The sequence below is a fragment of the Pristis pectinata genome, chromosome 6 (assembly GCF_009764475.1).
Source record: "Pristis pectinata isolate sPriPec2 chromosome 6, sPriPec2.1.pri, whole genome shotgun sequence".
Lineage (NCBI taxonomy): Eukaryota > Metazoa > Chordata > Chondrichthyes > Rhinopristiformes > Pristidae > Pristis > Pristis pectinata.
The window spans coordinates 69,182,365-69,326,543 of NC_067410.1; the positions used below are offsets into that span (position 1 = coordinate 69,182,365).

The following is a 144,179-nucleotide window of genomic DNA, read 5'->3' on the forward strand; positions in this document are numbered from 1 at the left end:
CTTTGGTGAAGGCTGTTGTATATAGAGTTCCAGACTTTAAGCTCAGCGATGGTGACGGTCTGGTGATTATATTTCCAAGTCAGGTTGGTATGTGACTTGGAGCGGAGCCTGCTGCCTTGGTCCTCTTTGGTGGCAGAGATGGTGGCTTTGGGAGGTGCTGTCAAAGTAGCCTGGACACTTGATGCACATTGCAGTCAAGGTGTGCTGGTTTTGGAAGGAATGAATGAGGTTGCCAGTAGGACTAGAGCTGAATGGCCCTACTGAGACATCAGCACTTTCAACCTTCCATGAAAAAGCATAGTTTTCTAAAGCAGCATAAATTATAAAACATACCAGTCATGAACACTTAACATTTAACTTAAATGCTGAAAGTACTTTGATCATTATTTTTCAGTTCTGACTCATAGTAGTGAATCAGCACTTGATACTCTCCACTGTCATTAACCTGTACATCATTTAACACCACCAACTCACTTTAGATTGTAGCCCCATGTTCGTATTGCTCGTGCACTATTTGCAGCTTCTCCTGATTATTGGATTTCCATGTTAAGATCTTAAAAGGCCTATGAAAATCTTAATCTAAGTATTATGAATACTAATCTTCTTTGCTAGGGTACTCCATTGGGAACATCACTGTTTGTCCTGCCATTAGTGATATTATCAGGTCTGCCATACAATGCTCTTCTACAACTACAATCAAATGGAAGACTGGAAAATAGGCACAATTCAAAGACAAGATATTGTAGATGCTGGAACTTTAGGAATGTCAATGATTGTCACTGCAAAGGATTTCCTGAATGTAAAATTGCCACTCCAGTGTGACATTGGTTTAATGGGGAAATTGGTGTCTGTAATAGACAGTGGTTTATGAGTGTGAACAGGAAGGAAATGTAACCAAGGCCAAAGGGAACTGTTTTTCTTCCAAGCAGCTTTTTGATGAAAACATTTAACTTTTTTTTTCTGAATGGCTTGAACTTAATCAACTGAAAGATGACAAAGATAATGCAGCACTTCTTCAGCAATCCATTAAAATGTTGATGTAGATTGAAGTGTTCAAACTAATCACAGTAAATAAAAACTTTGCAAGATGATAATATTATTACTGCAATAATTCTCAAGCTAGATATAATGTTTCTATTCAATGTGCATGCTGTTGTACAGTTTCATTGAAACTTCCATCTTGGCTGCTATTTTTTCTCCATTGTTCCCCACCCCCCCCCCCCCCCCACAACCCACCCCCACCCCCCACCTTTTCCTTTATTCCTTGCTAGATCTGACTATATACAGTCAATGACTGTTCTGGTTCTTTTACCAAATATCCACTCATTGTCGGTAAGCATAAGAGTGAAACTGTGTAGACTTTTGGCTGTCGTTTATATTATTTACATGGCTGCTGTTGTCAAACTGCAAACCTAATGTTATGGATTTTGTGGATGGATAGTTGGCTGATTTTCATTGAAGCTACCAATTCCCAATCCCATTTGTGTGCTTGAATGGTGAATTAAAACTCTACCCCATGCTTTTTCCAACATTACTCCAGTTGAAATAAGACTATCCGGATGTACAGTATACATGCATAGTGGTACATATTCCAATAGAGCTGGTTCTTATTCTTAATACGCAGAAAACCTAATTAGTCCTTTCTTCCAAATACATATGGACATACTTATCCCTGCTTGTAAAACAAAGCGATGCAATTGGCACCAGTATCGTTAGATTTGACAGTTTAAATCGGTTTTCCTTCATTTTTTGTATTTGGCCTTCAGTGGTATAAATTGCCAAGCTTCTCATAAATATCCAGTATGTGCCTTCTGAGAGTATGCATGTTTGGAATGCTGGGTTTGGCATTGAACTATGGTGACAGCATAAGTTCTAGTTCCATTGTATTCTCTGACAGAGTAGAATTAAACAAAGGTCCCATACAACAGGTTCTCATTCTGTAGCTGGTGAGATTTAACACTTTCTTTCTGTTGTTAATTAACTGCTCCAATAGTTTTTCCTCACATGGAGGCGAACAATGCATGTGCCATGTTTAGTATGAATCAATGGTTTATTGACCCTCTGGTATTTAACAAGTCTTCTGCATTGTGGGTTTTGTAACTTCATCACGAAGTGGAACCAATTTCTCTTCCATCCTTTGTATTGCTTTCTCTGAAAAGTACATGAGAATGATACCATTTTAATGTATTTTTTGAAAACTTGTCAAAAATGCATGATTAACCAAGCTAACAAAATGCAAGTATACAACTAATACTATCCAAAGTATCCCTCTTTTCCTTGTCATCTAGAAGAGAATTTGCAATTATTTTCTCCATTGTCTATTATCAAGTTTCCACTTAAATGCATCTGTTAATTTGTTCCAACCCTTCCACCTACTGATTCAATAAAACACCACCTCTCGTCTATAAAGTCATTCTTGCAAATTCCATACTTTAAGTACTTTACTTTCTAAGGAGGTTAAGTGGGTTTGGCTTGTCACCGAACACTCTAACGAACTTCTACAGATGTACTGTTGAAAGTACCCTGACCGGATGCATCATGATATCGCAATTGGTTGCAACTGGTATGGCAATTCGAATGCACAGGAATGCAAGAAGCTGCGGAGAGTAGTGGACTCTGCCCAATACATCACAGGCACATCCCTCCCCACCATTGATACTATCTTCAGGAGGCGCTGCCTCAAAAAGGCAACATCTATCATCAAAGATCCCCCACCATCCAGGCCATGCCATCTTTTCGCAGCTACCATTGGGCAGGAGGCACAGAAGTCTGAAGTCCCACACCACCAGGTTCAAGAACAGCTACTTCCCTTCAATCATTCGGTTCTTGAACCAACCAACGCAACCCTAATCATCACAATTTAGCAACACTATGACCACTTTGATCATGAAAATTGACTTTTTTTGTTATAATTGTGTTCTTTCTTGTAAAAATTGTGTGTAATTTTTATGTTTATGTTTTTTCTTGTGAATGCTGCTTATATGACGCTATGTGCCTGTGATGCTGCTGCAAGTAAGTTTTTCATTGCACCTGTGCATACATGTACTTATGCATATGACAATAAACTCGACTTTGACCCTCTGGTATTTAACAAATCTTCTGCATTTCCTATTGGATTTATGGAAAGTGTCAAGGTTTGTTTAGTATTGGTTTCAACCTACCAATCAGCTTTGAATTAACACTCAGAACAAGGAAGGATGCTGATCCACCTATCAGGGTATGGGACTTTCGTAGATGGGCCAGTCCGCATGTAATCTGAGCACTTAAAACATAGAGGTAACTAGTTTGCAAGACTGAAATGATTTTATCTATGGATATTAAGGGAAATGGAGCAAAATGTGTAAACAGAGGTCAGGTACTGATCTGATTAAAGGGCAGAATAGTTTTCAAGGGCTGTATGGCCAGCTAATGCTCCTGTATTCCTAGATTAAACTACTTTAAACAGAAGATGTTAAATGTGTGGAATGGACTGAAAAGGAAAGGTGTGTATGAACATTTCAGGGAGAAATACTTTGATAATTAAGAGTGTGCACAATTAAGAGGTATTACTTTTGCAGTTTTTCAATTGGTATTGGTATTGGTATTTGTTTATTGTTGTCACTTGTACCGAGGTACAGTGAAAAACTTGTCTTGCAAACCGATTGTACAGGTCAATTCATTACACAGTGCAGTTACATTGAGCTAGTACAGAGTGCATTGATGTAGTACAGGTAAAAACAATAACAGTACAGAGTAAAGTATCACAGTTACAGAGAAAGTGCAGTGCAATAAGGTGCAAGGTCACAACAAGGTAGATCGTGAGGTCATAGTCCATCTCATTGTATAAGGGAACTGTTCAATACTCTTATCACAGTGGGGTAGAAGCTGTCCTTAAATCTGGTGGTACATGCCCTCAGGATCCTGTATCTTCTACCCGATGGAAGAGGAGAGAAGACCGAATGTCCCAGGTGGGTGAGGTCTTTGATTATGATGGCTGCTTCACCAAGACAACGAAAGGTAAAGACAGAGCCCAAGGAGGGAAGGCTGGTGTCCGTGATGTACTGGGCTGTGTCCACAACTCTCTGCAGTTTCTTGCTGTCCTGGGCAGAGCAGTTGCCATACCAAGCCATGATACATCCAGATAGGATGCTTTGTATGGTGCATTGGTAAAAGTTGGTGAGAGTCAAAGGGGACAAACCAAATTTCTTTAGCCTCCTGAGGAAGTAGAGGTTCTGGTGAGCTTTCTTGGCCGTGGCATCTACGTGAGTGGACAAATCAGTCTCTTCCACTTGCATGCTTTAGGTTTATAATTTGCAGGTATAAAATGTTCATGATTACCTTGCCTAACAATTATCATTAAGAACATAAGCAAGTAATTCTGCCATTGGATTTTCTAAATATAACTTCTGTGTGGTTTAGAATGCAATTCACAGCCAGTACTTAATCCTAAATCATTTGAGTATTTGGTCAACTATGAATTTTGTGAATGTTTTCAGGAGCAAGCCTTAGAAAAATAAATTATCCTTGAATTTCTGCTGAAATTCTTTGATTTTATCTAATAAAGGTAATTATACTTACCGCTTCCTTTATCACTGACCACCATATTTTTGCAGATACATGTGATTAAAGTCAAAATTGACAAAAATGCTGTTGGAACTATGAACCACCTAAATCCGTGACCTAAAACAAATCAGAGAAAATAATATTTATTATGTATTGAAATAGAAGCACAGCAAGAAAGATGTGATAGATTTAATAGAAAGGAATTATTGGTTATATGGTCATATATGAGCTTGTGGATAGAACCACACACAGTGTATTTGCAACCTTTTGTTTTATTGTGACATGCATAATTAATTTCCCTGGTGAACATACTTAATCAGAGAGAATATTTTAAAAATCTATTTCCAAGTGTGCAAGAAATGCTCAGTGTAACTTGAAGCCTGTCTTTTTTTTTCCCAGTGATAGCTAATCTCTCAAATCTTTGTTCGTGGGTCATCTGAGATTTGGAGTAGGTTGAGGATGCTGAACTTATGAACCAGGGCAATGTACTAACCTGATCTATCTCTTTCTACGCATTCTCCTCAGGTACTTGAAATGGATGTGATGTAAGTAAGAGAATTCTTCAAATTTTCCCCAACAATTAGTTTTTGATGTTTGTAAAACTTTGACTCAAAAGGCATATAATTGACTTCAAAAATACAGGGGAAACGATTACGTTTCTTCCTTCTCAAATATGACAAAACATCCTAAATGCAAGACTTTGTAATAAGCGCAATAAAATCCTGCTTCAGTAAACTCCCTTAGTGGTGTTCTAGTGACTGCAGTGCCTGATCACAAAACTGCATAGTGATAAATTTGCTACCTTTACGACCTCTTGTAAAATGAAGTGTCTTGAACTGCAGTTTTTCTATTACTTAAAGAAGTTGAGAGGCCAGGTAAGGGTCAGTTGCCAGAGGTCATTTGTGTGGAGGGGTGGGGGACGTTATATGATTGGTGGTCAAAGGACCAGGGATCAGAGAACTAGAGGGCTATAATCACCAGTTGGCAATGGGTGTCGGTGGTTGGAGGGAGTTGCTGGAATGGGAATATAATGGTTGGTGGTTGGGGTGTACATTGGGGATTGGTAGGTATTATCAGAAGATGGATTAGTGCGACCCTCAGGATGTTAGCTCAGGGAGTCTGGTGTTTGTATTTGGTGAGAGAACAGGAAGCATGAAGGAGAGGCAGATAAGTAAATTACTTAAGGAGACTTTGATTGCTTTGGGTTCCCAGCAAACGCCTAGAACCTGATGCTAGAAGTCTCCTTTAAGTTATCCAAAAGCAGGCTTCACAGTTATTTGGAAAGAGTACTTTCACATGAAAACATGACAACTGCACCTACCTTGTCACAGAGAAATACAGCACAGATACAGGCCCTTCGGCCCAACAAGTCCATGGTGACCACCCATCTAGTCCCAATTTCCTGCATTCAGCCCATATCCCTCTGAGCCCCGCCCCTGCATGTACCTACCCAAGTGCTTCTTAAATGATACTATTGTACCTGCCTCAACCACTTCCTCTGGCAGCTCGTTCCATTTACTCACCACCTTCTGCTTGGAAAAGATTACCCTTCAGGTCCTTTTAAATCTTTCCCCTCTCACCCTGGAGTTAGTACGTTCTCCCCGTGTCTGTGTGGGTTTCCTCTGTTTCCTTTAGATATCTTTATTAGTTACATGTACAACAAAACACACAGTGAAATGCATCCTTTTGCGTAGAGTGTTCTGGGGGCAGCCCGCAAGTGTCGCCACGTTTCCGGCGCCAGCATAGCACGCCCACAACTTCCTAACCTCTACATCTTTTGGAAAGTGGGAGGAAACCAGAGCACCCGGAAGAAACCCATGCAGACATGGGGAGAATGTACAAACACCTTACAGACAGTGGCCGGAATTGAACCTGGGTCACTGGCGCTGTAAAGCATTACGCTAACCACTACACTACCGTGCTTGCCCACACACTACCGTGCCTGCCCACAATTCCAAAGACCTCCCCCATTTCTGTATTGTTATGAGTAAAATTCTAAATACTCCATCTGGGGGATTATCACCCCTGCTTTTACCAATTCAACCCATATAAGAATGTTAGATCTTTCCATGAGATCACCTCTCATTCTTCTAAACTCAAGAGAGTATAGGTCTAGTCCGCTTAATCTGTCCTTGGAACACAATTTTACCTCCCAAGAATCAAACTGGTGAACATTTGTTGCACTCCCTCTATTGCAAATTCATCCTTCCCCAGATAGGTAGAACAGACCAGTCTACAATATTCCTGGGTGGATCTTACAGAGTTTTATAAAAAAAGAGAGAAATGGGCAAGAGATTTTGGGAATGAAATTCTAGTGATTATGCACCTGAATTCACACTGCTGATGGAAGAGACATTTTACTTGGGTTTCTCAGAATGCCAGAAAAAGACTGGTGCAGACATCTTGGTGGATTGTAATGTTGGAGGATGCTGCAGAGAACTGGAGTGTTAAGGGTCAATCTGAGAAGTAGGAAGAATTTTATAAAGCTAGGGCCTTATAAGTAATGGAGCCAAATTTGGTCATCAAGTCCAAGTGTGATATGTGAACAGGACTTGGCATGAGCTTCGAATATATTCACATATCTGGAGGGAGGAGAGTTGGGAATGCAACAGAAGAATCAAATGCTGCAGTATGAATAAATTTATACTTACCTGTATGTGGAAAATTATTTCTATTGCACAGGTCTATGATAGTTTGTTCACTACTTGCATTACTGACTCTGTTCTTTGCTGTGCATCTGAATATATATTGTTCCCATTCATTCACATGGTTTATCACCAGTTCTGGCCCAGCAAAGGTCGTGATATTTCCGGACAGGGATAGAATTTCCCAGCAGAATGTGACATTTGTTGCATTGGAGACAGAGCAGCTCAGAGTAATATTTGGAGATAAACAATTCCCAGTTTTTGTTATCATGGGCTTCGGAACTGGTTCTGAAATAGAGACAGTTGTTAGAAGAAGAACGTTGCAGTTTAATGTTTTCTGAATTTCGCAATTTTATATTTAGTTGGAAATAAATTAGTTAACTTTCAGAAATATGCAGAAAACTCTGATCTAGGATTCCTGATTGTAGTAATACCAAAACTATCTGTACTCATCATTTCTCTGTAAAACTGACAGCAACCTCTGCTTCCCAAATACAGAGTTAAATATAGAAATTACAGTAAGACATGGTTCCCAGTGATATCTGCTCCAGTGATATCTGGTCCACCTCTGGGAGCAATGTTGCAGATTTTGTGGGTAGAATCAACACAGAATCTGTGATTATCTTGAACTACAAATATTTATCCAATATTCTCATTCTAAAAATCAGTGCTGATGGTAAGTCTTCTTCATTCTGGAGTAGCTGTGTGTTTATTGCTGGGCTATATGACTCCCACAGCAGAATATGAGGTGTTGTTCCCCCAGCCTGCATCTGGCCTTGACGTGGCAGTAGAGGAGGCCATGGATAGACATTTCAGTATGGGAGTGGGATGTGGAATTGAAGTGGGTGGCCACCGGGAGGTCCTTGCTGTTGCGGCAGATGAAGAAGAAGAACATCTCATATTCTGCCTTGGGAGCCTCCAACCTGATGGCCTCAACATCGATTTCTCTAACTTCTGGTAACCCCACCCCTTCTTTTTCTCCCCCCCACCCTCCCCGCCACTCCTTTGTCTTCCCTTATTCCTGTGGCTCCCTTCCCCCATCTTGATGACCTGCCCATCTCCTCTCCTCCCCTCCTCCAACCTTTATTCCATGGTCCACTGCCCTCCCCTACCAGATTCCTCCTTCTTCAGCCCTTTGCCTCTTCTATCTATCACCTCTCAGCTTATTACATCTTCCCCTGCCCCCTCCCCACCCACCTACCTTCCCTGTCTCACCTGAACTCACCTATCACTTGCCTGCGTGTACTTCTCCCCCTCCCCCCTCCCCACCTCCACATTCTTATTCTGGATTCTGCCCTCTTCCTTTCCAGTCCTGATGAAGGGTCTCGGCCCAAAACGTCGACTGTTTATTTCCCTCCATAGATGCTGCCTGACCTGCTGAGTTCCTCCAGCACTTTTTGTGTATTGCTGCAGATACCAGCATCTGCAGAATCTCTTGTGTCTCCATGACATCTAATACCTCCTCCTCCCAATACCTACTGACCTGCTCCAGATTATCCACATACCTCTTCCTGAACTCACTATCCTCCATGTCTTTCTCCTTGGTGAATACGGTCCCATACATAGATTACGCCTTTGGTCCCTAAGTGGTCCCTGCTACTCTCTTGTCCTGATATGCTCACAGAATGTCTTGGAATTCTCCTTAATTTTACCTGCCAGGAATAATTACCAATTTATTCACCAATTTATTTCATGGTCCCTTTTTGCCCTCCTAATTTCTTTCTTAAATTCTCTCTTATACACTCTATATTCCTCAAAAAAACTTCCTCCATTGCAGTTGCCTATACTTGCCACATGCTTTCTTTTCTCTCCTCCCCCTTTCACTGTGAGCCACTATTTTTCTTGTTCCTACCAGCCTAACCCAAATCCTAGCTTTCCTGCCCTTCCACCACCCAGTTCACCATCCCTACCACCCCAAATCCATGCACACCAGCCTTCCCTCTATCAAATTCCTACACTTCTCACTGCTTCAGTAAAGCAGCCAACATAATCAAAGACCTTACCCATCCTGGACAATCTCACTTCTCCCCCCTCCCATCAAGAAGAAGATGCAAAAGCCTGAAAGCACATACCACCAGGCTCAAGGGCAGCTTCTATCCTGCTGTATAAGACTATTGAATGGTTCCCTAGTACGATAAGATGGACTCTTGACCTCACAATCTACCCTGTTATGGCCTTGCACCTTATTGTCTGCCGGCACTGCACTTTCTCTGTTAATGTAACACTTTATTCTGCATTCTGTTATTGTTTTCCCTTGCATTACCTCAATGCATTGATGTGATGAAATGATCTATATGGATGGCATACAAAACAATGTTACTCACTGTACCTTGGTACATGTGACAATAATAAATCAATTTACCAATTTACACCCCGGGATGAGATTCTAAGTTGACTACCACCACCCCAATCACTCCACGATCCCTCCCCACCTCTACTTTTTTCTGAACCAACACACTCCAACCCACCCGTAGTTCCAAGCCTGGGTTTCAGCATTATCTGTCTCCACCTGCCAGCCTCAGCCCACTCAGGAGGGACCATCCTCTCCCTGGTCGCAGTAAGGAAGGATCAGAGGATGTTAATGGAGGGTTGCTTTTCAGATTGGAGGCCTGTGACCAGTTGTCTGCCACAGGGATCAGTTCGGACCTTTGTGGTTTGTCATCTATATTCATGATTTGGATAAGAATGTAATTGGCATGGTTAATAAGCTTGCAGATGACACCAAACAATGGTAGAGTGGACAGCGAAGAGAGATCGAGATTAACTGGGGAAGTGGAATAGCGGATGGAACTTAACGAGGGCCAGTGTGAAGTGTTGCACTTTGAGAAGTTAAACCAGGGCAGGACTTGCACAGTAAATGGTAGGGACTTGAGGAATGTTGTAGAACAGAGAGACCCAGGGGTACAGGCACGTAGTTCTCTGAAAGTGGGGACATAGGTAGACAGGATGGTGAAGAAGGCATTTGGCACACTTGCCTTAATCAGTCAGGGCACTGAGTGCAGGAGCCGGGACATCATGTTACAGCCGTACAAGACATTGGTGAGACGGCACTTGAAGTATCATGTACAGTCCAATTGCCCAGCTAAAAGGAAGGATATCATTAAACTGGAGAGGGTCAGAAAGAGTTCACAAGGATGTTACCAGGACTGGAGGGCTTGAGTTATAAGGAGAGACTGGATGGGCTGACGGGTGACCTTATAGAGGCTTATAAAATCAAGAGGGGTATTGATAAAGTTAGGTTTAGTCACAGTCTTTTTTCCAGGGTAGAGGAGTCTAAAACTGGAGGGCATAAGTTTAAGGTGAGTGGGGAAAAATTTAAAGGGGACCTGAAGAGAAACTTACTCACACAAAGAACGAGTTTGGTCGGTATGGACGAGTTGGGCCGAAGGGCCTGTTGCCGTGTTTTATGACTCTATTACCCGGCGGTGCCACAGCTTCGTCTCCGCGCTTCTCGGTCACCCCCTACACCCCGCACCAGGCTTCTCCCCGTCTCCCGATCCCTCCACTAGATCCCGGTTTTCCAGCAAACTTCTCAGCGGCGCCACCTCCCCCATCGGTTACTTACCAAACACACGCAAATCGAAGATTTCTTCATTTGGATCTGTTGCGTTTGGGTCGTAGCAGTCGATTTGGATGCCGTATCTTTTACTGTCAGTAACCCGCACGTTGGACAGCACCGGGGAATCAGTCGCGCTCCAATACAGTCTGTCCTCGTACACTGGGTGTCGGCGTTCAGACCCGTCCGTTCCCGGTGAGGCAAGGACAGCATCAGCCGGGGATAGTAACTGAAATGTTACTTCATATCGATCTTCACACTGATTATCCACAGGGAACTGAACCTCTTGTCCAGCGACGGCATCAATGACTGTAGCGGATGCGGCTGAGACTTCTGCGCCACAGAGTGTAAGAAAATGGAGCGCTGGAATGGAAAACAGGTGACATATTACCTGTTACATTGAGAAACGTTACATATTACATTGAGAAACATTAATTTTCTGAACAACAGTTATCTTAATACTTCCTAAGATGTATTACCTGAAAGCACTGAAAACATCTTCATATTGGAAAAGTCCAAATATTTTCATATATATCCATATATTGCAGTCTGCTCTTTTTTCGTGTTTACGGTGGCGGATCCTAAATGAAATTAATCTGGAGAACGAAATCAAATTGTTGAGCAAAAACTTCCCGTTTGGTAAGAACTTAAGTTTCTTTTTATTGGAGTATTGTATTTTAAGGCATTTCGTTTTCAAATTGGGAAGCATTGTTGAGCGGCACGATTTGCATCACCAAATAAAATTAAGATAAATAGTAATGGGAGAACAGGACTTATCACTTGAGCTATTTTTATAGCACAAGGGAATGTCACTGTCACTTTTGTCGCCTTTTTTAAAAGACTACAGCGACTTGGAGTTGTGTTCATCTCTCCTGTGTAAATACAACAACTTCACATTATTCAAAATATTTCCAGGGAGAGCCGGACACCGAGTGTGACAGTTTACAGAGGAACAGCTGTGTACAACAGCAGCAGTCGCTCACCTGAAGCCGCTTTACCTTTTCCACACATCCAATGCCGATCTGGTCCAACGCGATCATTTCAGGGACGTTTGACAGCTAATACATGTCTATTCTACTCCTGGGGAAGGAATCCGCAATAGCGAGTCTTTAAACCATAGGTGAGAATGAGACTCTTTGCACGTATCGCCCGATTAAAATCGCGCCTCCTTCTAAACCGTGGAGAGAGATTTGGTAAAGCAAGAAGCCTGTGGCTGAGACCCGAGGGAACCCGCAGCAGGGACTGCCGCGTGGAGTAAGGCCGGTGAACGCGAGCAAAGGACAAGAGTTTTCACTCTGGGCAAGTTTCCGGCATCTAACGTCCTCTGCCTTACTAATCAACACACAGACTGCATTTCAGTCAAGAAAAAGTCACCTCCAATTCTGAGGGTGACGAGCCATTTTACGATTTCTCAGCGGAACATTCCACAAAATACAAGCAGAAACATTTTCAATTTACCTTACCTAGGATATGTAACATTAAACTTCTCTGACTTCTCCACTTAATTTTGCATGTTCTCAAACAAATTTCAGGAAACTTTTTTAACATTACATCTATGCAATTCGGTCGGTGTATCTATACAATTCATTGCCCTGAATGAAAAACACGATGATGCTGGAGGAACTCAGCAGGCCAGGCAGCATCCGTGGAGAAAAGCAGGCGGTCAACGTTTCGGGTCAGGACCCTTCTTCAGGACTGAAGGTAGGAAAAGGGGAAGCCCAATATACAGGAGGGAAAAGCAGAACAGTGATAGGTGGACAAAAAAGGGGAGGTGGGGTGGGCACAGGATGGTGAGAGGTAGATGCAGGGTAAGAGATAGTGATAGGCAGGAGCGGGGCGCGGGAGAGCAGATCCACCGGGGGATGGGTAAAAGATAAGGAGAAAGAGAGGGGAAAAAGTAGAAAAAAGAGGCTAGGAAAGGGAAGAGGAGAGGAAGCATGGTCAACACATGTGAAGCTGTTGCCAGTCCTCGGCAAAAGCCCACAGTAAGGCTACTGTCACAGACATTGCGGGGGATCTTCACCTATTTAAACTACCACACCACTGAGTGGAACGTTTCAACAGAACGAGATTCAATGAAAAGATGTGCACGTATGCATGCATACGATAAGACTACTCGTTGATTTCCTCATAATGGCGGTCATCTTCAAGGCTTAATTGTCCCCATTGTCCTTATGGACAAATTGCCCTTAAGTTTTCCTTTATCAAGAGTGTAATTTACAGAGATCATGTATAGAGTTCTGGCATTTTCGTATCTAGAAATTGATTTTATTTGTTGAACGATTTCTTTAATGTTATAGATCATTTTACCAACTCACTTTCTAATATAAACCGAAATTCTCTCCAGTAGGGACCTGGATTGTTGGAAGGAGGAAAGAAGGTTCACACCTGAGCTCACTAGGTATGTATTTCATTTTAACCAGTATCAATGGCCAATCCAGGTTGCCGCTTACATTTAATAATAGCTCGCATTGATATAGCGGTTTTCACAGAGGCAACAGTCTTTGAGGAGCTTCGCCGATGATCGATTTTGGATCGATAAATGTAATAATGCTGTTTCGCCCATTGTGGTCACTATCCATGGATAAATTCAAATAATTACTGCCAGTTCCCCTCTATAAATGTGGGAAATAACCAGGAATCTTCCATCAAACTGGCAGCCGATCGGGTTCAGCGGCCACGTAACTGGTGGTCGCCCTTTATAGGGCGCGTCAACCTCTTCTCAAATTACACCGGTGCTGCCAGTAAGGACGGGGTCCGAGAGAGTGCAACAGGATTCCGTATAACTTAAGATATTATGTAGTTGGAGACTCGGTAAAGGCAGATCCCCTGCAATCTGCTCATTGACAATTAGGAACAGGTCAGTGCCTTATAATTTACCCAGATGGTTTCAATGCCGTTCTGCCGCACTCATGATCAGAACTTACCGGTTAACTGTACAATGAAAATAGTGAATAATTTTAAACGCGATGATCCACTTACCACGTTCGGGAAAGATAAATGTATTATGATAAACAATTGTTTCGGGTTAAGACAAAACCCTGAAAGAGTTTTTTAAATTCTAGTGTAAAAAATGTTCTTGGAAGACTTTCTTCTTCCACTTAATGGAGGGAATAAATACGTGACCTTTACCTGAAAAGCGACGATTGCCATTCAATGCATTCTGCAGGAGGATAGTTACCACTATATTTTTAATTATCTTCTTGCTTTTTAATTATTTCGGAATATGTTTTACGTTGTATATTCTGGGCTAAGGTATTTTCGCCTGCCTTTTTTAATAGTGCTCCAGTTTGCCAACAATCCACCTTCTGTTAGCCGAGTTTATTTCTGCACTGTATTGAGCCGGCCAATACAGTTCAGACTGGACTTGGGGTGTGACGTGTGTTGCATTCTGACTGGCCACGCTTGAGCTGTCCTGTGGTGATTCCGGGCTGCTGATACTGGAAAACAATACGTGCCACTGACCTGGAGTCAATGCAGAAACTGCTCCTTGTTAAACCCATTGAGGGGCATTTGATAATGAAATAAAGTCAGATTGGCTCAAGGTGAGGTCAGGTGTGGGGAATATATGCTCTTAATCTTTGACCTGTCCTAAGAAGTATTAATTTTATACATACAGATAAACGACACATTGTAAAGCAACAGTAGTGTAGTATTAATCTGCATTGCATAATTTTATATGCAATATAAATTATTGAGTCAGAACCTCCCCAATTCCGCACCATAGGTATCATAACAAACAATCTGCTGGAGGAACTCCATGTGTCACCATAGCCATAGCATGGCCAGGTTCATTTGGGGCTATATCCATGGAGAAATTCAGCAAATTTCTATGCATTCTCAATAAAGTGTGATTTTGATCTAATTTGGGAGAAGAAGTCCCAGGAGAGCAGATCTGCTGTTTGTAGAGTAAATCCGCCAGACAACAAATTAACCACGGCTTCAAATCCCCTGCTCCAATGATTGATTCCCTGACCCTCCCAGAAATATTGCTTCAGTTCATAACACTATCGTTTAATTAGTCATGTTTAATTATATAATAAATTTGATTAATTAACTGGGTGGTCAAAATTCAATGAGAAACATACATCAAAGAATGTTTGTGTTGTTTCTATACGGCTAGAATTTTCTTTAGTTCATATGGTTAGTGATTCACTTTTATTATTATGTGGGTTGATTTGATGTTCACAAAATAATAACACCAATCCCCTTTGCACTGGAAAATATTAAACCAAGACCACAGCGATTTTGTTAAAAGATCTCATTAAGAGACATGTGTCTATATTTTCAGCCACTTCCTGTTGAACAACCCCACTGCCCAATGTCTCAAGTAACTTTACCATCCCACACATTTTCCATTCAGCTTTTGAAAAGGCATTAAATAAAGAGGCCCCCCACCTCCTCTCTGTCTCTGGAGACTATGTGTGGGAAGCCCTTTGATTCTCTATTGTTTTAATGAAGATTTGAGATGTATTTAATTTTACATAAAACTGTAGTTTTCAGATAAAGGCCAATATATGTATCCATTTGTTCCTTGCAAACCTAGTGCTAATTAACACAATTTTAATGGAATTCATACTTTTGCTATCATGAGACTTTAGATATTTTCTGCTGACAATGGAATGCACAATCACATTGTGTTGCAAGGCCTTAGGTGAATTCTGGAGTAGGAGTGACAGGCAATTCCACTTATTATCTGATAGAGGGAATCCCTAAAATTTTCTTTGTCAGGAACTTACTAACTGAACAAATACTTCTATATATGGAGAAAATGGTCAGTTTAACTCATGACCTCATTTCCAATTACATAGACACTTTGGCACAGGTCTGGAGGCAGGCTACCTGTCCATGCTTTAGGATGAAGTGAATAAGGAGTCAATAGACAGGGATAAAAGTATCTTAAATTTCAGCTCAACAATGTAAAATAGCTGCTGCTGGGACTGTAATGTTATCGGTGACCAAAAGCTGTTGATTGTTTTTTTAATACAATCCTTACAATTAGTTGTTTGTAATGTAAAGTGTCTGAGTACCAACTAAACCACGTGAATAGTGATATTTTACCTAACATTGATTCTTAATACTTGTTAAAAATAAGAACTTGTAAATCATATTCATAGGGTGCCAAGAATAGCATGAATCAATCCAAATTCAGCTTAAACCTTGACTTGATCATAGAATTGTAGAATGGTAGAGCACAAAAGAGGCTAATGGCACCATCCCTTTGCAAAAACAGCCCTAATGGTCTGTTTTGCCTGCTCTTGACCTGCAATGCTTTTCTTTTCAAATATTTATACAATTCCCTTCTGAAAGTTGTCATTAAATCAACTTTCATCTTCCCTGGAGTCAGTGTATTTCAGGTGATAACACAAAAGAACATTAGAACATAAGGAACAGGATCAAGAGTGGAACAATCAAGCTTGCTCTACCACTCAGTAATATCATGTCTGAGCCAATCTTAACCTTAACATTACTTTCCACTCTCTCCCCATGCATCTTGAGTGGGTTGTAGTTCAGTGACTTAGATTCACCCTATTCTATATTTATCTATCCAGTTTTAACTGGAAAATCAGCAGTAATGGTTTTCCTTTCTGTGCTTGCACAATGAACTCTGGTGTTCCTGGAAGCCTAAGCCTTCACCACCTCCTATGGATCACTTTGCCCATTGGCAACATAATTTCAAAGAGGATCTTCAGTTTGCTCGCATACACAAATGACACATAGCTTTACCTCGCCATCAGTTCTGTTGACCCCTCCACTGCCTTTAACTTGTCACTTGTCAGATTAACTTGTCAAATATCCATTCTAGTTTATTTCATTTTGCTCTAGAAGAGTTGTCCAAACAATGACCCTCAAACCACTTGGGTTGCCCATCAAAGGGGCTTCTGATATTCTATTGCCCACAAGCTGGGGTGGGATTTGAAGCCAGATTGTTGACTCCAGACCACACTTCAGCCTTGATACAAAAATAAATTACAGAGGTGAGATTAGAGTGACAGCCCTTGGCCACAGGTTAGAATTTGAAGATAATGCAATACATTTCCCCAATGTTTAGTTTACTACGTTTCACATGAGCCTGGCCAGGAGTGAATTGGAATAGTCAAGTACAGAATTTATAAAGATGGGGATGAACGTTTCAAATGGAAAATCAGGTAAAACAAGGCTGGATTCTTTGGTATTGGTATTGGTTTACTATTGTCACTTGTACAGAGGTACAGCAAAAAACTTGTCTTGCATATATAATTATCTATATACCCTTAACAAGTCCAATAGCCGCCACTGTTCATGAGAGGTAACGCTCATACAACATGGCCGGGCAAAATGTTTTTCCTGTAGTGTTATTATGATGAAGTTTGAGTTTATTGCTTCATAAGTACCTCTGAGAGTTACCATGGAAGCTTGTCTATTGATATGCTAAAAACTGCAATTTCAGTAAAATATTGCTGAAAATATAATTCTCTCTAAAGAACTCTATGCATTTCCTGGACTTGTTCTCTGCCCAGGGAAGCAGTAGAGGCTACCTTGTTAAATATATTTAAGACACAGTTAGATAGATTTTTGCATAGTGGGGGAATTAAGGGTTATGGGGAAAAGGCAGGTAGGTGGATCTGAGTCCATGGCCAGATCACCCATGATCTTATTGAATGGCGGAGCAGGTTTGGTGGGCCAGCTGGCCTATTCCTGCTCTTATTTCTTATGTTGTTATGTCTAAGTATTCCCAGACATATTTCGAACATCTAGGGTTTTCGTAATATTTTTTCATTACACATTAGTGTTTGCTACTTAACTGGTACTAACCAAAAGAATTTTCTGCACTCTTCCAGGGAAGCGGAAGGTATCCTACCAAGCTCCTCACTTATACCTTGTTGATGATGCAAAGTTCTTGAGGTGTCAAGAAGCAAGAGTACCCAGCCTCTGACCTGTACTTTTAGATACAGTGTTTATCTGGTTGAATCAGTTGAGTTTTTAGTGAATGATGACTGACACCACCCCACCCCCACCCCTCTCCCCCAGTGTCCCCAATACCTCAAACAACCACAATAGTGATGGTGGAGGAATCAGTAATAGTAACACTATTAAATTAAAAGGGTAGATGGTTAGACTCTCTCTTGTAGGAGATGATCATTGTCTGGCACCTTTGTGACAGAAGTATTACTTGCCACTTATCATCCATGCCTGAATGTTGTCTAGATCTTGCTGCAGGCTGGCATAAACCACTTCATTTGTTGTGGAGTTACAAATGGATTTGAACACTTTTCAAGTATCAGTCAACATTCCCACTTCCGACTCAGTGATGGAAAGATGGTCATTGATGATGCAGTGGAAGATGATCTGACCTGAGGAAGTCCTGCAGCAGTTTTCCTGGACCCCAACATGGTATGATTGACCCCAACAGCCACAACTATCTGCCTTTGTGCTAAGAATGATTCCATTCTATGTTAACTATTTTGGTGTGGCACTTCATAAAACACTCTTTTGGAAGTCAAGGCCCATCACAATAGGGTAATCATGGTACATTGAGATAGATTTTCCTCAAGGTTATAGAGGCAGGGACATCTCATTCTAGATGCGTGCTGCCTGGTGTTGTACATACAGACTAAGTTTATAACCGATCAACTTCAAAATAATACCTGGAATAAAAGGAATACTCTTGAGTCTGTAAATGCCAATGCCCATTTACTTATGATATTTGAGTACAGATACTATTAATATACTTGCATGATGGAACAGTACCAAAAGGTTTGAAATACAACTTCCATGGTATTCCTGGAAATTGGATATCAACCATTATTGGTACATTAAATGGGTGCTACCCATTGCCTAAGTATCAAATTGGAGCTAACACAAAAAAAACTGTGAACTTCAGGAATCTTTGCTTCAGGAAATCTTTATTTTGGTTCACACACTTTAAGAGACTTTACAACCCACCCTGTGTATTTAACACACACAGTCTTTTGTTCAGTAAGAAGCAGAAAGAGGAAATGGATCAAAACTGTAAAGTAATTACTCTATGGCAGTCTGAGGCAATAACAGAGTTTATTCCAACAGATGCATAGAAGATATCCAGATACAGAGTAGGCTACATGATTTAACAATCACAACTGATACGGTGATCATTATAATATAAGCATAATTAGCTGTGACCTGTATCACCCAATTGTAAGGTTACACAACAGAGATAAGCAATTTTTTCACCAAACTGAGATATGACCCCTACCCTTTATCAGTTTCAGATCATTACAAAATATTCTTGTAGGTTTATTGAATTTTCATCCCTATCTCAAATTAATTTGCTTGTCTTCCATGAAGACTCATGCATCCTTAAATGGGCTGCGTGGTTGTGGAAGTGTATTTAAAATGCATCATCAAAATTGTACTTTTAATGTTGCTTTTCTTGTCTTCTCATGAAGTATAATTAAACAATCTCAACCAAACTATTATTTTTAAATATGGTTTAATGCAACGTCAAATCGGGTATTGGAAAAAATAGAGAAATATTTCATTAAGAAAGTAAAATGTTTTTTTAAATTACAAAACTCAATACTATTTATGCTTTGAAAGAATGAGACCACACATTAAATTAAATGTTGTTTGCTAGGGAGGTTATTTGACAGTAACTACAGTTTATCTCAATGGTAAAAAATAACAAATGCCATTATAGGACCAGTCCTATATTTTTCTTCTCCTGCCATTCATGGTCAGTACCTTGTTGGCTCAGTCTTGCTGCCATGCCTCGCTAGAAGTCAAAAGACCATATTCTGGCTGAAGTAAAAAATGGCCATGGAAGTGAGGAACTTCAGTTGCAAATCCTCACCCTCATCGTCCACTTTTATGAAGAGGAGCATAGTCCAGGTGACCTTAGAAACCAAATGTCCACTCAATGTTGGTGACTAATAGTGAAAGCAACTACACGTTTGGTTGTTGATCACATTATCTGTTTTATATCATAGCTGCTTTTCACAATGGTCAGCTTCATGGGGTCAATTTTCAATATGTTGCCTTCCTGCAATACTGGCTGTATGGATTTGATGGATGGAAATTTTCATTAAAATTGGCAATTATCAGTTCCAATTTTGTGTCTCATTCTTCGTTCTCGTTATGCAATGCAGAAAAATTAATCAGTTCTATCTGACAAATGCACATGAACATACTGATACCAGCTGGAGATACATAATGACACAATTGGAAACAATATCCTCAGGTTAGACAATGTAAATCAGATTTCCTTCACCTGTTGTATTTCAGCAGCATAACTTGCCAGGCTCCTCATAATCATCAAATTCTTGAGGACATGTATGTTTAGAATTCTGGCTTTGAGTTTTTTCAGTTCAGTTGGGTAATGGTAATGTCATGAAATTCATTGCTATTCCATTGCATTGTCATACAGAGTTGGATAAAGACCCATGCAACTGACCATCCTTCTACAGTAGATGAGATTCAATCATTTACTTCCAGTTTTTAATTAGTTGCCCCAAATGCATTTCCTGACATGGAGGCAAACAGTACAAGCATTACTGTGCAGTTAATGGACAGTCTTTAATGTTAATCTAAAGTAGTAATATATGTGGGTTCAATAAATCCATCTTGAAGGGAAACCATTTTCTCTTCAGGCCTTTGTACCTCTCTCTCTGAAAAGTCCACAAGAGTTATATCATTATAATGTTTTTGGAAACTTGCCAAAAATGTTGACTATCAGGCTAACAAAGCACAAGTAAACAATTAATTCTGTCCAGAGAATTCCTCACTTCTTCTTTACTTCACCATTTCAACAGAACCTGCTGTTATTTTCTGCCTTGTTTGTTTATTTGCTTTCCCTTTAAATGCACCTCTACTGTTTTGTTCAACTTCTCCATATTGATTCAAGTAAAATTCCCCTTTGCCTATAAAGTGATTTTTGCAAATTACAAATTTTAAGTACTCTCCAGCATATAAAAATTCTCCTGTTGGGTTTATTGGAAGTGTCAGGGTTTGTTTGGTATTTGTTTTGGTTTTTACCCTACCAGTCAGCCTTGAATTAGCATCAGAACCAGGATCGATGCTGTTTTATGGTATGGGATACATACTGATGGACCTGTCCATTGGTAATCTGAACACATATCATACTGTTTTAGAAATGGCTGCTTATTTACATTATTATCATTTCAATTTAGTAATGAGAGCACACATTCAAATAGAGTTTCAAAGCCATCTGATGTGGATGACGTTTGTTTTGTGCTTCTGCTCACTCTTTCACTGATCATGTTGTTGACAGGGAGGTGGAAAGCTTTAGACTACAGGAGGATGTTGATGGTTGGTCGGTCAGGCAGAAAAGGGTCAAATGGAACTTAATCCAGAAAAAAGTGAGGTGCAGAGAGGGGAAGACACTGAAATGTAATTCCACAGATTCTTAAAAGTGACAGGACAAGTAGATAAGATGGTTAAATAGCCAGAGGAGATGTTGACCTTTATTAGCTGTGGTATAGTATTTAAGATTAAAGATTGCTAATAGCATAACGTTTATTAGTCCACAGCTTAGCTATTGTGCACACTACTAGCCACCACATTGCAGGAAGGCTCCGACTGCACTGGAGAGAGTGCAGAGGAACTTTGCAAGGAGTAGAAAATTTTATGTGTGAAGACGATTGGCTAGGTTGGGGTGCTTTTCTTTGGAACCAAGAAGGCTGAGAGGAGGCTTTATTGAGGTGTACAGAATTATTCTGGTGGTGGGGGAGGGGCTTGATGGAGTGAAAAGGAAGAACCCATTTCTCTGACCTGCAGGCTGAATAGAGTGCAGATTTGCAGTAATTTCCAGAAAGATTAGAAAGGAGGTGAGGAAAATATTTTTCACCTGGGATGGTCAGGGTCAGTAATTCGCTGGCAAAGCAGATGATGGAGGCAGTGCCGGGAAGTATATAGCAGGATAACAGTACTGGGATTTCACCAGGAAGCTCCTTCTCTATTGGGCTGATGAACTGATTGGCCCCTGTCTGTGCAAGTTTTCTGTGATTTATCTCTCTGTTGTATCTGGCAATTTACCAGTAAATGAACTGATACCTTTACATTTTATTGTTGTGCAGCACAATTTATCCACGAGGTAGGAATACGTGTTTGAGGTTGTAAATTGAACAGGGAATTTTTCCTCGATGAAACTGAAAACACATCGAGACTGTAACAAACAACCGTAACTTTGAAAGAGAATGCTCTCCATGTTTCAACGACCTCAGTGAATTCTCTGAGGACATGCCTGAAAGAATAGATGGGTAATACAATGGATGTGACATATCTGGATTTTCCAAAGTTTTTCAACAGGGTCAACTCATAGCTAGGATCTAGATATCAAATATTTGGAGTCAGGGGACAAGTAGAAGAAATATGGATTAAGCTATCTTCAAAACAGAAAGCAAAGAAAGGGAGTTAAGTGTCCTCAGACTGAAATAGACGTGTAATAGCATTCCACAAGGTTAGGTGCTGTGACCACTGATGTTCACCTTGTCTACAAACAATTTGAATTGGGGAATTAGAAGTACAATTTCAAAATTTATGTATGGTACAATAACAAGACATACAGCTGTAAAAAGTAACTGTACTTACTGCATCGTTTATCATGGGCAACCTGATTTATTTTGCGGTAGATGTATACGATTACAGCCAAAACTAACAGAAATGTTGCTGCACCTATGTACAGGGGTGGCTGACCTAAGGTAGATGAGAGAGAGAGGGAGAAAGTACTGTTTGTAATGTATTAAAATGATGAAATGGTAGGGTGACAACCAAAATGTGACAGATTTAATAGAAAAGAATTATTGGTTATATGGTACATCTGAGACCTTCATCGTTTGATGTTATTAGGATAATTTACTTCCCTGGTGAATATACATTGGCAGACAAAACAAGTTAAAACATATTTCAAAGAGCGTAAGAAATACTCAGAGTAAGAACTCTAACCCACAACTTAAAGCCAACATGAATTTTTGAGGTAATTACACCTGACCTCCCATATCACTGCTAATGGTCAACCGAGAGAGAATGGGACTACTGAGTTTCTGAACTGGTGCTTCCTTTTAACCTGATCTGTCTCTTCATATTTTCAGTTTGGGTATCAGTTAGAGTGAAATGATAACATTCTTGGAATGAAATATTAATTGTTGAGGAAAGTTTCTGGGCACCTTTCATGTCTGTTAAGCTTGAGTGAAAAGCCAACATTTTTAAACTCAAAAAATATAGAGGAAAGGATTCCTTATAAATGCATCTGAAATGTGAACATCAATGGTGAAAGACTCTATAATGCACACAGTGAAATAACACTGTATAATTGTTCTCGGTAGTGTTTGAGTCAATGCAGTGCTTGATTATAAACCTGCATTTGTATTAACACCTAATACACTAATGGAACTAGTAACAATGGTTTATGTATGTTCCTATAATCTAGATTTAAACTGCTTTAATCAGAAAATGGTGAATATGTGGAGTGGACTATAGGTGCGCTTCAGAAGTTCAAAACTGCAGTAAACTTTCATTTTGTAACCTTTCAGCATTCCATAGAACCATAGTACAATACAGCACAATACAAGCCCTTCGGCCCTCCATGTTGTGCCAACCTTCAAACCACTCCTAAGACTATCTAACCCCTTCCTCCGACATATCCCTCTATCTTAAATTCCTCCATATGCTTATCTATAGAACCACAGATCGTTTCTAACTCGCTGAATGTTTCCAGCATTTTCTTGTTTTATAGCAGGTTTTCAGTGTCTGCTGCTTTTTGATTTTTATTTAATCCAGAGTAAACTTGTTCATTCAGTCAAAATACATTTTGCAGGTTGTATTTTTAGAGTAAATAAAATATTTCAATTTCCCTTTCATGTAAAATTATATGTGAAAACAGTCACCGTGGTTATACATTGAGATTTTTCTTTAATTTTTTGTACTATTTCTGAAACATGGAGGAAACTTTCATAAAAGAAATAGGAGCTGAATTTTGTCAATCCTATATAAATCTGTTTAGAGTCTCTGTCACCAAATGTTGGGATACAAATGTTTTAAATAGTCATTGAAGACTGGTATCATTACTTAGGGGAATCTGGTGCCTTCCAGATCAAAAACTATAAGCTGAAAGTTATGAACAAAGTTGCATGAATATTGATTCCCAAATACAAAGCATATGCCAAGCAAACAAAAGTTCAAGAAGCCAGGTAATTTAACGAGAAAGGACTTGCCTTTGTATATCACTACATATATGTAATACTATGATTGCTCAGATAATCTGTAGTGGTAATGTTGTCTGAAGTGGTAAATGTACTCCAGAACACTGGGTAACTCCTTGCTCTTCGTCAAATATTAGCAAGGGATTCTTAATATCCATCCGATATTTAACATCACATCAAGGGTCAGTACATCTAAAACCATAGTGTTGCAAGGAAAGTGTCTGTGCAGAAAATAGGCCAGAAAATGCCACCCTGGTTCATGACTGAACTATGTGGCTAAAGCCCAGTGAAGAGTGGTCAGCAAATTTGGGATTTCCAAACTAAGGGTTGGTATCTACTGCTTGTTTGGCACAGAACAACAGCCATTTCCAAAGCAATGGTTCAATCTGTTCAACTCATTAGAATGCACCCTGAACCTAACATCATTTAACTCAGTTGTGTAACATACATAATTATGCTTTACTAGCTTCACATACTATTAACTTCCGCTGCTTAAGATCATTGTCCAGAACTGATAAATGCATGGAATTGTGCATTAAACAGTTTAGAGTGCACAAATAAAGAAATAAGTTAGCGTTTGTCCAGGACTGGGGAACCATGGGATAGCATATCCTGAGGTTGAAGGGTATGGTAGGTTTATGGGTCAGAGTCCTGAGCAGAGGGACCAGGCTGCTGGATATCAGTGTGCATGTCAGATGGAGGGTTGTGGTGCTATATTTGATCTTGGAAGGGAGGGGATCAAAGATCACCAGTTGGGGAAAGGTGTCCACAGTCAAAAGGAGCTGTTGCAGAGGGGCAATATTAATGTTGGACATTGGTCAAGGCTAATGGATGGGAGATTTGTTGGTTCAGGATTTAGGACATGAGCTTTGCAATATGGTGTTGGTACACTTGGCAGGGGGATTGTGAGCCTGAAGGAACAGCAGATCAGTAAATTATTTAAGGGTGATCTGAACTGCTTCAGGTTCTCAGTGCCAAGCTGAAGCTTACTGGCATTGGTCTCCCCTGGTATCCAAAAGCAGGCTTCACAGGTGCCTTGAAAGCTTGCTTCTACATGTGGCCAGGAGGTGGCCATCCCAGAATAATACCTAGATGAGCTCGTGAAAGACATTAATTTGGTCTGGGGCTTGGCCCAAGCGCTGAGTCTGGGGATGTTGTGGTGCAGCCTGGGAAAAAGATTGTGGACTTCAAGTTTCTGATGTGAGGTCTCCAATTTTCAGTACTCATATTTTTCATAAAACTGGATCAAATGGCACAAAAAAATCACAAAGTGACTCTAATCATCATGTTGAAAATTGGTACAGTCAAGCATCAATCTACTGTTATTTAAATTGTAAAATTGTTGAAACTCCTAAGTTATAACAGTTGGAAGCTCCACAGAAATGAATTTAAGATGAATCAAATGTCAGTACAATTGTGACTTGAATGCATGGACATATTGATTGACAGTATCCTGGCTTATCAGCAAGAAATTTATAAGAAATAGAAATAAAAATGGAAAGCGCAGAAATACCCAGCAGGTCAAGAGCATCTGTGGAGAGAGAAACAGAGTCAAGGTTTCAGGTTAATGACCTTTCTTTCAAAACTGAGTAATCTTAAAGTCTAACAGGTTGCAGAGAAGGGGAGTGGTGGAGAGAAGAATGGGAGTGTCCAGAAGAGGCTGGAGACCAAGAAGGACTGAATGGCATAAATGGTGGTGGTGCCAACAGAGAGAAGACTTGTTAATCCCACATAGTTTGTCAGGAGATGTAAATAGAAAGAGAAGAATGAAAACACAGGAGGAGAGAGAAAAGAAAGAGAAAAGAAGGGAAAACAATGTTGAAACTTTAAGATAAAGACTAAGAGAAGCAAAGCTCTGCAGATGCTGCAAATCTGAAATAAAAACAAAAATGTCAAAAGCTCTCATCGGTCAGGCAGGATTTGGTATAGAGAGAAAGAGAGTCAACATTTTGGGTTGTTGATTTTTCATCAGAACCAGCCAACTCTTTAGCCATCTGGAAAGCTGGTTACGTGAATTTGTTGAACTCAGTGTTAAGACACGAGGGCTGATATGTTGGAAAATGTGATGCTGTTCCTTGAGCATGGAAAATGTGATGCTCTCCCTTGCTGAACAGTTCAGAAGGCCAAAGACAGAGATGTATGACTGGGAATAGAACGGAGAATTAAAGTGACAGGCAGCTGGAAGGTGACTCACCTTGTGACTGAATGAAGGTGTTTGGGAAAGTCGTCACCCAATCTGTGTTTGGTTTCTCCAATGCGGAGAAGCACTGAATGAAGCACACTAATTTGGAAGAGGAAAAGCGAATCACTTCTCCACCTGGAATGAATATTTATATTCTTGGATAGTGGAAGAGAAGGGGTAAAGAACAGGTGCGGCATTTCCTGATTTGTATGGGAAGATGCCATGAGAAGGGGAGTGGGTGTTAGTGGAGATGGGAGAGTGAACCGGAGCACTGAAGAGGAAGAGGTCTGTTTGGAATGCTGAAAAGGGTGGAAAAAGAGATGAAGGAAGGACTGAAACCAGGACAGGTCCTTGAATTCCAGAAAGCGTTTGGGTTCTCCTAAGTACAGCTTTCATATCGAGGAAGTGAGTGGAGTTATGGAAGTATTTATTCAAAGTGAGAACAAATTCAGCAAGTGAAGGAGGGTGATGCTGGATGAGACTAGATGGGTGGTTGTTCAAGGAGAAACTGAAGGCCATCCTGGAGCTGGATGGGAGTGTAGATGGATTAGACGTCTCTGGTAAAAATGAACTGGTTGGGACCAGGAAGCTGGGAATGGGGGGAGTCAGACTGTCATGGGTGTAACTTAGGAAAAACTAAGGTCTGTGGGACAAAAACAGACTCAAGCAATATGTTCATCATAACAACTTTGCTTGAGCATCATAAGGGGTAGGTAAAAAGTAGGCAGTATCTGGTTGGGGGACTATTATCTAGAGGATGTGGTGGGAAGGTCTCCAGATAATAGAGGTCAGTGATTATCTGGGATACAATGGCCTGATGGCCAATGGCTATACAAAAATGTAAAAACATTCAAATTCAGATCCACTTTGCAGTCTCCTAAGTCTAATTTCTACAGTATTCAAATATTGACTGACTATTTTTGTATTGACGATCTGTATGCAGAAACTGTTTCTTATTCTCTCTAGTTTCCCATTATAACAGCAACTAAATAACCTGTGTTTATGTGGTGCTACAAACATGATAACACTTCATAAAGCACATCCAAGGAGTGTTTTCAAGCTAAGTTTGTAACCAAGCAATAAAATGACTTTTAGTGCAGATGACCAAAAGCCTGCTCAAAGAAATAGGTTTTAAGGAGTGTCTTAAGAATGCATGAAATAGAAGCAGGAGTCAGTCTTTCAGCCCCTCATGTCGGCTCTATCATTCACTCAGACCATGGCTGATCTTATATCACAGTGCTAATTTGTTGCACTATTCCCATGTGGAATTGCAATCGGAATTGGTTTATTATTGTCATGTGTACCAAGGTACAGTGAAAAACTTGCCTTGCATAAATTCGTACAGATCAATTCATTACACAGTGCACTGAGGTAGTACAGGGTAAAACAATAACAGAATGCAGGAAAAAAGTGTAACAGCTACAGAGAAAGTGCAAGTAGACAATAAGGTGCAAGGTCACAATGCGGTAGATGGTGAGGTCAAGAGTCCATCTTATTGTACGAGGGAACCATTCAATAGTCCTATAACAGCGGGATAGAAGCTGTCCTTAAGCCTGGTGGTACGTGCTTTCAGGCTTTTGTATCTTTGCCAGATGGGAGAGGAGAGAAGAGAGAATGACCAGGGTGGGTGGGGTCTTTGATTATGCTGACTGCTTTCCCAAGGCAGCGAGAAGTATAGACAAGGTCCATGGAGGAGAGGCTGGTCTCCGTGATGTGCTGAGCTGTGTCCACAACTCTCTGCAGTTTCTTTCTGTCACGGGCAGAGCAGTTCCCATACAAAGCTGTGATGCATCCAGATAGGATGCTTTCTATAGTGCATCATTAAAAATTGGTAAGGGTCGATGTGGACATGCCAAATCTGGCCACACAGTCGTGAGTGCATAGGGAGTAGAGTAGGGGGCTGAGGACACAGCCTTGTGAGGCACCAGTGTTGAGAATAATCATGGTGGAGGTGTTGCTGCCTCTCCTTACTGATGGTGGTCTATTGGTCAGGAAGTCAAGGATCCAGTTGCAAAGGGAGGTGTTGAGTCCCAGGTCACAGAGTTTGGTAATGAGTTTGCTTGGAATTATGGTATTGAAGGTCCCTTTATACCACCAACATTTAAAAATCTATCAATCTGTCTTGAATATACTCACAAATGAGGAAGTGGAGTCCCTGGCAAGCTTTCTTGGCCATAGCGTGTACGTGGTTGGATCAGGACAAGCTATTGGCAATGTTCACTCTAAGGAGCTTGAAGCTCTCAACTCTCTCGACCTCAGCACCATTGATGTAGACAAGAGCATGTACACCGCCCCCCTTCCTGAAGTCAATAACCAGCTCTTTTGTTTTGATGACATTGAGGGAAAGGTTGTTGTCATGATACCATGTTACTAAGCTATCTCCTTCCTGTACTCCAACTCATTGTTATTTGAGATATGGCCCACTACGACGGTATCATCTGCAAACTTGCAGATGGAATTGAAGCAGAATCTGGCCATGCAGTCATGAGTGCATAGGGAGTAGAGTAGGGGGCTGAGGACACAGCCTTGTGGGGCACCACTGTTGAGAATAATCCTGGTGGAGGTGTTGCTGTCTATCCTTACTGATTGCGGTCTCTTGGTCAGGAAGTCAAGGATCCGTTTGCAAAGGGAAGTGTTGAGTCCCAGGTCTCGGAGTTTGGTGATGAGTTTGCTTGGAATTATAGTATTGAAGGTCCCTTGATACCACTAACATCGAAAAATCTATCAATCTCTGTCTTGGATATACTCACAAATGAGCATCCATAGCCCTCTGTGGTAGAGAATTCCAAAGGTTCACTACCCTTTAGGTGAAGAAATTCCTTCTCACCTCAATCATAAATGACTGACCTTTTATATTGAGACTGTGATCCTGGATTGTGTGGCATGGTGATGCAGTTGTTAGTGTTGTTACCTCACAGCTCCAGGGACCTGGGTTCAATTCTGACCAATGTGTGGGCTTACCGCATTCACCCTGTGACTATGTTGGCTTTAACTGGGTTCTCTGGTTTCCTCCCACCTCCCAAATGGTGTAGGCAAGTGGCAAAAGAATCAAAGGGGAGTTGAGGACCATGTGAGAGAGAATAAGTTGCAGGGCTGAAGGGAAATAAGGAGAAGTTATTGGGACTGTTGGGCTTGTTTAGTTGTAAACGCGTTTAGATCTGATGGCCTCTTTCTGTATTATGAGTAAAATTCTAAATACTCCACCTGGGGGATTATCACCCCTGCTTTTACCAATTCAACCTATATAAGAATGTTAGATCTTTCTATGAGATCACCCTTATTCTTCTAAACTCAAGAGAGTATAGGTCTTGTCTGCTTAATCTGTCCTTGGAACACAGTTTTACCTCCCAAGAATCAAACTGGGAAATATTTGTTGCGCTCCCTCTATTGCAAGTTCATCCTTCCCCAGATAGGTAGAACAGACCAGTCTACAATATCCCTGGAAGGATCTTACTGAGTCTTATATAAGAAAAAAGAGAATTGGGCAAGAGATTTTGGGAATGAAATTCTAGTGTTTATGCACCTGAATTCACACTGCTGATGGAAGAGACATTTTACTTGGGTTTCTCAGAATGCCAGAAAAAGACTGGTGCAGACATCTTGGTGGATTGTAGTGTTGGAGGATGCTGCAGAGAAATGGAGTGTTAAGGGTCAATCTGAAAAGTAGGAAGAATTTTATAAAGCTAAGGCCTTATAAGTAATGGAGCCAAATTTGGTCATCAAGGCCAAGTGTGATGTGTGAACAGGACTTGGCATGTGCTTCGAATATATTCACATATCTGGAGGGAGGAGAGTTGGGAATGCAACAGAAGAATCAAATGCTGCAGTATGAATAAATTTATACTTACCTGTATGTGGAAAATTATTTCTATTGCACAGGTCTGTGATAGTTTGTTCACTACTTGCATTACTGACTCTGTTCTTTGCTGTGCATCTGAATATATATTGTTCCCATTCATTCACATGGTTTATCACCAGTTCTGGCCCATCAAAGGTCGTGATATTTCCGGACAGGGATAGAATTTCCCAGCAGAATGTGACATTTGTTGCATTGGAGACAGAGCAGCTCAGAGTAATATTTGGAGATAAACAATTCCCAGTTTTTGTTATCACGGGCTTCGAAACTGGTTCTGAAATAGAGACAGTTGTTAGAAGAAGAATGATGAGATTTAATATTTATTCCTGAATTTTAGCATTTAATAATTTGATTGAAAATAAATTACTAGGATCAGGAAATGTGCAGAAAACTCTGATGGCCCGGGATCTATGGTTGCAGTGATACCAAAGCCATCTGTACTCAGCATCATTTCTCTGTAAAACTGACAGCAACTTCTGCTTCCACATACAGAGTTAATTATCAAAATCAGGAGGCTATTCTCAGTGACACGCTGCTGATAGGTCATACAGCACAGACCCAGGCCCCTTGGCCCACTATGTCCACGTTGAAGATTGTACTTATCTTTACTAGTACCATTGACCCACATTTGATGCGTAGCCTTCATGCCTCGGTAATTCAAGTGCTTGTCTAACTGCTTCTTAAAGGAAGTGGTGGAGAGCACCTGCCTCCACCACCTCCTCATTGCAGCTGTTTCCAGATTCCAACCATTCCTTGTGTGAAAGAATTCCCCCTCAGATGCCCTCTAAACCTCCTATCTCTTGCTTTATGCCTTCTTGTTTCAGACACTCCTATCATGGGAAGAAGATTATTTACCATCTACCCTATTTATCGTCATAATTTTGTATACCTCTGTCAGGTTATCCCTCAGTCTCCTCTGCTCCAAGGAAAATAAACACACCCTATTGAATCTCTTCTTATAAGTGAAAAGCACCAATCCAGGCAACTTCCTGGTGAATCTCCTCTGCACAATCACATACTTCCTATGGTGTGATAACCAGAACCGCGCATAATAATCCAGGTGGGGCCTAAGCAATGTTTTATAAAGTTATAACATGACGTCCCTGCTCTTGTATTCTATGCAAGCAACCCATATGACTTCTTCACCACTCCGATTACCTTTGCTGCCTCTTTCGGGGTCTGTGGACTTCTACCCCAAGGTCCCTTTGTTCATTTACTGTGTATGTCCTACCCTTACTTGACCTTCCAAAATGCATCACTTCGCACAACAGAATTAAATTCCATCTGTCCTTGCTCCATGCAAGCTTCCAACTGATTAATGTCATGCTGCTACCTAAGACAATCCATTTCACTGTTTGCAAGTTGTGGTGCTCCTTCTCTGGGATGAAATGTTTCAGACTCCACAGATGCAACCAACAAAGAATCCATGATTAACGTGAATCACAACTTTTTTATCCAGTATTCTCATTCAAAAAACAAATAGTGATGATAGTCATGCAGGAATAGTTGAGTGTTTAATTTTGGGCCAAGATAGCCTTTCAGTCCCTATCTTGGAGTCTCATTCACTTGGTTGCAGTCATAAAAATTTGGGCAAGGATGTGGACAAGGTAAAGGATCAATGAAGTCAGTGGTTGTATGGCCTACCTTCTTTGATTTCCTATGCTCTTACATTCTTTTGTGTTTTTCAAAGTTCTTTATGCTGAACGGTTGATCTGCCTGCCCACTGTCTGCATTATTGCTGGATGCCATGGACAGTGATAAATTTACCATCATGTCAGAATGGACAGAATCAATGTTATAATATTTGCCACCTCTTTGTGGGCAGCTTTTCTCAGAGGCCATGACAAATGCTGGACCATGGTGAGAAGGGCACTTCTTTTCAGGGGAGGTTTGTGGATGAAGTCCAGCATGTGACCAAGGGTCGGAGTTTGGTTTAAATTAGCTGAGGATGATCAGTCTGGAACATTGATGACCGGACTGCCACATGCCGGGGAAGAGGGAGCTGGTGGTGGAGAGCTACGGATGGGTTGAGGTAGTAGAGCAGAGTGGGGGGAGGGAGGGAGGGAGGAAGGGAGAACAGTGGGGGTGGGGGGAGTGGGGTGAGCACTAGAGAGTGAGTTAGTGAGTTGGAGTTGGAGATAGGAAAAGAAGAGAGGAAGGGCTGAGATAGGGAGTGAGGAATTTACGGAGTGTGAGAGGGAAGAGGGGATTTGGGGAAGGACTAACCTGGGAATGGGGTTGGGGAGGGCAAATTGAAGGGGGTTGGGGTGAAGGGATCAAGGGAAGGTGGGAGACGATTAGGTAAAGTGGAACTGAGGGAGGGAAGGTGGTGGTTGGTGGATGCTGTCAGCGACAAGATGACAGAAACAGAAAACAAGCAGTGAGGGGTGAGGGTGAAGGGAGGGTGATGAGGAAGACAGTGGGGTAAGAGCGTGTGTGTTTGGTCTATCAGTGTGTGTGGGGGTGGAATCTCTCCACATGTGGGAAGATTGAGGGTTGGTGTCTGTGTGTGCCCACTGTTGTATGTGTAAGTCTACACAGCACAGCACAGACTTCAATTGTCTTGGACCCAGTGCCCTTGGACCAGGTCTTCCCTCTAACAAGCTGGGTGGTATCTGATGTGCAGAGGTCACCGCACCTTAATAGAATTCACATATAGACATGTTCCACTCCACTGCAATGGAAGCTGCTTATATTCGGACTTGACCTTTCCATATCCCCAATCCACCTTCCTCCCCCTACCTGACCCCTTCGGACAACCTCTGTTCTCCTCACCTCTGTTGTTTCTCCCCAGTCCTCTTTCTATCCCCCCTCCAGTCCCCCTCTTTCAGCAGCCCGTCATCCTTCACTCCACCTCTCCAGCCCCATCTAGTATCCCCACCACTGTGCCTCCACTATCCCCATAGGCTCCACCCGGTTATTCCCTAAACTGGCTTCTTTTGCTCTTTGACACCCCTCAATCCACTTTCCTGCCCACCTCTCTGCCAGTTGGTGCCACCCAGAACCGCAGCCTGGCACCGTGTTCCACCCCTTGATCCTGGATTTAAACACCCCCAACCGGACTCTTGGTCTCCCGACTCTCTCCACAAAGCCTGGTCCCCCTCCTCACGCCCCCCCCCTGCACCCACCCAATCTTCTCAGCAGCGCCACCTCCCCCATCAGTCACCTACCAAACACACGCAATTCGAAGACCTTTGCACTTATACTACTGTTTATGTGTGGGCTGTAGCAGTCGATTTGGATGCTGTATCTTTTACTGTCAGTAACCCGCACGTTGGACAGCACCGGGGAATCAGTCGCGCTCCAATACAGTCTGTCCTCGTACACTGGGTGTCGGCGTTCAGACCCGTCCGTTCCCCGTAAGGCAAGGACAGCAACTATCCCCGGGGATAGTAACCGAAATGTTACATCATATTGATCTTCACACTGATTATCCACAGGGAACTGAACCTCTTGTCCAGCAACGGCATCAATGACTGTACCGGATCCGGCTGAAATTTCCGCGCCACAGAGTGTAAGAAAGTGGAGCGCTGGAATGGGAAACAGGTGCATTTATATTAAATTGATGACTGTTAATATTTCTGAACAACAGTTAGCTTAAAGATTACATTAGTGTATTACCTGAAAGCACGGTAAACATCTTCACGCTGAAGAAGGATGAATAATTCTATAGCCTACTCGTTTCTTTTTCGTGTTGATAGGATTGGCAGATCCTAAAAGAAGTTAATCTGTAGGACAAAATAAAACTGTTGAAAAACAACTCTGCCGTTTGGCGAGAATCTAAATTTCTTCCCATTATAGTATTGTGTTTCAAAGCATTCCATTTACAAATTGCGAACCATTGTCGAGCAGCAAGAGTCAAAACATTCAATATAATTGAGGTTAAAAGCAGTTGGAGAATGGGAGTTTTAGTTAATTATAGGTCCCGGGAAATTTCACTGTCACTTTTTAAAACACTACATCGACTTGGAGTGACTTTACTTTGAGTGTGAGTTTTGATAATCTCTCCAGTGCAAGTTCGGTAACTTCACATCATTCAAAACATTTCCACGGAGAACCGGACACCAAGTTGTGACACAGTTTACAGAGGTGAACAGCTGTGTATCACCAGCAGCAGACGCTCGCCTGAAGCTGCTTCACCATTAGCGCACATCTAACGGCGAGTCTCTTTAGCTTCGCTGTTACTTTAACTGTAACTTCTAGTCAAATATGATCATTACTGGGATGTTTGACGTTTATGTTTGAATTGGGCGAGTAACCTATTTCTACACTTTGCCAACCTCAGGTGCGCTGATTCTCGACTATTCTAGTCTCGGGTAAGGAATCGCAACAGCAAATCATTAAACCAGAGACGAGGTATTTGGAGAAGCAAGAAGCCTGTGGTTGAGACCGGAGGAAACTTACAGCAGACACTGCCGTTCGGAGGAAGGCAGGTGACCACGGGCTAGGACAGACTTGTTCACTCTGGGGCAATTTCCGACTTTTATCCGCCTCTCCCCGATTAATCCACTCACAGACTGCATTCACTCAGGAAAGAGTCACTTCCAATTTTAACAGCGATACGTCATTATACAACCAGCAGAGCTTTCCACAAAATACAAGCAGAAATATTTTCAAATTTAGAGAAAATAATAAACTTTTTTATTTATTCTATTAAATTTTGTATATTCATGAATAAGTATCAGGCAATCGGTAATAGTTTTCAATTTAATTTTACCTCCTCAATACAAAAGTAAACTGCGGGCAGTAAAATTAATTTTAGCAAAATTATCGTGCTTTGCATACAGTAATCAGAACAAAGTGTCTTTAAAAGAAAACCGGCGATATAACCAAACTAAATAGAACATTTTAATCACCATTTACAGCAACTCATGCGCATATTCCCCGAGACTTTTTTTTAGCACTACATCTATAGAATTCGACCAGTTCCTGTTACATACAACGGGACAAACTCATGAGCCCAATTGGGTGAATCGGTTGTAGGCTGAGTACAATTACTGATATCTACTTTACGCCGAGAATGAACCATCATCACTCGGCCCTTATTATAGGTGGTCGCTACTTTCAATTGGGGGATATTTTTAGAGGGGATGGGTGGGTTGGTCTCTTATCTCATTTAGTTTTCCTCGTGCTCGAGTTTAAACACCGCGATTTGTGTGAAATATTCAGATATTCGAGCAGTAATACGCAATGGGAGAGAACACCAATTGTCGTTTATGTTGTTTCTCAAGGTTTAAAAGTGTCTCGCATAAACTAAAATAAACACGCCACTGTAATATCTCCCATGAAATTACTCCAGGCACAGAGTAAATCTGTGGATGAAGCGGATCGAATAAAGTAGCGGCGGTTGCAAGACTTCTGCCACAGCCGTTACAGGGAATCTTCACCAACTGAAATAAATTATCCCAACAAAGAATAGAAAATACCAATAGGAACAGGATTAAATTACAACGTGCACGAGGGCTGTGAACATTCAGCTAACTCCTTGTGCGATGGTGGATCTGGATGAGTATTTCTCCATTTTGTCCTCATTTTGTCTCATTATTGATAATGAGACTCCAATTGCCTTTGTAGTCTCATTATCAATAATGCAATTGCAAATAAAAAAAACGTATGTTCAGTTTTGGTATTTTCGTGCAAAGAAATGTTTTTCTTTATTTATTGAAGGAGTAAAATTTAAAAGAAATTACAGATCATTTTACTGACTCACTTTCTAAAGTAAATTGAAGTCTCTCCAACAGGAACCTGAATTGAGAAGGGGAGGGAAACGTTTATAGCTATGGAGCGTTGTGTATACATATTAACCAGCTCACCTTTAACAATAACCCGCCTTTGTCGAGAGTGGTCCCCGAGGAGCTTCGCCTATAGTCGGTTTTAGATTGATAAATATCACAATCCTGCTTGGCAACAATCTGAGAAACAGTGTCGGTGACCCACAACTTACTCCAAACAATAACCGCTGGTTCCCACAGATCTACGGACAGGAACTTTGCAGTGAATTGAATACTTCCCGACGGGTTCAGTGGCCACTTACCTAACGATACCTTTTACAGGACCAATCTTCTCGAGATACGCTGGGCTGTCAGTCAGAATGGGGTCCAAGTGAGAAAGAGAAAGAACAGGAATCACAGTGTAAATTCGTGTATTGTATAATACGTCCTCGGAGATCGGTGTAGGTAGCACTCCTGTATCTGCTTTCTGACACTTTTAAACAGGTCCGTTCCTTACTATCCATCCAGATAATGTCAGTGTCGTTCAACCGCACTTTATACGCTGAACGAACCTGCGTTGAATGCAAATAATTACTGGTTTTAAGTACAAACACCGATTTACCGTGTTCAAGACAGAGAAATGGTTTTGATTTAAGAAAACTGCATTTTTTTCAAGTCCGGTCGAGAATTATTATTAGCAAACTTTCTTATTCCAGAGGGAATAAAAATCACCTTTGCCAGAAAAACTGAGATTGGTTTCACTACCTTTTGAACGAAAACAGAAAGTTTCCGCTTTGTTTTTAATCGTCTTCATGCTTTGTAATTATTTCAGCATCTCCTTCAACTTTTCTTAAATTCTGGACTAACAGTTTTTCACCCACCTTTTTTGTTCAATGTCTCAGCTTGCAAATAAATTGTCCAGCTTCTGTTAACCGAGTTTATGTTTGCACCGCATCGAGCTGGGGTCGGTAACAAAAAAAAATTCAGAGCTGGACTCTGGGTGTGACGTATGTTGAATTCCGACTGGTCACACTTAAGCTGTCCTGCGGTGATTTCGTGCTTCTGTGTTCAGATACTCTCTTGCTTCCAGCTATGTAAGATTGTTGTTCTAGTGCTATGTAAGATTGTAAGCTCTTTTGCTGGAAACCGCTAACTAACGGTATCAAATTCTGGAGAATATAAGAATGAGATAATGTCATTCAGAGTGAAGCCAGGAGTGGGAAAGGTACGTTTTTAATCTCTGACTTCATACAAGATGTATTGATTTCATATATGGGTAATGTTATTTGATCACATAAAAGACCCACCGTGAACGGTCTGGTGTGTAGTTCAGGTATAAGTTCTAAATGTGATGTAAATAATTGACTTAGAAATGCTCTAACTCAAAGGTATTGCCATAGCATTGTGAGGTTTAGCCCACCCTTGGAGTAAGGGATTCATCTTGGGGCCATATCCTGTAAAGAAATCCAGCAGATTCCTGCACACATTTAATTGAAATGTGATTTTGCTTCAGTTTGGGAGAAAAAGTCCTGGGACAGCAGAACTTTTTTTTCCCAAGGAAGAGCTAACTAATTGTTGCTTCAACTTCCATGCTCCAATCATCCTGACCCTCCCATCGATATTGCTTCAAGCTGCTTGGAATGTCAGCTAATTAGTAATGTTCAATTCGATCATGCAATTGATTTAATTATCCGATTGTTTTCAAATTCCATGTGAAAACTATTCACACCATAGAATGCCATCTCGCCCACTTTGCTGTTTCTGTGTGGCTAGAACTTCCTTCACCTGTGTGGGCGTTGTTCATTTCTTCAGTTCATCTGTTGGTTATTCAAGAAACTTTAACTGTTGTGTGGGCTGTTTTGATGTACACGTGAGAATAAGACCAATTCGCTCTGCACTAGGCAACAGAAAACCAAGGCCCAGCATTTTAGTTAAGAGGCATATTCTGTATTTCCGACCACTTCCTGTTGTATGACAGTAGAGGAATGTTATCATCCTACACATTTTCCATTCAGCTGTTGTAAAGGTGTTACATTAATAGGCACACCAATTCCTTTTATGGAGATTGTATATAGAGGACCTTTTGCTTTCCATTCTTTTAATAAAGACAGGGAAATATGTTTTTTACACAAAACTATAAATAATTTTCAAATATAGGCCAATCTGAGTCCCCTCATATTCCTATTTGTTTGAATATATGCAAACCTGGTGTTAATGCATGGGTTTTTAATGGAATTCATACTCCTATTATTAGACGTAAGCTATTTCTGTTTAAAATAGAAAACATAGAATGTCACCAGTCAAGTAATATTGCTAGGCCCTGGGTGAATTGTGGAGTAGGAGTGATAGATAATTTCGCTCTTGGGAGAGGGAGTCCCTAAAATCTCTCTTGCCAAAAACCTGTAAACTGGAACTGATGCCCCTATATACAGAGAAATGGTCAAAAAGCAGCTCAGCTTGACCCCATAACCTCGTCTTCATTTACAGAGATATGTTGGCTCATGCCTGGAGGCAGATTACCTGTTCATGCTTTTGAGTTATAGTGGATAAGGAGTCAATAGAGGAGGATAAAAGTACCTTGAATTTAGGCTCAACAATGTAAAACAGCCTCTGGGACTGTAATGTCACTGGTGACCAAAAGCTGCTGATTTTTCTTTTTTCATGTAACATTTATTATGACTTCAAAATATATCATGCCTGAGATGCTGAAACCAACTGTGACCTTCAGTTTTTACCTTGATGCCCAGGGCAGTCATTCCAGTCTAACCTCTGTAATTCATTTTTGAACCAAGACTGAAGTGAAGACTAGATCCAACATCCTGACAGAAGCTAAACTCAGCAATGGTGAAAATGACCTCCAGGTCACCACACAATTGATGGCCTGTTTGATTGCTTCTGAGATATTTGAGTACAAGCTAATTGGATTTATCCTGTTTTTTTTGACAGGGCATTCTAGAACAACTTTTCACATTGTCAGGTGGTTGTTAATTTTTCTACTACACTGGACCAGATTATCCAGAGGTCTAATTGGTTCTGGAGTATATCTTCAGCACTGTTGTTGTGGCCCAATGCATTTCCAATGTCCTGTGCACTCTGCCTCTTTAAGCAAGTAATGACAGAAAACTTTTTTATATAGAATTCCTTCTCTAAAGCAGGGATACCCAAACTATGGCCTCAAGGCTCTAGGCCATCTAAAGGGCCACTGATTATCTATCGCACAGTATGCCCACAGTCAGCACCATCTATAAAGTGCAGTGCAATTACTTGCTTAAGCCAGTCTATAACTGCACCTCCCAAACCTGTAACCTCTCCAACCGAGAAGTTCAAAGGCAGCAGGAACACCACCAACCATGGGTTCCCCTCCAAGACACATATGATCCAGACCTGGAAACATCAATGTTCCTTTATCATTTACAAGCAACTCTACGGGAATGCATTCACCACATGGACTTCAGCGGGTCAAGAACGAGGTTCACACCCAACTTGTCAAAGGTAGTTAGCAATGGAAATAAATGCTGGCCTTGCAAGTGACACCCCTAGCCCATAATTGAATTTTAAATAACTAAACCTTCTCCATTGTTTGTTGTCACTGTATGTGTCTACCAGTCTCCATTGCTACCATGTCATACATGCACAAATGTGCCAGGAATAATCTTGGGCCATGGCTTTTGCTCCTCCAAGCCCAAATGTTAGTTCCCCCTCTCATCAGTGTGGCATACAATTGTTTCTTGAATAATTTTAATAAAAAGAACTTGCAATTATGCTGCACTTGTCAGGATGTGCATCACAGTCAATGAAGTTTTTTTGAATTTGAATCATTGTGGTAACATAGGAAAATGAGCAGTCAACTTGCACAAAGTGAGGTCTCACAAACAGAGACATGGCAATGCAGGGATAATTATTTTCTGGGTAGTGTTGTTTTGTCCACATATATTTGATTCTAGAATTTCTTAGCTGCTTTCTGTGGTCTCAGTTGCCCTTCTAATTTGGAAAATGTTACAGGTTTGTTCATTTTATCTTGTGTTTTTTTTTATTATCCCGGTCATTCATGTTAGTTAACCAAAGCTCTGAGGTATCTCACACAGTCCTCCCCACCTTGTTTCACTCAGGCATTGTTCCTCTCAGTCCAGATAGTTTCATTTCCTTTTCTTAGCTGATTCCTTTTCTCATCCCATCACAACCATCAACAGCTCAGCTTTGGATTTAATTAAATAGCTTTGGTGTGGGATGTTTTCATCCAAGCTCTGGAAATCAATGTCTATCAAACATTCGACTAACCACAGTCCATGAGATGGGTATTTCTTCAGAGGTTAGAGAGGAAGATTCTTCTCATTCTAAATCCATCTGGTGTTCACAGGTTACTATTGTATAGACGGAGATTACTTTCAATCAACTTCAAAATGATACCTAGATTGAATGGTATGAAAAAAGGACTACCAAGTCTGTAAATACTTGTGCCTGTTTTGTCATGATTTCTGAGTGCAGGCGCCACATTAGTGTGCATGTACACTGGAAAACTGCCAAAAGATTTAAAATATAACTTCACCGTAGATCCTAGAAATTAGAGTTCACACTTTATTTGTGCATTAAATGGGCACTCTGTATCGCTCAAACACCCAAATCAGAAGTCACCCAAAACATTGTGAAATTGAGACATCCTTGCTTTAAGAAATTGTTTTTGCATTCGTTGCCTTTAAGAGACATTAAAACCCAAGCTGTGCCTTTCACCATCACAGACCCTTGTTCATCAGGTAATATCAATAGCATTCTCTCACTAACCCATGGGAAATGGGTCAGCGCTATTGAAGTCATCACTCCATGCAGTCTGAGACAATAATTGGGTTGGGATTGGGTTAGGAAGGTGAGGGGGGGTGGTTGTGTGCGGGCAGGGTGATAATGATTCAGGGGTTGCCTGGAAAGACCATATAGCCTGACCCCAGCAGTGAGCTGAATGTGTCCTGCAGATGTGCCTGGTCTCAATCATCTGCCACCTGTGAAGCCACTGGGCAAACAAATCAAGAGATCTGTGATCTATAGTTATCACTTCACAGAAACTCGATCTGTTCCAACGGTTATGAATTTTTATCGTTAATAATTAATATTGATATCCTGGAGAGAGTAATTTAAATCATGCAGTGTTCATGTCGTGTACTCCTTGTTGAAGTGTGAGTTAATAACAACGGTCATAAATTGCGACATGTTGATCTAATTTCTGTTATGGAATAAATAATGGATAGTGGACATCTTGATAATATTAACACATGCATGAAATATGATGGGTAAATTACATCAGGGGAGTCATAGTGATACAACCTGCAGTGCTGCTGCCTCCTCGCTCTGATGAGCTGCGTTTGATCCTGAACTCTGTGTGGAGTTTGCATGTTCTCATTGTGACTTTGTGGGTTTTCCCCAGGTACTCCAGATTACAAAAAACTATCTTATTATTCTTGTTAAATATGATTTAATTTAATGTCAAATCAGGTACAAAAATCAAAATGAAGAGGAAGATTTTATTAAGAGAATAGAAGAAAAAAAGATTTAAGAAAATGAATTAACAAAATCTCTGACACTATTTAAATTTTGAGGGAAAGGGACCATAGTTTTAAAATTACATTTTCTGTGCCAGAGATGTTATTTGACGGTAACTATGATTCATCATGTTGGTTAAAATTTACAAATACCCAAATGGACCAAATATTTTTTCTTTTGTCTTTAATAATTAATAAATGGGTGAGTATAGCAACCTATTTAGTCCTGCCTTGTTCTCGTTCCTGACCAACAAGAAGTTGAAAAGGGCATATTCCAGCTAAAATACAACAAGGCCTTGGAAGCAGATGATATCCCTGCTAAAGTGCTAAAGCATGTTGTTGAGTAATTTCAATCATAAATCCACAAACATTGTCCGCTTCTGTGAAGAGGATGATATTCCAAGTGACCTCAGGAACCAATTGACCACTTGATGTTCGTGAACTTAACAGTGAAAGCTACTGGATAGTTGATCACACTATCTCCAATATGCCCTGGTTGCCGCTTACAGTGTTTGATATCATGGAGTCTATTTTCAATATGTTGCCTGCCTGCAAAACTGGCAGTGTGGAGGTGGAAAGCTAGCCAATTTTTATTGAAATTGGCTATCCTCAATCCCAATTTTCTGCCTGAGCAGTAAGTTACAAATCTAGCCCATGAATTTTATCTGGAAGTATGAAAGCATAATGTCCTGTATCCCAATAGAACTGAATCGTATTCTTGATGTGCAATTGTTCAACACAGAAGATTATTGATTCCTTTTGTACAAATGTGCATGAATGTGCTGATCCCTGCTGGAGAAACAAAGTGACACAATTGGCGATAGTATCTGCAGATTCTCAGAGATATAAATTGCCAGGCTTCTCATAAACATCCACACCTGCCTCCTGGGAGCAGGCATGTTTGGAATGCTGAGTTTGGCAATTAATTTCAGTTTAGTTGGACAATGATAGACACTATGAAATGTGTAATTGTAATTACATTGCCTTGGAATTCATTCTCTGACAGTGTTGAACGAAGACCCCATAAAACTGATCCTCATTCTGCCATTGGTGAGGTTCAATCACTTTCTTCCAGTTTTTAGTTACTTGCTCCAAAAGCTTTTCTTCATATGGAGGCAAACACTGCAAGTGCCACTTTGCAGATAATTGGCAGCGTTCAGTGTGAGTCAAGTGTGGTAACATAGGTGGGCTCAATAAGTTCATCTGGAAGGCAAAAGATTTTCTCTTCAGGTCTTTGTCTTGCTCTGTCTGAAAAGTACAAGAGAATAGTAACATTCTTGTGCTTCTTTTTGAAAACGTGTCAACAATTCAAGATTAATTGGACTAATTAAGTGTGAGTAAACAACTAATATTACCCAGAGTATTTCTCCTATATCAACAGTACCTGCTGTTCTTTTATCCCTTGTCTGTTTATCTGGTTTCCCCAGGAACACATCTTTGCTGTTTTTTCAACTTCTCCGGCATACAGATTCAAGCAAAATAGTCTCTCTTGCCTAGAATCTGATACCGGTACATTCCATATTCTTTTATCTCCTATTATTTTACCTCTCACCATTAATAAACCAATAAACTTAGCAGCCTATCCCATGGCTACCTATCCTGTGGGTACATTGTGTGGCACGCTCATAAAATGTAAAGATATCAACTCATGTATTGATAAATAGCCAGAAAAAAGATAGAGGAATAAATTATAGAACATTTATAATGCAGGAGGCCATTCAACCTATCAGCCCAGCTGAAAAAGAGCTGCCTGACCTAATTGCAGCAACATTATCCTGGCTTAGATGGCGGAAACTTTTTACAGTGCGAGGAGGTAGGTCATTTCCCAAAGGACATCCAGTCTCTGACCTGCTGTTGTTGCCACAATATTTATGTGTTCATTCAACTGAGTTTCTGATCAATGGTGATCTCTATCATGGTGCTGGTTGGACACTTGGTGATGGTAATAACAATAAATGTCGAGGGTACTGTTAAGACATTCTCTTGCTGAAGATCATCACTTGTGTGGCATACATGTTACTTGCCCCATATCAGATCGTGTCTTGAATATTGTCTTGGTCTTGTGGCATGCAGGCATGGACTGCTTTATTTGCCAAGGAATTGCAAATAGAATTGAAGATTGCATTTTAAGATGGAAGATTATCCTTCCTATTGTGTGCAGTTCTGGTCACCACATTATAGGAAGGATGAGAAGGCTTTGGAGAGGGTACAGAAGAGCTTCATTAGGATGTTGCCTGTATTGGAGTGTATTAACTATAAGAAGAGGTAGGAGAAACTTGGATTGTTTTCTCTGGAGTTTTGGAGGCTAAACGGCAACCTGATGGAAGTATATAAAGTTAGGAAAAGCATAGATAGGGTAGGTAAAGTCTTTCTCTGATAGTGGAAATGTCAAATACCAAAGGACATAGGTGAAAGGTGAGAGGGTGAAAGTTAAAAGGAGATATACATGGCAAGTTTTTTGAGTTCATCTCATCTGTTGATTGTGGGATTGTTTAATACTCTCTACTGCATGTTAAATTCACTGCTTAGCATACATGTGATCCTCTGTTGCAGCTTCTCCAAAAGGGTAAAATCAGAGTGAAAAGTGTGAATTCCTGTATCTGTATTAATCAAAACAGGATGTAAAGGAATTGAAGAAGCTAGCGAGATATTCAGAAGTTTGACAATAGTTTAACAATAGAGAAATCGGTGGGGTACTATTCATCTGGAAATAAAAAGACTGAGCTCCTTTCTTCGGTCAAGAAAGGGTTAAGGTGTGACCTGTAGTTTATGGACAGATTTAATTGGACAAATGGAGGCAATGTTGCCATGTGAGGAGGAAATCAAAATTAGGGCCTGACATTAACGATCATTGCTGGTAAATTCATGGGAACATTAGCAGAAAGTTCTCACCATGATTAGAAAGTGGAATTCAGTGCAGGAAGGTGGAACTGAGTTGAATAGCAGGGACACAATTAAGGGGAAGCTTTAAACAAATGAGCAAGGATGATTGTGCTGACATATGTTTGAGGAGCTGCATGAGGTGTCTGATTTCTGGCATAGGCTCCAGCGTATTCCAGATAGGGCAAGTGTCCACTTCCTATGCCTCACATTCTGTGTAACTCTATGTAAAATGGTTTGCATTTCCTGGGTATAAAAAATTGAAGTATGAACTGTTCAAGCTGTTTTAATGTTAAAATGATCAGACAAATACATAGAAACAATTTAATCTGATATTGAAATTAAGGACAAGGGGGCATAACCTTAAAATTGTAGCTAGACCATTTAGTAGAGAATTCAAGGAACCTTCTCATACACAATAGAATAAAATCCTCTCTAAAATACTAAGTAGGAGTGATTGATATTTTTAAGACTAATACAGTATTATTATTTAAGGATATCAAGGGATATGGAGCTAAGGGCAACAAATAGAGTTGAATTACAGATCGACCATGATCTAATGAAATGACAGAACAGTTTTGAAAGACTGAATAGTCTCCTATGTTCCTACGTTTCTTGACTAAACCTTCTGCTTTAATCAGAAAATGGTGAATATGAGAAGCAAACTGACCAGGAAGGAGAGTGGGAACATTTCTGGGAGAAATAATTTGATGATATGGGAGTGCACAATTGAGACGCATTAATTTTGGCATCTGTCATTTGGATCCATTAGTTTTCTACAGTCATGTGTTTTATGTTTATAATTTATGAGTATAAAGTGTCTGGGAGTATCATGTCTATTTTTTAAATTATTGTTAAGAACACAAACAATTAATTGTGCTGTTGGATTTTTTTTTAAAAATATAACTACGTGATAGAGGCAGATACGATAGAGGTGTTTAAAAGGTTTTTAGGCACATGAATGTGCAGAGGGATATGGGCATTGTGTAGGTAGAAGGGATTAACTTAGTTAGGTGTTTCATTACTAGTTTAATTAGTTTGGCACAACATCATGGCCCGAAGGACCTGTTCCTGTGCTCTACTGTTCTATGTTCTATGATTTAGAATCTAATTCACAGCCAGGACTAAATCCTGAAATCTTACAAGAAAAGGCAATAAAATACACATTGTTGAACTTCAGTTTTATCTAAAATAATTATACTTACTACGTCCTTTATTAGTGGCACCCTGCTTTACCTTGTAGCAGATGAATATGATTAATATCAAAGTTAAAAGTAATATTGGTGCAGTTGAGAACCAGAGTAGTTTCTGACCTAGAATAGATCACAGAGAGAATAATTTTTGTAATGTATTAAAATGAGAAAATAGAAGCACAACAACGAAAATGCAACAACAAAAATAATTATTCTTATATGTTTGTGTGTACGTGTGTATGTGTGGCTAGATAGAGGCAGAATAATTCTGAAACATTTGAGTTTTGTTGTTACATTTATTTCCCTAGTGAACAGACATAAGTAGAAAGAACAAATTAATATCAATTTCACAGAGGGCAAGAAATATCCAGAGTAGGGGCCTTCATTACAACGCCTACAAATTGAAGCCTACATGTTGCTTTTAAATAATTATACCTGACCTCCCATTACACTGCCAAACTGGTATTTCATTTTAACCTGGTCCATCTCTATTTTCACTGCTCAGATATGGATCTGATCTAAATTAGAATATTCTTAGAATGAAAAACTAATTGTTGGGAAAATTTCTGGAATCTTTCAAGTCAAAAAGACCACATTTTTTATCTAAGAAAATATGGAGGAAAGGGTTAAGTGTTTTTTTAGAAACAATTCTGGATTCTAAAATGTGATTGAACTTCCTAGGTGCAAGACTTAGTAATGTGTACAGTGAAATCACTCTTTGCAGTTTCTCTTGGTTCAAGTGTTCAAGTGAATGCAATCTTTAGTTATAAAACTATATACATTGTATTAAATGTCCTAGAATAGCATCTCCTTCTGAAATGAAATATACAATTCAGTTTGGCTTGGACTGCAGTTTCTCTGTTAGCAGTTGTACAGGTTGTTTAAGATAGAATTTTGTCAACAGGAATGAGTTTCAGAAGCTCAGGATCACAGAACAACTTTAACTTATAGCTTTGAACTTCTATCCTACATAAAGCTTTTTGGAAACCCTGCCACCAAACATTGGGATACTATTGTTTTAAATAGCCATTGGAGACTGGCATCAGCTGTATTACTCAATGGAAGCTGGTGCTTAATAGGTCCTGCCAGATTAAAAACCATATCCTATCGCTGTGAACAAATAACATGCATCAAAATTGCTTCCAAGATACAAAATACACATTAGGCAAACAAAAGGTTGTCAAGGCAGCCAAATAACTTAATGAGAAAGACCTTGCCTATGCACTTCTGTCCTATTACCCAGTGTCTCAAAAAGATTCACAAACAACTAATCATGTATTACATTATCAGTGCATGCAAATGCTACAAGAAATTTCTGCAAAATAATGTCATACATATAACAATACTTAACAATCTGTATTGTGATGATGTTTTGAGGGGATAAATGTTCACCAGTATACTGGGTGAACCCCCTGCTCTTTGTCAAATTGTGCCAAGTGATCATTAATACATCTGAAATGTAACATCTCAACAAAGGCAGCACATCTAACTGGATATTATTGCCAAAAAAAATCCATGCAAACACTAAACCAGAACATGCCTCGATATTGAACAATGTGGCAAAACACGTGAAGAATGATCAACAAATTTGAGATTTCTGTATTATTGTGGGATTCCCAAGTTTCCTGTCATGCATGAGAGGGAATTCCTGCTCATTTGGCACAAAACATCATTTCCTGGTGCCTTTGTCCAATCTGTTCAACTTATTAGAACATAGTCTGAACCCAAAATCATTTAACACAGTAATAAGAGTTTTAAAACTGATACATAATCATGTTTTTCATACAATACAATTAACTTCCACTGTTAAAGATCATTGCCCAGATTGATCAGTGCCTGGAAAAGAGTATTAACAGTTCAGAATGCACAAAGAAAGCAAAGTAAGTTTGAGGCCAGGTGTGGGAATTATGGCAGAATGTGGCCTGAAGTTAGAGGTTGTGGTTATGGTTAGGATTATGGATCTGAGTCTTGAGCAGATGGGCTACGCCAGAGTTGGCTACTGGAGATCAGTGTGCATGTTGGATGGAGGATTGTGGTGCTCTTTTTAATGAAGAAGGATGGAGGTCAAAGAGCCAGAGGACTAGGATCACCAAATGGGGAGAGGTAGTCAGAGGGAGTTAAAGGGGCAATGTTGGTTTGGTGGTTGTGGGTGTTGGACATTGGTAGAGGTTATCAGAAATGGAGAATATTTGGTGCATAGATGTGAGTTTTGTGGTTTGGTGTTGGTACCCTTGGAGAGAGAATGGGAGTCTGAAGGAGGGGTAGATAAATCAATTACATAAGGGGGACCTCAACTATGTTGGCTTCCCAGTGCCATCTCAATGGTAGAGATTCTCCTCTGTCATTCAAAATCAACCTTCACAGGCACTTTGAAAGCTGCCTTCTACAGAAAGAGCCAGGAAATAATGGGTGCTACACAAATGCTGCCGAACACCCCAGAAGTAGAATCAGATGTGCTTGTGAAAGGCTGAGACATTGAGGGATTGCAGTGAAGCCTGGAGTAAAAAGCATAGTCTCCATGAATCTTGCTTGAGGTCTTGAGTTTATGTTTCATAGAAAATGGGTCAAGTGGGGCATAAAAATGTGGCACCAAAATGATCCAAATTCTCGTCACATTGAAAGTTGTTATCACTCTAGAGTTATTTCACATGTAAAATAGCTTTACTGAAAATCAAAAGTTATAACAATTGGGAGAAGCTCCACAGAAATTAATGGCAAATGAGTCAAAGATCATTATAGTTGTCACATGAGTGTATGACACATATAGCTGGACAGTATCCTGGCTTATCAGCAAGAAATTAAAACAAATAGAAATGAAAACAGAAAATGCTAGAAATACTCCGCAGGTCAGTCAGCATCTGTGGAGAAAGAAACAGTCAATGTTTTAGGCTGATGATCTTTCTTCAAAATGGAGTAATCTTAAAGTCATTCATGTTACAATGAAATAAAGGGGTGTAAAGAAGAATAAGAATGGCTGTGAGAAGCTGGAGACCAAGGGGGACTAAAAGGCATAAATGGTGGTGGTGCTTCTCTACCCTCTGACGTCCTGTTCGTCCCACATGGTTGTATGGAGAGGTGCAAGTAGAAGGAGATGAATGAAAAAAACAGGAAGAAAGAGAAAAGTGGGGTGGGGGTGGGGGGGGGAACAGAAGGAAAGCACTGCAGATGCTGGAAATCTGAAATAAAACAGAGAATGGTGGAAGTACTCAGCAGGTCAAGCAGCACCTGTGAAGAATGAACAGAGTCAATTTTCAGGTCGATGATTTTTCTTCAGAATTGGCTTTGTCTTGTAAAGACTGGTAGGGCTGGTTACCTGAATTTGTTGTAGTCAATGTTAAGTGCTGTGGGCTGGAATGTATCAAGATGGAAAATGAATTACTGTTCCTTAATCTTACACTAGGCTTTGTTGGAACTGTGTAAGAGGCTATAAACAGAGGTCTGAGTGGGATGGAAAATTAAAGCGACAGGGTCACCTTGTAGATTGAATGAATGTATTTGGAAAAGGAGTCACCTAATCCATGTTTAGCTTTTCCATTTCAGACGAGAACAGTACGGTGAGCACTGAAGAGAAAACTGAATTACTGTTTCAGTTGCAGTGTTTGGGTCCCTGGATACTGAAAGGGAAGAGGTTAGAGGACAGGGGTTGCTCTTCCTGATGTTGCTTGGCGGTGGGTACTGGTAAAAATGTAAGAATGAACCAGAGCATATTGGGGAAGCCTTCATTTTGGGAGGGGAAGATGTGCCTAGTGTCTGGTTCAACATCTTCATCATATTGAAGATCGTGGAAATAATAGATGATGACCTATTGAATGTAGAAGGCTTGGGGATGCAAAGTGAGAACAAATACTTGATCTGTGTGGGAAGAGAGTGGGTGAAAGCAGGGAAGGAGCCAATGCAATTGAGAGCCTGGTTGATTCTTATGGAGGGGAAACCATGTTAGAGGAAGAAGGAAGACATCTTTGAAGTACTAATGTGGAAAGTGTTTTCATCATCAAAACAGATACAATGGAGAGAGAAAAAGTGCGAGAATGGAATACTGGAAGGAGGGTGACAGGACATGTAAGTCAAGATATCTTTATTCTTTATTAGTCAGATGTACATCAAAACGCACAGTGAAATGCATTTTTTGCGTAGAGTGTTCTGGGGGCAGCCCGCAAGTGTTGCCACACCTCCAGTGCCAACATAGCATGCCCACAACTTCCTAACCCATACATCTTTGGAATGTGGGAGGAAACTAGAGCACCCAGAGGAAACCCACGCAGACACGGGGAGAACGTACAAACTCCTTACAGTGGCCAGAATTGAACCCGGGTCGTTGGCGCTGTAATACCATTACGCTAACTGCTACACTACCATGCCTGCCCTACACTAATGTGCCTGCCTGTGTCTTGGAATTGAACAGCATGGAAACGGGCTCTTCAAACCACCGAGTCTGCACAACAATCAAGCCCTCCTTTGCACAAGTCCCATTTTATTCTCTCCACATTCTCATCCTCACCTCCCCAGTCCGCAGATTTCCACCATTCGCTGACAGATTGGTGGAAATTACCATAGCCAATTAACCTACCAACCTGCACATCTTTGGTATATGGAAGAAAACTGGATCACCTAGAAGAAGCTCACATGGTCAGCCCCTGAATTACCCTGTCATGCCCTGTTCGAATTTGGATGTTTCAATGAGATCATCTCTCATTCTTCTTAACTCAACAGCCCAATCTGCTTAACCTCTCCTTGTGGAATAACTTCCCCATTTCAGGAATCAACCTGGCAAACTTTTGCCGCGATTCCCCTATTGCATCCTTTCTTAGTGGGAGAGCAGTTCCATCCACTATATTGTAGACATGGCCTTATCAGTGTCCAATATTAGAAAAAGAGATTTGGAAAAGAAATTCTGGACCTCAGTGCTTAGACAGCTGAAACCCCTGTACCGATGGAAGAATAATTAATGTGGGTTGCTCAAAAATGAAGAAATAGACCAATGCACCTGTCTCGGTGGATTGTAATGTTGAAAGATACTGCAGAGATTTGGATGATTGAGGGCATGGGACAATCTGAAAAACAAGGTAGATATTATAAGGCAGGACCTTGTCTGGGCCTGCACTTGATGGAGTTCAGAAGGATGAGGGGGATCTCACTGAAACCTACTGAATACTGAAAGGCCTGGATAGAGTGGACGTGGAGAGGATGTTTCAATTAGTAGGAGAGTCAGGGATCTGAGGGCACAGCCTCTGAATAAAGGGCTGTTCCTTTAGAACCAAGATGAAGAGGAATTTCTTCAGCCAGAGTGTGGTGAATCTGTGGAATTTGTTGCCACAGTGGGTGGTGGAGGCCAAATCATTGGGTGTATTTAAGGCAGAAATAGATGGGTTCTTGATTGGTAAAAGGGTTAAGGGTTACAGGGAGAAGGCTGGAGAATGGTTGAAAAAAAATCAGCCATTATTAAATGGTGAAACAGAGCCAAATGGCCTAATTTTGCTCCTATATCTTATGGTCTTATGGTTTTATAGTAAGGGAACCAAAATAGGTTAGCAAGCCCAGGTGTGAAATGTGAACAGGATTTGATGTGAGTTTTGAATGTATTCACATTTCTGGAGGGATGCCAGTCAGGAATGCAATGAAAGAGTCAAATGCTGCAGTATGAACAGATTTTATACTTACCTGCAGAATCATTTCCAGTACGCTGCTCTGTGATAGCACCTGAAAGTACTGTGCTGATGGAGGAGAAATTTTACTTGGGTTTCTCAGAACAGCAGAAAAAGACTGATGCAGACATCTTGGTGGATTGTAGTGTTGGAGAATGCTGCAGAGACATGGAGGGTTAAGGGTCAATCTGAAAAGTAGGAAGAATTTTAAAAGCTGGGGCCTTATAAGTAATGGAGCCAAATTTGGTCATCAAGGCCAAGTGTGATGTGTGAACAGGACTTGGTGTGAGCTTCGAATATATTCACATATCTGGAGGTAGGAGAGTTGGGAATGCAATGGAAGAATCAAATGCTGCAGCATGAACAAATTTTATACTTATACTTACCTGTACGTGGAAAATTATTTCTATTGCATCGGTCTGTTTTATTTTGTTCACTACTTGCATTACTGACTCTGTTCTTTGCTGTGCATCTGAGTGTGTATTGTTGCCATTCATTCACATGGTTTATCACCAGTTCTGGCCCATCAAAGGTTCTGCTGTCTCCAGACAGGGATAGAATTTCCCAACAGATTGTGACATTTGTTCCACTGGAGGCAGAGCAGCTCAGAGTAATATTTGGAGATGAACAATTCCCAGTTTTTTTTATCACGGGCTTTGAAACTGGTTCTGAAATAGAGAAAATAGTTAGAAGAAGAATGATGAGATTTAATATTGATTGCTGAATTTTAGCATTTTATTAATTGGTTGAAAATAAATTACTAGGATCAGGAAATGTGCAGAAAACTCTGTGGTTACAGTAACATCAACTACCCGTGCTCACCAGCATTTCTCCATTAAACTGACAGCAACTTCTGACATCCAATAGGTAGGGTTAAATGTAGAAATCAGGAAGTTACACACAGTGAAATCTGCTCCACTTCTGGGAACAATGTTGCAGACATTGTGGGTACAATCAACACAGAATCATTGTTTGACTTGAACTACAGATATTTATCCGATATTCCTCATTCTAAAAACCAGTGGCAATGGTAAGCTTTAATCGACCAGTAGCTGAATGTTTATTGCTAGATTAACTCATGATTAGTACTGAAAAGCCCTTTAGTTGCTAACAAACTGGTTTTTACAAATGTGGAAACTCATTCATGAGTGGATGACTGTAATCATAAAATTTACGGCGAGAAAGTGGACTTGATGTAAATGATCAGCAATGAATTTGATGGTTGTATGGACAGCATTCTTCGATTTCTCATGCTCTTACATTCTTTCCTCGCTGTCACCCTCCATTCTGAACGTTGATCTGCCTGTTTGTCACCTGCACTTACTGATGGATGCCACAGATGGCGACAAATTGACTGTCGCAATAGAATGGACAGAATCAATATGGCCTCTGTGGTTGGGGGTGACCATATCCCACGGAGAATGAGCAGCAGGTGGTGCTCAGCGTTGGGGGGGGGGGGGTGGAGTGGCAGAGACTGGGGCGGGGCAAGGTGGGAGAGTGGGGATGGTTTGCTGACAGCAATGGCGAGAGAGTGGAAGAGAAAGAGATGAGAAGTAATTATTGAGAGAGAGAGAGAGAGACAGAGCGAGAAGGGATTGGGGAAGTGGGAGTGTAGAACGGGTCACAGTGGTGGGATTAAGTGGAGGCAGGTTAGGGAGGGGGAACTGAAGGAAGAAAAGGTTTTGAATGGGAGGTTCAAGGAGTGTGCAAGATTAAGGGGAGGGGACGAAAGGAGGGAAGGTGGGGGTCGGGGACAGGAATCAGTGGGGGAGTGTGGGGGTTAAGGAGGAGAGACTAAGGGAGGGGGTTAGGTTGAAAGAATAAGCAGTGAGGGGTGTTTGAAAGGGAAGCTGAGGAAGAAGGTAAGGGCTAAAGATTGTGTGTCTGTGGGAGAGACAGTTGGCGTCTCTATGTGTCCGTGTGTGCATGTCTCAGTCCATGCAGCGGAACCTGGTCTCCAATCGTATGTGACCTCCTGGTCGTTGGACCAAAACTCTTAAGTCCCTGCGTTAGCCAGTGTGCAGTGACCACCCAAACCTTTACACCCAGAGGAACTGTCGAAGAGGTCTGTCCTCTCCATCGTCCTCCATATCTCCCTCCCTCTGACCCCCTCACTCCTCCCCTCAATGCCTCCTCCCTGGCCCTCCTATCTGGATCACCCCTCCCCCCCCCTTCACTCCTCTCTCTTCACTTCCCTCTCCAATCTCGCCTTCTACCGGCTCTCCCCTCACCGTTTCTCTCCCCGCTTCACCTCTGGTCCCTAATCCTCCGGCCGCTCGCTCTCCCCTGGGACGAGGCCGTCCCCCGGCTCCAGGAAAACCAAGCCCTACCCTCCGCCTCAGGACGGGACACCGCCCCCACCTCTCCCCCAGACCTCCGGTCAGATCTTCCCTCGGTTCCAGCAAACACTGCCCCGCACGATGTCCCAGCCTCACCTCCACGATCATCCCGCCCCCAGCTCCCACCGCACCACCACCCCCACCCCCAACCCTCCACCGCACCAGGCTTCTCCCGATCCTCCACAGATCCTGGTTTTCCAGCAATCTTCTCAGCGGCGCCACCTTCCCCATCGGTTACTTACCAAACACACGCAAATCGAAGATTTCTTCATTTGGATCTGTTGCGTTTGGGTCGTAGCAGCTGAGTTGGATGCCGTATCTTTTACTGTCAGTAACCCGCACGTTGGACAGCACCGGGGAATCAGTCGCGCTCCAGTACAGTCTGTCCTCGTACACTGGGTGTCGGCGTTCAGACCCGTCCGTTCCCCGTGAGGCAAGGACAGCAACAACCGAGGATAGTAACCGAAATGTTACTTCATATCGATCTTCACACTGATTGTCCACAGGGAACTGAACCTCTTGTCCAGCGACGGCATCAATGACTGTACCGGGTCGGGCTGAGATTTCCGTGCCACAGAGTGTAAGAAAATGGAGCGCTGGAATGGAAAACAGGTGCACTTATATTAAACTAATGAATGTTAATATTTCTGAACATGAGTTAGCTTACTAATTCCTAAAATGTATTACCTGAAAGCACTGCCATCATTTTCATAACGAGGAAGTAATGCATTCTTTATATTTATACTGCGCAGTCTTTGTTTCGTGTTTGCTATGGCAGATTCTAAAAGAAATTAAATTGGAGATCAGAATGATATGGTTGAGTAACAGCTCTGCCCTTTCGTGGGAGACTAAATTTCATCAAAATTGGACTATTGTAGTTAAAGCGTTTCTGTTTTAATTGTTGAACAGCATGAGTTAAATCACGCGATATAATAGAGGATATGGTTCCTAATCTGGCAGGAACCCATTCCCCGGTAAATTCCCTGCAAACTTTCACTCTCACCTGTCCATCAACTCCACTCTGATTCTTCCATAACCCACCTACAGCAACCAATTAACCTAACAACCATTACTTCTTTGAGGTGTGAGAGGAAACCGGAGCTGCTGGGGGAATCCATGCCACCACTGGGAAAATGTACAAATTCTGTACAGACGATACTGGAGTCAGTATTGATCCTGGGTTGCTGGAACTGTGAGACAACAGTACTACCTGCTGTGCCACTCTGCCACATAATGGGCGCCATCTTCCCCTGAGTAATACAGCTGATGCCAGGTCTCCAATGGCTATTTAAAACATTAGTATCATACTGCTTGATGGTAGGATCCCTGAACACAATTAAATGTTGAAAGGATATAAAATAAACGTGTTCTGTGGTTTCGAATTGCTGAAACCCTTTCACAGATCCTCTCATTCCCATTGAAACAATTCTTTTTCAAACAGTTTCTAGAAATGGTAGTAGTAAACTACATCCTACGCCAGACTGTGCTCTCAATTTCATTTTCACAAGTAGGTGTCAAGGTAGCATATCTAATACTATACAGTTTTGTGATCAAGCAGTGTCATTCAAACGCTACCAAGAGCGATTACCACAGTGTGACTCCACTGTATCTTTCATCTAGAATGCTCAGTCATATATCAGAATGCTGACATGTTTATTAACAAGGAAAAAGTTAATCGTTTCCTCTGTATTTTTGAGCTCAATAATATGACTTTTCATTCAAAGCACTATGTTACAAAAATATTCTCTCTGTTATCTATTTTAGGTAGGAAACATCACTCACTCTTACTAGCAGCAACTTTGCCCTTAGTTTCAGGTTTAATCATATTCATCTGCTGCAAAATAAAACAGGCCATTGGTGATAATGCAAGCAGTAAGAATAATTCCTTTCAAGGGACTACAGCATTAGTTCAAGAGTGTGTTTTTATTGCCTAAAATTTCAGGATTTGGTTCTGACTGTGAATTGCATTCTAAATCATTAGACGTTGTATTTTAAAAGAATCTATAGCAGAAATATGTGTTTGTATTCTTAACGATCATTGTTAAACAATAGTCATGGTAACCCTGAACCTTTTGTACTCATAGATTATAAGTACAAAGTGCACGAGAGGAAAAATTTCTCTTCCCATTTACTTTATCTAGTCCTTCCAAAATTCTATATATCTGTGTTAGGTCTCCCCTCAGCCTCCCTTGATGCAAAGTAATCAACACACTCATTTATCCATCATCATCCTTTCGCAATCTAAAGACTTTATTTCCATCCCTATGAACCACACGGCCAGTGAAAGAGTGAAAAGGATACTAATATTTCTCAACATCAGAGACACAAGGGACTGCAGAAGCTGGAACCTGGAGCAACCCACAAAACGCTGGTGGAACTCGGCGGGTCAGGCAGCGTCTATGGAGGGAAATGGACAGTCGACGTTTCGGGTCGAGACCCTTCATCTGGACTCAAATGCTGCCTGACCTGCTGAGTTCCTCCACCGTTAAAACCAAAAGCGATTGGTGAACTGGAGTCCTCGCCGTTAGTTAATTATAGCCACCGGGGAACTTCACTGTCGCTTTTTAAAAGGCTACAGTGGCTTGGAGCGACGCTACTTTCAGTGTGAGTTTTCTTCGTCTCTGCTGTGCAGATACTGCAACTTAATATCATTCAAAACAGTTCTATGGAGACCACGACACCGAATGTTGACACCGTTTACAGAGGGACAACTGTGTGTAACCAGCAGCGGACGCTCGCCTGAATTACCCGCTTTACCATCTGCGCATGGCGAGTCTCTTTAGCTTCTGTTACTTCAACTGTAAAATCTGGTCCAGTTCAGGTATTTTTGACAGCTTACTTTTGAATTGGGCAAGTAACCTGTTGCTACAATAAAAGGAACTGCATATGCTGGAAATCTGTAAAAAAAAACAGAAAATGCTGGAAAAACTTAGCAGGTCAGGCAACAACTGTGGAAAGAGAAATAGCTCCAGTGATGTTATGTGACCTGTTGAGTTTTCCAGCATTTTCTTTTTTTAAATAACCGATTGTTACCCTTTATCAGCCTCAGGTGTGCTGATTCTAGTCTCGGAGAAGGAAATCACCAAACCACAGGTGAGAAAGATACTCTTTGCCTGTATCATCTGATTAAAATTGTGCCACCGTCTAACCCATGGAAAGTTATTAGAGGAAGTAAGAAAGCCTGCGTTGAGACCAAGGGGAACTTGCAGCGAGGACTGCCGTGTGGGGGAAGGCTGGTGACTTAGAGCAGACGGCAGTCTGACTAGGTTCTGCTTTTACCCTGTTAATCCACTCAGAATGCATTCAGTCAGGAAAGATCAACTTCCAAATCTGTACAACTTCTCAAATGAGCTGTCTACAAAAATACAAGCTGAGATAGTTTAGAGTTAGAGTATACATTAAACTTTTCTGAATCCGCCTTTTGTTTTTGCATATATAGAGGGTCAGTAACATCAATGCGAAGATATGCATGCCGTGATCCAGATACTAATTTGATCAAATATTTAAAATAACTGAGATACAATCAAAATAAATGATACATTTAAGTTACCTATTACAGGAGCACAAGCATATATTCCGGGTGATTTGTCGATGTAATTTGACGGGACAAGTTCATGGCCGCAGTGAAGTGGATCCATTGCATGCTGAATATAATCACCGATATTTTCATGCCCAAGATGTCCAACATTCAGTAATAGTAATCCAGCTCCTGATCACCCAGCAATTATTGTAACTACTTTTAATCCAACCAGAAAAATATTTTTGAGGGGCTAGTGGATGGAAACCCATCCCTTATGTCATTTATTTCTACTCATCCTTGAGTTTTACGACAATTTGAGTGACACAATCAAATATCCCAGCAATAACTTACAACAGGAGAAATCAATGGTTATCGTTTCTATTATTTCTCCAAGGTTAAGTGTGTCTCGCATAAATTTAAATAAACAATACCAATGTAATATTTCCAGACATGGGGCAAAGATTACAGCCGTGGACGACGGGGAACAAAACAGTGGCGGTTGTTGTAAGACCTTCGCCCTGTAAAATAAATTATTCCACTAAAGAATGGACAATGCCAACGAGAACATGATTCTATAAAGTCGTGCACATTAGGGCTGAGAACATTTGAGTAATTCGTTGTGCATCGGAATTTATTTTCTTTGTTGAAGGATTAAATTTAAAGAAAAGTTAGAGATAATTTTACCGACCTACTTAAATTCTCTTCAGAGAGAACCTGGGTTCAAGCATGGAGGAAAGGAAGTTCACAGTTGATCTTTCTAGATGCACTTTACATTTAACCAGTACTAATGGCCGTTCCAAATTGCAGATCACACTTAACAGTAGCTGGCGTTCATGTGGCGCCCTTGAAGTGGAGAGTGGTCACCGAGAAGCTTCGCCTTTAATCGATTTTAGATTGATAAATATTACCGTCCTGTTTCCAACTTCGGTCAGTACTCTCGAAACGGGAACCAAAGTACTTCAAATAATGACTCCCAGTTCCCCCTCGGCCGGGGGGGGGGGGGGGGGGGGGGGGGCGGGGGAGGCTCACGAATATGCAAACAGGGGCTTTCCAGCGAACCCTGTTCTGCCCGTTGGGGTCAGTGGCCACTTACCCGACGATGCCCTTTATAAGGACAAACAAGCACTTTTCAAAACACGCATGTGTCGCCAAGAAGGACGAGTCCCTGGGGAGAGAGATGCAATAAGAGGAATCATAGTATAAATTCAGGCAATGTGTAGTTAAAGATAAAGGCAGCGTCCCTGCAATCTGTTCACTGACACCGCGGAACCAATTGGTTCCTTATTGTTCACCCACATGGTTTCAGTGCCGTTAACAACACTTTCTATGCTGAATATTTCTGTTAGCTGTATAATGCAAATTGTGAACAGTTTTAAAAACGAATATCATTTCACCAGGTTCAGCTAAATAAAGGTTTTGCAACAAAAAGACAAACTAAGTGGTTTCGGTTTGAAATAAAACTGCAATTCTAGTTCCAAAATGTGTTTGGTAAACTTGCTTATTCCACCTTTTATGTCGAAGGATTAAGAGTAGACTTTACCAGAAAAGCGGCGATTGCGCCTCACATTCTGCAGGAAAGCCTCAGTTTCCCCTTTGCAAAAAAAAACTCTTACTTTTTAATTATATCGCAATCTTCTTCTCCTTGTAACCACTGTGTCAAACACTCTGGATCAGCCTTGTTTTAAAAAGTATCTCCGTCTGTGAACAAAATGTCCACCTTCTATTAACCGAGTTTATTTCTGCACTACATTGAACTGGTCAATGCAGTTTAGAGCTGGACTCGGGGTGTGACGTGTGTTGAATCCTAACTGGTCACACTTACACGCTGTCCTATGGTGATGAATCTGCTCGTTATTAAAACAACGGGCGGCAACCGGCAGCATTGATATACTCTTTTCACTCCAGCTTTGCAGGATTTTGTTTTCATTTTATTTGTTGAAAGCAGTTAATTATCAGAGCGTAAAAGGTGTGAAATGGACCCCTGGGGAATATGAAATGAGATAATGTCGGAGACACAAGAGACTCTGCAGATGCTGGAATCTGGAGCAACGCATACAAAATGCTGGAGGAACTCAGCAGGTCAGGCAGCACTTATGGAGGGAAATAAACAGTCGACGTTTTGGGTCGAGGCCCTTCATCAGGACTGGAAAGGAAGAGGGCTGAGTCGTCCAGATTGAGGTCAGAAGTGGGAAAGGTATGTTTTTAACCTTTCAGTTCTCCCAAGATGTTTTGACTTTAGTGACACGGATGGTATTATCGGGCATACAAACGAGTAAGTGGTCAGTAGTGCAGTTTATCTATTACCTTCAAACATTATGTAAATTGTTTACTGAGAACACCCTAACTCAGGGTCATAACCATTGTAGGGTTTGGCCCATCCTTGGAGTAAGGGATTCATTTTGGACCACATTCAACAGATTCCTACACATGCTTGATGAAGTGTCCTGGGCTACTACAGATTGGGAGAAAAGGTCCTGGGACAGCAGAACTGCTTTTGTTTCAAGGCAATTCCCCTGGAGAACAAACCAACTGTTGCTTAGATCTCTTGCTCCAATCATCGGTTCCCTGACCCTCCCATGGATCCTTCAATGTGCTGAGAATATTAACTAATTAGTAATGTTTAATTATATAAAGGAACTAAATTAATTATTGGTTTGTTTTTAAATTCTGTGTGAGAGAAGTATTCACACCAAAAAATGCCATCTCACCCACTGTGCTGTTTCTTTGTGGCCGGAACCAGTATGGGTGTTCAGTTTTTCAGTTCATTTGGTTAGTTATTGCTTTGTGGGCTGAATTGATGTTCTCAGAATTATATAACCAAGTCTGCTTGCATAGGAATAACAGAAAATCAAGATGCCAGAACCTTTGCTAATAGATGTGTATCTGTGCTTCCAGCCACTTCCTGTTGTACAACCCAACTGTCTTGTATCTCAAATCTATTTATCACCCCACACATTTTCCATTCAGCTGCTGAAATGGTATACCCAATGCTGTCTGTAGTGACCTTTTGCATGGCCTTTTACTTTACATCCTTTTAGTACAGATGGAGATGTGGATTTTTTTTTACACAAAACTATATATAATGTTCAGTTCAGGCCATTAGACCATTTTTTTTTGTCAGCGTGCATGCAAACCTGCTATTAATTCATGTTGTCTTAGTTTATTTTCTGCTTCCGTTATTATTAGACTTTAGAAATTTCTGTTTAAAATATAAGATGTAGAATGTCAACAGTCACATAAAGAACCCCTAAAATCTCCTTATTTACTGAAACATATGCTTCTATATTACAAAGAAAATAAGCAAGGAGCAGGTCAACTTGACCCATAACCTCATTGCCAATAATGGAGAAACATTGGCACAGGTCTGGAGGCAGGTTACAGTCTGTGCTTTTGGTGTGTTTTACATCTGGAGTCAATAGAGGAGACTAAGGTATCTTAAATTTAGGTTCAATAATGTTAGAAGTCTACTGTTGGGATAGTATTGCTGCTGGTGATCAAAAATTTGATTCTTTTTTAATATAATCCTTATCATTACTTTGTAGTGTAATGTGTCTGAGATACTACCAACTAAGCCATCTGAAAGCAAATCAGAAATTAAGGGCCTGAATTGAGAGAAAGCCAACTTCAATATGATGATACAAGACCTGGTAAGTGGATCAGGAGCAACAACTTGCAGGTAAGTCAATATACAGCTGGTGGGAGTGATTCAAGTGAAATACTGAGAGTTCAAGGCCCATGTGTTCGCTTAAGGTTGAAATTCAAGACCAACAAGTCCAAGGAACCTTGGATGTCAAGATATATTGAGACCCAAATAAAAGTAAATAGGAGGGTGAAGAGGGGGCACAAGATTGAACTGGTGGGCAAGAGTAAGGAAAATCCCTAATGTATTAGCAGGCTTAAAGTGGATAAATCTCCAGAGCCTGATGAGATGTATCCCAGGCTGCTCTGAGAGGCACAGGAAGTGTTTGCTGTGGTACTGACAGAAATTTTCAAACTTTCTCTTTCCACTGAAGAGTTGCCAGATGTCTGGAGGATAGTAACTGTGGTTCCTTTGTTCAACAAGAGCAGCATGGATAAGCCAGATAATTATAGGCCAGTGGGTCCAACATCATTTGTAGGGAAATTATTGGAAAACATTCTGAAGAACAGGATTAATCTGCACTTGGAGAGTTAGGGATTAATCAAAGATAGTCAGCATAGCTTTAAGGAGAGAACTTGTCACAATGTCACATGAAGAGAGATCGCAGAGAACCCAAATGTGGAACACTGGTCCGAGGCGGGAGTCGAGATGCTGCCTCGGAACTGAACGCAGAATGGCGAACAGAAGGAATCTTGCCTCAGGGCTCTGAGATGGAGTCCCAAATCAGAAATAGGGTTTTCTAGGAGAAACAGCGAAACCAGGACTGCTCTAGAGTTGCCAGCTCTAAGCAACCAGGAGGTGAAGTATACCCAGAGATAGACCAATAATCTGGCAACCAGTGTTTGTGAAACCACGGTTCTTATACTAGTCTCCTGATGGAACTCAGGTGTGTGTCATTAGGCAAATAGTAGTGCATGGAAACCATGTGCTGCACAAGGCACCATCAATGGGGATAAGGGGCAGAATTGAGAACCAGCACTCAGAACCATGACACTTGTCTGACTAATTTGATTGAATATTTCAAAGAGGTGATTAAGTGTATCAATGAGGGTGATGCAATTGACATAGACTACATAGGTGTTAGTAGGGACTTTGACAAGATCCCACTTAGGAGACTAGCCAAAAGGTAAGAGCCCATGCAATCTAGGACAATGTGGCATATTGGATCTGTAATTGGCTTGGCATTGGAGGGAGATAGGGATGGTTGAGGGTTGTTTTCACAATTGAAAGCCTGTGACCAGTGATGTACCACAAGAATCAATGCTGGAATACTTGCTAGGGTTTAACTGGTGCTGCTTCTGGAATACCCTTCTGCAGCTTCATGGTATTCAGGGTTGTCACGATACAACAAGAATGTAGAAGTGTTGTGCGTAGGTGCATTTCCTAATATCTCTCTTTGAATAACCTGTTCTCAGCTTTTTCTTCCTCATTCACTCTGTTCTAAGCAAAATCTAAGCAAAAACTGCAACAACTGTACCTAAGCAAAAACTGCAACAACTCTAATTATGTTAATACTAATTACATGCAAGTAATTATATTTAATCATGAATATAATTAATATATAAGTAATCATGAAAACATAAGTTATTAGTAGAGCTAATTCTTGCTTTTCGAAGTACTCAGAAAACCTTGGTTAGTTAAGACCAGTTAGGTTGCAAATACCAATAAATGATGAAGAAATATAAAGAGAAGCCAAACTGTTTGATAAAGGCTTGGTAACATCAGTTCAGGAAATGCATATAAAACTTCCAATTAAATAATGCTTGCAGCAATATTTTACTGTAATTGTTCTTGGCATATCAATAGAGGTTAAGACAACGCACTCTACCACTAAAAAGACCAAAGTCAGCAGGCTTGTAGGAACAGCACCATCTGCAGGTTCACAAGTCACATGTCCACAGCTGATACACCATCCTTTCTTGGAAACCTATCACTGTTCTTTCATCACTCAGTATAAATACTGGCAACTCTATGGGAATGCATTCACTGGGTCAATAATGAGGCTCACACCCAACTTGTCGAGGGTTAGTTAGCAATAACAATGAGTGCTGGTCTTGCCAGTGACATCCCCTCCCATCATTGAACTTTAAAAAAGTAAACGTTCTATGCTGTTTGATGTCACTGTGCATGCCTACCAGTTTCTATTGCTACTATACATGAACGTGCCAGTAATAATTTTCACCTGTAGTGTCCTCTTCCTCTAAGCCCAAATGTTACTTCATCTCCATTTTAGAAAGATCCTAATGCTTCTCTCACCAGTGTGGCATCCAATTGTTTATTGAATAATTTTATTTTTAAAACTTACAATTATGTTACACTTGTCAGGATGTGCCAAGGTGCCTCAGAGTCAATGAAGTTCTTTTGAATATGAATCCTTAGAACCATAGAATATTACAGCACAGAAAACAGGCCATTCGGCCCTTCTAGTCTGTGCCAAAACTTTATTCCACTAGTCCCACTGACCTGCACCCAGTCCATAACCCTCCAGACCTCTCCCATCCATGTATCTATCCAATTTATTCTTAAAACTTAAGAGTGAGCCCATATTTACCATGTCAAATGGCAGCCCGTTCCACGCTCCCACCACCCTCAGTGAAGAAGTTCCCCCTAATGTTCCCCCTAAACGCTTCCCCTTTCACCCTAAAGCCATGTCCACTCGTACTTATCTCTCCTAATCTAGGTGGAAAGAGACTACTTGCATTTACGCTGTCTGTGCCCCTCATAATCTTGTTAAACATCTATCAACTCTCCCCTCATTCTTCTACGCTCCAAGGAATAAAGTCCTAACCTGTTCAGTCTTTCCCTGTAACTCAACTCCTGAAGACCCAGCAACATTCTAGTAAATCTTCTCTGCACTCTTTCAATCTTACTGATATCCTTCCTATAGTTAGGTGACCAGAACTGCACACAATATTCCAAATTTGGCCTCACCAATGTCTTGAACATCATTGTGGTAACGTAGGGAAATGGAGCAGCCAACTTGTTCAAAGTGAGGTCCCACAAACAGTGATATGGCAATGAAGGGATAATCATTTGCTTGGTGGTGTTGTTTTGCCCATTTACATAGTTTATTCTGGAATTTCTTAACTGTTTGTTGTGGTCTCAAACCCCTTCTAATTTTGAAAATGTTGCAGGTTTGTTAATTTTATCTTGTATTTTTTATTAGCAAGGTCATTTTTCTTAGTTAACCAAAGCTCCGAGGTAACTCATACCGTCCTCCCTACATCGTTTCACTCACACTTTGTTCCTCTATTGAATACTTGTTGTTCCCACAGTCCAGATAGTTTCCTTTCCACTTCTGAGCTGCCTCCCATCCTTCACCCTACCATAATTACCACCAGATCAGCTTTGAATTGAATTAATTAGCTTTGATGTGGGATGTTTTCATCGAAGTTTCGGAAGTCAAGTTCCATCACGACATTAAGCTAACCACAGTCTACTGAAATAGGTTTTTCTTCAAGGAATTTAGAGAAACAGGATCATCCCTTTCTAATCCACACTTCCTGCTGATCATAGGTTTCAGTTGCACAGACAAACCAAGTTTATTTCAAAATAATATCTGTAGTGAACAGAAGACCACTAGGTCTATAAATGCCGGCACCTATTTAGTTATGATTTTTGAGCACAGAACCATATTAATCTGCTCACATGCTGGAAAAGTACCATAAGACTTGAAATATAGCTGAAAATAAAAAAAAAACTAGATGCTGGAGATCTGAAACAAAATCAGAAAATGTGGCAACGGTCAGTAGGTTAGGCGGCACCTGTGGAAAGAGAAAGGGTTAAAGTTTTAGGTCCTAGACCCTTCATCAGAACCCGGACTTGAAGTGTTAACTGTTTTTTCTTTCCATTGATGTTGCCTGACCTGCTGAGTGCTTCCAGCATTTTCTGTTTAACGTAGCTTCCATGTAATTCCTAAAAATTGGCATACGCTCATTATTGGTGCTTTAAATGGTCACCTTGTGTTGCCCAAAGGGGAAGTCGCAGATAATATTATGAGACTGGGACATGCTTCCTTTAATAAGGACAACATCATAGCACAGCAGGAGGTGCTACTGCCTCACAGCTCCAGCAATGTGGGTTCAATCCTGACCTCTGCTGCTGAGTATATGGAGTTTGCACATTATCCCTATGACTACTTGGATTTACCCCATATGCTCTGGTTTCCTCTCACATTCCAAAGACTTGCTGTTATTAAGTTAATTGTTATCATTGTAGGTGGGTGACCGGAGAATCAGGGTGGAGTTAATGAGCACGTGAAAGAGAGTAGGTTGCAAGGAAATAAACAGGAAGTCGGATTGCTCTAAGAGCTAGCAAAGACTCACTGGGCCAAACAGCATTCTTCCTTGGCAAAAGGACAAGTACAAAAGAAGTAAAGTCATTATTGTGGTTTATTTCTTTGAAGAGACATTAAAACTGTCCTGTGCCTTTCACATAAATAGCATCTTGTTCAGCAGTTAGCAGCAAAATCATTTGCTTGCTAATGCATGGGAAGTGGGTCAGTGATCACTCCATGGCAGCCTGAGTCAATAAGGGAGCAGAGGATGGGTGGAAATGGTGAAAAAGTGGGGTGGGAAGGGAAGGGGCTAAAACAGAGGCAGGGAGATAATGCTGAGGGGTCTCCTGGGGAGATCATTCTACCTGCTTCAGCTCCAGGCATAAAGTGTGCTGATTATGTTCTGTGGATATAGGTGAACCCAAGTCACTGCAATCTGTGATAGCACTGGACTTAATTAACAAGGGATCTGTGATTTGCAGTTTTCTGTTTACAGAAACTTGATCTATTCTGAGGGTGACTAACTTATATATGAATAAAAATGAAAGGGGATGAATTATAACATATGAAGTTGAAAGCCTTGGAGTAACTCTTTAAATCATGCAGGTTTCATGACTTTATGCATCCTGTGGCCCTTGATGAAATGTAATTAAAAATGAGGGTCATAAATTGTGACCAGCTGTTGAGTAAATAGTGGGTGGCAGACACTGTAATGACTTTATTACTTTATTGAAATATGATGAGGAAATAATTTGTTAATGTTAGTCCAATTTCCAAATAGGTGGGATTCACCATTTGAAAAAGTGCAGTATCATTCTTTATGCATACTTTTACGTGTAAAGGATGTTGCAGATGTATTTATCTATAATCCATTTTCTATACTGTCATGTTCAGTAATCTTCCTTGTCCTTCTTAACACAATGAGATTAAAGCATATTTTGTTCAAAATTTTTATTAGTTTATTTAGCTTTTTTGGACTTTCATTTATCGCAATTTTACTGATTTTGAAATAGCTTTCGAGTTTATGCTTTTCTCTAATGAAAGCTCAGAAGAAATGGGAATCAGAATAATTTCCATTTCATGCTGTGTGTCAGTTTCAAATTGATTTGTGCCTTATTTATTGCCTGGATGGTAAAAGAACCATTTACTGATTAACTTAGAAATGCTCTACATATTTGTAGAGAAAGCCCATGCCCTTTGATCACATTATTAAGGCTTTGTTAATTTGGATATCTCCTTCCATTTATTGAGGTGACTTTCCCTACTTACCTAAATTTAACTTGTTTTTCTTCAATAAAGTCTTAACATCCCTTAGCTGAGCTGCTTGGTCTTGGAAGTGTATTTAAAATTAACTACCAGAATTGTACCTTTAAAGCTGTTTTATTTGTCTCCGAGCCATAGAGTCATATCACAAAGAAACAGACCTTACAACCCACCAAGCCCATGCCCACCATCAAACACCCAATTTTACTCAACCTTTATTTTACTCACATTCACAATAACTCCACCTCTGATTCTACCATTCACCTCCACAACAGGCAGCAGGGAGCAACTTAGTGGCCAATTAACCTACCAACCTACACATCTTGGAACGTGGGAGGAAACTAGAGCACCTATGGAAAACCCATGGGACACAGGGAGAGCAGGCAAACTCCACACAGACAGCACTGGAAGTCAGGATTGAACCTGTGGCACTGGAGTTGTGAGGAAACACCTCTATTTGTTGCACCACTTTGCTGTCATCTTCTAAACATTAAGTAAACAACCTTATTCAATTTATTCTTTTTAAATATCATTGAATTCAATGTTAAATTGTGTACTGAAATGAAAATAAACAAAGGATTTGGTTAAGAGACTAAAAGAAGATATAATTTTTAAAAATAACAAATACTCCAAAACAATTTTTGTATTTTGAAGGAATGAGACCATACTTTTAAACTTAAATTTGTTATGCCCATGAAATTACTTGACAGTATATTTGACTTATCATGCTGCTAAAAATTTAGAAATGCTTGAATGGACCTGACTGAATTCTTCCTGGTGTTTTTAATGGCTAATGAGTGATGAGCAGTACCCTTTTGGGTCTGACCTTGCCATGTACACCTGACCAACATCCACTAAAAAGTAATGAGGCCTAAGAAGCAAAATTCCAGAACAGTGAAAGCAAGTGAACTTTTGGCTGTTGATCACATGGCTGCTGTTTACAATGGCCAGTGTTATGGGGTAGGATTTCACCTTGCAAAGCTGACCGGTTGTATTTGATGGATGGAAAGCTGGCAAATTTTAATTGAAAGTGATGATCCTCAATCCCATTCTTGTGTTTAAGCAGTGACTTACATCACACAAAACCATGGAGCTAGATTTGTATGTACGCATCACATTCTGTATCCCAATAGAGCCAAATTAGATCGTTATTTTTAATATACAGTTGTTGAACACAAAAAAGGTAATCAGTCCTATCATGCAAATGCACATGCTGATCCCTGTTGGAGAAACAAAGTGACACAATTGGTAACAATATCCTCAGGTCAGGTGATATAAATAGGATTTTCTTCATGTGCTGTAATTTGCTTTCAAAAGTATAAATTGTCAGGTTTCTTATAAACATCAATATTTGCTGCTTAAGAGCATGCATATTTGGAATGCTGGGTTTGGGTATTAACTTCTAGTTAGTTGGACAATGCTCAAGGTATGAAATACATTGTCAGAGGAAGCATGGAATGGCAGTGTTGAACAAAGATCCCATGCTACTGATTCTCATTCTGCTGCAGGTAAGACTCAATTACTTTCTTCCAGTTTTTAGTTAAGCCTCTTCTTACATAGATTTGAACAGTGCAAGTGCTATTTTGCAGGTAATGGGCAGAGTTTAGCATGAGTCAAATGTAGAAAATTCATCTCGGTAAACCATTTGCTCTTCAGTCCCTTGTCGTACTCTGAAAAGTACAAGAGAGTCATGTCTTTTTAGTATTTTTTTGAAAACTTGTCAAAAATGCATGATTCACCAGCTAACAAAAGGCAAGCATTCAACTAATATTATCCAAAGTGTTCCTCCCTTCCTCCTCCTCTAATCCTGGAAAGACAACCTGCCATTCTTTTCTAACTTGACTGTTTATCAGTATCTATGCTGTTTTGTTCAACATCTCTCATATGTATATGCAAGTAAAATATTCCCTCTTGCCCACAAAGTGAAACTTGTAAATTCCATTTTCCTTTATTTTCTATTATCTTTCATACCACCTTTAATACACCACTGAACTTAGCAGCCTATTCTATATCTTCCTATTTTGTAGATTAATTGTGTGGCACAGTTGTGACATATAAAGACATCAACTCATGTATTGGTAAATTGTAAGGAAAAAAAAAATGAATCATAGAAAATTTATAACACATGAAGGCATTTGGCTCATTAGCCCAGTTGAAAAGAACCAACCCACCTAGTTCCAGCATCATTGTCCTGGCTTAGATGGTAGAAATGTGTTTCAGAGCCTCCTTGCCTATAAAACGAAATTTACAGATTTAATCTTCTAAATACCCTCTAGTATTTAACAATTCCCCTAAATATCCAATTTGATTTAATATAACTCGAGGTTTGGCTGGTATTGGTTTCAACCTATCAATCAACTTTGAATTAGCATCTAGGACCAGGAACAATGCTGATATATGCTATCAAAATAAGAGACACTCACTGATGAACCATTTCACTTGTTATCAGAGCAGTTGGCTCGCTCCCTGCTTCAGAAGTGATGTTCCATTTACATTATTAATATTTCAATTTATTAATGAGGGATCACATTCAAACAAAAGCCTGAAAACCACCTAATGTTGATACATTGGGTAGAACAGCATCTGGGGGGAGAAAGGACAATTCCTCCAATGGATTCTTTGTTGCTCCAGATTCCAGCATCTGCAGTCTCATTTCAACTCAAGTTGAGTTTATTGCCATATGCACAAGTACATCTATGCACAGGTGCAATGAAAAACTTACTTGCAGCAGCATCACAGGCACATAGCATCATATAAGCAGCATTCACAAGAAAAACATAAATTAAGCATAAATTATACACTACTTTTACAAGAAAGAACACAATTAGCACAAAAAAAACAAAGTTCATTTCAGTGCAAAGTGATCATCATGTTACTAAACTGTAGTATTAGGGTTTTGCTGGTTGGTTCAAGAACCGAATGGTTGAAAGAAAGTAGCTGTTCTTGAACCTGGTGGTGTGGGACTTCAGGCTTCTGTACCTCCTGCCTGATGGTAGCTGCGAAAAGATGGCATGGCCCAGATGGTGGGGATCTTTGATGATAAATGTTGCCCTCTTGAGGCAGCACCTCCTGTAGATACTACCAATGGTGGGGAGGGATGTGCCCGTGATGTATTGGGCAGAGTCCAATACTTTCTGCAGCTTTTATGTTCCTCTGCATTCGAATGGCTATACCAGACCATAATGCAACCAGTTAGGATACTTTCAACAGTATATCTGTAGAAATTTGTTAAAGAGTATTCAGTGACAAACCGAACCTTCTAAGAAAGTAAAGATGCTGGCACTTTCTTTTTTTCTCTGCTGTTAAGAAATATTAGTTGTGCTCCTTTTTACTCTTTCACTGGCAGCGTGGTTTATAGGGATGAGAAAAAGTCTTTAGATTGCAAAAAGATGTTGATGGATAAATGAATGGGTTGATTACTTTGCATCAAGAGAGGCTGAGGGGGGACCTAATATATAGAATCTTGGAAGGACTAGGTAAAGTAAATAGGAAGAACAAATTTTCCTCTCACGCACTTTGTGCTCATAATCTGTGAGTATAAAAGGTTTAGGGTTACCATGACTATTGTTTAATAATTATACTTAAGAATACAAACACATATTTCTGTGATAGATTCTTTCAAAATATAACTTCTACATGACGTAGAATGCAATTCACAGTCAGGACCAAATCCCGAAATCTTACAATGTAGGCAATAAAATACACACCCTTGAACTCGTGCTGTAGTCTTGCGGTTTTATCCCATGAAAGGAATTATTCTTACTGTTTCCATTATCACCAATAGCCTGTTTTATTTTGCAGCAGATGAATATGATTAAACCTGAAACTAAGGGCAGTGTTGCTGCTAGTAAGAGTGAGTGATGTTTCTGACCTAAAATAGATCACAGAGAGAATATTTTTGTAACATAGTGCTTTGGATGAAAAGCCATATTATTGAGCTCAAAAATACAGAGGAAAAGATTAACTTTTTCCTTGTTAATAAACACGTCAGCATTCTGATATATGACTGAGCATTCTAGATGAAAGATACAGTGGAGTCACACTGTGGTAATCGCTCTTGGTAGTGTTTGAATGACACTGCTTGATCACAAAACTGCATAGTATTAGATATGCTACCTTGACACCTACTTGTGAAAATGAAATAGCACAGTCTGGCGTAGGATGTAGTTTACTATTACCATATCTAGAAACTGTTTTGAAAATAATTGTTTCAATGGGAATGAGAGGATCTGTGAAAGGGTTTCGGCAATTCTGAACCATGGAATGCTTTTATTTTATATCCTTTCAACACTTAATTGTGTTCAGGGTTTCTACCATCGAGCAGTATGATATTAATGTTTTAAATAGCCATTGGAGACCTGGCATCAGCTGTATTACTCAAGGGAAGATGGCGCCCATTATGTGGCAGAGTGGCACAGCAGGTAGTACTGTTGCCTCACAGTTCCAGCAGCCCAGGATCAATACTGACTCCAGTACCGTCTGCACAGAATTTGTACATTTTCCCAGTGGTGGCAATGGATTCCCCCAGCTGCTCTGGTTTCCTTCCACATCTCAAAAGAAGTAATGGTTGGTAGGTTAATCAGCTGCTGTAGGTGGGTTGTAGGAAAATCAAGGTGGAGGTGATGGACATGTGAAAGTGAAAAGTTACAAGGGAAATAACTGGGCAATGGGTTAGGAATCACATCCAGATTAGAACCACATCCAGAATGTTGTGTACAAATAACATGCACCAATATTGGCATCAAAATGCCAAATACACGCCAGGCAAACAAAGAGCTATCAAGGGAGCTATGTAACTCAATGAAAAAAGAACTTGCCTTTATATCTCAGCTGCCCTATCCTTATAAAAGTTCAAAAAAGATTCACAACCAATTAATTGTGTATGACAGTGTTCAATGTCAGTAAATGGTCACATCCCATTTGCACACAGTAAACTCATACAAAATAGCAATACAACAGTTGATTAGATCATCTGTTTTTGTTATATAGTGTTTGAGGGGGGTAAATGTGTTTCAGAATACTTGCTCTTTGTCAAACAGTGACAGAGGATCTTTGAAGTCCATCTGAGGTTTAATATCACACCAAAAGTTCATACATCTAAAAGTACAATACTGCAAAAAAAATGTCCATGCAGAAAATAGGCCCAAACATGTCTGGCTCACTATTAAACTATGTGGCAAAATACAAGTGAAGGATAGTCAGCAAATTTGGGATTTCTGTATTATTGTTAGGGTACCTAAACTTCCTGATGTGTATTGGGCTCAGAATGATAGCCATTTCCTGGTGCTCTGGACTGATGTGTTTTACTCTTTAATATATTGTTTCAACCCATAATCATTTAAATCAGAGCTCGGGGATCTACAACTGAACTAAATATAACTTTTAACTATGCTTTACTCAATTTGTTACACAGTTAAAGATCCTTGTTTAGAATTTCATCTGTGCCTGGAATAGGATATAAAACATTTCAGAATGCATAAAGAAAATGGAGTAAATCTGTGACCAGGTCTAGGGTTGGGGATGGGGGAGGGGGTGCGAGGAGTGGCCTGAACTCTATAGTTGTGTATCAGACTGCTAACTACAGGAACCAGATGAGGGTGAGCCGCTGGAGATCCCACATTCCTACATACCATGTTGTGATTGTCGGTCAGGGGTCACAGAGGACGAATTTAGGGATCAGAGGGAGCTCTTGTACAACGGCAATGTCGATTTGGTTATCGGGCGTGTTGCACTTAATTGGGATGGGAGATTGGTTGGTGGGGGGCTTGAGACATGAGCTGTGGGAGTTTGGTGTTGAACTGGGAGTCTGAAGGAGAGGCAGGTAAATAAACTATTTAAGGGTGACCTCAATTGTGACAGGCTCTCAATGCCAGCCTGGAGCCTGATGGTAGAGGTCTCATTTAAGTTATTCCAAAAACAGGCTTCACAGATGCTTTGAAAGCCAGCCAGGAGAGGGCGGGTGCCACACAAATTTTGCTGGATATTCCAAAAGTGGCATTAGGATGTGCTCACGAAACACGTTAGCTTAGTGTGGGCTGGCGTTATGTGGTGTTTGACTGGGCAGAGCCTGGAATGAAGACTGTGGTCTTGTGCTTGAGGTTTTCAATTTTCATCAGTCTTTTAATGCTGATAAAAAAGGATTGTGGCATATGAAAAATGTTGGTATGAAGCAAAGCAAGTATCAATGTACCGTTATTTAATGTATAATAGTCTTATTGAATGTTGTAATGCTTGGGAGAAGCTCCACAGAAATTAACGGTGGATGAGTCAAACATCAGGACAGTGATGACTCAAATTCATGACACTTATTTGTTGACAGTATTCTTGCTCATTAGCAACCTATTTAAAACAATAAAGAAATGAAAACAGAAAATGCTGGAAATGCTCAGCAGGTCAGGAGTGAGAAACAACATCAGCATTTCAAATTGACAACCTTTCTTCAAACTTAGAGGTAAAATATGTTTTCAGTTGCAGAGAAGAGTTGGAATGGGGGGAAAAAAAATGGGCATGTTTGAGAGAGGCTGGAGGCCAAGAGGGACTGAATGGCATAAATGGTGGCGGTGCCAGCAGGCAGAAGGTAAAGGAGACTTGTTAATCCCATATGGTTTGTGTGGAGGAGATGGAGATGAATGAAAACACAGTAAAAGAGGGGTAAAAATAGAAAGGATGATTGATGCTGGAGCTGTGAACTGAAGACGAGATATAAAGCACTGCAGATGCTGGAAATCTGAAAATAAAAACAGAGAATGCTGGACATTGCAGCTCAGGCAACACAGTAAATGTGTCAGGTTGATGAGCTTTTAGCAGAATTAGCCTTTTTTTTACAAATTGGTAAGACTTAATTTGAAATTGTTGAATTCAATTTTCAAGGCTTGGAATGTGTCAAGTTGGAAGATGACCTGTCATCGGCTGCTTTCTATACTTTACCTCCATCAGATCCTGACAATTGATTACCCACTATCTCTGCTCTCTTTCCCTCCTACTTCCTACTACAAGAACACAATAGGAACAGGAGTAGGCCACTAGGCACCTTAAGCCTGCCCCACCATTCAATTTGATCATGACTGATCCATGCTAGCCTCACCTCTTCTTCTCTGTCAGTTCCCTATAACTTTCAATTCCTTGATCTTTCAAATAAATATATCTAATGACCTGGCCTCCACCACCCTCTGAGGCAGAGAATTCCAAAGATTCACTACTCTGAGAGAAGAAATTTCTATGCACTTCAGTTTTAAATGACTGGCCCCTTATTTTTCAGCTGTGTCCCCTTGTTCATGACTCTCCCACTTGTGAAAACATATCAACATCTACACTATCAAGCCCCTATAGAATATCATATGTTTGAATAAGGTTACACCTCATTATTCTAAACTCCAAACTGCTTCACCTCCCTTAATTGGCAAATTCTCATCCCAGGAATTAGCTTGGCCAAACTTAAGTGCTACAATACATATTTTTAAGTAAAGGTTCCAAAACTGTGTGCAAAACCTCCCTATTCTTAAACTCCAGTCCCTTTGCAATAAAGGCCAACATGCCATTTGCCGCCTTAACTACCTGTTGGGTTGAGACCCTTCATCAGAACTGGAAAGAGGGCAGAAGCCAGAATAAGAAGGTTGGGGAGGGGAAGGAGCACACGCAGGCAGGGGATAGGTGAGTTCAGGTGATAAGTGAGTCCAGGTGAGGGGGGTAGGTAGGTGGGTAGGAGAAGGGGGAGATGTAAGAAGCTGAGAGGTGATAGGTAGAAAGAGGCAAAGGGCTTGAAGAAGGAGGAATCCGGTAGGAGAGAGGGCAGTGGACCATAGAATAAATTGAAGGATATGGAGAATAGATAGACAGCTCATGAGGGCAGGGAAGGGGATAGAGAAGGGGGGGAGAGGGCCACAGAAATGAGGAAAGACAAAGGGGGAGGGAGAATCCCAAGAGTGTTTTCAAGCAAACTTTGAAAACAACTAAATATAACAAGATTTTGGGGCAAATGACCAAAAGCCTGTTCAAGGAAATAACTTTTAAGGAGTGTCATAAGAACATAAGGATTAGAAGCAGGAGTAGACCATTCAAGCCCTCATGCTGACTCCACCTTTCAAGGTGATCATGGCTGATTGTTCACCCCTATGCCACTTTCCTGCACTAACCCCACTGCTCTTGATTCCCTTCGTATCGAATAGTCTATCAATCTCTGACTTGATTATACTCACAACTGAGTTTCCACAGCCCTCTGGGATAGAGAATTCTAAAGGTTCACTATCCTCTAGGTGAAGAAATTTTCCCTTATTTTAACCTTAGATGGCTGAAACCTTCAGATGGAGACTGTGAGCCCTAATTCTAATCACCCTGCCTTGCATCTGCCAAGTCAAATTCTGTTGGGGTATTTTCAATTAGACTATTTCTCTTTTTTTTAAATTCAAGGGAATACAGGGCTAGTCCTCATAAAACAATACCCCATCGCATGAATCAACCTGGTGAATCTTTGTTGCACTCTCTCTGTTGCAGGTATACCCTTCTTTTCGTAGGAAGAACAAACCACTTTACAATATTCCAGCTGAGGTCTTACCAGGGCCCACCATAAATAAAAAAAAGAGGCAAAGAGATTTTGCGAGGAACTCCTGGGGTTAATGTTTAGACTGCTACAAACAGTGTTAACGCAGGGGCAAATAACTTGGGCTGCTCCAAAGGCCAGAAGGAGAGCACCTCAGAATATACTGTTCAAGGAACTCACAGTAGTATGGTTAAGTAAGGAACAGTCTGAAAAATAGAAAAAAGTTTGAAAAGTTTACAGCTAGTAATGGAGCTAATACAGGTTGGCAAACCCAGTTGTGAAGAGTGAACAGGACTTGCTGTGAGGTTTCAGATGAGTTCACATTGATGCTCGGAAACTAGTCGTGAGTCCAATGCAAGAGTCAAATGTAGTTTTAATACTTACATGCAAAATCACTTCCATTACATAGCTCTGTGATAGTTTGTTCACTACTTGAATTACTGACTCTATTCTTCGCTGTGCACCTAAATGTGTATTGTTCCCATTCATTCACATTGTTTATCACCAGTACTGGCCCATCAACAGTTCTGTTGATGCCTCTGGACAGGAATAGAATTTCCCAGCAGAATGTGACATTTGTTCCATTGTAGACAGAGCAGCTCAGAGCAATATTTGGAGATGAACAATTCCCAACTTTTGTTACCACAGGCTTTGAAACTGGTTCTGAAAGAGAGTTAGAAGTTAGAAGAACTTTAAAATTTAATATTGATTCCTGGGTTTCACCATTTTATTTAGTTGGAATTAAATTTTAATTAATATTCAGAAGTGTGCAGAAATCTCTGATGGCCCAGCATCTGTAGTTGTATTAATAGCAAAACCGTATGTGTTTATCAGCAATTCTCTGTAAAACTGACAGCAACTTCTGAATATGTCCTCTAGCTCTGGTCTCACCTACCAGTGGAAACAACCTTCCTGCCTCTATCTTATCTATCCCTTTCATAATTTTATATGTTTCTATAAGATCCCTTCTCATTATTCTGAATTCCGGCGAGTATAGTCCCAGGTGACTCAATCTTTCCTCATAGGCTAACCCCCTCATCTCCAGAATCAACCTGGTGAACCTCCTCTATACTGCCTTCAAACTTAGGTACGTTACACTTGGTTCCCTCTTCCAAATCAGTAATGTATATCGTGAATGGTTGCGGGCCCAGCACCGACCCCTGTGGCACCCCACTCACCACTGATTGCCAACCAGAGAAACACCTATTTATCCCAACTCCCTGCCTTCTTTTGGTTAACCAATGCTCTATCCATGCTAATACATTATCCCCAACTCCATGCATCCTATCTTATGGATAAGTCTTTTATACGGCACCTTATCGAACGCCTTCTGGAAATCCAAGTACACAACATCCACCTGTTCCCCTCTATCCACTGTGCTCATTATATCCTCAAAGAACTCCAATAAATTTGTCAAACAGGACCTGCCCTTCCTGAATCCTTGCTGTGTCTGCCTGATGGAACCATTTCTATCCAGATGTCTCGCTATTGCTTCCTTAATGATAGCTTCAAGCACTTTCCTGACTGCAGACGTTAAGCTAACTGACCTATTGTTACCTGCCTTTAGTCTACATCCTTTTTTAAAGAGTGGCATGATATTTGCTGTCTTCCAATCTGCTGGGACCTGCCCAGAGCCCAAAGAATTTTGGTAAATTATCACATGCAGCTACTATGACCTCTACCATTTCTTTCAGTACTCTGGGATGTACCCCATCAGGACGGAAGGACTTGTCTACCTTTAGGCCCACTAGTTTGCTCATCACTACCTTTTTAGTGACAGCAGTTGGATCGAGGCCCTCACCTCCCATTGCATCCAGAACATCTCTATTTGGCATATTAGACATGTCCTCCACTGAGAAGACCGACACAAAATAGTCATTCAAGGATTCGGTCATTTCCACATTACCCAATATTAATTCCTCTTCTCGTCTTCCAAGGGATCTACGTTCAGTTTAGTCACCCTTTTCCGCTTTATATAATTATAAAAAGTTTTACTATCTGTTTTTATATTTTGTGCTAACTTACTTTCATAATCTATCTTCCCTATCCTTATTGCTTGCTTAGTAGTTCTTTATTGCTTTTTAAAGTTTTCCCAATCTTCCAGTTTTCCACTACTCTTAGCGACATTGTATGCATGAGCTTTTAGCTTGATGCCTTCTTTTATTTCCTTTGAGAGCCAGCCTTGGATAACTGTGCCCTTACTGTCCTTGCTTTTGACTGGAATATACTTTTGTTGAGCACCGTGAAAAATCTCTTTGAAAGTCTTCCACTGTTCCTCAACTGTCCCAACATATAGCCTGTGTTTCCAGCTTACGCGAGCCAACTCCTCCATTATCCCGATATAGTCTCCCTTGTGTAGGCATAATACACTGGTTTTAGATCGAACTATTGCACCCTCCATTTGTATGAGAAATTCAATCATACTATGGGCACTCTTTCAAAGAGGATCCCTAACTATGAAATTGTTCATTTTATCTGTCTCATTGCAGAGGACCAGATCTATGATAACATTTTCCCTAGTAGGTTCACTAACATGCTGTTGAAGAAAGCTATCACGGATGCATTCTATGAAGTCCTCCTCAAGACTGCCTTGACCAACTTGATTCGCCCAATCTGTGTGGAAGTTAAAGTCCCCCACGACAACTGCTATTCCATTCTTACATGCATCAAATATTTCTTGGTTTATTGCCTGTGCCACTGTAATGTTGTTATTCAGTGGCCTATTGACAACTCTCACCAGTGACCTTTTCCCTTTACTGTACCTAATCTCTACCCAGATAGACTCAACGTTCTGCTCCTTAGATCTTATCGCCTCTCACTATCGCCCTGATCTCATTCTTAATTAAGAGCGCTACCCCACCTCCCTTACCTTCCTGCCTATCCTTCCGTATTACCTGATACCCTTGGATATTTAACTCTCAATCATCTCTGCCCTGCAACCACGTTTCTGTAATGGTCACTAAATCATACCCCTTTGTACTGATTTGTGCCACAAATTCACTGACCTTGTTTCGAATACAATGGGCATTCAGATAAAATGCCCTTACACCCATTGTCCTTTTAGAATCTAGTAACCTTTGTGTCTTTTGTGTTTGTCATTTGCCACCTGCATTGCTACTGGATGGCACAAGTAGCAATAAATTTACTGTCATATTCAAATGGACAGAATCAATGTTCTAATGTCTTATAAATCTTTGTGGTCAGATTTTCTCAAGGGTAGAGACACACAGCCTATTTTCTTGTGTTCAATTTACTTTCCTTAGAGAGCTTGAACACAAGAAAATAGGAGCACCTGGCCCATCAAATCTGCTCTGCCATCTAATATAATCACGGCTGCTCTGCTTGAGGCCTCAGCTCCTCTTCTGTGCCAGTGCTCATTTCCTTGAAATTTCAAAAATTTACCTCCCTCCTACTTAAATATCTTCAGTAATCTACCCTCCACAACCCTCTGAGGTAGAGAACTCCAGAGATTTACCAAGAAGGCCTTTGACAAGGTGCTGCACATGAGGCTGCTAAACAAGATAGGAGCCCATGGTATTACAGGAAATGTACCAGCACGGATAGAAGATTGGCTGACTGGTAGAAGGCAAAGAGTGGGAATAAAGGGAGCTTTTTCTGGTTAGCTGCCGGTGACTAGTGCTGTTCCTCGGGTCAGTGTTAGGTCTGCTACTTTTCACGTTATATGTCAATGATCTGGATGATGGAATTGATGGCTTTGTGGCCAAGTTTGTGGATGATACCAAGATAGGTGGAGGGGCTGGTAGTGTTCAGGAAGCAGGGAGTCTGCAGAAGAACTTGGACAGGTTGGGAGAATGGGAAAAGAAGTGGCAAATGGAATACAGCATAGGGAAATGTATGGTCATGCACTTTGGTAGAAGGAATAAAGCTGTAGACTATTTTTTTCTAAATGGGTACTGAATTTAGAAATTGGAGGTACAAAGGGACTTGCAGTTCTAATGCAGGATTCCCGAAAGGTTAAGTTGCAGGTTGAGTTGGTAGTAAGGAAGGCAAATGCAATGTTAACATTCATTTCGAGAGGACTAGAATATAAAAGCAAGGATGTAATGCTGAGCCTTTATAAGGCATTTGTCAGACCACATTTGGAGAATTGTAAGCAGTTTTGGGCCCCGTATCTAAGGAAGGATGTGCTGGCGTTGGAGATAGTCCAGAGGGGATTTACAAGAATGATCCCAGGAATGAAAGGGTTAATGTACGAGGAGCATTTGATGGCTCTGGCCCTGTACTTGCTGGAGTTTAGAAGGATGAGGGGGATGTCATTGAAACCTACCGAATATTGAAAGGCCTGGACAGAGTGGATGTGGAGAGGATGTTTCCTGTAGTGGGAGTCCAGGACCAGAGGGCACAGCCTCAGAACAGAAGGATGTCCCTTTAGAACAGAGATGAGGAGGAATTTCTTTAGCCAGAGGGTGGTGAATTGGTGGAATTCATTGCCACAGACGGCTGTGGAGGCCAAGTCATTGAGTGTATTTAAAGCGGAGGTTGATAGGTTCTTGATTAGCAAGTGCATCAAAGGTTACAGGGAGAAGGCAGGAGAATGGGGTTGAGATGGAAAAATAAATCAGCCATAATCAAATGGCAGAGCAGTCTCAATGGGCTGAATGGCCTAATTCTGCTCCTATGTCATATGGTCTTAAGAAATTCCTATGCTCTTCAGTTTTAAATGACCAGTGCTTAGCTTGTAACTGTGCCGCCTTGTTCAAGACTCTCCCGTTAGTGGAAACATCTCAACATCTGCCCTCCCAGGTCTCCTAGGAATTTGTATGTTTCAGCAAGATCACCCTTTTCCTCTAAACTCCAAAGAACACAGATTTTATTTCTTCTGATGTAGGATCTTGACCAGAAACGTCAACCAACCCTCTGCCTCCACAGATGCTGCCTGACCCACTGAGTTCCTCCAACAGTTTGTGTTTTGCTCCCACCTCTTTAAATATTTGTGATTTAAAAACAACCTTCTAATCCCTGGAATTAACCCAGTGAATTTCTCCTGGATTGCCACCAAAACTAGTATATCCTTTTGTAAATAAGGGGACTAAAACTATGTACAGAAGTAGAAATACTTCCCTATGTCTAAACTCCAACCCTCTTACAATAAAGGCCATTTGTCTTCCTAACTACTGCCTGCTAACCTTTTTTGTAATTCATGCACAAGAACATTTATATCCCTCTGTATTTCACCCCTTTGCAATCTCTCTCTCAATTTAGAAATAGTCTGCCTTTTGGTTCCTCCTATCAAAGTGCAAGACCTCACACTTTCCCACATTAGACTCCATTTGCCAAGTTTTCAAACACTCACTCAACCTATCCACATCCTGCTGCAGAGTACCAATATACTCATCACTGCATGCTCTCCCATTTATTTTTAAGTCATGTTTTGATTTTCATTGTGGGTGGAGTGTGAGTTGGCGCCCGTGGGTGTCCACACGTGTGTAAGAGCATGGTCTCCAGTCATCTTGAACCCCCATGTAATTGAACCATTGGACTTGGTCTTCACTCTGTCAAACCCGTGTGGTATCTGCCGTCGCCCGCTTGCTCCGGGGAATTTGGACCGAACCCTCCCCACCCTCGGTTCTCGGCAACGGCCCCTCCCCCGGCAGTCCCAGGACCGGACCACCCTCCACCAGGTCCCAGCAGTTAGTGCCGCCCGGAGCCCGCAGCCTGGCGCGGTGTCCCACCCCGTCTCCGATCCTGGATCACCCCCACACCCCGCACCGGGCTTCTCCCGATCCTCCACAGATCCTGGTTTTCCAGCAAACTTCTCAGCGGCGCCACCTCCCCGGTCAGTCACCTACCAAACACATGCAAATCGAAGACCTTTACACTTGCGCTATATGTTATGTGTGGGCTGTAGCAGTCGATTTGGATGCCGTATCTTTTACTGTCAGTAACCCGCACGTTGGACAGCACCGGGGAATCAGTCGCGCTCCAATACAGTCTGTCCTCGTACACTGGGTGTCGGCGTTCAGACCCGTCCGTTCCCCGTGAGGCAACGACAGCATCATCCGGGGATAGTAACTGAAATGTTACTTCATATCGATCTTCACACTGATTATCCACAGGGAACTGAACCTCTTGTCCAGCGACGGCATCAATGACTGTACCGGGTCGGGCTGAGATTTCCGTGCCACAGAGTGTAAGAAAATGGAGCGCTGGAATGGAAAACAGGTGCATTTATATTAAACTGATGAAAGTTAATATCGCTGAACAACTGTTTTCTTAATATCTCCCAAAATGTATTACCTGCAAGCACGGCAAACATCTTCACACTGAAGAAGTCCAATTAATTAATTCCTTGTATCTATAACTGAACCCCTCTTTTGGGTTCCTGTTTACAGGTGGCAGGTCCTAAAATAAATTAATCTGTAGAACAAAACGAAATCGTTAACTAAAACCTCTGCCCGTTCATGAGAATCCAAGTGTCTTCCTATTGGAGTACTGTGTTTTAAAGTTACTTACAATTTTCAAGGCAACAGATCATTGTACGATTTCTCAGCAGAGGTTTCTACAAAATACAAGCAAAATATCTTCGAATTTAGAGTCTATATTAAGCTCTTCTGATTTAATCTTTTGAACTTTTCTGATTTAATCTTTTAATTTTATATAATCATGAATAAGTATAAGGAAATCAGTTCTCGTTTCTGATTTAATCTTATCTCCGCAACATAAAAACGAACAGGAAGCCGCGTGAAATTAATAACAGCAAAATTGTTGTGAAGATTTGCATGTTATGATGCCGACATTAATCTGACCAGAGTGTTTAAACAAAACTAGCGCCATAACCAAAATAAACACCACATTTTAATCACTATTTACCAGACTACAAGCACTTGTTCCGGGAGACTTACTTAACATTATGTCTATAGAATTCGACTGGTTCCTGTCACAGTCGACAGGACAAACTCATGGGCCCAATCGGATGGATCGATGGTATGCTAAGTAAAATTATCAGTGTCTATTTTGTGCCCAGTATGACCAATATTCATTAATAGTAATCCAACTCCTGATCACCAGCACCAATCGAAATATACTCCAATGTTTTATTTTAATTTTTGGGTGTGTGTGTGTGTGTGTGTGTGTGTGTGTGTGTGTGTGTGGTGGGGGAGGGGGTGTCGAGGAGACTGACTATCATTTCATTTGTTTCCACTTATGCTCGAATTTTCCGACCATAATGTAAGCGAAACAATCAAATATTCGAGAGACAATGTAGAACCAGAGAAAACAGTAAGTTGTTTTTTTCCTATTTTAAAAGAATTAAAATGCAATATTTTCCCTGAGACCATGTAGACGAAGCGGAACAAAATAACTACGGTATTAGTAAGGGTTTCGTCATTGACATTACAGAGAAGTCTTCCCTCATTGAATTAATTTGTTCCACCAAAGAACGAAAATGCCAATGAGAACACGACATGGTCAGTTTCAATGCCTCGTATTGTGCTTAAATTCTTCTTTGTCAAGAATGCAATTTACTAAACACTATATCTTCAATTTTGGTATTTTCGTGCATTTAAACTTATTGTATTGTCGAAGGAATACATTTAAATAACTTTATCAAGCGTTTACCTATAATAAACTGAAATTCTGTCCAGTTGGAACCTGGGTTGAGGTCGAGGGGAAAGAGCTTTCTAGGCATGGTATTAGTGGTCATTCCAAGATTCAGTTATCATTTAACAACAGTTATATAAAACAGTGTTTATGTAGGAGAAAGCCTTTGAAGTAGAAAGTGGTCCCAATGATCTTCGTCTGAAGTTACGGCTTCGACCAGCGATAACAATCCACAAATCAATCTAAATAATTACTGATATTTCTCCTTTGAAAATGTGGGAAAAGCCCACGGGTCTGCGGACTGAGCTTTCCATGCCCGTCGGTTCAGTGGCCGCTTACCTGACGGCCAAGAAAACTGCGGGTTAAAATACACCTACGCCACAATTAAGGACGGGGCTAGAGAGGGAGAAACGAGAATCACGGTGTAAATTCAGGCATTGTATAATTGGAGACTCGGCAAAGGTAGCGCTCACTTGTTTACCCAGATAATTCCAACGTCGTCCAACCGCACGTTGCAAACAGAATATACCTGTTATCCATACAATGTAAACTGTTAACCGTTTTAAACACGAACATCTTGCAGCAAAGTAAATAGCTTAGGTTCAAAATAAAGCTGAAAGAGTATTTTAAAGTCCGGTTCAAGATGTTATTGGAAAACTTCCTTATTCCAGATGGTATAAGGAATAAAGGTGACTTTGCCAGAAAGCGACGATTGCGTTTCACCACATTCTGCAGGAAAACAGATTCTTTCCAGTTCTTCTTAATTTTATTTACCTTGTTGTGAGTTCTGGGTCAAATATTTTCACCAGCCGTCTTGTTTTATCATTGTCTCAGCCTGCCAACAAAATGTCCAGCTCTCGTTAACCGAATTTATTTTTACATTGCTTCGAACCGCGATGGGCAATAATACATCAGAGCTGGACGCGGTGTATGTATGACGTGTGCTGAACTCTGCTCACACTTAGGCTGCTCTATAGTGATTCCAAGCTGCGGATACTGGAAAACAATACGTGACACTCACTGTCTTGTAGACTTCTGCACATACTTGAAGTGTGACTTCTCTGCCCTAGTACGACAATTTCAGAGAAAAACTTCTCATTATGAAACCCAGTGAGTGGTACACGCGGCTCTGAAATATTACTTTAATTCCAACTATTCGAGGCTTTTTCACCTTTTGCCGGAAATAGCTAGTTCACAGGGAGTTTAAAGGTGCTAAATTCTCGGGCATATAATAAGCCTCCAGATCCAGTTCAGGAATAAAACTGGTGTATTTGGTAATTATTGGTTTATCCCCAAGTGTAATGTTATTGGATCACATAATGACGCATAATAACGGGTCAGTAGTACAGTTTATGTATAACCTTCAAACGTGATGTAAATTATCTCAAGATCATAACCATAGCATTGCAGGGTTTGGCTCATCCTTGGATTAAGGGATTCATCTGGGGGCCTCATCCAGTCAAGAAATTCAACAGATTCCTACACATGCTTGATGAGGTGTCCTGGGGTACTACAGTTTGGGAGAAAAGGTCCTGGGACAACAGAACTGCTTTTATTTCAGAACAAATCTGAGGGAGAACAAACAAATTGTTGCTTCAATGGTTGGCTCCCTAGCCCTCACATGGAAAATGCATTAACCCGCTAGGAATGTCAACTAACTAGTAATGCCTAATTATGTAATGTAATTTATTTATCATTTTGTTTTTAAATTAAACAATATTGTTCATACCAGAAATTGCCATTTAACCCACTGTGCTGTTTCTGTGTGCTGGAACTTACTTCACTAGCGTGGGTGATGTTCATTTTTTCCTCTGCTCTTCTGGTTCGTCATTCAAAGCACTTTTATTGCTGTCTGGGCTAATCCGTCTGAATAATAACACCAATCCTTTCTACACTGGGCCACATAAAACCAAGATTTTTATTAGAAACAAACCTTTGTTAAGAACAAAAGCCAGCTCTCTTTCTGAAAAGCCTTTCATGCATCAGCTCCACGGTCTTCAATGACCATCTCTTTCACATCATTAACAAATTCAAACAAAGCCAAACATGATTTTCCTAGTCTATTCATTAACATTATTCTGTGGATAATTACATTTGTCTTTGAATATTGTTTCTAAAACCTATCCTGCCTACCTGTTGGTCTGACTGGCCCACAGTTGACAGTCTTCCCTTTTTTTTGACCAGTTGTGACATTTGTAATCCTCTGTTCCTCTGGCACTGCATACATTTCTGATGAAGGTTGTGGTGAGAGACCCTGCTACTTCCAACTGTACCTCTCTCAGCAACATGGTGTGCTAAAACATCTGGATTTGATGATGTTTCTACTTCAATTCTGTCAAAATTTCAATAGTCTGCTTTTGTACAAAGATATAGACATATGAATTAGGAGCTGGAATAGGCCATAAGGCCCCTCAAACCTGTTCTGATTGCAACCACAACCTCACATTTCCACCTATCCCTGGTAACTGTTGCCCCTTTGCTTATCAAGGATTCATTTACCTCTTACTTGAAAATATTCATAGACTGCACTTCCACTAAGAGAAAATCATTTGACCTTATCTCTGTTTCATATGGGTAACTGTTTACTTTTAACCATGATCCCTAGTTTTGGATTCTCCAGAAGAGGAAATATGTCTTGATTAAATACCTCTCAGTCTAAACTACAGCAGACAAAAGTTTAACCTGTCCAACTCTTCCTCATAAGATAACCTTTCCATTCCAGGTATTAGTCTGGTAAACCATCTCTCAACTGCTTCCAATGCGTTTACATCATTCCTTAAATAATGGGATCAATACTGTACATACTACACTAGATGTGCACTATATAAGCATAACCTTCCTAATTTTTATTCAATACAAAGTATTCTGTTAATTTTGTTAATTAATTGCTGGATCTGCACACTGGCCTTTTCCAAATTATGCAGTAGGACACTTAGATCCCTCTGAACCTCAGAGCTCTGCAACCCGTGCAACCCCTTACCATTTAGATAACATGGTTCCCTTCTTGTATTCCCTGCCAAAATGGACAATTTCACATTTTCCATTTTACTCCATTTTTCAGATCTTTGCCCTCTCACCAAACCTGTCTATATCCCTTTGTAGACTCTTTGCATCCTCCTCACAATTTAATTTCCTGAGTAGCTTTATGTAAATGTAGCAACCATCCTTCATACAAGCTATGTGTTTTAATTGCAAAAAAATTGAGGATCCAGCACTGATCCCCGTGGCTTAGTTTGAATGCTCTGCCTTTGTAAAGAAATCACAATTTCTTTGACATTCATTACTGAACCCATAAGTATTTGTTAAAATACTATGATAATGAAGCTGGTTATCGTTATATTTCCACATCAGATATCACTTATCTGGCTTACACTACATTAGGCACTAAAAGGATGTATTTGAAACACAGCAATACAACATTTACAGTTGCAATCTGACATGAAAGACTTCATGTCCCAGCTCTAAGACACATTAGCAGTGCACTCTTGGAGCCAAAGCCCAAGTTGCTGCAATTATATCCATCTGAGACCAAAACAATAAAGATTAAAATGATGCACAACATTAGTCCCAAAAGTGTTGGTGTGATGAAAACATAAAGAATCACTTAACTTGAAAGAGTTGAGATTATATTTCAGGTTCACGGCTATTCTGAGCATCTGAATTTTGTGTTAAGAAGTAAATCTTTCTTACAGACATAAATTGTACCAGAGAGTATGACAAAATAGAACCGTTAGGAATCCATAACACTACACTGCTTCTTGGTTTGTAAAGCCAATGTAAATTGGCAACAATGATACTGCTAATTCCATAGAGATGATATTGAGTAATAGAGTCAAAAAGTCATACAGCGTATACACAGGCCCTTCAGCCCACCATGTCTATGCTGACCATTTTTCTATTTACACGTATCCCATTTGCCTGCATTAGTACCATATCTGTCTGTGCCTTAACTATTTAAATGTCTGTCTCAGTGCCTCTTAAATGTAGTAATTGTATCTGATTCCACCACTAACTCTTGGCAGTGTGTTCTAGATATCAATCATAACAGTGCATAAAATCTTACCCCTTAGATCTCCATTAAAACTCCTACCTCTCTCCTTATATCTAGGCCCTCTTGTTTTTGATACCATGGGAAAAGATTTGATTATTTACCCTATCTATTCCTCTCATAATCTTATATACTACTAAAAGGTAATTTCTCACCATCCTTTGCTCTAGGGAAAACGAGTTCCGTCTATCCAATCTCTCCCCATAACTAAAGTCCTCCAATCCAGGTAATATTCTGGTGAATCTCCTTTGCACTCTCTCCAGTGCAATTACATCCTTCCTATGTGTTGTATATTGAATATGTATCGTAAAAGTGGGAGTATAACATGGACTTCAGGTCACAATGACTCTTTGAATTGCAAGTGAAATGAGACCTTTGAGAAAAACATCTCAGAGTCTGGTAAGTGTTCAACATTTCCTTTTGCATATTTTGAGCACTGGATGAAGCAGTGTTGAGGTTTTGGTCTATTACAAGAAAATATCACAAATTACTTAAATTTGTTTTGGAGAATTATGGGTAGAATTCTCTCTTGTGTGACAGGTGTTATGTTGTTGAAAAAGGGCAAGTATGGTGCACCACAAAGTTTAAATTTGCCAGTCTCAGGTTGATCTTCCAGAATTAGTGAATTTAACCTTGCCATTTTACACTCATGTAGAAATTAATTCTCAATGAATTCTCCACATCTGATTGAAATTCAGTAACAAAATAGCAAGGATGGCTGCTGTAACAGGCCACCTGTACAGGTACCTTCACTTCCTAATGGATGTTAGATCCACTTCCAGAAGTAATTCAATGCCATTAACCAACCCAAAATGAGCAGAGAAGGAATGGTAACATCCCAAATAAAGGTTGTGAATGTAACACATCAAAAAATAAGTACGCAAAAAGCAGTTTAAACAATTAGTTTGACAATTTACACAGATGCAACCTCATTAAAAGTGATTAAGATATTTTAACTATCTGTATGTCATCTTGTACACCCAAGTACAATTAGACATAAATGCAACTTTTGAAACTGAATACGAAGTTCAAAGGTCATAACTTCAGCAGAAAATCCACGATATTGATACAGAGGCCACAATTTTGGGACACCGTAAGTAGACAAGTTCTCAGAAATGCACACAGTTGCAGAGTTAAGGGGAAATCAGATGAAGCAGATCAACATGCAGAGGCACTTTGTAAAGGCCAAATCTTTGAGGCTTGAATGTGCATAGTGAGGCAGAGATGCTTCAAGATTAAGATCTTGTGGGTAACTAATTGCATCAAATACTTCACAGCAAAAGTTTCTGAATGGATCCTTGAGGTTTATATCTAATCTCTTGTATTGTTGTACAGTACAAATTAGTTTGTAGCCACATTAATTTTTTGGTGGCGATACACCAAAAGTAAGTAGGTAAGTTTTAGGGAAGAAAAATAACAGAGAGTTCATTTTATAAAATTCTTCTCTGAGCTGTGTGTTCATTTAGTTGGAACATGAATCAGAAACTCAAGCGCATTCACCATGATTTTTCATCCATTCTTTTTAATGGAAGGAAAATCATGGAGTGTGCACAAATCTTCCTGTGGAATTAAGTTACTCTTAAAATTCCTCTTCAGATCTTATTGTTTAATTCAATGTCAATTCTGAGTAATGAAAATCGAAAACACCTCAAATGCTGGAAATCTGAAATAAAAACAGAAAATACTGGAAGCACTCAGCTGGTCAAGAACCATTTGTGGAAGAATGCTGCCCAACCTGTTGAGTGTTTCCAGCATTTTCTGCTTCTATTTAAATCCTCTTAGTTTCTCTGCAATAAGTAGCTAAACTGTAATTTTCTGCAGATGTGAAAAAGTTAATTATTTATTCAATCTTGCCCACCCATCCAGTAATTTATCATTCCTCTCTTGCAGCATCTGACCATCTTCCTTGATTCCAAAATTTTTGCCTCTTTTGGCTTACTCAGAGATTCATTCCATGCGTTGAGCATTTATTGCATGCAAGGAAACCTTTGTCCTGTTTGGCCTTTCCCACTCTGCTTCCGTATGACTATACTGAAACAGGAGAAGTGAAAGCCCAGAGAAACTAAGGACTGCAGATGCTGCAATCGAGATGAAAAACACTATGATGTTGGAGGAAGTGAAAGCCCATGTGTTTATCAGGCTACCAGTGTTTGGTTCGCTGCTTTGCCTAAAGTAACATGGTTAGAGAAATCAACGCTGCCAATTGTGGGAGTTTCCAAAATAGATAATATCTTGATATAATATTCTAGGCATATTCAAGATCAGGTACTGCTAAAAGTTGATTTCATAAGGTGAACAGTTTTAATCCAGAATGGTGTTTTTTCATTGTAATTTACAAAATGATGTTGCAAACTTTTTAAAACTAAGAAATTTAGAGATTGCAGTTGTTATAGCATAAACAGAATTCTTCATAAAACCTTCTGGAATACACAGTAGAGATCAATATAAATAATTATTCTGATTTTCAGAAGGGAAGTATTAAAGAGGCTATGTCTTCATGAAGGCATTCTAGGGAAACACTTTTCACTGGGTGATAATCATGGCCTGGGTTATTTTTCAAGAAAATGATGTGATGTAAATGTTGTACAGACTTGTAATTCAATGTAATTTAAATGATCACATAAAAATTCAATGAACATTTCACACAAATAATTTTTACCTACCTAGAACCATGCATTTGAAAGGTCAAACCACTTGCGCAGATACTAATAGGTGGCAGTGAATGGGGATTTAGTGAACAAAGGTTAATTTTAATTATGTTGTTTTATGAAATGATAACAAAATTCTGTTCACTATCAACTAGCATCAAGAAGTTGGAAGCTGGAATACATGTTGAAAATATTAGCAGAAATTGCAACTTGTTTTCCAGTAGTAAATTTAAATAGTTATTTTTCCTGAAGGCAGAAACATGTAAAAATATTAAAAGAAATCCAGCTTTGAAAAACACATGTTTGAAATTAGATTTTCAGCATGTTGGAGTGGAAGATGGGTTTTATCCAGAAAGGAATGTGATTTTACCATTTTTAGAATGTATCATACTGCTCTGAAAATTTGATTGGCACTTCAAGTCAAGGTAAAACTTGGATGTCTGATGTCTTTTCAGTGTTAAGCATGCAAGTAATGATATCAATCCTCAAGCAATACTTTTTTTTAACTGTTCCTGACATGAATCGGTATTGGTTTATTATTGTCACTTGTACCGAGGTACAGTGAAAAACTTGTCTTGCATACCGATCGTACAGGTCAATTCATTACACTGTGCAGTTACATCGAGTTAGTACAGAGTGCATTGATGTAGTACAGGTAAAAACAATAACAGTACAGAGTAAAGTGTCCCAGCTACAGAGAAAGTGCAGTGCAATAAGGTGCAACAAGGTAGATCGTGAGGTCAGAGTCCATCTCATTGTATAAGGGAACTGTTCAATAGTCTTATCACAGTGGGGTAGAAGCTGTCCTTAAGTCTGGTGGTATGTGCCCTCAGGCACCTGTATCTTCTACCCGATGGAAGAGGAGAGAAGAGAGAATGTCCTGGATGAGTGGGGTCTTTGATTATGCTGGCTGCTTCGCCAAGACAATAAGAAGTAAAGACAGAGTCCAAGGCTGGTGTCCGTGATGCGCTGGGCTGTGTCCACAACTCTCTGCAGTTTCTTGTGGTCCATTGGGGTCTCACGTCCAAGCTGCAACTGACATTTTGACAGTCACAAAAAGAAGCAGGTCTGCATAATGCTGCAACCTCAGGTAGAACACATTTAAAGGACCACCCACATAAGAAGGGAAAGCTTGAGCTGGTTGCTGCAGAATGTTGTGTGGGTCGTTTTCACAAGTTGAAATGGCTCAAAGTCACCACAGACACCTTGTATTGAGCTTTAATTAATATTTGCCATTTGCAAACTATATGCCGTGGCTGTAACCATGGTGATATTGCTAGCTGGGGTTTTTGAGTGGAACCTTCACTCTAGATATTGTAGGCACTTTAGATAAGGTGCTTTTCAAAATAGGAGGCAGGAAATGCATATGTTTGGTGAGTCCCTTTGAGCAGACAGAGATTTTATCTCAACCTTTTTGAGGAGCAATGGCTTAGCAGGCTCAAGTTTACCAAGATAATCAATATCATATATCACAACAGGGGACTTTAGTTGTACAAAGTTTCACTGATAATGACACCTAATCTTAACCATCACTTTATTAAACTAACCTCCATCACAAACACCATGTCTCATCTGTGCTGGCCATGCTATGACAACCATTCTAAAGGCAATAAAACTCGTGAAATTATTTGGCAGGGCTGGAAATACTCAACATGCAAAATGGTTCTGATGAAAGGTCATCAATATGTAACATGAACTCTGTTTCTCTCTCCACAGATGCTGCCTGACCTGCTGGATGTTTCCAGCTTTAACTGTTTTTATTATCTATGATTATCACAAGGGAATCAACAAGAAAATCTAGGACTTGTATATTTTCTTGTACAAAAATTGAATTCTCACATGCAGATAGAGGTGTAATGTTGCAGGAAGCCCAAGGGAGTCTGATCAGAGACCATGGATAACATATGTGGCATATAAAGTTCAGTCAGGTGGTCAGATATCTCAAGCCTACAAAGTCCTCTCAAGCCCTGAGGAATTTGAAAATGTTGAGCGATAAGGACCAAAGTATATTATAAAATTCTTTGGCTAATGGACCTACATTACTAGATCCATGCAGGACACATCAGAGTAAATCCACAACAGCTGTGACTTTCATCAATCAGAATATAAGAAATAGAGGCAGGAGGAGGTCAGTTAAGCCCTCATGCCTGCTCTGTCATTCAAAATGATGAGCGCCACTTTCTTGCATTAACCCCCATCACATGATTCATTTAACATCCAAAAATCTATTTTCTTGAATAGATTTAGTGACTGAGCCTCCATAGCCCTATTGGTTAGAGAATGCCAGATTCACTGGGTGCAGAAATTTCTTCTCGTCTCTGTCCTGAATGGCCAATCCTTTGTCTCGAGATTGTTTCCTTTTGTTCTAGACACCCTAGCCACATAAAACATCAACTCTGTCAAGAACTTTGTATGCTTCAATGAGTGCTTACTCTCTTCACATATGATAAAGCTGTCATACCAGAAATCAATCTGGTGAACCTTTGTGGTATTGCCTCAATGACAGATATAACATTTTTTAGATATGGAAATCAGACCTGTACACAATATTCCAAATGTGGTCTCACCAGGGTTCTCTAGACTTGAAGCAGATGTCTCCACTTTTTTACTCAAATCCTCTTGCTTAAAAGGCCAACTGTTTGCCTTTCCAATTGCTTGCATATTCATTTTCAGTGATTAATGTACAATGATACCCATGTCTCTCTGAACACCAACAACTTTCAATCTCTCATCATTTAAAACAAACCTTTGCCTTTCTATTTTTTTCTCTACCAAATGTATGACCTCACATTTTTCCACACTGTATTCCATATGCATTGACTAACTGAAATCATATTGAGCATTAGGATCTCCCACTGAAATTCAATGCTGAATGCCTGATCATCAACATCCTGATGGTCATCATTAATGAGAATCTGTCTAAACCAGCAGATAAATAATGTGGCTACAAGAGTAGATCTGAGGCTGAGTAATAAGAGGCTTGGTACTTTCCAGAGTAAAGAAGCTCATTTAACTGGCACCTTAAGCATTCAGTCTCTTTATCACTAGTGCACTGTGATTATAGTGCATATTGCTGAGGGCATGGTAAAGGTATAAGGAGTAGAATTTTTGCACGTATTAATGACAGTGGAAGTATGTACTTACTGCCTTTGGTTAATTAGCACTCAACCTTAGAGGGTCTGCAGAACAAACAGGATGTTTTATTAGATATGTTATCTCCTGAAGGAAGGATTCAGAGACAGCTGGACACCCACAGGAACATAATTAAGATAAGGAGCTAGTCCCATGACAGTGAGTAATAAGGCCTGGGATTGTGCAGAGCTCCTGTGTTCATAAAACAAGACCATCAGGACCCGTGGGAGGAAATGTGAGAGTAAAGAAAGCCAGCTTGTTCCTGGTACAGCACACAATCATTGTAGGAGAGCACATTCCATTCCCACAGTGCAGAATACCTGGGCCCTGGTGGAAGTGGGGCTATGGGTCATAGGGTAATCATGCATAGCCTGTGATGTCAGCAGCAACTGATCATGAGCTCATCTCTAATGGATTGGTTCTGCTGATGAAGATGCCAGTACTTTGGGTAAAGTGCTGTACCATGTCTCTGATTATGTATAAAAATGCTATTCCCTGTACAATTAGGGAGATTCTAATGGACTGCCTTATCCCACTTGCAAGTGTAAGGTTGTTCAAAATAAATGCATTTTGTTTGACCTGAAGAATGGACAGTGTGACTGATCCTTTTCACAACAGATAACACCCACAAAATGCATCACAGCAATTTGTCAATACTGCTGTGAAATCTCCTACCTAATTCATGATTTCTACTTCTTAGAAGGACAAAGAGAAGGAGGCACATGGAACACCACCTTCAAGTTCCCCTCCATGCCATGCACCTTCCTGAGTTGGAAATTTATTGTTGTTTGTTCATCATAACAGGATTAAAATCCTGGAACTCTCAACCAATTGATATTGTGGGATTACTTAGCCTGAACAATATACAATAGTTCAAAAATGCTACAACACCCACGTCCCATGAATGAATTTTCAAAGAAATGAACACTTGTGAACACTTTAAGGCCACATATACTGAGCAGACAGTTGGTGCCTCTACCTCTGTTGGGTATGTGCAGATGGATTTTCTACAGTTTTACCTGGTGATGTCAGTTTTCTTTTGTACTTACTTTGTCAAAATAATGTAAACTTATCAGTATGTGTAATAATCCAACTTCTATGTCACAAAAAGCAATCTGCCTTTCTTTAAATCAAGTTGCATAACTTGATTTTCTCAGACACAATGTCACTGGCTCTTCACTCTGCTTTGGAGCACCTGGACAACCACAAGACATACATCAGGCTACTGTTTATTGATTACAGCTCAGCGTTCAACACCATCATTCCCTCAGTACTAATAACCAAGCTTCAAAACCTAGGCCTCTGTACCTCCCTCTGCTACTGGATCATTCGACCATTCTATCTGCCAAGGGAGTTCGCTTCAGCTATCCTGATGGCAGTCTACATCCCACCACAGACAGACATGAAGCTTGCACTCAATGAGCTATACTCCGTGGTCAACAATCTTGAGACAGGATACCCTGAGGCCCTCTTCATCATCGCGGGGGACTTCAATCAGGCCAACCTCAGGAATGTGTTACCAAAATACTATCAGCACATCTCCTGCTCCACCAGGGGCGCCAACACCCTTGACCACTGCTATACAACCATCAAAGATGCCTTCCGAGCCACCCCTCGTCCTCACGTTGGGAAATCAGACCACCAGGCTGTGCTCCTTCTCCCTGCATACAAACAGAAGCTGAAACGGGAGGATCCGGTACGGAGAGTCGTGCAATGCTGGTCTGAGGAAGCAGATGAGCTTCTACGTGACTGCTTTGAGACAGTGGACTGGACCATGTTCAAAGACTCAGCTGCCAGCCTTGATGAGTATGCCACCACCATCACAGACTTTATCAGCAAGTGTGTGGAGGACTGTGTACCAAAGATGACAATACAGGTGTTCCCAAGCCATGGATGAACCGGGAGATCCACTCCCTACTGAAGGAGAGGACCGCTGCACACAAATCTGGTAATCCTGATCTGTACAAGAAAGCGAGGTATGACCTTCGTAAAGCTAGAAGGGATGCCAAGAGGCAATACCAACTCAAAATAGAGTCCCTGACCAGCTGCCAGTTATGGCAGGGCTTACATGACATAACAGGCTACAAGACGAAGTCAGGCTGCATAGCTAACAACAGCACATCCCTTCCTGATGAACTTAACGCATTCCATGCACGTTTTGAACAAAAAGGAAGTGGATTGTCACCATCCACTCTGACAGCCACCAACGCAGCTGAACCTGTGATCACAGTGGAGGATGTAAGATCAGTCTTCTGAAGAGTGAACATGAGGAAAGCACCTGGCCCAGATGGTGTCCCGGGCCGCGTGCTCAGATCTTGTGCTGATCAGCTGGCAGAAGTATTTGCAGACATATTCAACCTCTCCCTGCTTCAATCTCAGTTTCCCTCCTGTTTTAAGAAGACCACTATCATCCCTGTACCAAAGAAAAGCAAGGTAACATGCCTCAATGACTACCGACCAGTGGCTCTGACATCCACCATCATGAAGTGCTTTGAGAGGTTGGTCATGGCACGCATCAACTCCAGCCTACCAGACAACCTGGACCCATTGCAATTCACCTATTGCCGAAACAGGTCTACAGCAGATGCCATCTCCCTGGCCCTTCACTCAGCTCTGGAGCATCTGGACAGTAAGGACACTTACATTAGACTATTGTTTATTGACTACAGCTCTGCCTTCAATACAATAATACCAAGCAAGCTTGTCACCAAACTCTGAGACCTAGGACTCAACACCTCCCTCTGTAACTGGATCCTTGACTTTCTAACAAACAGACCGCAATCAGTGCGGATAGGCAGCAATACCTCTGGCACGATTATTCTCAACACTGGTGCCCCTCAAGGCTGCATCCTCAGCCCTCTACTCTACTCCCTATACACTCATGACTGTGTGGCCAGATTCTGCTCTAACTCCATCTACAAGTTTGCAGATGATACCACCGTTGTAGGCCTTATCTCAAACAGTGATGAATCGGAGTACAGGAAGGAGATAGAGAGCTTAGTGGAATGGTGTCATGACAACAACCTTTCCCTCAATGTCAACAAAACAAAAGAGCTGGTCATTGACTTCAGGAAAGGGGGCAGTGTACATGCACCTGTCTACATCAATGGTGCTGAGGTCGAGAGGGTTGAGAGCTTCAAGTTCCTGGGAGTTAACATCACCAACAACCTGTCCTGGACAAACCACGTGGATGCCATGGCCAAGAAAGCTCACCAGCACCTCTACTTCCTCGGGAGGCTAAAGAAATTTGGTTTGTCCTCTTTGACTCTCACCAACTTTTACTGATGCACCATAGAAAGCATCCTGTCAGGATGTATCACGGCTTGGTACGGCAACTGCTCTGCCCAAGACTGCAAGGAGCTGCAGGGAGTTGTGGACACAGCCCAGTGCATCACGGACACCAGTCTCCCCTCCTTGGACTCTGTCTTTACCTCTCGTTGTCTTGGTGAAGCAGCCAGCATAATTAAAGACCCCACCCACCCGGGACATTCTCTCTTCTCTCCTCTTCCATCGGGTAGAAGATGCAGGAGCCTGAGGGCACGTACCACCAGACTTAAGGACAGCTTCTACCCCACTGTGATAAGACTATTGAACAGTTCCCTTATACAATGAGATGGACTATGACCTCACGATCTGCCTTGTTGTGACCTTGCACCTTACTGCTCTGCACTTCCTCTGTAGCTGTGACACTTTACTCTGTACTGTTATTTTTTCTTACCTGTACTACATCAATGCACTCTGTACTAACTTGATGTAACTGCACTGTGGAATGAATTGACCTGTAAGATCGGTTTGTAAGACAAGATTTTCACTGTACCTCGGTACAAGTGACAATAATAAACCAATACCAATACCAATCCTTAACTTCCTTATAGGGAGACCACAGTCAGTGTGGAGTGGTAATAACATCTCCTCCTTGTGTCCTTCTCTTTGTCCTTCTAAGAAGTAGAAATCATGAATTAGGTAGGAGATTTCACAAAACATTGGCAACACAGGCATACCTCAAGGATGTGTGCTTAGCCCACTGCTCTACTCCCTCTACACTCATGACTGTGTGGCTAAGCACAGCTCAAACACCATCTATGAATTTGCTGATGACACCACTGTTGTTGGTAGAATCTTAGATGGTGATTAGGAGGCGTACAGGAGTGAGATAGATCAGCTGGTTGAATGGTGTTACAACAACAACCTCGCACTCAATGTCAGCAAGACCAAGGAACTGATTGTGGACTTCAGGGAGGGAAATTCGGGAGAACACACACCAGTCCTCAGTGAGGTGTCAGCAGTGGAAACGGTGAGCATTTTCAAGTTCCTGGGCATCAACATCTCAGAGGATCTATCCTGGGCCCAACACATTGATGGAACCAAAAAGAAGGCACGCCTGCCAGTAGCTCTACTTTGTTAGGAGTTTGAGGAGATTTAGTATGTCACCAAAGACTCTTACAAATTTCTATGGATGTATGGAGGAGAGCATCCTGACTGGTTTTATCACAGCCTGATATGGAGACTCCAATGCACAGGATCACAAGAGGCTGCAGAGGGTTGTAGACTCAGCCAGCTCCATCATGGTCACCAGCGTCCCCACCATCGAGGACATCTTCAAAAGGAAGTGCCTCAAGAAGGCAACATTCGTCGTTAAGGATCCTCACCATCTGGGACATGCCTTCTTCTTGTTACTATCATCTGGGAGGAGGTACAGGAGCCTGAAGACCCAAACTCAACGATTCAGGAACATCTTCCTCCCCTTCGCCATTAGATCTCTGAACGATCCAAGAACCCATGAACACTACCTTATTATTCCTTTTCTTTTGCACTATTTATTTACTTTTGTAATTTATAGGATTTTTATGTGTTTGCACTGTACTGCTGCCGCAAAACAACAAGTTTCACATCACATGTCAGTGATAATAAATCTGATGCTGATTCTGATTCAACAGTGTAAGATCTGTGATTGCTAGTCAATTACTTCTGGATTTTTTTACACATAAATAAAATGGCTAATTATAATACAGCAAGATCCTTCAATCAGTGAGATAAAAGACATCATTCTTCATGTGCCTGATTGACTACTTTGTGCCTTATTTACCATAACTGGAATGCATTATGCTGGAGAGGTCTCAATGGAGCACTGTTGAGAAAGTGATGATGTATTGTTCATTGATCTGGTAGGAATTGCTGTTTTGGTGCTTGATGTTTAAAGGTATGGTGCAGAGGAGCATGACCATAACTGGAAGCTATTTCAACAAAAACAAATTAAAATAAGTTGAGGGACAAAAAGGATAATTATTCACATCACCAGTTTGCTAAAGATGGACCATGACTGGATGTCAATAAAAGTGAACAATTATTGAAATACGTTCTCCCAGAAGTTTGCAAGGAATTCAGGGAAGTCAAGGAATGGCCACATGCACTCATTTTCTCCAAAAGTTTCAGATGTAAGCATTCTTCATGAACAAACTTACTCGGAACTGTCAAAATGGTTGTAGTCAAAAAGCAAACTTCCACACCCCAGTAGTAAAACATTTTGACATCACCAAGGTACTTCGATTTTGTACAACTGATAGAGGACAGGAAACATGGATTTATATTTTATATTTGTTCATGGAACACGGACATCACTAACAAGGCTCATATTTAGTGTCCACCTTAAACTGGCCTGAACTGACTGAACAGTACAGAGACCACCACATTGCTATGGGCTGGAGCCACATCTAGGCCAGACCAGGTCAGGCCAGACCAGGTCAGGACAGAGGTTCATTGTGAACATTTGTGTGCTAGATAGCTTTTTGTGAATCTAGGCACTTGAATTTAAATTCCATTGGCTGTGATGATGGGATTTAAAATCATGGCTCAGAATCAAGAATCTAACTCTCGGGAAGCTAGTCTGATACATAACCACAATGTCACTCTTTTGCCTCAGGATTTCTTCTCTTCCCCAACCTGCTGTCTTTGGTTAGGAGATATACCAAGCTTTTCATAAAGAAAGTATTCCTTATATCTATATGGCCTCATGTACATGCTCAGTACATTCAAAATGATTCATAGCTAGTCAATTACTTTTGTGTGTGTTTTTTTTACACAAATACTAGAGCTTAGTTATGCATAGCAAAATCCCACAATTGTTGGAATAAATTTCTTGTTCATTCACCCATCCTTATTTGGAAAGGAGTCTAATTAGTACACCCAAAAGATTTTAGTGAATCAAGTAATGAGAGGAATGGAGCTATTTCTTACTAACAAGATCAACAGATATTATGTAAGTCAGCAAGCATTCAGGATGACAAACATTATGTCGGCCTTTATTGCAATAGAATTTGGGTACAGGGTAGAGACATCTTGCTGCAATCTTAAAGGGGCCTGGTGAGGCTGCACCTGGAATATTGTTTACAGACTTATTCTCTCTCCCTAAGGTAAGATATAGTTGCAGTTGAGGGAATGCAGTGGATTGATTCACTGGATTGATTCTCAAGATGTTGGATTTGTCCCATGAAGAGGGTTTAGGTGGACAAGGCCTATACTCTCCATTTTAGAAGAAAGAGAGGTGATATCATTGTAGCATACAAAATTCTCAAGTAGGTTGTGAGGATGATGTTTCTCTGGCTTGGGGGCCTTGAACCAGTGGTCACAGTCTCAAAATATTGCATAGGTGTTCCAGTACATGAATCACCAAAACGCCAGCAGGGAGCTCCAACATGTAGCTAAAAAGGTAAACAACATTTAGCCCTTCATGCAAAGGAATTGTAGTTTAACAATAGAGGGTTTTGTTGCAACAGTACAGGGTGCTACTGATTGATGTTTCCTCTGTGTCATATCACCTTCAACCAGTCCTAGTCTCCAGCTATTTGAATGCCTTGGTTAATTTTGGTCATTTTGTCTTCACACATGGATAACTAATGCAATAGTTTTGTTTACTTTTTGTTTCTGAATATGCATCAGTGGAATTGGCATTCATGTTGTTATGCTTCCTCGTCTCGTGAGTTAACAAGGTAAGCATTAGAAGCAGGAGTATGCTCACTATGGCTAATCTTTTACTTCAGCTCCATTCTCCTGTGGTAACCCCATTTCCATTGTTTCCCTTAATACCTAAAAATCTATCAAAAATACTCAGCCACTGAGTCATGAAACCCTGCAGGGGTAGAGAAGTCCATTAGCTTTGCAAAAGCATTGTTTCACAATTAACTTCCCCGTTTTTTGCTAAGTTGCTGCCTTTGCTCATTAAATGTCGGTAGACTCACCATGCCAAATGTACCCCCATTGTGTAATTGTGTAATAATTGTGTAATAATTGTGTAAAATTGTGTAATAATTATTAATGATGGACGTTAGGGATTCAGGAGTTATGGAATTATGTGAATATAGCAGACATTAATTCAAACAAGAACCAGTCTTCAGTTCTTAATGTAAATTGCAAGCAGTAATCAGTTTGAAGCTAAAAGGACAGCTTTGCAAACAAACAGCACTGTCTACAGAGCACAGGCTGCTGCCCACAGCAGGGGGCTGGCTGCTCAAGAGATATGGTTTGCAAAGTGAATTGACCATAAGATGTTCTCGTATGCATCAGTCAAGCAGAAGACAATGGAGTTATGTTAATTGGCCTGCATCAAACCAGGCAACTATGACTAAGTTATTTTGCACCATTGTGTCTGAGCTCAAGGAAGCTTGCAAACAGACTGATATGGTCACTTAACACATCAAACATGGTCACTGGCATATTTAGTCTATCAATAGTTGGGATATTTGTGTACTCAGAGACTCAGCCCTCACACCATTAATTTCCGGTGTCTGGGTTCTCTGTCCTCAGAAGTTTTAGGCCATCCGGGTGAATTACTTTGTCCCAGTAAAGGTGTGTGAACATTCAGAGGTGTCTCCCACAGTAGATATGTAACTCAAAGGAAGCATTGTCAGACTCAAAATATTGAAGTAAATGTCATTGTAACTATTGAAATTGTGTTGAATCACCTGTTGATCTTAAGGGTATAAAAATGTGATATACTTAGAGTTTGGGAGACTCTACCAAGAGGGTCTTCAGGAGAATGTCTGCTTGTCGTGATGAACAAAGACTTCCATATCACCATCTTCAGTCTCTCTCGGTGACTCAGATTACAGTCACAATAATGGACAGTCAACCTCTCTTACCCAGAGAATGAACAATTAAAAGTATGTAATTTCATTCCTTCAGCATGCAAGTCACTGTTAGTAGAGTTAACAAATGTCATTTTAAAAAAATTTTCCATGTTTTTCTTTCCATTCTTACTTTTTTATACCTCTGTAATTGGATTGCCATTGAATGTACCCATTCTAATTCATCCTTATTGTCAATTCTGTTTATTTCCTAACCTTTCAATAATATTTATTAAAATATTATTATTCAATAATATTTATTAAAATTGTTGGTGCCAACATTCACCATGGTCCTAGATGAAATGATGTTTTTTCCAGCACTGCTATCAGCTCACACTTTCAGTAAATAAAAGGCAATTTTTAAAAAATCTTAACAAACAGAAACAAATCTAATAAAATCTATCATCTGAACACTTTGCGAGATGTCCTGCTCCAGCAGACTTAATGCAAGTTTAATTTCTCCCTTTAAATGTATATTTTCAGCTTTAGCTCGAGAGGGCGCTGTTCGACATAAAATTCACAAGTCTGTGCCGCATATCCTAGAAAGGCACACTATATTAAAAAAAACCTTCAAGTTAGAGAAGTGACGTTTATTCGCACTTATTTAGACTGAGCCAATTTAAACATTTTGTCCCACAGGTAGCTAGGCACGCATTCTAGTTCTGAAGCTTAATTTTAAGGTTTAAGCTTTTCTCCCTCTCAATCACTGCAGTCCCCGATCAAAAATGTAAGTACTGAATGTTATTTGGAAATCTTTAAGTGTAAAGCCAAGTTATAATCTCTGTACATAAAGTGTGATTGATTTTAATAATTGTGCAGACCTTAAAATATTTAATTTGTGGCCAATGCTAAATATTTGAAAATGCGTGGATTGGTTAGATACTTGAAACTGAAATCAGGTTTTGTTTTTCACAGTCAAAATGAAGTGGTTTGTCTGTATTGGGCTGTTTGTACTTCTCACTTTGAGCATACTAACTGGTAGGTTTAATAATATTTAATTTTGAACAAATGTTGTTTTAATATTGCAATAAACATGATTTTACATGATGATTTTACACGTATAAATGTTTTAGATTATTCTAAAGTGCTATATTAATTGTCAGCAATTTTGGAAAAAAATCTTGAAATGCTGTGTTGGCATTTCTCAAGGGAAGCATTTTATTTCAGGGTTATGAAAAGCCCTTTTGTGTGTTGTCCATCTCAGTATGCTGATCATTTCTCCGTATATTTATTTTCAGATGCCAACGTGATCCGACAGTCAGACAGTAAGAAATTTTATTTGACACACTTGCAGTAAAAACTCATCAGCACTGAGAATAGACATGTTTAATTTTATACCGGAATATTCTTTTATGAGTAATTTATATTTATACTTGCAATTATTGTCAGTATTGAAATATAGTATGGAAATAAGTCTTTAAAATTATTTATATTTTTGGATAGAAAATAGATTTTAAAAAGTAGGGAAAAAGCATATCCAAGAGGAAAATCTCCCATCCTTTAAATAATATGAAGGAGAAATAAATGATTTAATCTTCAGAAGGAAATTTCAAGCACAGTATATAGCAAGTACAATAGAGCAGTGCTGCAGGAGACATAAAAGCAAGTGCATGAACTATTTTGGCCAACATTTTAGTTGAAATAACAGTTCAAATAATTTTTCCTTGGTAAGACTCCTACAGAATACTTACATTGAAACCTAACAAAATCACACAATCAAATATAGTCTTATTTTTGGGGTCCTTACAAATTGATAAAAATTATTAGTAGCTGGAGACATTTAGTATGCTTTCATTGTTGGATGACAGAAGGATTATAAATATTAAAGAAATAGCAGTAGTATTTTATATTAAAATGCATTATATTAATTGTTTAACAATGTACTAAGTAGTTATGGATGTGGGTACCTGCACATGATTTCATTATCAATATACCTCTGTTACATCTTTATTATTAAAAAGGCACTTTATAGCGATATTTCTTCCTATAGTGTATTTTTATTGGAATTAATATGATAATGATGCTGTATTAAGCCAGCACTGTTTTGGATAATCCTGCAGTTAAAATACAGGGATCTGTATATATAGGTTGCATTTGTATTTTTTCTGTAGTGTATGGAATATATTATAAATTATTTTTACTGACAAGCACAATCAACATATTCTTTGTTCCGTAGTAATCACTTATGGATTTTCATTCCTTATTTAGCTCACCATGTGGAAAAACGAAGCCCCCCGTATTGGCCTTACTCTACCAGTGATTTCTGGAGATATGTGGAGTATTTCCGAAGCATTGGAGATTATGACAGAATTCAGCAGCTGGCCCACATTTTTTATGCTCATTTCCCTATAGGGAACTATATGGGCTATGACACACCGGAACAACAAGAAATACAAACTGAGATTGCAAAGGAGGCACATGAGTAGAGAAGAAATGCAAGGAAACCCAGTTGGTTTAACAAAAAAGTAAATAGAATAGTCAACTTCATTAGAATAAAATTATTTTAACATAATAATCTGCCTTATCTATCTGTTGCCTCTATGTAGTGTCACAATTGTATGATTCTTTATATATAATCATATTACAGGATTCCCCTGCATTGTATAAAGTGTTTTCTCATAGAATCTTTATTTTAGCAAGAAATTATTTGTTTTAACTTTTGTGACAAATTGGATTTATTTAAATTTATTGGAGTATTGTAATAATTATTCAAAAAGACTCGATTTCTTGTCAAACATTCAATTTCTTCAATTCAGAATCAATTAGCCAGTGCATAGATTGATGTCTTTCTAATTTGCTACAATAAAATATACATATCTAATGAATGGGTGTAACATTATATATATCTAAATGTAAATGGCAATATTACCTTTCATCTCTTTCAATTAAGGGATATTGCTCCTTTAGTTACATAGTACTGTACTTAATTTGCTGGTTAAGTGTAAATTGTATTCAGTGATGCATGGAAATAGACCACAATTATAAAATAAACAAATTAGTTTGTGTGGATATATTTTATACATATATAGGAAAAAATGTTTAACAACATGAAATGTGCACATTTTTTAAAGTCCATTAATGAAACAACAATATATAATTTAACTGGATTATTCTTCTCAATGCTAAATGCTTTGAAGCACATATTCTGTCCTTAAATATATATGCTTATTAGCCAAAGCCAGTTGCAAAACCATGTAATGATGATATTGATTGTAAAATTTCATCAGTCTTCACTGACCCAATACTGTCAGTTGAGGACTGCATTGGCATTATTTCCTCTGTCCCTCCTTGAACTCTTTATTCACAATCTATGCCATGGCAACCACAGTCACTGTTACATTATTTCTTCTATTAAGATAATTCACTAGTCAAATTCCTAAGAGATTGTTTATAAATGTCACTTATTTATTTAGAATAAGTTCATTTCTAAACTTTATCAAAAGACAATATATAAAAGTGAATTTTGTCTTTCATAGAAGGTAAGTGGAGGGAAAAACAGAATCTTATCCCAGAATTATTCATATAGGCTGACTAAACATTTCCACCAGAGAATAGAATGTGAACTTTGAAACAAACAGTTCTTGGCTCTTCCAGTGCACTGCTTTGCTGTAAATCCAGTGGGTGCGTGACAGATGGAGTGGAAAATAGAGTGGGATCCAGGAATACCAGATGGCTCTGGGTACCTGCCTGATTCTGGAACTTGCAAGAGGGAGAACTTGCACCAGTTCCTTGTAAACCCAGTGGTATAGGAAAGGATATGGGCAGATCTGATGGTCCATGACCATTCATTAGGGCAGAGATAAGAGGAGGATTTATGCCAGGCCAGCCTACCCAAAGGTGCCACGATCCTCCCTTGAGAGGCCAGGTTTGAAGAAGAAAATAAAACTTAAGTCTGCAAAATTTGCTTATCAGCTGCTGGATTGGTTCTCATGGTCAACTTTGAGTGAAAGCTCAACTGTGGCACAACTTGGACTAAATGTCAAATTCTTAAGGACATTAACACGTGCACAGCAACCTCCCAATGAAATATGCAAATTATATTGTTCGTGACATCAGTCAGCAAACATTGCTGATTTGAGACCAGGAATGCAAAATTGGAGTTCATTGCTACAGCTTGGGCACTTATCCTTACACAGTTAAACACATATTGAGCAACTGGAAGGACCCACTGGCAGTGCTGTTTAAAGGAATAATCACATACATGTTGGTCACTTTCTAGCTAGTTTTATTGGCTGTTGATTCAAAAAAGTTTTGAGAATTTATGGGAATTGGTGTGGCAGGTTCAGATGGACTTTACCTGGCTTCCTCATAAGAAAACTGCTCTGTGACATGGGTGCATAAGAGGGCATTCCCTTTGGGTGAAAGTGCAGAGATCCTCCAGGGCAGCATTGGCTACGATGAGAGAGGTGAGAAAGGATTCTCAGCAGGAAGCCATGACCACAAAGGCTCTTCAATGAGCAAATCACCTCAGCAAGAAGCATTGCTTGTAGGATCTGCTCTTCACAAGGACATCCCCACTGAAAGCTACCACACCCACCCACAACTCCAACCTCAGAACAAGGTGAGGAGTCGTTTGTTGAGGTCACTGTTAACCATAACTTCCAGGCTGCAACTGGAGCTCTTCACTCTCACAGTTTGCCATCCTCTGCTGCATGGCAGGCACGGTGGTGTAGCGGTTAGCGTAACACTTCACAACGCCAGCAACCCGGGTTCAATTCTGGCCACTGTAAGGAGTTTGTACGTTCTCCTTGTGTCTGTGTGGGTTTCCTCTGGGTGCTCCGGTTTCCTCCCACTTTCCAAAAAGATGTACAGGTTAGGCAGTTGAGGGCATGCTATATTGGTGCCGGAAGCATGGTGACACTTGCGGACTGCGCCCAGAACACACTATGCAAAAAGATGCATTTCACTGTGTGTTTTGATGTACATGTGACTAATAAAGATATCTTAAATCATAAATGAAGGAAGGCACTGACACTTGATATTCAAAGAGAGCTGAGTATTTTTCATTTTCCCTGACATGAAGCAGCGGGAAGAATTTGCCAGGGTTTCAGGCTGTTCTTAGATGCAGAGTACCAGTAATTATGTGCACACCACTTTCTGGGCAGTGTATGTTAACTCAGATGTACTGTAACTGCAGAAACTATTCCAGTCCTGTGGTATCCAGTACATTACGCAGGTCAACACTCAGTGTAACGAAGGCAGTCATGGCATCTTCATTCTGAGGCAGTCACCCGAGTCATTTACATTTGAGCACCATGGCCAGCCAAGGAGTGGTTGAGGGTTTACAAAGGTTATGGGCTGAAGATACAGCTCATGACTCTGTGGCTATAACTTGTTGCCACACAATTGCTCAAACACTGACTTCACTGTCTGGACTGCTCTGAAGGAACCACGTAGTCCTTGGCAGTGCAGGTCTGAGGATATGTGGTAGATTCTTGTCTGCTGCAAAATGTTGCCATTACAAGGCTCCTTGCTTGGCACTAGCTGTACGGTGGCCTGCAGTGCCACAGGACATGGATTGGGCAATCCCAGACAACACATGTCTAGTCAGACTGATGGCAAACAATTCATCTGACTTCAACAGTAAAAACACAACCTTAATTCTCCATTCACCAGGAGTTTCACATCCTCTGCTGCTGAAAATAACAGTGACCACATGAACACAATGTAAACACAGAAATCAACGGAAAATAAACATGTCAAATTTCTCCATCAATGCACTAACTTCCATACAAATATCAACTATTTATCCTCATGCAACCCCCTATATCTGTCCTCTTGATGCCTTTCTCTTCTGGTGCTCCTTCTCAGTGACTGCAGCATAACTGGGGAAAGGCTGTTGACTTTCAGTGGAGGAGGCAGCACATGGTTTTGGGAAGTGATCCTCGAAGGTTTGGCTCTGGATTACAACCTCTTGGGATGAGAACAAATTGGGCTGGCTGGCTGACAGGCATCAGGAAGGGCACTGGTGGGATCACAATTACTCTCATCCTGAGAGAGGCCAAGAGATTCAGGCTCCAAGAACTACTCCTTTGGCTTTAATGTCTGAGAAACCCTGGTCATTAATTGGATGTCAGATTGCAGGATTGCTGTGAAATACTCACAGCCCCTTTGGGCACTGATATTTAAGAGCTTCAATGGCACAAGTTGAAGCACACAAGCTATCTGAGCCTTCACCACGACACTGAGATGTTCAATGGCTTTTGCTTGTGCTGCAGTGGAAGCTGGCACATTGGACATCTGCATCACAGTTGGGTCCACGAGCTTGTGAATGGAGTTGCCCAACATTTCCTTGCTGGAAAGGATGGACTCTACCTCTAAATCTAAGCAAGGTATTTGACTCCTAAGCAAGCTTTTTAGCAAATTTTGTGTACCTGTCGGCCTTCATCTTATAGGTTGTCCTGTCACTGGGTTCTCTGCAGTAGAACTCATTTTCGACCTCACCTTTTAAAGTCAAAGTTGAGTTTATTGTCATATACACAAGGTGTATGCATAGGTGCAAAGAAAAACTTACTTGCGGCAGCATCACAGGCACATAGCATCAGATTAGCAGCATTCACAAGGAAAGCAGAAATTAAACATAAATTATACACAATTTTTACAAGAAAGAATGCAAATGGAACAAAGAAAAAGTCCATATTAGTGCAAAGTGATCAAAGTGTTGCTGTACTGTATTGATTAGGATTGTGCAGGTTGGTTCAAGAACCAAATGGTTAAAGGGAAGTAGCTGTTCTTGAACCTGGCGGTGTGGGACTTCAGGCTTCGGTACCTCTGCCAGTGACTGGGAGTAAGAGCAGACAGAAAAAGAAACATGTGTTATGGAGCTGACGTGTGTGTTACTTTTTCTATCTACTTTTGCTCCCAGCCACTGGTGGGCTATCCTTATTAACCTGTCATGTGTGATCCCACCTCAGAGCTAACCCCTAAATCACATAGCGTGTGTGAGCTGGTGGTTGGGTGTGTTAAATCAAGTGATAGTCTGTCATTATCTTCAATACCTTCTCATTCTTCTTCAACCCTCTGGTCAGTTTGTAGCTCCTGGATATCTTAAAAAAGGATACTGATGTAATGAGGTGAAGGTTTGGGGATATAATGGGGCTTGCTTACACCATCTGTGGCTTTTAAATCAGATGATAATAAGGGCTGAGGAAAAAATGGGATGTTAGAATGAAGATTAGGTATGAGAAATCCATCATCTTCTATGGTTTGAGCAGTGCTGGTGGTCATGATTATGGTGAACATTCTCCATGCAGGTAAGATGATGTGGCTATGCCTGGACCCTGTCAATCATCTTCTGCTGCCTACGATTATGCACCAGCTAGTGAGGGGGAAGTATATTAATGTTGGCTGTGGTTGAACAGCTTCTCCACCAAGGTCTCCAATGCAGTGTTGGGAAAGTGCACTCTTCCCAGGGCAGAATGAGGGAATATCTGTGAGTATCTGCCACAGCCACAATGCCTCTCTGTTTAAGAGATGCAGGAAGGCTATACATGGTGCTAGCTCTCACTAAACTGGTCATCCTGTTGAGTCACGAGAAAAGCACTGGAACAATTAGCAGCGATCACGTAACTGAGCCGACAGCACAAAGTTGCATCGCAGTCATAGGGCTAATTACACATAATGTATCCAGTGCCTGTTTTCAAAGGCCAACTCTATTTAGTTCCTTTGTGAAAGTAAAAAAACTGCAGGTGCAGGAAATTTGAGTTCAACTACTTTAGATAATGACCATTTCACTATTTTTGGCTTTTATTTCATATTTCCAGCATCCACATCTTTTTGCTTCTGTACCACTTTTCTCTCTCTGTAAACTTGGATTTTTTTTTAGTTCTTTGCACACAGAAACTTTGTAGCTCCCTCAGTCGTTGGCATTCACTTGATCATATGGTAATGGAACATCAATGAAAGAATGAAAGGGGCTATAGTGTTAGGAACTGAATGAGGTGAATGACACTGAACCACAGATGATTCATTTGGTTGTTAGTCCTGGCATTGAAGTTATTATCACTGAAATTATAAGGGAAAAGCTAATACAGCTGAGTGCTCTCACAGGACTTTTTTTTTGGTTGAAACCTTAGTCTGCTTCTCCAGAGCATGCAATGGATATTTTCTGGTAGTTTCAGGTTAAAGTTATCTAGCTCTCAGTGTTGTGAATCCATCCTCCACAGCTGTCTGAAAATATTTGCATTGTAGATTAGTGAATTGGATACAAACTCACTTTGAAACTACAAAATCATTTTTAAGTCATTTTAAATGAGTTATTCCATCAGAAATGTGATGTCAAGCTTGTCATACAAGGAAAGATTAAGCAGGCGAGACATGTACTCTTTTGAGTTTAGAAGAATGAGAGGTGATTTCATTGAAACACAAAATCCTTAAGGGGCTTGACAGGCAGATTCCCTTGGCTGGAGAGGCCAGAACCAGAGATTATAGCTATGAAATATGGCAGAGATAAGAAGAAATTTCTTCACTCAGATGGTGGTGAGTTTTAGGAATTCTCTATCCAAGACAGCTTAGTCACTAAATATATTCAAGGTAAAAATATAACAAAATAAAATATTCAAGGATTTAAGAGACATGAGGCTAGCGCAGGAAAGCAATGATGGAACAGTCATGATCTTATTGAATAGTGGAGCAGGCACAAGAGCTGAATGACCTTCTCCTGCTTCTGTCTCTTGATGTCATTGATCTTGTTGGTACAAATTGTTGCAACTGGTCCATAGCATTGCACATGTACTGTCCTGGATGTTGAAGTGTCTTCTGTTTTGAATTGTACCTCACTCTGACAGTAAATCACACATTTCTGTAACACAATTGTAGTGAATAAATACGTGACATTGACTGACAGAAAGGAAAACATTAGACCTGTCTGATGCTGAAAGGATTCTGATATATTAACTGACCTGGTATGTCGACTGACGGTTACATATGTATCACTGTTTACTAAATGTCTTCACAACGTCTGCTTGAGATGTGAGTGAGTTTGTCTCATAACCCTCATAAGACCACTTTTACCACTTGTTTACTTTCTAAAAATATTTACAACAGGTAGATTGAGGAAAGTCAACCATGTCTTCCATATTGTCTTTAATCTACCTATGGCTGGTAGGCAGGTGAGTTTCAATCTCAGTGATGCTGCTCTATGAGAAACATCTCGGCTATCTATGTAGTTATTTTTCATTTAATGTAGGACAATATTTCATATTGTGGTTAAGATTATGGAGTTTGGACCTAACTAGAAATACTCAATACTGAGAAGGAAGAGAAAAGAGAAATATGAATGCAAGTCTTTCTCTTTTCGTAACTTCAGGTTGTCCCAAAGCACTCTACAGTGGATGATGTTAATCACTCTTGTAATATGGGAGCCAATTTACACATCAGGTCATAAAAGCCAGGTTTGCTGTACAAATAAAAACAGAGTATGCTGGATATACTCAGCAGACAGGCAGTATCTGTGGACAGAACAGCAGAGTTAATATTTCAAGTTGATGACTTTTCATTAGAAAACCACATCTCTTTCTTTGGTGCATTGGTTTCTGTTTCCCTCCCTGTTTTTGATAGTATGTTGTTACGGACTCAGTGAAAGTCCCTTTAAGATAGAGAGTGTGTGTGTATGTGTGTGTGGGGCGTGCTTACGTCAATAGAAGATAAAGGACATAATGACGTTGTTGAAGAAGTCAGAAGAAGAAGAAGAAAGAGAGAGAGAGAGAAGGGAGAGAGACACCAGCCTGCTTGTTTTCTCTATCGATGGATGAGAAACAATAACTGTGTTTGCCACTGAAATCCACATGTGGAAGTTGGAAGTAATCCGGTGGAGTTCACTTTGTTGCTGACCTGTAGAAGGAAACAGGTATATTTGTGTGTGGACGACCACGATTCGGATGCTTTTCAGGGTGAGGAAGTCACTACCGAGTAAACACTGAAGTGTCGTTTGGGTTCCATCGTGGAACATTTGGATTTTGTATTTACTCTCTCTATGTTTCTCTACATCTACGTCTTATCTTCAGACAACGGTGGTCGTTGAAGAAGCCCTTGCTCATGTTTCACCTTATGGCTTGCGGAACTGAACTTTAAGAACCATTCCGGAACTGGGAGTTTGGGACTTTGTCACACACACACACACACACACACACACACACACACACACACACACACACACACACACACACACACACACACACACACACGAAGAGTTTAGTTTTGGGGTTAACGTTCAAGGTTTAACATTTTTGAAGTCTAACATACTAACATTTTTACTTTTATTTCAAGTATTATCATAAGTAGTGATTAATAAAATAGTTTTTAACACTAAATCATGCTCAGTGTGTTTCTTTTGTTGCTGGTTTGTGACAAAATTGGGGGCGCGTCCGGGATAGTTCCCAAGGTTAACGAGATTCGTCCGGGATCCAACCCAAAGGTTAACGAGTGTCGTCTGGGATCGTTCCCCAGATTGACGAGATTTGTTCGGGATTCAATCCAAAGATTTTTGAGGGAGGTCTGATAAATTCTTTTTAATTGGCTTGTGTGTGTGGAAACCAGCAGCAATGGATATTAAGGCATTTTTGGAGTCACCAACCCAAAAGGGATTGGAGGTGGCGAAAAAGGATGATCTGATAAAGATTGCTACAAGGCTAAACCTTACAGAAGTAAAGCAGTCTATGAGAAAGGCAGATATTCAGAGACTGATAGCTGGCCATTATGTGGAAAAGAAGGTGTTTGAGAAGGAACTGTTAAAACAGTTTCCTGGCAGTGAAATAGCAATTTCTGAGGCACAGGTGCAGCTGGCAAAGATAGAGGCTGAACAAGAGCAAAATAAATTAGAAGCTGAACAAGAGCAAAAGAGATTAGAGGCCGAACAAGAGGAAAAGAGATTAGAGGCCGAACAAAAGAAATTAGAGACTGAACAAAAGCTAACTCAGATGAAGATAGAGGCTGATCTAGCAATGAAGCAGATGGAATTGAAGAGGATGGAGCTGGATAGTGAGGAGAAGGAGAAACAGAGGCAGCATGAGTTACAAATGAAGCGTAGGAGTTTGGAATCTGATTCTGATGATGGTTTTTCAGCCAGCAGGGAGGTTCGATTAGTCCCTCCTTTTGAAGAAGATCAGGTTGATCAGTATTTCCAACATTTTGAAAAGGTTGCTGTGAGTTCAAACTGGCCAAGGAAAGGATGGGCTCTTATGGTACAGAGTGTGATTAAAGGTAAAGCTCAAAAAGCTTATTCTGCTTTGTCTGCTGAGGATGCAGCTGATTATACCAAGGTAAAACAAGCTATATTGAAGGCCTATGAATTGGTCCCTGAGGCTTATAGACAAAAATTCAGAGACTTGAGGAAATCTGCAGATCAGACTTATATGGCATTTGCCAATGGAAAGAGAATATGTTTTGAACGATGGTGCCTGGCTAAAAATGTAGATGGGGATTATGATAAATTGACAGAATTGATACTAGTGGAAGACTTTAAAAGATGTGTTCCAGCTGAATTAACAACATATTTAAATGAAAAGGCAGTGGAAACTTTACAAGAAACTGCTAGGTTGGCAGATGATTATGCTTTAACCCATAAATCCAAATGGGGACAACCTAAAACCTTTCAAAAGAGTTACAAAGACAATCCAGGTAAACTGGAGATTAAATTGGGAGGTAATCAAAAAGGAAAAGATGAAAAGAAGCCAGGGCTGGAGAAACCTGTTGAGCGTACTTGTTATTACTGTAGGAAACCTGGCCATGTGATATCTAATTGTGTCCTTTTGAAGAAAAAGAAGGAAGCTGTGCCCAATGCTTGCTTTCAGGCAATTAAAAATCAAAAAGGTTTAGGAGATGCTGTTAAAGACCAGTCCTTGCAAGAGGGAAAAGCGGAAAAGTTGGAGGAGGTGAGAAAAGAATTCCGTTCGTATGTATCAGAGGGTTTTGTTTCACTGAATGATGAGTCACCCCAGGTGCCCGTGAAAATTCTTAGAGATACTGGGGCTAGTCAATCTCTCTTGCTGGACAGTGTTTTAAATTTTGGTGAAGAAAGTGACACTGGTGAAGTAAATCTAGTACGAGGCGTTACAGGTGAGACCATGTCTGTCCCTTTTCACAGGGTGATTTTAAAGTCAAAGTTTGTAGAAGGACCAGTCGAGATAGGGATAAGACCTAGGTTACCAGTGGAAGGAGTTTCTTTGTTATTGGGAAATGACCTTGCAGATGGAGAAATTGTTGCTGTGGTACGGTTAACAACCAAACCAAGGATTGATGAGTCTGAGAATGATCCAGATGTTTACCCATCATGTGCGGTGACTCGAGCTAGAGAATTAGCCAAGACAGACAGTCCGGTGCAGTCTGATGTAGTTCCTTGTGACAGTCCTAAACAGGAAGAAAATTATGATGCCTTATCTGAGACTTTTCTGTCTTCACTGGAGGATCAACATCCTTATAGTGAGTCTGAATTTAAAGATTTGTCTTTGTCGAGGAAGGATTTTATGGTGGAACAGACAAAGGACCCCGAGTTGACAGAATTGAAAGAAAAAGCACTCTCATGTGAGGAGATTGAGAAAGTGCCAAGTGGATACTATGTCAAAAATGGAGTGTTAATGAGGAAATGGAGACCTCCTCATGTTCCTGTTACTGAGGAATGGGAAGTTATTCATCAGGTTGTTGTTCCAAAAGTTTATAGGGATGAGATTTTAAACCTGGCCCACAGTATGCCTTTGGGTGGTCATTTTGGTGTGAATAAAACTGTAGGGAAGATCTTGAAACAATTCTATTGGCCTGGTTTGAGAAAAGATGTGGTGATGTTTTGTCAAACCTGCCACACATGTCAGATGGTGGGTAAACCAAATCAAAAACCCCCTGTGGCTCCTTTGAAGCCAATTCCTGCTTTTGGTGAGCCCTTTTCGAAGGTGATTGTGGACTGTGTTGGCCCATTACCAAAGTCTAAGACTGGAAATCAGTATTTGTTAACCATCATGTGTGCCACTTCTAGATTTCCAGAGGCAATACCCCTTAGAAATATTAAGGCCAAGACGGTGTCAAAGGCTCTTGTAAAATTTTTTACCTTGTTTGGTTTGCCAAAAGAAATCCAATCTGATCAAGGTAGTAATTTTGTCAAATTTTTTTTCAACAAATAGTCTATGAGCTGGGAGCAAAGCAGATTGTATCATCTGCATATCACCCAGAATCTTAAGGAGCTCTGGAGAGATTTCATTCTACTCTCAAAAATATGCTGAAGACTTATTGCTTTGAAAACACAAAGGATTGGGACGAAGGTATCCATTTACTTTTGTTTGCCGTTAGAGAATCAATCCAGGAGTCAATAGGATTTAGTCCGTTTGAGCTTGTATTTGGACACATAGGGTGAGAGGACCTTTGGAGTTGTTAAGAGAGCAATGGGTTAATGAGGAAGTTCACTTGAGTCTGTTGGACTATGTCCAAAAATTTAAAACTCGGTTGGAGAGAGTCTGCCAGCTAGCGAGAGAGAATTTGAAAACTAGCCAGATAAGAATGAAGACATATTTTGATAGACGTGCTCGGCCTAGGACATTTGCAGTGGGGCAAAAGGTGTTGGTATTTTTCCCTAGCCAAAATAATCCCTTGCAATCTCGCTTTTCTGGACCCTATGTTATTGAATCTCGAGTGACTGATCTAACATATATAATCAAAACACCAGATAGACGCAAGAAAACACAACTCTGTCATGTAAACATGCTAAAACCTTATTATGAGAGGGATTCAGTTGTGGCCTTGGTGGATGGTGTAAAGGTTGTTTCTAGAATGCCTGATGTTGATGTTGAGGAAGGCCAATTTAGACCAAATATTGTTCCATCGAAACTAAAAAACCAAAATATCATGGAGAACCTTGAAACGAAGTTGGACCATTTACAAGTTTCACAAAAACAACAGATGAGAGAATTAATTTTAAAATTTAAAAATCTGTTCCCAGATGTTCCAAACAGAACATCGATAATTACCCATGATGTTGATGTTGGGGATGCAAAACCAATCAAACAACACCCATATCGAATGAATGTGGAAAAAAGTAAACTTGTTGATCAGGAAATAAAATACATGTTGGAAAATGATATTATTAGACATTCTACTTCAAATTGGAGTTCGCCCTGTGTTATTGTACCTAAACCTGATGGAACTGTTAGATTTTGCACAGATTACAGGAAAGTGAATGCTGTAACAAAGTCAGATGCTGACCCTATTCCTAGGGTGGATGATTGCATAGACAGAGTGGGAAAGGCAAAATTTCTTACAAAGATTGACCTATTAAAAGGGTACTGGTGTGTTCCATTAACAGATAGAGGAAGGGAGATTTCAGCCTTTGTAACCCCTTCTGGATTGTATGAATACAATGTTTTGCCATTTGGAATGAAAAATGCTCCGGCAACATTTCAAAGAATGATGAATTCAGTGATTCATGGGTTAAAACATACAGATGCCTACATTGACGACTTAGTGACTGGGAATGATACATGGGAGGATCACATCTCTGCGTTAGAAAGGTTGTTTGAAAGACTTTCCAAGGCTAACCTTACAGTTAACTTGGCTAAAAGTGAATTTGGCCATGCCACTGTGACGTATCTTGGTTATGTTGTAGGTCAAGGCAAGCAAGCTCCTGTTCAGGCAAAAGTTCAAGCAATATCTGAGTTCCCTATTCCCACAGGTACGAGGACTGTTAGAAGATTTTTGGGAATGGTTGGATATTATCGAAAATTTTGTAAAAATTTTGCTGATATTGCTCTTCCCCTAACTAATCTTCTGAAGAAGGGAGTAAAGTTTGTTTGGACAGATTCTTGTCAAGAAGCATTTGAGAAGCTGAAAGCCATTTTATGCTACCATCCTGTGCTCAAAACACCTGACTTTGAAAAGCCATTTTCATTAGCAGTAGATGCCAGTGATGAAGCTGCAGGAGCTGTGTTGTTGCAGAAGGGTGACCTTCATGATATTGACCACCCGGTAGCTTACTTTTCAAAGAAATTTAATGAGCATCAAAAGAATTATTCCACCATAGAGAAAGAATTACTGTCGCTTGTTTTAGCCTTGCAACATTTCAGTGTATATGTTTGCACCGCTCAGAAACCATTGAGCCGAGTCAAAAACAAGAACAGAAGGCTGTTAAACTGGAGCTTAATTTTGCAAGAGTTTGATCTCAGGATAACTCACATTAAAGGCAAAGATAATGTGATTGCTGATTGTCTTTCTCGATGTTAAATGGGAAACATGTATCTGTACTAATCTGATAGTCTGTAGTTGTGTAGCATGATAATTATTAACATTAGTAACTGTATGCGCGGTTAAATTTTTCGTGGGAAAAATTTTTTTTAGGTGGGAGGTGTTATGGACTCAGTGAAAGTCCCTTTAAGATAGAGAGTGTGTGTGTATGTGTGTGTGGGGCGTGCTTACGTCAATAGAAGATAAAGGACGTAATGACGTTGTTGAAGAAGTCAGAAGAAGAAGAAGAAAGAGAGAGAGAGAGAAGGGAGAGAGACACCAGCCTGCTTGTTTTCTCTATCGATGGATGAGAAACAATAACTGTGTTTGCCACTGAAATCCATGTGTGGAAGTTGGAAGTAATCCGGTGGAGTTCACTTTGTTGCTGACCTGTAGAAGGAAACAGGTATATTTGTGTGTGGACGACCACGATTCGGATGCTTTTCGGGGTGAGGAAGTCACTACCGAGTAAACACTGAAGTGTCGTTTGGGTTCCATCGTGGAACATTTGGATTTTGTATTTACTCTCTCTATGTTTCTCTACATCTACGTCTTATCTTCAGACAACGGTGGTCGTTGAAGAAGCCCTTGCTCATGTTTCACCTTATGGCTTGCGGAACTGAACTTTAAGAACCATTCCGGAACTGGGAGTTTGGGACTTTGTCACACACACACACACACACGAAGAGTTTAGTTCTGGGGTTAACGTTCAAGGTTTAACATTTTTGAAGTCTAACATACTAACATTTTTACTTTTATTTTACGTATTATCATAAGTAGTGATTAATAAAATAGTTTTTAACACTAAATCATGCTCGGTGTGTTTCTTTTGTTGCTGGTTTGTGACAATGTTGACCAAAACTCATTTCCACAGCTGCATCTGCTTTCTCAGCACAGTGCTTTCTGTTTCAGAAAGCTCTTTGGGTGTGGTAGTGTCAATTGTTCTCTTAGATCTTAATCTTAAGGAAGCTACCTAATGCTGCCTATGTCTATAAGAATTATATTTCTCTGTATCTGGGACAGACACCTACAGGTGGCATGTGTACTTTTACAATCATTCCAATGTTGATCAAGTTTCTTCTACAGGGCAATGAGACGGAAAATCAGCTCGGCTACAACTTCCACTTGTGCCAAAGTGATAATGGTCTCCATTGCCTTCATGGCATCCTAACTTCAGTAAATCTTAGTCCTGAGTGGGTTTTCTTTTCTTATCTCTTAGGTTTGATCCTAAATTAATTACATTAGAAGAGTGCCGTGGTATCTGAAGCAGCCTTATTGAAATGTATGGATTGATAGACTGCGGTAGAGGTATAACTCATTGTCTATGGACACTGAAACTTCAGCAGTAGTTTCAAAGTCAGGGATGTGCCAAATAGTCAGGTCTTCTTTTAAAAACCCTAAGTATAAATAACACTCCTGGCACTATAATTTTGGTTGGAGATCTGAATATTGTGAATGATTCACATTGCTCACATAAAACAATGAAAAGACAGATTATCAAAAAGACTTGTGTAATAGCCTTTAAAAGACACATTGAAAAGTAATTCTGAACATACAGAACACTATCAAAACCTGCGGAGTGCCTATACTTTGCTGTACATTTACATTTACTGGGAGATATATTTATTTTTAAAAGTTATTTTCCTTGCTTAACAAAAATTCACTGAATGATATTAATTTGAAAGTTATTGAATAAAAAACTCACTGATTCATAGATTTCTATGATATGGAAAAGGCCATTTGGTCCATCAAGACTACATAAGCTCTCTGAAGAGTTCATAAGTCCCATTCCCCAACTCTTTCCCCACAGCTCTGCAAATTTTCTCTTTAAGGGAACAATCCAATCCCACGTGCAATCAATGATTAAATCTGCTTAGCCAAGCTTTTCAGGTGGTGAATTCCAAATCTGACTACTTACTGTAAGAAAAGTTTTTCTTTCTTATGTCAGACCTGGCACTTATGCTAAGTGATTTAACTCCATATTCTTGGACTCTTCACCCTTCATACCTTTGCTCAGTGCAGCCAAAAAAGTTCTATTTTAACTTCATCAGTCCACAGGACTCATTTCCAAAATGCATCAGACTTGTTTAGATGTTCCTTTGCAAACTGCTGATGCTGAATTTTGTGGTGAGGACGCAGGAAAGTTTGGAGAAAAAAGGGTGCAGAATTTCATGAAAAGAAACCTCTCCAACTGTTAAGCACGGGGGTGGATCGATTATGCTTTGGGCTTGTGTTGCAGCCAGTGGCACGGGGAACATTTCACTGGTAGAGGGAAGAATGAATTCAATTAAATACCAGCAAATTCTGGAAGCAAACATCACACTGTCTGTAAAAAAGCTGAAGATGAAAAGAGGATGTCTTCTACAACAGAATAATGATTCTAACCACACCTCAAAATCCACAATGGATTACCTCAAGAGGCACAAGCTGAAGGTTTTGCCATGGCCCTCAAAGTCCCCCAACCTAAACATCATTGAAAATCTGTGGATAGACCTCAGAAGAGCAGTGCATGCAAGACGGCCCAAGAATCTCACAGGACTAGAAGCCTTTTGCAAGGAAGAATGGGTGAAAATCCCCCAAACAAGAATTGAAAGACTTTTAGCTGGCTACAGAAAACATTTACAAGCTGTGACACTTCCCAAAGGGGGTGTTACTAAGTACTAACCATGCAGGGTGCCCAAACTTTTGCTTTGAGCCCTTTTCCTTTTTTGTTGTTTTGAAACTGTAAAGGATGGAAATAAAAAATTAATCTTGCTTAAAATTTTAAAGAAATGTGTCATCTTTAACTTTATGCCTTTTGGAAGTCAGGTCATCTTTTACTCGCTTAGCTATTCACAGTAACAGAAATTTTGACCGGGGTGCCCAAACTTTTGCATGCCACTGTAAGTCTTTAAATATTTTTAGGGAGAGTTAAATGGATTCTTGATAAGGGGGTTGGCAGGAATATGGAGATGAGGTGACAATCAAATGTTATCTCATTGAATGGTGGAGCAGGCTTGAAAGACTGAATGACCTGTTCTTTTCCTGCTTTGTATGATCGTATGCCTCTATTAGACCCACTTTTTGATTGAATTCCAAACCACCTCCTGTAACCTTTAAATATTTGCAAACATTGAAGTATCTCCTTTTTCCACCAACTTTAACATTGTACCCTTCATGTCACACCACCTTGTCTCATTCTTCCAAGAAAAATATATCATTTTGCACTTCATTCTCCACATAGTGGCCAACAGTACAATATTGAATGGGACTTCACTTTTTTTTTAAAAAGTGACATTTATTGTGAATTCCAACTCCAAGAAGCTAAGGATGCAGCTTAGAACTAGATGATGGCCCTGTCTCTTCATGTCTCCCCCAACCCTAAAGTGATGCACCACTTGAAGGCCAGCATTCTCTCGAATCAACGTTGGGCTTCACACCCCTCAGCCTCAGCACACTTTTCTTTATGGTCTTAGCCTGCTTTGGAAAAATAGGTTTGGTCTGCTCACTGTAAACACTCTGTATTCTGTCATAGCACCACTTATACTGTGCATACAACTCGCACTTTTTCTGCTCATACCGGGTAATCTTATGTAGTTTGTGCTTGCAACATTTCCTGCAGTGTGTCCCCCAGATCTTTGGTATATTGACCAACTTCCCTTATTTCAATAGGAGGATTGCTAGAGGACATACATTTCTGTTATGATTTTCTCAACTTGAGCAGTTAAAAGCATCCAGAATCAGAAAGATCCAATTGCCAGGATTTTGCAGTCAGTGGAAAGTAATGCTGGCTCCCTGCCGACTTTTGCACGCAAATAGAAATTTACTCTGAAGTGAAATGATTCCCCCATGGAAACTGGAATCCTCCCTGGCAAGGCAAAACAAATCATGCTCACAACACATTCTTTACTTCGAGATAAAATGTTGGCAACGCTACTTCCATTTCTTTCCACTATCCATCACACTGTACGCATGCTCTTGAAATATTTCACTGTGTACCCCACTCACCACGTCTTGAGACAGCTGCAATTTTTGAAACACTGCCCCATACACCCAGGTGCAGGGCTTTAACATATATCAGGAAAAGCAGCGGTGCTAGTAAGAAGTGGGGTGGCATGTTTGTGTAAACACTGTGACTGTGGCCAAAGAGCAGGGTTGGTACTTACCTTGATCTATTAAGTTCTTGGTTGCGCTATTGAGCAAGCAAACAAGCCTGGATGTGCCTAAGTTTTGAAGGTTATGTCAATTATTTGACTTTAAATGGAAGTTTATTTCTCTTGGTAACAACCCTCGGGCGTTCATTGATTGGAGGAGAATCGACGCAGCTTCCATCAATACTGTTAATTTGTTACCTTGAAAGTGCAAAATAAAGATTTATATTATGTACACGAGCGGTTTTGTGGAGTTTTACAATAAAACAGCCCCGACAGCTTCCGCCTCACCGACGGAGGAAATCCGCTGCGGTTCCCCGGGAAAGGGGAATTTTTAATCCGCGGAGCGAATTTCCAGCGGCCCAGAATCAGCGCGGCGCCGGAAGTTCCGTCTGGTTCTTGAGTCCGGGCTCGGGGTCTGGGGCGAAGGGTTGTGGTGAGAATGAAGCCGGCGGTGGATGAGATGTTCCCCGAGGGTGCGGGGCCGTACGTGGATCTGGACGAGGTGAGGAAGGAGGGGAGGCCCGGCCCGGCCCCCTGGGGAGGAGGGGGATGGTTTAGGAAGCCTTAACGTAGCTTTGGGTGAAGCTCAGTGTCGGAAGGGGAGGGGGGAGAGAGAGAGTGCGAAGGAGGGGAGGGGAGAGAGAGAGAGAGAGTGCGAAGGAGGGGAGGGTGCGGAGGAGGAGGGGAGGGGGTGCGAGGGATGGGGAGGGGATGGTGCAAAGAAGAGGAGCTTTCACAGGCCCGGGCTACGCGGTGCTGAAGGAGCAGAGCCCCAGACCTTATTTACAAGGATTGGAGGAGAAACTATTATCTCCCTCCAACATTATTCCGTCCCTGACCTCTTCCATTCCCTGCACCCTCCCAAATGTGTAATCCTGTCCCTTCCCTGCATCTGCTCATTAATCTTTTCCTCCCTCTGCTTAGACACAGGGCATTCCAGTGTGCCTTCCTTCAACATTTTATTTTCCTTTACCTGCTTGCTGTTCCCATGATAATACAATTGATAAACTTGGATTGGTTTCTTTGTCTGCATTGATAACATCTCCCCAATACCATCCTTGAGCAGAAAACCAAAACTATATTATGTACTTTAACCAACATTAGAAAGAACAAAAGCAGCTTAGTATCTTAACACTGGTGAGTTTAATTGTAAACTCCACTATAGTTTCTCACTTAAACCAAATTGTACACAAACTTTGTTTGACTTAGGCTGAATTTTTAACTTGTTTGCAAGATGGTTTTGCAAAACTTTGGTGACTGCTTTCTTAACTTTGTCACTCCTGTTCCAGCATTCCCTGCAGTGTTTCCTGAATTCCTTGCTAGGAGAACTCTATCAGGCTTGTGAGGCAAGATCTTCCCTTCACAAAGCCATGCTGGCTCATTCTGGTCGCCTCATTATAGGAAGGATGTGGAGGTGTTGGAGAGGGTGCAGAGGAGATTTACCAGGATGCTGCCTGGATTAGAGAGTATTGAATATAAGGAGAGGCTTAAGATGCTAGTGCTTTATTCACTGGAAAGGAGGAGGATGAGAGGAGACATGATAGAGGTATATAAAATATTGAGAGGAATAGATAGAGTAGACAGTCAGTGCCTCCTTCCCAGGGCACCAGTGCTCAAGACGAGAGGGCATGGCTTTAAGGTTATGGGTGGGAGGTTCAGGGAGATGTCAGGGGAGGTTTTTCACCCAGAGAGTGGTTGGTGCGTGGAATGCACTGTCTGGGGTGGTGGTGGAGGCAGATACATTGGACAGGTTCAAGAGCTTGTTGGATAGGCATATGGAGGAGTGTGGGATGGGGGGATATGCGGGAGGAAGGGGTTAGGTAGTGTGAGGGTGGTTTGATGGACGTCACAACATGGTGGGCCGAAGGGCCTGTTTTGTGCTGTATGATTCTATGGTTCTATGGTAAACTGCAACGTGTTCAAATCTATGCTGCCAGTAGAAAGTCTGTTCCCGATAACATCCATTATTTCCTATATCCTAGCACATCAATTCGGAATCCATTTTCATCTACAAATCTCTCCTGGCCTTGTCTCTACCTGCTGATAACTTGCTTCAGCGGAAGTCATCCCACATACCCTCTATTCTTGATCTTTTCTTTGTTTACTGTTTGCACTTAAACTCCCTAAGTCCCTTCACAGTGTTTTCTCTCCTTATAAAAAAAAACCTCCTTAAAATTTACCACTTTTACCTTGCCTGAGTCACTTTCTGTTCTATATATGCTGCATCCCAGTACCCAGTAACTGGCTGCAATGAACAAAGGGTGAATGGGAATATTTCTCTCAATTGCCTGCATTACTCAAAACCTAGTTGCAAAGCCTTGGCTAAAATTAGAAACTATTCTGGAAATTAAAGTCTAATTTTATTCTTAATATGCATTATCTCCTATATTTGAATGTTGTATATTCACCTTTATTAATTCCATTGCTATTGTGCATCCATCTTTTTATTTATTTTCTCCATTACAATAAATTCATACAAGTGTATTAGAATCTGAATCCACAGGTACCACATACCTGTACATTGTTCAAATGGACATTCTCCATGTGAGAACTCTTCAGTGAGTGTTGGCAATTTGCTCACAAGCACAATGTGATATAACCAATTCAGTCCTCACCCACTGTCTGTAGGCATACTTTCAGCAGGGATTGGGAATGCAAATCTTTTTTTTCCCCTGTCCTTTAACTCACTTAAAGCTTCCCAGTTACTGCTCTAGCTTAGATTAACTAGCAGTGCTCAAGCTCAGTTTGAGTTTGGCATTATTAGGTTCAGTGGAGAAATTGTATCAAAGAGTTTAGTTCTGTAAACTTAAATTGCCTTTAAGTCCAGTCATTTGATTAACTTTTCAGGCAGGAGGAAGTTCGGGACTTCTGATGGACCTTGCAGCTAATGAAAAAGCTGTCCATGCAGATTTCTTTAATGGTGAGTGATTCGTCAATTTTTTTTTTACACAATTATATGTCCAGTCTTTTTGTTTATTGTGAACTTCTTGTAGCTGGTTGAGTATTCTGCTTTAAAGATGGCTTCCAACCTTGCCCGTTTTTCTTTCCACTTTACCTCCATCACCCCCCCCCCCCCCCCCCCCCCCCCCCCCCCAGCTCAGAATATATCATGGTCACACAATGCAGTCTCTAGTTCTATTTTTTTAAACTATGCCAGTGCTCTGCTTCACATTTTATTGTAATGTTTTGGAGAATCTCCTTCACATCTTGCACTAAATTTTCTTCACTTGCAAAGCTCATAGTAGCCACAAGTAGTGCTTTCATTAAATGCTACTGTCTCACATTATTCAGAAAATTGGATTAAAAGGGATTTTTTTTTAATGCAGGTAAGTAATTTCCCTTCCTGTTAATTGATGAAGAGGACATACAACAAGTGTTTGACTGATAAGAATAGAATGCTGCTTTACTTGAAGTGCTTATTGTTTGGCGGAATAATTATTGTTGCTCTCGCCACACAATTTTGGATTACATGCTTTTAACCCAAGTGTGGTTGCAATACCTCAGGCTATGTATAAACTGTCATGTTTAAAGAAAATTTGCAGCAAAAATTACAGTATGAAATTAATAAAAATGGACAACTGATATTTTCTTTTAAAGAAAGAGATTAGCACTTATGAATCCTGAAAGACCTTGCACATTTATATTTATATTTTGTTTTATTTTTCTGGCTCATCAATGGAACTTCATCTTGTTTTACCCCAGTGGAAGAAACATTAACGGTACGGTTGTAAGTTACTTAACCTGAGTGCTCACTGCAACAGGGCAAATGGTAGTGGCTGCGATGAATCATTTATACACAGTGCAGGCATCAAAATGTTGACAGGCTTAAACTTTAAAATCATTGTAATTTTCAAATGTAGCTTTAAAAATGTACAACTTAATTGAATCTTTTTATTAAATCAGTTATTTCAAACACTTGGTATTTGTAATCTACACAATAAGATGGGTAGGAACATGTTGAAAAACAGAATAAAGCTTTGGTTGCTCAGCCACATTATTACTTCCAGATTTCAATCAAGCGATAAACCTCTCTTGTACTATTTTTCATTTGCTATAATGTAGGTTCTGAGTAAGATTTTGAACTCAATGTGAAATTCCCTATCTCAACCATTCAGTTTAGCATGTTAAAATAATGTGCTTTTCTTACAGTAGTGGCTGTGGTTAATTTTAAACTGGTTTAAGATCTCAACTACTCTCATTGAAATAGGACCCTTGAGGTCAACATCGAGCAATTATAGGAGCAATGGGTCAGAATTTGCTGCAGTAGTGAACCAATAGCACTGTTTGGTGATCTCAAAGGTTGTCTCAAAGATCTAAGAACTACTAAGAGAACTACTATTCTATTGGGGATCATTTCCAAAAAGTTAGTTTTCTTAAGGTATTTTTTTTTTCTTTCTCTTTCTCTCCACCACCCGCATCCCCCCCCCCCCCCCCTCCCCAATTATCTACTTTAACTGAAAAGCAACATCTACATAGGTTAGGATAGTAGGTAGAGCACCAAAGCTTCAAGCAAATTAGTAGAAAGTTCACTGCCCTATTTCTGTGCTTGCTTTCAAAAGTATCCCAGCTAGTGTGCTTGTTACCTTGGTTATAGGCGAATAATGATAGATTTCGGACAAATAAAAAGAAATGTGGCCAACTGAAAAATTTGAACTTGTTAACATTTAAACATTCAGAATGCTCATGTGTTTTGGTTTGGATTCTTGGCTGGTCAGTGGAATTTGGCTTTCACCTTGCTTTAGAAATGATCCCTTTTGAGGAAAAAATAAATATCTTGGTGTAAAAAGCACCCAGTGAGACAATTTCTCAGTGCATTCATGACGGGATGTTTAATTGCTATTAGTATTGTTCACAACTAGAGGGCAGAGGCTGCTAGTTGAACTGCCAGGTGCAATGCAATATTTATGCATTGCTTTTGTTATCAAAGTCTTATCTAAATTACAAGAGTTTAAAATTGGTTTTCAATTGCAGTTTCAAAATGTATACATTTTATTGTTTCGTCAGATTAACTTGTTTATGATTTCAGATCCAATACCTACAGGAAAAAACAAAATGCTGGAGGAACTCAGCAGGTCAGACAGCATCTGTGGAGGGAAACAGATAGTTGACGTTCCAGGTCGAGGCCCTTTTATCTGGATGTCCATTTCCCTCCACAGATGCTGCCTGACCCACTGAGTTCCAACAGCATTTTGTTTTTTGCTCAGGATTCCAGCATTTGCAGTCTCTTGTGACGCAATACCTATATCCAGAAATCCAAAGGTAGGTAGGCGCATAGTGAGGCATGGAGTTAGGCTTTAACTGCACAGCTCTGATTGTGGCCAGACTTCAATCTAATAAAATGATGCTTCAAAAAGCAATAAAAGTGCAAATGCTGGAGATCTGAAATAAAACCAGAAATTGCTAGGAAATGCTCGTTGGATCAGGCAGCATCCTGAAGAAATGCCATTGGTGTTTCGGGTTAATGATCCTTCACCGTAACCAGAAAATGTTAGACATCAAAGATGTTTATGTTGTAGAAAAAGGGAGAGGATGGAAAGAACAGTGAGTGTGAAAGGGTGGAAACAGAGTTGGGCTGAACAACATAAGTGGTGGTGGTGGTGCCGTCTGAGAAAGGGTGGTGAAGGCTCATTAATCACAGCAGATCTGTGTTGGAGATGAGATGAATGAGAATACAAAATCGTCATGCAACCTTTTTTAACTTGTACTAGCTATCTTGCAGTCTTTGAGTAACAGTTTTAACTCTAGGCAATTTTTATATTACTCCGCCATACTGTTTGCATTGTTTTTATGGGTTACTTCTGGTATTTTATTTGTTTGGAGTGGCAGTTGTGTACTGAGGAGGTGGTCTTTTGGGGGGAAGCTCCCTTCCCCACTTCCATCCTATCCCTCCAAACTCACTTTAAGTGGAGCCTTTGTGTGCAGCATTTAGAAGTTTTTAAATTGACAAAGGACCTGTTACATACAGTGTTTTGGCCATTAATAGTGGATGTCATGTGGTCAGTAGAGACTGATATTCCACTTGAGCCTTTTTTGTGGTTCTTCCAGACCAATTGGATTAGAACAGTACAGCACAGGAATAGGCCTTTCAGCCCACAATGTACATGCTGACCATGATGCCAGATTAAATGAATCCCATCTCCCTGCACGTGGTTTTTATCCCTCCATTCCCTGCCTGTTCAAGTGGCTGTCTAAATGCTGCTTAAACACTGCCATAGTATCTGCTTCCACAACTTCCCCTGACACCACCTTCTATGCACCTACCACTCCCTATGTATTTTAAAAAAAAACTTGCCTTGTAAATCTCCTTTAAACTACTCCCCCCCCCCCCCCCCCCCCCCCCCCCCCCCCCCCCCCCCCCCCCCCCCCCCCCCCCCCCACCCACCTTAAAGTGATGCCCTCTGGTTTTTGACATTTCCACCCTGGGAAAAAGACTCTGGCTCTCTATCTATGCTTCTCATAAGTTTATAAAATTAAATCGGGTCTCTCCTCAGTCTCTTACACTCCAGAGAAAACAATCCAAGTTTGTCATCCTCTCCTTGTAGCTAATAATAATGCAGGCAGCATCCTGGTGAACCACTTCTGCACCCTCTGCAAAGCCTCCACATTCTTCCTGTAATGCAGCACCCAGAATTGCATACAATACTCCAAATGTGGCATGACCAAAGTTTTATATAGCTGCAACGTGACTTCCTGACTATTATAGTCAACACCCTGACTGAAAGCAAACATGCCATACGCCTTCTTTACTACCCTATCTATTTGTGTTGCCACTTTCAGGGAGTTATGGACTTGCAGCCCAAGATCCCTCTGTACATTAATGCTCCTTGGGGTCCTGCCATTAACTGTTTACTTTCCTCTTACACTTGACATCCCAGACTGCAACATCTTGCACTTGTTTGGATGAAAGTCCATAGGCCATTTCTTTGCCCACATTTCCAATTGGTCTGTATCCTGTTCAATCCTTTGGCAACCTTTCTCATCATCCACAACTCTGCCAATTTTTAAGTCATCTGCAAACTTAATAATCAACACACTACATTTTTGTCCAAATCATTATCACAAACAACAGAGGTCTGTGCACTGATCTCTGTGGAACACCAATGGTCACAGACCTCCAGTGAATAACACCCCTCCATCACTACACTCTGTCTTCTGTGGCCAAACCAATTTTGAATCCAATATGCCAAGTTTCCATGGAGCCCATTTGTCTAGATCAGATTACCATGAAGGACCTTGTCAAAAGCTTTAAGTAAATGAATACAAAATCCACTGCCCTACCTACGTCAATCATCTTTGTCACATCCTCAAAAAAATAACTCAATCAAGTCTGTGAGACGTGACCTTCTCTGCACAAAACCATGTTGATTATCCGTAATATGCTATCTATCCCTGGAAAGGGATAACATTATCATAGATTAACCATCACTCTGAAACTGTGCTTTATAATTAGAAATGTGCTGCTTTATTTTGTGAATCAATTTATTTTTAATCCCTTCAGTATCTTATTTGCAACTAAAACTGACTAGAAAAATACATTGAAATAATTTCATGTTTATAGGGTTGCAAATTGCTTGTTGCTTTATCTAAATCTGGCACTTCAAACAAATTTGTGCAGTAGGAGTTTACTTGTGTTTTGTGTGATAACTCCAGTTACTGAAACACTAACTTATTGTTGGGTTTACAGAGAAAATGACGTGGCCACATTAAAATTGATAACTTGTACTAAAATCTCTGATATACAATAAAATACTTTGGGGTAGCACAGTTCCTGTTGTTATGAATCTATTTTAAGCTTGTTACGATCACCTCTGTGTTAGGTTTATGGTTCCAGGAGGAGGTGTAGTGATCCAACATCACAGTTGCTTGCAGCTGGGAGTACTGTAACGTGGCAGTAACTAACCCTTTCCTTAAGGATTTCTTCCAAATTTAGCTTTACTTAAATTACTAGCAGGTTCCATTATGCTGACATAAATGGTTTGTGGAATTTGTGTATGATTGTGTACAGAGCAAATTATAAGAACAGCCAGTATTTAGTGCAGCTCTATTTACTGTAGCTCTAGAATATAAATTTCTATGAAGGTATAGAGACATAATGGCTGCACTGCCTGTGCATACCACAACAGTGGTAAAATATTTTCACGAGTTTAATTGAATAAGGCAGTGATGTGCAAAGAAATTTCAACAAGATAATTTCATGTATTTGAGAGCTTTTTAGATGTGGATAGATATGTTTTTTCAATTTTATTACTTTGCATCAGTAGGTGAACTGCTGACTATGTAACAGTTCAAGTCTTATTATTTGCATGACATTTTAGAACACTGATTCACTTCAATTAATTTAATGGAATCTATGAATTAGTTTGCAGTGAAAGGTTTTGTGGTTTGAAGAGAGTAAGTGCCCATTATGAAGAACATTCTTCTAAGTAGGACTTTTATGCATTACCATCCTTCTGGTTATGGAGGTGTTTAATTGTGGGTGTAGATTCATTCTATTCTTTAGAACCTAGCAGGCAATGATCCTGACGTAATGTTCCCTGTTAGTTTTTTGTTTTTGGAAACCAGTGGTGCTCTGGCACTACACAGAGCTTCACTGGAGCCTATGTAGAGAACAGGTTTACATTGGCTTTGTTCTACTTCAGGTTTACACTACCTCTTACGTAGTGGTTTACTCAACTTTTAAACAGCTGATCTGAAGTCTACAGTGGCTACTTTGGGTAAGTGTGGGTGCAATTGAAATTGGAAATAAGGATTCTGACTACATTATGCTTTGCTTGTTGAGCCATGATATATATATCAAAGTTCACAAACAGAAAAGAATCTCAATAAACAGTAAACTTCTCCACAATTTCTGTTTTATAAGTTCGGTATTGAACCACGACAAGCTGCTTTGATGTGAGAAAAAGAAGCAGAAATCTACTTCAGACACTTGGAATGGTGTCATAGAGATTGATGCGACTTAAACGATTTTCAATTGAATTCAAAGGCGCTGATTTTTGAACAAATAATTCTTCAGTGGCCGAATCTGCAATTTACTAGCTGTTATCCAAGCCATATGTATATTGGTGTTCTTCCTAAATAGAACTTCATGTTGAAACAAAATTTGCAGCCTCTTATTTTCTTTCTCTTAGAATAAACACTCAATTCTATAATTTAAGGGGAATGAAAGTAAATAAATGTGCACATGGGATTGGCCTTTTTATTTCATCCACGTATGACTTTGTGCTAAAGCTATTTGGTGTTTCCTTTAGAAAACAATGTTACTGAAATCCTAGACCAAAATGGGGGATTTTAATCCAGGCTTTCAGTCTGGCATCAATAGGAGTACAGAATTAAATTTTATGGTTCTTGTAAAAGGCATTTTGGCAACAAAAGGCTTACTAGGGCAGAAAAATTGAGAAAACCTTGCACAATTGAAGTTTGTCCACTGACTAATCTGTTACTAAGAAGTCTGTGGTGAGGCAGGAAGCCAAGCCTTGATACGAGAAGTCAGTTTAAATTCATTCCTAAATGAACCCTGTTTGACTGAAAAAGCCAAATGCTTTAACACCATTTCCTGTCTCCCCCACCACCACTCTTTTTTTTGTCATGTGTAATTAGTTTCTCCAATGTCAATTAGTTAGATTGCTGGGTATGAACCTACAGCACAAACATTGTCAATCAACATTTAACATGGTACTGTGGTTCAAGGCATTTCTTGGAATGTTATCAAACAAAATTGGACATTGAGCTGCCAAAAAAGATACTATGACAGATAATCAAAAGCTTGGTTAAAGTGAGGATTTATGGCATGCCTTGAAGGAGTAAAAGTTGGAGAAGTTTAGGAAGGGTACATTCCAGAGATCAAGACTGCATAACTGGAGACATGTTGTCAACGGTGGAGCAATGACAAACAAGGCACATGGAAGTGGCCAGAATTTGTTCAGTGAAGAGATCTTGGAGCATGGTAGGACTGAGTTCCAAGAGATAGTAATGGGCAGATTTGCTCAATCTAAAAAGGGTGACTACTGGAGATATGCAATATGCCATGGTCAGCACTGAGGAAGATTTTCATTTTGAATTAACCTGCATTATCGCTGTCCTGACGGTGCATAACTGGAGCCTGGATTGAGAGAAGTTTGATCTGCCATCTTAACAAATGGAATAAAGAACACCCCAAAACATCTTGGAATCCTGAATTCAAATCTTACTCCAGAGTGGCATTCACACTGTTTTCTTTTGATCATGTACTCTGCCAGTCCTGTTACTCAAGATGGGAAGATTTGGTGAGTTCTTTCGGTGTCATCAAACACTTTTTCTTGTGTTGAATAAGGGAATATTAATTTCATGTGGAGAGGTATTGTAAGGAAACTTGCCTTTGTCATCTTCAACAGATGAGTTGTGAGTATGTGGAAGTAACAGGAAGGTAGTAGAAAAAAACTGCACTCTTTTTCAGGATATTAATTGTACATTGTTTAAACTTTAGATTTTGAAGACCTCTTCGATGACGATGATATTCAGTGATTCGTTCTCCTCGCTTAATCCAAACTTCAAATGTGGAAGAGGAAAGAAATAGAGTACGTAACGTGCAACACCTTAGCACATTGACAAACACAAGGATATCTTCAAAACAGCCTACATTTTATTAGCCTGTTTTTTTGTTTTAAAAATGTGAAGTCATTTTATTAAATTAACAACATCCTGTGTTTTTTGTAAAATAAACTTGCAACTTCTGTAATTTGTGTTTCCTTCCAACAACCAACAAATTTGTCAGTTCACCTGGAGTGAAAATTGATGCTGAGGTTTTCAGATCCTAATCACAGTTCTAATTGAAGGACTGAGCTTTACAAAACACATGTTGGGGTACACAGTTTAATGAAATAATTGTAAGTAAAGTCCTCCTTAGTTCCAGTGGTGGAAAACCACTTTACTTTTGTACAAAGATTTGCATTGAGTAGGATATATTCAAAAGTATGTCATTGGGAATATTCCCAGAGCTGTGAAGAAGTGTTTCAACTCAGTGGAGGCTTCCAGTTTTTATCCCCAATGTTCCATTGTTGTGCTAAGTGCACAGCTTTGAATGCAAGGTTATCACTTTTTTAAAAAAATCAGATGGAAGTGACATTGCACACCATCTAAATTGTTCTTCCAGCAGAAGGACCTCTTCTCAATAACCAGTTGCTTCTGAGGTATTTCATTTTGTCTTCATTTGTGGAAATTGCTTTTTTCTCCAAAGTTGAACACTCAGCTTGATACTTTTTTAAAAAAAATCTTGCATAGTATTTACAGCACAGTCAGAAGCCACTCCGCCTATCTGCACGTGCTTACTTATCTAACCCCTTAAAGATATTATTGTTTTATGTTTATCTCTTTTTCCTCTTACATGTATCACTGTGCTGTTTACCTCAACCAACCACTTATGATAGGTTTCTATATTCTAACCATACCTGGATGAAGAAATTTCTTCTGAATTCCCTTTTGGATATGTTAAAGCAATCTTGTATTTATTGCCCCAGTAATTGGTATTTCCTCTTGGGATGAATTTGTTTCTAATTGGCCCTGGTTGTAAAAACATAATTAAATAAGAATTTTAACATTTATGCCTTCTCCGATTAATAACTTTAAATGAATCAAATTAATGTAATTTGGGAATCATAAGTAGAAATGACAATTGCAAATGTAAAGTTGTAATGCAGTAATTTCAGACACTTGTTTAATAGTGCTGTACTACAACCAATTGTATTTCTCTGCTTAAAGTGGTGTGTTTCAATTTTAGCAACGTAGCCAAAATATAAAATTTGAATGGCTGGATGGCGTGTGACTTTAAAGATCAGACTAAATTATACCATGCCCTAGTCAACCTGTCTTCTAATTTGCTTTTAATGACTATTCATTGGCATTTTATGCCATGGAGGATTGACTAGTTTATTTGAAATAATTAGGTCGCATGGACATGGATTGCATGAACTCTATTGTAGGTGGAAATGAATTTGTTATGTATTTTCCCATATTTTAATTTTTCTTTCAGAATACACTGGAATACAATGGAAGTATTTTAGAGAAGGTTTATTTGTTAGCAATGCAAAGATAAAAAACCTACTCATCACTATTGATATCCATAGGTTGCTCTGATCAATTGTGAAAGTAGTGTTACTTAGGCGTTAATTAAATACATTATTAATATCCTTTCATTTCTGATTTTTTTTGTGCAATTTCCTTCAACATGTACTCTATCAGCAACATTGATATGAGTGCTACAGCTGTTTTTAACTCCTCTGTTCCACCACTGTGCATTAGTGTCTTCAAAATAGCAACACTGCAGCTTATGCTAAAACAGTATGAATTGGCTCTCTGGAAATGTATGGCATCAGAACTTAGAAGCAGAAATGGCAGCAGGAGTAGGGCATATTGCTTATCAGACCCGTTCTGCCATTCAGTATTTGGCTTCAACTCCATTTTTCTGCTAGATATCTATAACGTTGTCTAAAAATCTCATCCTTGGATTATACTTAATGACTCTGAATCCTTAGCCCTCCAGAGTAGAAAACTTAAGATTCACAGCCCCTAGCCTCCTATGATTTACATTATAGAAGCCATGTTTCAACATATTGGATGCACTCTGACATCTCACTGGATGCAACAAAAACAATGGGAGTTGACAGCATCTCAAATACAGCGCTAAAGATCTTTGGGTCAGAGCAAGCCATGACCCTTGCCAAACTGTTCAAGTATTGCTAAAATACTATCAATTATCCATCATATATTTTCCATGTAAACCTATACATGAAAAATAGGACACATTGATTCTGCCTGATAATTCCCTCATCACCCACCTGTCAATCATAGCAAAGTGGTAGTCATAAAAGAACATGGATAGAAGAGCTGAATTCTGAAGGTGAGAGTAATTGCAGTGGACATCAAGATAGCATTTACACGACTGTGACATTAAGGAGTCTAAATAAAATTGAAATCATTGGAACCAAGTTTAAAGCTAGCCACTGGTTTAAGTAATACCTCATACAAAGGAAGATGTTTATAGTTTTTGGAAATCATTCATTTCAACCACAAACTATTAGCAGGAGTTCCTTAGGGCAGTGTCCCAGGCTCAATCATCTTGAGTTATTTCATCAATTACCTTTCATAAGACACACAGGGGATGTTTGCTGATGATTGCTAACTTCCATTCCTAACTTGTCAGGTGATGAAGGCATCCATGCCCACATGCAGTGTGACTGGGATAACATTCACTTTTGTGCTGGGAAGTGAATCCCTTGTCCCACCATACAAACCAGAGCCAGTCAATAACAAAAGGGAGCCTATCCCTCCCCACTGTTTAACATTACCATTGTTGAATTCCCCACCATCAACCTCATGGGGGAGCCATTGACCAGAAACTGAACTCGAGCCGATCGAAAGTTGGGTCGCCAGTGCTGAGTATGACCACCTGACCCCCTAAATGCCTTTTTACCATGTACAAGACACAAGTCAGTTGGACAAAAGTATACTATCCACTTGCCTGAAGGAGTGTAGCTCCAACAACACTGAAGAAGCTTAACATCATCCAGGAAAAGGCAACCCACATGACTGATATTGCCTTCACTACTGCAAACATTCACGCCGTTCACCAAAGGTGCAATTGTCAATGTTTGTCCCTTAGAAGATGAGATTGAGGAATTAATTATGGGAAATTTTAAAAAAACCTGAACAAATACTTTGAACCTGCCTTCAACTCAAGCACACTGAAAGTATCCAAGCATTGATCTTTAAAAATCAAGGATCCCTGATTTTCAGTAGTAAAAATCAGGGGCAAAGGGCAGGCCTTGAGACATTGACCAGGGAATAGGTCGCAGGCAAATTAGTGGGACGAAGGGTTGAAAAGTCCCCTTGCACCCCATGGCCCGTATCCTAGGGTCCTAAAGTAAGTGTCAGCAGTAATAGTGGATGCATTGAGTCAGTCAGAGCGTCACACAGCACAGAAACAAGCCCTTTGGCCCGCCGTCCATGCTGCCTTTGTACCAATTTATACTAATCGTATTTAACAGCATCGTTTCTGCCTCTCTGTGTAGCCGATTCCTGTTATTAGTTGCCCCTTCGCTCTGTTCACCCTACACGGTCCACTAGGCCACCACCCTTTCAGGTCTGCTTGAGCACCCTGCCATATCCCTCTCAGGTCCGCTTCAACGCTATCCCGCCCTCACCCTTTCAGGTCCGCTTCAATGAAGCCCTGCCGTATCCCTTTCAGGTCCGCTTCAGGCCCACCCTGCACGGTCTGCACCGGGTTTGCCAGATTCACTCCAGGTCATCCTGCCACCCCTGCGCTTCTCCCTGGTGCCCGCAGTTCCCCACGCTTACCTCTGCCTCCTCAGCCTGTCCATGCTTCTCCCTACCTGGTGCGCTGGCCCGTCACCCTGCACCTCTTCATATTACCCGCTCCACTTCCAATCACCCTGCTATCCCTGCTTTACCCTGCGGCCTGTCACGCATTCCTTGGTTAGTTGCCCCTCCGCTCTGTCCATCCCTCAGCTTGGTTGAATCCGCTTGAACTCCACGGTGCCGTCTTCCTTTCAGATCCGATATGGATTTACTATAGGACACGATGTCAAAATTCTCTGGTTTCCTTGAAAAGCAAATCAACAGTAGCAGTAGTATTAACTTTTAAATAAGAAGCATGTTTATCTCAGAGAACTCTGTACACATTTGAGCAGATTACATTTTCAAACCAAAAATAAATGTTCTCTTTAATCAATGAAAATTGTGCTCTCAACATCTATTTGCTGTAATAGAACACATTTTCCACGTCTGTCACAGCATGCCTTCCACCAAATTGTCCACCATCTACCAGATACACTGCACCAAATCATGAAAGCTATTTTGATAGCCCAAACTCAAGCCCTCCGCCACCTTGGAAAGAGAAGAGATCATGGGAACACTGTCACCACTACATTCCCTTCCTATTTTACTGTTCCTTCATCAATACTGAGTGGAAATCCTAGACCTTCCCAACTAACAGCACTGGGAGCATCTTTAATACACATACTGCAACCCTGGCCTTGTCCAGAAGCCCTATGTTCCATATATGAATAAATAAATATTGGACTGGTCAGGCCTAGAACTGATGATATCCTTCTTAATTGAAACAAGAAATGGAAGCAGGAATAGACTATTCTGTCATTCAATATGATGAAAATGATCTGATCTTGGTCTCAACTCCACATTCCTGCATGTTCCCCATAACCCTTGACTCCCCAAATAACCAAAAATCTATCTCTGCCTTGAATATATTCAATGATTTGACCTCCATAGGTCTCTGCGGTGGATAATCCCCAAAATTCTTGACACTCTGAGAGAAGAAATTCCTTCTTATCACGATCCAAATTGGAAACACCTTATTCTGAAACAGTTCTCCCCAGGTTAGAGTGAAGGAATCATAGACTTATACAGCATGGAAACAGGCCCTTCAACCCAACTCGTCCATGCCGGCCAAGATGCCCATCTAAGCTAGTCCCATTTGGCCCATATCCCTCAATAAACTTTGCCTATCCATGTACCTGTCCAACTGTCTTTTAAATGTTGTTATTGTACCGGCCTCAACCACTTCCTCCAGCAGCTCACTCCACATATGCACCACCCTCTGTGTGAAGAAGTTGCCCCTCAAGTCCCTTTTAAATTTTTCCCTTCTCACCTTAAACCTATGCCCTCTAACTTTTGATTCTCTTTCCCTGGGAAAAAGACTGTGTGCATTCACTCCACTTTTGCCCCTTATGATTTTATACATCTCTATAGGGTCACCCCTCCATCTCCTCCACTCCAAGGAATAAAGTCCTAGCCTGCCCAACCTCTCCCTGTAAGTCAGGCCCTCAAGTCCTGGCAACATCCTCATAAATCATGACGTCTTTCCTACAAAAGGATAAACAGATAAGGGTACACTATACTCAGCTATGGCCTCACCAATGTCTTGTACAACTGCACCATAATGTACCAACTCCTATACTCAATACCCTGACTGATGAAGGTCAGCGTGCCAAACATCTTCTTCACCATCCTGTCTACCTGTGACACCACTAGGTTCTAGATTCCCCCATGAGGAAAAACATCCTCTCAGCATTTACTTTGTCAGGTCCCCTCTTAATATTATATGTTTCAATTACATCACAGTTCACTTTTCTAAACTCTAACGGGTATAGGTGCAACCTTTCCTCATAAGAAAATCTTTTAATCGCAGGAGTCAGCATAGTGAATCTTCTCTGCACAGCCTTCATGGCTATCACATTGCTTCTTAAATAAGACCAAAACTGTACTCAGTACTCTGGTTGTGGTCTCGTTAATGCATTGTATGTTTGTAGCAATAGTTTCCTCCTTTTATACTCCATGCCTTTTGCATTCATGGCCAACATTACATCTGCCTTCCTGATTACTCACAGTACCTGCATGCTAATGTTCAGTGTCTCACGTATGAGGATGCCCAGATTTCCCTGAGATGCAGTAGTCTGCACCACTTAAACAAAATTCTGCCTTTGTATTCTTATTACCAAATAAGTGCATTATAGCCCATCTGCTAAATTTTTTGCCCATGTGTTTAACCTATACATATTCTTTTGCACATTCTTTTTGTTCTCTGCCCAACTTGCTTTCCTAGATTTCATTGGCAAACTTACCCGTAATGCACTGATCCCTTTATTTAAATAGTTAATATAGATGATAAATAATTGAGGCCTCTGCACTGTTCCCTGAGGCACCCCACTGGTTACAGCTTCTTAACCTAAAAATTACCCATTTATCCTGACTCTGTTTTTCACCTGTTAGTCAGTCACCTATCCATCTGAACAGATTTCTTCCCCATGCCATGAGCTCTTACCACATCCACTAATTTTTTTTGTGCAGCATCATGTTGAATCAATTTGGAATCCAAATACACCGCATTGACCGGTTCCTCCCTTTTCCCATCCTACTGATTAGATTCTTAAAGAACTCTAATCCATTTTTCAAACACGTTTTCTTTTTCATAGAACTGTATTTATTCTGCTTGATTGTATGATGATTTTCTTAATGTCCTGCTCCTACATCAGTAATAATGGATCCCAGCATTTTTCCAAAGATAGATGTCAGCTAAGTAATCTAAAATTTCCTGCTTTCTGCCTCCCTCCTTTCTTAAATAGGGCATTACATTATTGTCTTTTCCATCTAGGGAACTTTGGAACAAACTATGCTCACAAAGTTCTTAAAGATAAACATGGTTCTTATTTAAAAGTTAACACTGTTCACTGCTCCTGCTGATTTGTGTTTCATGTTCATGATCAGGGCATAAATCTCAACAGGTTTCCAGTGTCGAAAGATCTGCCTGCTTCAGAGTCACTTTTTATAAGCAAGAAACCATAGTGATGAAGATCACCAAAGTCAGATGGAAAAATAGATTGAAAGGTACTATTGGCATTGGCATTGGTTTATTATTGTCACATACTGAGGTACAGTGAAAAACTTGTCTTGCGTGCTGTTCGTGCAGATCAATTCATTACGCAGTGCATTGAGGTAGTACAGAGTAAAAATAATAACAGAATGCAGAATAAAGTGTCACAGCTACAGGGAACTGCATTGCAGGTAGACAGTAAGGGGCAAGGTCAAAGTAGATTGTGAAGTCACAATACAGTACAGTATTGTAATACAGTAGATATACAGTGAAAGAAATTTAAGGAAATATTTCATAATTCTCAACAAAAATACTTTCCATTGGTATTAGTATTGGTATTGGTTTATTATTGTCACTTGTACCGAGGTACAGTGAAAAACTTGCCTTGCATACTGTTCGCGCAGATCAATTCATTACACAGTGCATTGAGGTAACAGAATACAGAGTAAAGTGTCACAGCTACAGGGAAGTGCATTGCAGGTAGACAATAAGGTGCAAGGTCAAATAAGGTAGATTGTGAGGTCAAGAGTCCATCTCATTGTATAAGGGAACCATTCAATAGTCTTATCACTGCAGGAAGGAATGTCCATCTGTTACTTTCTAAGGAATTTAAGGATGGTATCACATTAGAAGAAAAAGCAAAGGATGATGTAAAGATCAGTGGAAAGCCCCGACTGGGAACATTTTAGAAACCAGATAAGGATGACTTAAGTATTAATAGGAGAAAATAGATTATGAGAGTAAACTAGCAAAAAAAATTAAAACAGATGGTAAGGGCTTCAATAAATATCTAAAAATGAAGAGAGGAACTAAATTTAATATTTGTCCCTTAGAAGATGAGATTGAGGAATTAATTATGAGAAATTTTTAAAAAATGATCAAATAACTTGAACCTGTCTTCAGCTCAAGCACACTGAAAGTATCTGAACAACAGTAAAAAAATCAGGGGCAAAGGGAAGAACTTTAGACCGTGACCAGCACTAGAGAATGGGTCCTAGGCAAACTAATGAGACTAAGGTCTGAAAGTCCCCTGCACATGTTGGGCCGCATCCCAAATTAAGTGTCTGCAGTAATAGTGGATGCATTGAGTCAGTCAGAGAGCTGGAGCGTCACACAGCACAGAAACAGGCCCTTCGGCCCGCCTGTTGCCGTTCTACCTAATTACACTAATCGTATTTAACAGCATCGTTTCTGCCTCTCCCTGTGGCCAGTTCCTGTTACTAGTTACCCTTCGCTCTGTCTATCCCTAATCCTGGTTCACCCTACACGGTCCGCTAGTCCATTACCATTTAAGGTCCGCTTCAGCTCCACCCTGCCATATCCCTCTCAGGTCCGATTCAATGGCACCCTGCCCTCACCCTTTCAGGTCCCCTTGAGGTCCACCTACCGGGTCCGCACCGGGCTTCCCAGATCCACCCCAAGTCATCCTGCTGCCTCCGCGCTTCTCCCTGCTGCCCGCTGCCTCTGTGCCCCACGTGGTTTGCCCTCGCTTCTTTCTACCTTCGCAGCCTATCCATGCTTCCCCCCCTACCTGGTGCGCTGGCCCGTCACCCTGCACCTCTTCACATTACCCGCCCCACTTCCAATCACCCTGCTCTCCCTGCTTCATCCTGCGGCCAATTACTGTCGCGCATTCCTTGGTTAGTTGCCCCTTCACTCTGTCCATCCCTAATCCTGGTTCACCCTACATGGTCCGCTAAGCATCACCCTTTCAGGTCCAGTTGGACTCCATCCCACCGTCTCCCTTTCAGGTCCAGTAGGGACTTATCATTGACACGATAAGTCAAAAGTCGTCTGGTTTCCTTGAAATGCAAATCAACAGTAGCTGTAGTATTAACTTTTAAATAAGAATCATGTTTATCTTCGAGAACTCTGTACACATATGACGACACAAGAAGTTCTGCGGATGCAGGGATCTGGAGCAATACACACAAAAAGTGCTGGAGGAACTCAGCAGGTCAGTCAGCATCCATGGAGGGAAATAAAGTGACCCGAAACGTCGACTGTTTATTTCCCTCCTTTGATGCTGCCTAACCTGCTGAGTTCCTCCAGCACCTGTTGTCTGTACACATATGAGTAGATTACATTTTTGAAATAAAAATAAATGAATGTACCCTTTAATCAATGAAAATTAATTGTGCTCTCAACATCTATTTGCTGTAATAGAACACATTTTTACATGTCTGTCACAGCAGTGCAGCTGTCCAGTTTTAATTATTTCTCCATCAGAATCACAAGCCAAATTGTTTGATTGTAAACAGTAACAAATTAAAGTTTTACTTCCCCCCACACTCCCACACATTTAATTGGGAACAGCTTCAGTTATATTTATAACATTCCGGTTTGTTAGATATGAATCCAGTACTTTAATTATTTGCACGTTTGCTACTGGTGTATATTTTAAAAACAAGGTGCTGCAGAAATAAACACATTTTAAAAATTAAGAGCCGTTCTATCTGTTTAATTAAATCTGAATAACTTTTCTTAAAATTTTGGGAATATTACACGACAATTTAACAGCAATAACAAGGAAGTGTGAATTGTACATTGCATTTTTGAGATTAGTGTTAAATTGGTGTGTCTGACCATTATGGGGGATTAAGTATAAGGAAAATATTTGGAGATAAGTCAGGAGACTATGTGCCAGTTCTCATTGGTGGGTCAGAGGTGGGGAGAGTAAGCAACTTCAAATTTCTGGGTGTTAACATCTCGGATGACCTGTCGTGGGCTCAGCACATGGATGAAATCATGAAGAAGATGTGCCAGTGCCTCTACTTTCTCAGAAGCTTAAGGAGATTTAGCATGTCACCAGATTCCCTAAAAATCTTCTAGAGATGCAGTGTCGAAAGTACCCTGAATGGTTGCAGCATGGCCTAGTACAGCAATTCCAACAGCAAGAGGCTGCAGAGAATTATGGACACAAGTCCATCATGGGCACAGGCATCCCCACCATTGACAGCATCTACAAGAAGCACTGCCTCAAGAAGGTGGCATCTATCATTAAGTATCCCCACCATCCGGATCATGCCCTCTTGTTGCTGCTACCATTAGGCAGGAGGTACAGAACCCTGAAGTCCCACACCACCAGGTTCAGGAACAGCTGCTTTCCTATAACCATCAGGTTCCTGAACTGACCTGCACAACCCTAATCCCATCTCAGCAATGGAACACTACAGACCACTTCTTGCACTATCATGGACTTGTCTCAAAAGATTGTTTATTTATTGCACTAAAGTCTTTTTCTCTCTCTTTCTTCACTGTCTTGTATAATTTATGTATAATTTGTATTCTGTGTGTTGTCTGTACCTATGTGCCTGTCATGCTGCTGCAGGCAAGTTTTTCACTGTACCTGTACTGTACTTGACTTAATTGATTGGACTCTGTTAGAGTGAAAAGTAAATTTTTGTTATTATTTTCAGGTTTCAAAATATTCATTTGAGCGTCTTAAAACAAAAAGTTTTAGAAAGCAAAACAAAAGATAAATGCATAAGCCATTTTTAAACGACTAGAGCATGGAATATTTAACGCGGGTGTACTTGCAGTTTGTAATAACGCACTGTGGTCCCTGACCTGTTCTCTTCGAACTGTCTCCTATATTAACCAGCAAAACCTCAACTAAAATGCAAGACCTCAACTAAATGTCATCTGTACTGAACTGAATTAGACTATATTCAAAATTTACAGTATGTCGCTCTAGATGACTGTGTCTCTAAATCTCAAATTTGCTTTGTGCTTTTCAGACTTCAGATTAGGATGTGTTTGAGGTGTTGTGCAGTGAAAAATTGTAGATCTAAGAAAAGTTTGCAAAGCTCAAAAGCAAATAATTAATTTAGAAACTATTGATTTTTTTTAGGAGATTACTTTTTCTGACTTTGTTTGGTTTGTATTCTTTAAATGTGTTTGATATAAGACCAAATGTTGGCAATCTGAAATTAAAATTAAAAACGCTGGAAAGGAACATGGGGTCATCATGGAAAAAAAAGACATTAACTTCTTGACTCATGAAATTCTTATCCTAGAAAAGCATGTTTACACAAAATAATCACCTTTTACAAATCTTGCTTAAAAGCTGACTGACCTGATTTATCTCTCAGGATTCCTTCTGTTTTCATTTTATCTTGAATCTCCCACTTTGTCTTAACAAAGTAAAAGATGAGACAGAGAAAGTATGGATGTGATGGTTGAGGGCTGTGCCTGAGGGAATGGAGTAAATGTCAATGGAGAATTGGCAGTGGGATCATGTGATAAGTAAGAACACATCAGAAAATATGAGGCTGGGGGTTCAATGTGGTGCTAATTGCAATTGAGTTGGGAAAGTTAAAAGCAATGTTAAATTTGTACACAGAAACCTATGGCACTATCTCTTTGCACTCAAATGAAGTGCAGGACTGGCAAGGCAGCTGAAAGGGATTTTAAAGAGTTTAATCGTAATATCTGGTAGCTTCTAAGATTGTGATTGCAGTCATTCAAGGAAGGAAAATACGAGGTGTTGATTGAAAAGTTCAGACTTTTTCTCTCCTATTGTGGTTATTCTTATATCTCTGTTGCTGTTATCATTTAGATAAACTAAACCAGGCTGTAAATTGCTTTACAACAACTGTCTGTGCCTGTCTGCTAGTGGTGTCACTTATTTAGAGTCATGGAGACATAAGGTTGTACAGCATAGAAACAGGCCCTTTGGCCCAGCGCATCCATGCTGACCATCATGCCCGTCAATACTAATCTCCCACTTGCCTGTATTGATTCCATATCTCTCTATGCCCTGCTTATTCAACTACCTGTGTAGATGCCTCTTAAATGTTGTTATTGGTGCTGTCTCCACCATCTCCTTTGGCAGCTCAGTCCAGATACCAACTACTCTGTGTAAAAATATTACCCCTTAGAGCCCCTTTAAACCTCCTCCCTCTCACCTTCAATCTATGCCCTCTAGTTTTAGACAACCCTACCATGGTAAACAGACTCTAGCTATCTACCCTATCTACGCCTCTCATAATTTTATATACCTCTATCATATCACCTCTCAGCCTCCTTTGCTGCAGGGAAAACAGACTCAGCCTATCCAATCTCTCCTTATAACTCTATCCAGGTAACATGCTTGTGATTTTTTTCTGCACCCTCTTGAGCTTAATCATGCCTTTCCGGTAGTGTGGCAACCAGAACTGCACACACAGTCCAAGTATCGCCTAACCAACATTTTGGACAACTGTAACATACCAACTCTTGTACTCAGTGCTTCCGCCGATGAAGGCAAGTATGGCATATGCCTTCTTCTCCACCCTGTCTGTCTGTGTTGCTACTTTTCGGAAACTATGTACTTGTACCCCAAGGTTTCTCTGTTCAACAAAACTCCCCAGGGCCCTGCCATTCACTGTATATGTCCAGCCTTGATTTAACTTCCCAAAATGCATCACTTTGCACTTGTCTGACTTAAGTTCCATCTGCCATTCCCTTGCCCACTTTCCCAGTTGATCTGGATCCTGTTGGTAAATTGGTAAATTGGTTTATTATTGTCCCATGTACCGAGGTAGGGTGAAAAACTTGTCTTGCATACCGTTCATACAGATTAATTCATTACACAGTGCATTGAGGTAGTACAAGGTAAAGGAATAACAGAATGCAGAAAAAAAGTGTTACAGTAACAGAGAAAGTGCAGTGTTGGTAGACAATAAGGGGCAAGGTCATAACGAGGTAGATTGTGAGGTCAAGTGTCCATCTTATTGTACCAGGGAACCATTCAATAGTCTTATAACAGTGGGATGGGAACTCTCTTTGATTCTGGTGGTACGTTCTTTCAGGCTTTTGTATCTTCTGCCCAATGGGAGAAGGGAGAAGAGAGAATGTCCTGGGTGGGTGGGGTCTTTGATTATGCTGGCTGCTTTACCGAGGCAGCGAGAAGTATAGACAGAGTCCATGGAGGGGAGGCTGGTTTCCGTGATGTGCTGACCTGTGTCCACAACTCTCTGCAGTTTCTTGTGGTCCTGGGCAGAGCAGGTGCCATACCAAGCTGTGATGCATCCAGATAGGATGCTTTCTATGGTGCATCAATAAAAATTGGTAAGGGTCAAAGGGGACATACCAAATTTCTTCAGTCTCCTGAGGAAGTAGAGGCACTGGTGAGTTTTCTTGGCTGTGGCATCAACATGTTTGGACCAGGACAGGCTATTGGTGAATTTGAAATTCTCAACCCTCTCAACCTCAGCACCATTGATGTGGACAGGAGCATGTACACTGCCTGCCTTCCTGGTCACTGACCAGCTCTTTTGGTTTGCTGACACTGAGGGAAAGGTCGTTGTCATGACACCATGTCACTAAGCTCCCTATTTCTTTCCTGTACTCCGACTCATCATTATTTGAGATATGGCCCACTACGGTGGTATCATCTGCAAACTTGTAGATGGAGTTAGAGCAGAGTCTGGCCACTCTGGAGTCTGAGTGTATAGGGGGTAGAGTAGGGGGCTGAGGACACACCCTTGTGGAGTGCCAGTGTTGGGAATAATCACGACGGAGGTGTTGCTGCCTATCCTCACTGATTTCGGTCTGTTGGTCAGGAAGTCAAGGATCCAGTTGCAGAGGGAGGTGTTGAGTCCCAGGTCTAGGAGTTTGGAGATGAGTTTGCTTGGAATTATAGTATCGAAGGTGGAGCTGTAGTCAATTAACAATAGTCCAATGTAGGTGTCTTTACTGTCCAGATGCTCCAGAGATGAGTATAGGACCAGGGAGATGGCATCTGCCATAGTCCTGTTTTGGCGGTAGGCGAATTGCAGTGGGTCGAGGTTGTCTGGGAGGCTGGAGTTAATGCATGCCATGACCAGCCTCTCGAAGCACTTCATGATGGTGGACGTCAGAGCCACCGGTCGGTGGTCATTAAGGCACATTACCTTGTTTTTCTTAGGTCCCGGGATGATAGTGGTCTTCTTAATGCAGATTGAAGCAGGGAGAGGTAAAAATGTCAGCAAATACCCCACCAGCTGATCTGCACGGGATCTAAGGACGTGGCCAGAGATACCTTCTGGGCCAGATGCTTTCAGTGGGTTCACTCTCCAGAAGACTAATCTTATGTCTGCAACAGTGATTGCATTGGATGCTGTCAGGGCGGGTGGTGACATTCCAATCCCCTTCTGTTCAAAGTATGCATAGAATGCATTAAGCTCATCGGGAAGGATGCGCTGTTGTCGGCGATGCTGCCTGACTTCGTCTTGTAGCCCGTTATAGCATGTAAGCCCTGCCACCACTGACAGCTGGTCTGGGACTCGATTTTGGACTGGTATTGTCTCTTGGCATCTCTGATAGCTTTACGAAGGTCATATCTCGATTTCTTGTCAAGGTCAGGGTCACCTGATTTGAATGCCACAGGCATAGACTTCAGTAGAGAGTTGATCTCCCGATACGTCCATGGCTTTCGTTTTGGGAACATCTGGATTGTCCTCTTTGGTACACAGTTCTCAACCTTAGACAACCTATTTCACTGTTCAC

General features: G+C 40.5%; 4 protein-coding genes and 1 long non-coding RNA gene across 8 annotated transcripts; 3 read left to right on the plus strand and 2 right to left on the minus strand.

Moving 5' to 3' along the window:
- Nucleotides 1-18,586: 18,586 nt before the first annotated feature.
- Nucleotides 18,587-36,679, minus strand: LOC127571436 (uncharacterized). Its single transcript, XM_052017792.1, has 7 exons — nt 36,552-36,679; nt 35,994-36,242; nt 34,364-34,543; nt 33,581-33,687; nt 33,130-33,489; nt 29,952-30,233; nt 18,587-20,369 (listed from the first exon to the last, which is right to left on the minus strand). The coding sequence occupies exons 4-7, from the start codon at nt 33,597-33,599 to the stop codon at nt 20,284-20,286; spliced, it is 747 nt and encodes a 248-aa protein (XP_051873752.1). The 5' UTR covers nt 33,600-33,687; nt 34,364-34,543; nt 35,994-36,242; nt 36,552-36,679; the 3' UTR covers nt 18,587-20,283.
- A 4,560-nt stretch (nt 36,680-41,239) lies between these two features.
- LOC127571434 (SLAM family member 5-like) lies at nt 41,240-82,896 on the minus strand. 4 transcript variants are annotated; one of them, XM_052017787.1, is made up of 8 exons: nt 58,386-58,482; nt 57,866-57,937; nt 55,035-55,086; nt 53,940-54,033; nt 53,495-53,848; nt 51,300-51,581; nt 45,284-45,391; nt 41,240-42,446 (listed from the first exon to the last, which is right to left on the minus strand). In XM_052017787.1, the coding sequence occupies exons 4-8, from the start codon at nt 53,980-53,982 to the stop codon at nt 42,355-42,357; spliced, it is 879 nt and encodes a 292-aa protein (XP_051873747.1). In that variant the 5' UTR covers nt 53,983-54,033; nt 55,035-55,086; nt 57,866-57,937; nt 58,386-58,482; the 3' UTR covers nt 41,240-42,354. The 4 variants fall into 4 exon arrangements, 3 of the variants coding, with proteins under 3 accessions (XP_051873747.1, XP_051873746.1, XP_051873749.1); XM_052017789.1 differs by lacking the exons at nt 41,240-42,446; nt 45,284-45,391; nt 51,300-51,581; ... (3 more) ...; nt 57,866-57,937; nt 58,386-58,482 and adding exons at nt 66,936-67,621; nt 68,123-68,182; nt 69,659-69,822; ... (3 more) ...; nt 80,962-81,007; nt 82,822-82,896; XM_052017786.1 differs by lacking the exon at nt 55,035-55,086.
- On the plus strand, nt 51,850-53,894 carry LOC127571438 (uncharacterized). Its single transcript, XR_007956472.1, has 2 exons — nt 51,850-51,943; nt 53,759-53,894. It is a non-coding gene; the product is annotated as an uncharacterized LOC127571438 (long non-coding RNA).
- Nucleotides 82,897-100,607: 17,711 nt separating the features above from the next.
- otos (otospiralin) lies at nt 100,608-102,952 on the plus strand. Its single transcript, XM_052017793.1, has 4 exons — nt 100,608-100,722; nt 100,911-100,973; nt 101,234-101,260; nt 102,204-102,952. Exons 2-4 carry the CDS (start codon nt 100,916-100,918, stop codon nt 102,419-102,421), a joined length of 303 nt encoding a protein of 100 aa, XP_051873753.1. The 5' UTR covers nt 100,608-100,722; nt 100,911-100,915; the 3' UTR covers nt 102,422-102,952.
- A 16,663-nt stretch (nt 102,953-119,615) lies between these two features.
- Nucleotides 119,616-131,487, plus strand: cops9 (COP9 signalosome subunit 9). Its single transcript, XM_052018946.1, has 3 exons — nt 119,616-119,828; nt 122,174-122,246; nt 129,789-131,487. The coding sequence occupies exons 1-3, from the start codon at nt 119,766-119,768 to the stop codon at nt 129,824-129,826; spliced, it is 174 nt and encodes a 57-aa protein (XP_051874906.1). The 5' UTR covers nt 119,616-119,765; the 3' UTR covers nt 129,827-131,487.
- Nucleotides 131,488-144,179: the final 12,692 nt, after the last annotated feature.

What these genes read in the sequence shown, in the direction of transcription:
- LOC127571436 (XM_052017792.1), bottom strand. An exon ending in CTTCGAATTGCGTGTGTTTG is followed by an intron (nt 30,234 to 33,129) that starts GTAGGTGACTGA and finishes TCTCTATTTCAG; the next exon opens with AACCAGTTTCGAAGCCCGTG. An exon ending in AAATAATTTTCCACATACAG is followed by an intron (nt 20,370 to 29,951) that starts GTAAGTATAAAT and finishes TGGACTTTTCAG; the next exon opens with AGAGAGAGGTACAAAGGCCT.
- LOC127571434 (XM_052017786.1), bottom strand. Translation starts at nt 53,982, where the DNA reads ATGCATTACTTCCTCGTTATGAAAATGATGGCAGTGCTTTCAG. An exon ending in AATGATGGCAGTGCTTTCAG is followed by an intron (nt 53,849 to 53,939) that starts GTAATACATTTT and finishes TTTCCATTCCAG; the next exon opens with CGCTCCATTTTCTTACACTC. An exon ending in TGCCACTAATAAAGGACGTA is followed by an intron (nt 42,447 to 45,283) that starts GTAAGTATAATT and finishes TGTACTTTTCAG; the next exon opens with ACAGAGCAAGACAAAGACCT.
- otos (XM_052017793.1), top strand. Translation starts at nt 100,916, where the DNA reads ATGAAGTGGTTTGTCTGTATTGGGCTGTTTGTACTTCTCACTTTGAGC. An exon ending in CACTTTGAGCATACTAACTG is followed by an intron (nt 100,974 to 101,233) that starts GTAGGTTTAATA and finishes ATTTATTTTCAG; the next exon opens with ATGCCAACGTGATCCGACAG. An exon ending in CGTGATCCGACAGTCAGACA is followed by an intron (nt 101,261 to 102,203) that starts GTAAGAAATTTT and finishes TTCCTTATTTAG; the next exon opens with CTCACCATGTGGAAAAACGA.
- cops9 (XM_052018946.1), top strand. Translation starts at nt 119,766, where the DNA reads ATGAAGCCGGCGGTGGATGAGATGTTCCCCGAGGGTGCGGGGCCGTAC. An exon ending in CGTACGTGGATCTGGACGAG is followed by an intron (nt 119,829 to 122,173) that starts GTGAGGAAGGAG and finishes TTAACTTTTCAG; the next exon opens with GCAGGAGGAAGTTCGGGACT. An exon ending in CCATGCAGATTTCTTTAATG is followed by an intron (nt 122,247 to 129,788) that starts GTGAGTGATTCG and finishes TTTAAACTTTAG; the next exon opens with ATTTTGAAGACCTCTTCGAT.